The following is a 136,175-nucleotide window of genomic DNA, read 5'->3' on the forward strand; positions in this document are numbered from 1 at the left end:
GACTATTCCTGACGGGTGAGGACCCATTGGCATTGTGTGCTTTTAATGTTTTTATTTTCAGGTTGCCCTAGTTTGTCCTCACCCTGATGATCATGAGCTGTAAGGACTCCCCCATCAGCATTTAACCCCTCACGTCCAAGTTCATTATTTTACCCCCTTTCTCAGGTTACTTGATAGCCTTGTGGAACTACGGTTCTAAATATGCTGCTTTTAGACTTTTATACCTCCTTGGATTGCAATTAACTTTTATCCCTGTGAATTACAATTTACTTTTTACCTGTTTCCAGAGGATTCTACTACTTCAAGCACTTCAACAAAAGGACTCAAGGTATTTTTGAGCCTACTCTTGTATTAATTAAAATTTGCACTATTTTCTATAAAAGGTTTACCGCAACATAAAAGCTTGCACCCTAAGAAAAGACTCAAACGATACCTGAGCTCTTTGTGATTCCTATTTAATATTTTTGCACTAGTTGTACCAGTTTACATGTTATGCAACGTTTAAGATAACATGCCCATTGTGTGTATTCTCTTTCAGGTGCCGCAATGTGAATTTATGCACTATTTGTGACATTTGCAGTTAACATTGCACTTAACCAAAAATGTAGCAACTTACTCTTGTATGCCTTATTTGACAGCTCTTGATCTCTCCATCCTTTATACGGATTGCCTTTCTGCGGACGATTGAAACTAATGGCCTACTCTTAGTGCACAGGTAGGACCAAGTGGTAAGTCCAGGCAGGTCTAGTAACTACACGGATAACCCCGCTGCTTCGGGAATCATTAGAAGTCATAGATTGCTTCTTCCCTTTCATTTTATGTTCAGGATTGCTCCCATCCTGAGGTGTCTTATTTCCAGGAGTTTTATGGGATTATACTACCCTCCTCCTGTGACATTGCCAGAAGAGCATGGAGACGATAAATACCTCCCCTTCTGAGCCTTTGCCTAAGGTATGGTACCTCAAGCCTTAGAGCCATATTTTAGCTATCCCTTAGTCACCATAGTGATCGTGCTATAAGCAAAATTTCTCAGGCTTTGGTGCAGGAAAGGGAATACAGGATAAAGCCACCCTTTCATTTGCGGGCATTTCATTACACAATGGCGGGACTACAGAGTAAAGAAGCATGCTTTCTTTGGTGTTTTAGGGCCAGAACACTACAAAGTCAGTCAGTAATGTTTGCTTTGTGCAGTATTAGGTTCACAGGTTATACCAAGAGAAGGAAACTGTTGGACACCTTACTCTAGCGGGCAGGAACCTGGGGATAGCTCGTTTCATGTTTGTCTATGTATGTCGTTATATGTAATACATGCAGCACTTTGTATTTATATTGGGTACCCCAGAGCTGATTCCTCTCCCTCCTAAGCATAAGCCAAGGATGGCTTAACTCAAAGTAAGGGGGAATGTAACATCCCAAAGTTATGTTACTAAACTCTTTTTCCCGCTACTATTTGTTGGTAACATGTGCCTTGTCATCTAATGTGATTTTACATAACACTCCTCACAAATGTGCATTTTCTAAGCCTATATATTTTGCTATAATTTCCATGTACACCAGCAGGTGGCAGCAATGTATAGCAAGGCCTTAGTGTCAGTTTAGTGTTTCTAAACTGGAATAGTACATTCCAGTTTAGCTCCCCCTCTATGAGCAGAAGTGGGCTGGCCTATGTCCTGTCTCATGGGGAGGAGAAGGAAGTTATAGTTAGTGTGTGCCAGCCACCCCGGCTAGGGGAAGGCTGTGCTGGTAGGAGCTCCCAGTTATAGGGATCCCAGACCAAGATCTCGTCTCAGTTGAGACCAAAGATCTTCATCCCAGCCTGAGCCTTCAGCCTCGGCTGGTGACGCGCAAGCAGCACCTCCAGGACTCCAGGAAGAACCATTCCCTGTGAGCCAACTGTAAGTACTATCCAGAGACCAGGAGAAGACAAATTCCTCCTCAGCTAGTCATTCCCATACACAGCAGAAGATAGATTCCTGCCATATTCTCCAGGCACATGATGGGAGCAGAAGAGATAGTAATCCCTGCCATATATTGCCAATACCTGCTAGGACCCAAGACTATTGCTGTATCTCATGTGGATTAATGCTGCCTCCAGTAAAGACAAGTTGAATTATATTCCAAGTCTGGATCTCATTTACTGCTACCAAAACCCTAAATTACTCCTACTAGCAACACACTAATTTATTGCAAGTGAGCCAGGATCCCGGAGTCCAGCCATACCCCAGTAGGAGACACCGTTGACACTATTACTACTGCTACATAGAGACATTACACCACTCTGGCATTCCTAACCTGGTACGGGAGTTGCAACACCTTAAAGGGCCCTGAGACTGTACCCTGCACACGCTGCAATTGGCGTCACGAACAAAAACTATAGACTTATAAACCCATATCCGGACCCACGGCATAATTTGGTGTCCGTGTAACCGTACCACGGTCGTGCTCATTGCACATAGCCATAGTGTTAGCGTAAAGGTAGTGGTCGCAATAGTGGCACTTGTGGCAAATACAGAGCATGGAATCAGGATAGGTCATCAATATCAGAACAGCAGGGGTCCGACACTCAAGACCCCTGCTAATCAGCTGTTAGAAGAGGCCGGTGTTCCATGAGTGCCATGGCCTTTCCTTAGGCCATGTGACATCACCGTACATCAGTCAATGGCCAAGTTGAAGCTCAGCCCCATTCAAGTCAATAGAGCTGAGCTGGAATACCAAGCACAGCCGCTATTGCTTTGATAATTCTTGTCTTTACTACTGTCACTCATTACTAATTGGTCTTCCTCTCACAAACCCCCCCCCCCCCCCTTTCAGTCTGACCTAAATGCTGCAGCCAGGCTCATCTGTCTGTCCAGAATACAGTTCAAACCTCTCACCCACAAAGCTCTCCACAGTGCTGCATCTCCATACATCTCCTCCCTTATTTCCGTCTACCATCCTACTCGCTCTCTCCGTTCTGTTAGTGACCTACGATTAACATCCTCCATAATTCGTACCTCTCACTCCTGTCTTCAAGGCTTTTCTAGAGCTGCACCTACTCTCTGGAATGCTCTGCCACCGAATATCAGGTCAATTCACAACTCCTCCACCTTCAAGCGTGCCTTAAAATCATATTTTTTTAGGCAGGCTTATCAAGCTTCCTAAACTGACTCTTCCCCTAGTAAACCCCCCTCCCAATCCCCTAACTCTTCAGACCTGAACTATATCTTCTGACAGTAATCCCCACACCCAAAGCTCTAGCACACACAGATCAGCCTACACCGCTCCTTTCATTACAAAGATGGCTGGACCTCTTCATATAACATTCAACTACCTGATGTGTCACCCCCAATTCTTCATAGATTGTCAGCTCTTGCGAACAGGGCCTTCACTCCTAGTGTTTTAGTTGTATATTAGCCAGTAACTTTGTGATGTCTTTTGTTTTGTACATGAATTGTAAAGTGCTGCAGAATATGGTGGCGCTGTATGAATAATGATTATTATTATTTATTATTATCTTCTTATAGGGAATCTATCACCAGGTTTATTCTCACTTATCTGAGGGCAGTAATAGAGACCCTGGTTCAAACAAAGGGTCACTTACTTTTTTGTGCTGTCATTTTCTTAAAATCCCTGTTGAGATTATACAGCAGGACCTAAGTACTTGTGTCCTCATATTTTTGAGATGGTTGTCCTTGTCCACCTGTAGGTGATTGATAGCTTTCTTCCTATACTGCGTATAATACTACTCCTAATCAGCGGGAAATGGAGGGGGCTCATGAACATGCAAACTCCCAAGCAGTTGTATCATATTGACCAAACTCCAGCACTTGGGTCTGATGGATTTGCTCAGGATAGTGGCATATTCCTTTCAAGTCAGACACTGGAACATGGAATGAGATTATGATTATGAGATGAGAAATAAGGACTTACAAAAGCAATACGTGTTACATTTGTTTTATCTATTAAGATTCCGATGAAAGGAGGGGTTGTTTTTGAGCAGGAGATCTGTTCTCTCAGTATCTTACTTCAGTTTTTGGCATTATTGAGTACATATATTTCTAAGGCCTCATGCACTCGAACGTATTTTGTTTTCGTGTTCATTCAGTTTTTTTTTGCGGATAGGATGCAGACCTATTCATTTCAATGGGTCCACAAAAAATGCGGACAGCACAATGCCAGATCCAGCACTAATACACTTCAATGTAAATTAATGCCGGATCCGGCATTCCAGCAAATGTTCAGTATTTGTGGCCGGAGAGAAAACTGCAGCATGCTGCAGTATTTTCTCCGTCCAAAAAACGTAAGAGGGACTGAACTGATGCATCCTGATGCATCCTGTACGGAAAACTCTCCATTCAGAATGCATTAGGATAAAACTGATTGTTTGTTTCCGGTATTGAGCTCCTAGGACGGAACTTAATACTCGAAAACAAAACGCTAATGTGAATAGTACCCTAAAGGTACTATTGACATGAAATTCTCACCAGATGTCGGTAACAACCCATCCAATCCACACAGGCAAAGAAACCAAACCATAGATGTCCATAAATTATGTGTAATAATGAGAAATGTCACACAGAAAAAGTAGTGAACACGTGAAGAAAGAGAGGTGCAAAAAGCCGTGGAAAGTCATGAGACAAGATCAAATATTTCAGTAATTAGAAAGCAATCCCACCACTTAGTGAAAAATAATATCAGCGGGTTCAACTGATGGCCTTTAAAAAGGTGTATCATTACTAAGGTGCAACACAAGAAGCATCTCATGATGGGTAAACCAGTGAGCTCTCTCAAGACAGTCACAACCTTATTGTTGGAAAACATACTGATGTCATTGGTTACAGAAGAATTTCTAAACTACTGAAGGTTACAGTGAGCACTACTGGGCCATAAGAACATCATTTCACCATAAACCATCCGTGACCAGGTGCTCTCCACAAGATTTCAGACATTGGAGTGAAAATAATTATCAGAAGAGTTGTCCAAGAAACAAGGACCACCTGTGGAGAGCTACAGAAAGACCTGGAATCAACAGGTACCAAAATTGAACTTTTTGGATGCCATACACACCATGTTGGGAGGCCAAAAGGCCTATCACCCCCAAAAACACCTGTCACGGACGGTGTACAGGAAACAAGACAATGCAACATGCATATATGACTCACTGGATCCAAAGCTAAGGAACCAAAAGGGAGACCCCTGCACAAGACCTGTTACTTTCCCTGGCTTCTCAGCCTATGCAAAAATCCCAAAGGTGGATGGTTGCATATCCACGTACCTCGACTATATAACCCCTGAACACCCTACAATAGTGAGGGGACACGACCACCGGCTCCCTACACCAGACACGGAGGGAGTCAGCGTCACCTGGGATCCAGCAAACAGAAAATAACAGATAAATGTACAGCACTTAACTTTGTAGCAGACTGGGAAACAGGATCAGCATGCACACACACTCCAGGAAGTAGTATAAGCCGCCCAGTAATGCATTATGGGGCGGAATTTAAAGGGATGCAATCAGTCCAACTACATGACAGCTGAGAGAGGCTAACGAGATGAGGAACTGAACACCACAACAAAGAAAACTCAAGGAGGAGGTTCTGAAAGGCTTCTGTCAGAGCTTCTCAGCTGTCTGGTTGTGACAACACCATACCAACAGTGAAGTTTGGAGGTGGGTACATCATGGTGTGGGGCTGCTTTTTAGTATACAGCACTGGCAAACTTCATATAATTGAAGGAAGGAAGAATAGACAACTGTACCGAGGCATAAAAAATCTGCCATCAGGATGATGAACATGAAATTAGGGTTAGCACGATACCAAAATTTAGATTCGGTTTCGATACCATAAAAAAGTATTGCGATACTCAATACCATTCAATACCACACAAAAAAACAACACAAAAAAAGCAGCGTGCATTCTGCATTTTATGGAACGTACGGCCCTTAATAGAACAGTCTTATCCTAATTTTTGAGGGGGACAAGGTGACAAAAAAATGGCGAATCGCACGGTTTTTATTTATAATTTTTTTCTGTTATGGCGTTCACAGCATAGGAGATTTTTAAAATATTTTTATAGTTTGGACTTTTTGGACATGGCGATATGTAATATGTTTATTTATTCATTGTTTATATATTTTATATGTAAAATTGGGAAAGGGTGTGATTTATACTTAATATTTTTTATTTAATAACTATTTTCCCCCTTATAGGCTAGAACCTGGGATCTTTTGATCCCTTATCCTATTCACCCTAGTAGAGCTCTATTAGGGTGAATAAGACTTCACACTCTCCATGCTGCCCTGCACTTTGTGCACACGGCAGCAGGGAGCTTACTATGGAAGGCTTCAGTAGCGTCCTGGCTGCCCTGGTAACCGATCGGAGCCCCAGGATTACACTGCTGGGGCTCCGATCGGAACTGTCACTGTACCACCAATAAAGAGGAGGGGACCAGAGGTCGCACTGCATTTTTTCCAGAAGAGTAAAAACACTCCTCTCAACAATTTTGAGGAGTATTTTTAGCCGAGGAGGAGTACAAATCTTGCGGTAATAGACATATATAATGCATAGGCCCACATAACGGTATGAGGCTGATATTTCTGCAGGGAAACCATTGCTAGTCTCCAATGCAGAAATCGATGTAGACAATTTTACATTTATCCAACATTATACACTAAACATAAGACCACTGCTGCCATACACGGCGCCCACCTGACAAGATATTCCAAACCGCCAGCATTACCTTAAAGTAGCCAGCAGTATGTTCCTAAAGATCCTTTTCTTCCTCCGGCCAGATGCACCAAAATCTTGAAAAACAAATTTTAAAGGATAACTGTCGTATTATTTTTTGGGGAGTATTGGATTGTGGTGATTAATATCTCCTTGGTGGCCCTATTTCAACTTTTCACTGTGTACTCAATTACCCCTTAATTCCACAGTTTTGTTTCCTGTACTGCCTACTTTTACCTGTGCTTAAAATAAGGTTGCTAGGCAGGGTCCGTCCTCTGTGTTGGAGGACGGAGGACACAGAAGCAGGCAGCCTGCAAGGTCAGATTACAGACAGCCAGGGACTGTAAGTAAATGATTAAAGCCAGGTCCTCCCCAGCAGCTGATAACAGTGCCTGGGCTGTGTGCACTTCTCCCTGTCCCTGCGCTTGGCAGACGCTCCCTCACTCAGCAGACTGAGAGAATGCAGAGTGGAATCAGCGCAGACCAGGGAAGGGAGATCTGCCATCTGCTCAGTGTATAAATGAAAGCAACATGTGGTAAGAGGACCCCTCTGTGCTGCAGGAGATTAACCCTTTAGGGGGAGGGCTCTGGTTACTGACACTTTTGGGGGGCTATTGTTACTGGCTAGTGAGGGCAGGCGGGATTAGCCTCAGGGTGAGGGCAGTGGCGGCCATCTTAACTGAATAGTGAAATTGCAGTTTTATGCAGATTGGTTGCTAAGGGCTGAATCTTATTAAATATGGGGTAAGTCAGTCTAATAGTAACTGATTCTGGAATATCATGTTATTAGTAACTACATATATGAAAATTGAAATTAGGGTCTAAATGTGACAGTTATTCTTTAATCCCCTGCACGCGCTATGTTACAGCAGAGTTTGAAGTCAAGGGGGCAGCGGCCTCCTCGCTTCAAGTCAGGATAACCATGCCCCCTTTCCCTGCCCCTTCACCTCTGATTGACAGCCGCCCACGTGAACGCCTGACGCGCACTCACACTCGGCTGTCAATGAAAAGTAAAGGGGAAGGGGGGCGTTACTGACATCTGGTGAGAATTTTTATGTCAATAGCACCTTTAGAAATATATGTACTTAGAAGACCCCGTATCTCAACACTGCAAGCTGTTTTATTTCTGTTTGTACAAAGTGGTTACAGTATTGCTGTATATGTATTATCCCATTACAGAAAAAGAGCAGTCCATCTACAACAGTCCAGACCTTGTGATAAATGTATTTACCGGTAGGTGCTGTGTACAGTACATGTGGCATGTGACACGTTGTTGTATTGGTATTGCTGGGGTTATACAAAGTTTGAAAAACATGTCTCCTCTCTTCTAAAAACACTGCCAGGCTATTAGTGGTATTGCACATGGTATTGTCTTTCCTTATATCTCACTGATTTGTAAATTGCTAATGATAGGTTCTTCTCATTAGAGTGCATGTTCTCTAGATTCTAGATCCTCCGTTTCGTCCTTCCAAATGGTAGCGACAGCTCCTAAACTAAGAAGGTTAGACAATATGGCATATTTGTGAAGATTTTTCAGTTTGCTCTTTGCATTTCCACCATTTCTTTCCCAGTTTTGCCTCTGAATGAACAGTCTTTCTACTGGTGTCCTTCACTTTCTTAGATTTAACCGTGCATGTAGCCTTGATGTTCTGCAATGGGTTGTACTGCTGGCTTACAGTTTGTGGGCACTGAAACTTCTCCTGAATGACATACCCCAGTCTTGTGGTTCCCAAAAATCCATCAGGGGTGGAGACAAGACGAGTGATGGTTGCGTATACATATTGCACTGCAAGCAAAGAACCTGTTTGACAACAAATTGCATAGTTAGGCATACCTTCACAAATCAAAGAAATATATATTTCTACACTACCGAAAAATGAAAAAAATAACACCTAGAAGGAGTTAAGATAAAAACCTATTTTACAATATGGCAAGGCTGGAGGTTGTGATATGTTTTGATCCAGTGTGGACTAGGGCTCACCAGTACAATTTATTTGGGGGTCCCACCACACAGATACATCCAAATATGACCTGCTCACAAAGCAGCAGTCCACAGCAAGATCCTGCAAGATGATTGATTATGGGGGTCTGAGCAGCAACTTTGAGAAGGCAGGTCCATGGGAAATAAGGTAACTGCCTGTCCCGTCTCTGTACCTATAAGTCATCTCAGCCACCTTAATGTGTCCATGATAATAAACTGAGTAGTTTCTTAAATATTCTACCCAGTTTTTTATATGAACTTAGGATACATGCACACGACCACCATTTTAAGACCAATGGTAGTCTATGGGGTTATTTACACGTTCAGTGAAAAACAGACATAAAAAAATAGAACATCTTCTATCTTGTCCGTTTTTCACTGACAGACTGCCCCCATACAAAAAAAAAAAAAAAACGTGCATTAAAAATGTCGTGTGCATGTAGCCTTAGGCTGGTTGAGGTGCTGTAGACTGCCTATCTATATGTAGTGCAGTAAATCTACTGTGGTATGTGCCACTTGTGCAGTGGGGGGAAGACAAGGGGACCACCTTGCTCAGGGGCCCACTACGAGATTCACCTGTACCCCTGTGGGGCAGTGCGAGCCTGTATTGATCTAAGTTCCAAGATCCTTATTTTACATACCGATGTTTCACAGACTTATTTTGGTCTGGCATCACAGTTATTTTTTTTGTCTGACAGCACTGTTTTATGTGTTGTTTGTTACAGTACTATTACTTGAATGTTGTTGAAGTGTTGACTATGCCTGCTAGATAAAGGCATATACCATGTGTGCTATTAATGGTATATGAATCAACAAATGTGGATCCACTGTGTCAACTAACCGGGCTAACCCTAAGGGCTTATGCACACGAACACGTGCGCCCCATTCCCAAGCTGTGGATTGCCAATTGCGGTCCACAATGCATGGGCACCATCCTTGTGCACACCGTTTGCGGATGCGAACCCGCTCACTTGAACCGCAAAAAAATAGAACATGTTCTTGTCATGGACGTACCGAGACAAACGGACGTCCCCGCGACAGTGGAGGCAGGAGATCTTTGAGACTGGCAACACGTTTAAATTTGACATGTTTACCTTGTGGATCAAAAGGCGTCTGGGTTGTTTCTGGTACTGGCCACAGTACCTCCAGGTGTTGCTATTGTGGTCATTTTAACGTTCCCTATTTATAGTTGTCTCTCCCACAATGCTGTGCGGTTTATAGCTTTAGTTGGACCTGTGGATAGCTGGTGCTTGGATCTCGGCTGAGTTCCTGGTGCTGCCATAGCTTCTTGGCAGTTAAGTGTTACCTTTCCCTTTGTATTGTGGCTTTTCTGTGTGTTGCATTTCTTTGTTGTTTTGAATTAGGCCTTAGGGAGACTCCGTTCATCCTTCCATTTGGAGGAAAAGGATGTCTCATCCCTGTTATTAGTACCAGGGTCCTTTAAGTTTAGATAAGACTTTGGGTATTCTTGTATATGAACTCACCTACCTCTGGGGTCTGCTCATACTGGTAGTTTTTATTTGCAGATTTACAATGCTGGAGATGTGGCACTCCAGCGAGTCGTGCACTCCTGATTAGCCTGTCTGCCCCATAGGCTGATTTTAATTACTTTCAGTATGAAAGCTGTAGCCTGCTCTCACTACATTCATTGGAAGCTGTCTAGCACCAGGAAGGGTATAGAGTGGGCTCAGCATGCATGTTGGCACCTGCATCCCTTGCAATGGAGGCCATTTTGGCACAAAAAAATGGAAAAAGGCAGAGTGGATCCAACATGCATGTGGGTCCAACACTCCCTGAATTTTATGGCGGTCATTATGGCGCATAACAGGTAGTATTTAGTGTTAGGACCCGTCTAACAGAGATCGCCTTGACGTTCGGCAGACAGGCTTAGATGGTTTTGTACAAAATGCATTGTCCAAGCATCTCGCTTTTATAAATAAGCGTAGTATTAGCACAATAATTTTTGTAAGCATTGTTGTACTTTGTCTGATTTGCAGAGTGCTGCTGCATTGTCTCTTTCTTTCCTCTAGGTCTTTGCCATGGCAGCGTGCACCTGCGCACTGGGAGGTGCTGACTGACCCCCTTTTTTTTGCATACTGGTAGTCAGTCAGGCCTTTGATTAGGGTTTTCACTAGGAGATGTCCATCTTCCTTTCCTAGTTTTCTGGCCCTATTTCCTTTCCCCTTTCCCTCCTATGTTCAGTGTGGGGTTTCCCTCCCATACTGGAGCGTGACAGTTCTATATTTTTGTGTTGCGGAGGTATGGACCAAAATCCCACTGAAGTGCCTCATAGTGCTTCTGTGGGCATCCGATCTGTGCCTCTGCTCGGCACTGCTCCATATCTAGCGGATTGCGGACCCATTCAAGTCAGTGGGTCCGCATCCGTGATACAGAGTGCACAAGGCCGGTGCCTGGGAGAGATCCTGGCAGAGACTTCCAGGTTTTTTTCTTCAGGTATTTTTTATTACTTCCACATTTAAAAATGGGGGCCTTTTACGAACAGATATATGCCACTTTTGTGGCATTTATTTGGTAAAGATTCTGTCGCATGCCATGTTGCAGCAGAGTCTGCACCTTCTTCGGGCCGGCAGGATTAGGTATAGAAAATGGTCTGAATGAAAGACAGCAAGGAAGCTGGTGCCTTTACATAACTTCGGTGATTCACCTCCAGCATCTAAAACGCTGGTCTTAATAAATGTGCCCCTTATGCTTAAAAAGCTAATAAATATTGCTGGTTTCTTTATAATCATATATTGTGCCTGTGAATAAACCAGTAATAGTTTTCAGGTTTCTAAGCAAAAAACAACAACACTATTCTCAATATAGTAAGGACTTTTTTTTATTATTATTATTATTATTATTATAATATGATTATATATTATTTATTATAGTATAGGCTTTTACTATGGGTTAAGTGAGAGAGAAACAATAACAGAAAAAAAGTTTATGCAAGTATCTACCAAGATTCAAACCTGGGATCTCTACATGCAAAAACAAGCACGTATCACCAAGCTATAGCATTACCACATAGAGATGCATGTTTTTTTATGTGCTTATAACAAATATTACTGGTGTCTTTATAATAATATATTGTGCCTGCGAATAAAGCAGTAATATGTAGAATAGCTTTGTGAGCAGATCTCAGTGTAGTGAAGCTATACATAGCTGTACATAGAGCAGGGGTGGCCAACCCACGGCTCGCGAGCTGCATGCGGCTCCTTGCGCCTTCATTTGTGGCTCGCAGGGGAGCGGTGCGGCCAGCGATTACTCTCCTCTCTGCAGCGCGTAAGTGAAGAGGTGGAAGGCTGGAACGAGGCGGAAAAGTGGAGAGTGGGCACGTGACTCAGTCACTCACTGAAGCCCCACCTCCTCCGGCAGAGAAGGCGAAGCTGCAGTGCTTATCCCCACCACCAGCCGCCGATGTGCCCGCCCAGGGCCCCACCTTCCCATCTGTGAGTGTGTGTGACCTAATACCCACCCCCAGTCTTCTCAGTGCCAGCCCAGCAGCCAGATTCATCAGACCGCAGGTTGGGTTTATGGGGGCGGCAAGAAGTGGCGCAGCAAGCAAGGAGGACCTGCTTCCAGCTCCATAGTCAATTTTAATGAATGTTAATGGTGGACAGCAGGGCAGGGCAGTGGGCACTCAATCAGAGCAGCAGTGGCAGAGAGACTCACTGAGGCCAGCAGCAGCCATTTTAGTCCGATTACAGCCACTCTGCAGCTTTGGCTCTAATCTGACTGAAATGGCTGCTGCTGGCCTCAGTCTCTCTGCCACTGCTGCTCTGCCTTTTTTTCACAGGTGCCACTGCCCAGCACACCAAGTGTGTTTGTGTGTTTGAGCATATGGCCGGTCTAAGCATGGGCGGTCGTCTGAGCATGGGTTATCATCTGAGCATATGGGTTGTCATCTGAGCATATGGGTTGTCATCTGAGCATAAGGCGGTCATCTGAGCATAAGGCGGTCATCTGAGCATAAGGCGGTCATCTGAGCATGGGGCGGTCATCTGAGCATGGGGCGGTCATCTGAGCATGGGGCGGTCATCTGAGCATGGGGCGGTCATCTGAGTATAGGGCGGTCATCTGAGTATAGGGCAGTCATCTGAGTATAGGGCAGTCATCTGAGCATGGGGTAGTCCAGGAATGGCCAACCTGCGGCTCTCCAGCTGTTGTGAAACTACAACTCCCACCATGCCCTGCTGTAGGCTGAGAGCTGTAGGCAGTGCAGGCGTGCTGGGAGTTGTAGTTTTGCCACAGCTGGAGAGCCTCAGGTTGGCCATCCCTGGGGTAGTCATTTGAGCATGGGGTAGTCATCTGAGCATGGGGTAGTCATCTGAGCATGGGGTAGTCATTTGAGCATGGGGTAGTCATCTGAGCATGGGGCAGTCATCTAAGCATGGGGCAGTCATCTAAGCATGGGGCAGCCATCTGAGCATGGGGCAGTCATCTGAGCATAGGGCAGTCATCTGAGCATGGTGCGGTCATCTGAAAATGGGCAGTCATCTGAGCATGGGGTGTCATCTGAGAAATCCTGAAACACATTGTGAAAAACAAACATTGCCAGAAGTCTCACTAAAGCTGTCTACACTACAGGTAGGAAAGGTGGTTTAAATGCACTTTTGAATGTTTGATAACGCAATTACAGTGATACTGTTGTGTACACGCATATTTGTGTAAACAGATAGCTTGTGGCTCCTGGCAGTCATACGAAAAAAATATTCTGTCTCTTTGTGTCTGTAAGGTTGGCCACCCCTGACATAGAGTATATGATATATAGATGCTAGTACACAGCTCTGCCCTCAGCATGTCTAGCCCCGTCAATCAAGGGGAAGGGAGGCGTGTGCAGAGCACAGGGGGTGTTACAAAGCAGTGCTCAAGGGATCCAACCCCTCCTCCTGGTGCTCGAACTTCTCGTTTGAATTTGAATAAAAACACTGATTTCGCTGCAGCTGTTTAGCATACAGACAAAAGAAAGGTAATGTTTTAATCAGTATGATGAGCCCTACCAGACAGTATTTCTGGTTTAATAGGGTTGATCCTGGTGACAGAGTTGCTTTAAATACCCAGGGGTCCCTAGCCATTGGCTGGGGAAGGATTTGGAAACACGAACACTGGCCCTTTAGAAGGCCGGAAGTGGGTGCCCGGAGACAGAGGCAGAAGCATAGAGGCAGCAGCATGGTGAGTAGTGCAGTGTCTATTCCCACAGGAGAGAGAAGGGCAGTGGTGGCCATGGGCAGATGTCATAACATAATATACTGTATATAACATAATAGATGTTGAAAAGGGCTGAATAGTGGGCCTTTTAGAAGCTAGATGGTTTGTTCATCAGATCGTGGAAAGAACTGGACAAGAGGGTTTTGTAGTGCAGCGGTGGTGTTGACAGTTGGCAGAGGAAGACACTCACATACTGTATGTAGAAAGGATTCTAGACAGCCAAGACAGATAGATGCATGCCACAATCACCATATATGAAGAACTGCTGTCTCTGAAATGACAGCCATGATGTCACAAATTGGTTCTGCTTTAACCCCTGCAGTGACCACCTGGACCATAAGAAACCATTTACTTGAAGCAGGACTGCATTCATACACTTCACCAAATCATTTGCCACTGACCTTTGATAATCGCCAAGAGAGCCTGTACTGGTGCCTGGGAGTGAGGCTATTGAAGGCATGCATGGCAAACAGCAGAGAAACACACAGAACCAACACCAGGTGTCATGGTGTGGGACACCATTAGCTACCATGTCCATTTTCATCTGATACTTGTGGAGGGAACATTGACCAGCCTTCAGGATGTCTAGGACATTGTGGAACCAGTCCTACTGCCTGTTTGACTCAAGAGAAGTGGTCTTCTAACAAGATAATGTCTAACCACAAACTGCTTGCACTTCACAACATGCTCTTCAGGGTATCCAGCAACATCCCTGGTCAGCTCAGCAGCCAGATCTCTACCCCATCAAGAATTTCTGGGACTGCATATGGCAACGGATCTCCCATGTACAACAGCTGACAGCGGGTCCAGTGGTTGGAGTGGTCAGCCTGCATCACAGCAAGGGGAGATCCCACAAAGTATGAATATGATCCTGCCCTATTACATACCATTCTGTAGAACCGAAAATAAAGGGTGCATCACTTTGGTTGTGTGATCATTGTCAATCTTAACTCAATTGCAAGTTTTCATGGTGGTCTTTATATAATTACTAGTGTTGATCGCGAATATTCTAATCACAAATTTTTATTGCGAATATCGGCTCATCGAGAATTCGCAAAGTTGTAAAATATAGTGCTATATATTCGTAATCACGAATATTCTAGATTTTTTTTTTCATTAGTAACCTTCCTTCTTGCTTGTGGGCCAATGAGAAGGCTGTGATATCTTTGTCAGAGCTTGGCAACATCCTTAGAAACCAATAGGAAAGTTGCCTACCCCTTACTATATAAGAACCTCCCCAGCAGCCATTTTCTGTAGTTTTTTTGCAGTTCTGAGAGTGAGAGCAGTGACATTGCTGTGCTCTGTGCTTTCATCTGGATCCTATTCCTTATCCAATTACATTAGATAGTTAGCTCATATATATAATACAGATAGTTAGTGGTAGATAGTCAGTGTAGGTTAGATGATAGTTAGTGATATAGTTAGTGATATAGTATAGCTGATTCCAGGGCAGGGTGTTATGTAGTGTGATAGGAATTACTGTTTCTCTGCTGTCCATACATACATGCTACGGACATAGTGTTGTGATGTCACAACAATCAGTAATATCTACTCAGACCTGATCAAATGTGAAGTTACATGTATTGCACAAAAAATATGCGCATCATTAGTTCCGACTGGAGATCACGAATTCTAGAATTTGCTAATTTATTGCGAATATTATGTGAAAAATTTTCACCGAGGTTCCTGGCCTTGGTAGCTGATCCGGGACGGCTCTTACTGGGAGTAGTCAAAGTGCTGGGTGGGTGACTACTCCCCACGTTCCAGGCCGGGTCTTGACTGGCCTATAAAAAACACAGCCAGCAGTGTCAGCTGTGAGTGATTACATCTCTCTGACAGAAGAGCTCTGGGAATCGCTGGTGTGGGAACTGAGCCCTGTGCTGGGCTGAAAAGCTGAGACCTGTGTGTTGGAAGAGCAGGCCACCTAAAGCCTGCATTTGAACTGCTGGAGGCAGAACCGCCAACAAGATGACATTTTTTATGCACAAACTTTCTACTCAGTGTGAACAAACACCAACCTTGCAAAAAGTGTTTTTGTTTGACCTTATGTGTAAATAAACACGAACATTTGAATTACAAACTTGTACTTTGCCTCTGTACTGCACCCGCTTATACCAACTACCAGAGCAAATCCCCACTATATATATATATATATATATATATATATGTATGATGTGTAAATATACTGTACATATTTAGAAGTAATCTTGCACGAAAAAAGAAATTGTTGACAATGGTAGTGTCTTCTGCCATTATAATGCCCCATGTAAAGTAGAAAGGAAAGAGGTTCTTGGACACATGATAGACTAGCAGGAGTTCTAGGTTATTGCTGGCAACAACTGTAATTATACTGTATTAGCTCAAGAAGGGTTTAAAATTGCCACAAAGATCACCATCTCACCATTTGTTACATCCCATACTTTGACTGCTCTGTCCTGAGATCCAGTATAAATATAACAGTCATCTGGTGAGAAACAGGCGCATTCAACACCTTGGAAGAAGAAGCCCTATGGGAAATGCAATAATAGAATTAAACTTTTTTCTTGCACTAAACATACACACGTATACAGACACATGTGATCATTGTATGTAGAAATTCTAACCCTATATGTAATTTTTTTTGCCATTTTCGACAGTATAAACCTCTAAAAAACACATGAAAACAGCACATTTAAGACAAGGCTCTGTCTGCGCAATGGTTTAGGTATTTTAGACAACTAGAAGAGTACAGTTTGCAGTGCTATTCTTGATGGAACCCATAATAAATCACTGGAGTCCATAAGGATTTGAAAATGGAAATCGTGACTCTATTAAGGCGGGTTTAGACGCTCTGACGTAGAGCCGATTGTGAAGAAGGAAGCATTCCTTTCGGACAGTTGGCTGCTCGTTCAGTAAAGAAGACTGCTGCATTTACTTGCAACGATCTCCTTCACAGTATGAGGACGAGGGATCGCTATTGCTATCTCTTATCCCTATACAGAACCATTGTTTCTGGGCATCAGATCGCTGTTTAGACCACACAATCTGCTACCCAAAAAAGATAATTGGTGTGCCTCCACAAACAACAGGATCGCTCAGTCACTGGGTGATCAGTGGGCCATTTAGACAGGCAGATTGTCAGGAACGAGCGTTCACAGGAACGTTCGTTTCCAATCATCTTCTCCATTATCGGGCAGTGTAAATCCATAGGCTGTCATTGAGTTTCCTCATGTCAGGTGGTAATTCTTCAATTTCCTGCTATATCTGTTTCTTCTCTGACATAATGGCTAATCCGTCTGCAGTCATGGAGTAATACAGAGCAGTGGTTAGTTCATTGCAAAACACTTGGCAATTGTCAGGCCAGGATCAGACAGATCTCCAGCAATCAAACCAAAAACGATATACCCAGTTTACTACTGGGGTGACAAAAGCTATATATATTTTTTAACCTAAAATAAAGTTTATACACTAAATATGCTTTATAAAAGTTCTTAAATACCTTATAACACATCTCATGTTCCCAGTCACCCTTCTCCATATTCCACAAACGCTGAACGGAGTCTTCACAGCCGCTAAGTGCATATGTCTCTTTTGTACTGATTTCTAAGCAAGTGATTTTGCTTATGTGAGACTCTAGTTTGTGGTGGTCATCTTGTCCAGGGTTGAATAGACAAAGTTCTCCTCCCACCATTCCATAAATAATCCTTTGGTCTTCAAAGATAGCTACTCTGCTCACACACCCTGGAATATTTGGATGTACTGAATACATGGGGCCATCAAGCATCGGATGAGGATCTCCTTTTGTTACTTCGTATAGTAGAATCATTTCTTGGTAGGCCACAGCTATGTGGTTTTCTTGTTTGCTCAGAGATAGACAAAGTACAGGTGAATTATTATCAGGAGGAGGAATACAAGCAACATCTTGTCTTTGGTCTAATGGAAATGCCAGTACAGTGCCAGATGTCAAGCCGCAGAACAAAATTCTTTTACTGTTTGCAATCTCTAGACAGGTTACCCCTGAAGAGGCTTCCAGAATATCCATCATACGACCTGCAAGACATTAAATATTACCTTAATTCTGTTTACCTTCAGATATTATGTGAACTCAGGTTTTCTCTGTATACTTAGCACTGCACCAGAATCACAACGAATGTACAAGCTGGTACAATAATTTTATATAGCTATCGGCTATGGATATTACAATAAAATCCTTATATCCAGTGTTAAGGGGTCCTAATCTGTACCAGATTATAAAATGAACTGGATTATCAGTCATTCAATGAAAAGTAGAAAAATGGTGGTCAGTACAGTCAGTGTTTAGCACTAGAAATTCTGCCATATCTTACCTTGAACTGTGTCCCAGACAACAATTTTGTGCTTGTCCCCAGTTTTAGGGAAATAAACTCTGTCCCCTGCACTTGACAGAGCAACACAACCGCTACAGTCCTGAAAAGGAGGCACTGTCTTGTGCTTTTCATCATAATCCAGATTCCACAGTTTGAGGTAGTAGGCACGGTTGGAAGAAGACACCAATGTACTTCCTTTCAAGGCCAAGCCAGTGACTGGTATTCCCATTCCATAAAAGCTGTCTAGCAGCATCCCTCTCTTAGACAGGCTCCAGATCTGAAAGTAATGAACAGAAAAGTCTATTCTACAAACAGTGACCTTTCAGCCCATCTACTTTACAGTGTTTGATGTATATTATAGTGTGTAGGTGTTTATTATGATAGTAAAGTATGTTAAAGGGGTAGTCCAGCTCCTTGATCAATATCAATGACATATCTTCAGGATAGGTCATCAGTATTAGATTTATGGGGGTCCAACACCCATATCAATCAACTGTTTCTGGCAGCCACCGCTGCAGGAAACATAACAGTGGAGCAGGTTGCAGACGGCTCCATCTTTAGAGGCATCTAGGGGTCCATCTTTAGAGGTCATGCCAGAATATTGCCATTAAACTCCAATTGACTTGAATAGGAACCGAGCTGCCATTCACCAGCAAGCCTACTACACAGTGGATGGACCTTCTGCTCATGTGGGCGGTCCTATCAAGCATCGGTGGGGATGATGGGCATCAGAGCTGGAATGTCCCTTTACATAAAGCTATATGTTACTAACCCGTATAGTTTCATCTTGTGATCCAGTTATTATAATATTCTTCTCACTGTAAATTACAGCAGTTTTCACCAGGTCTTCATGTTCTAGACATAGATCGAACGATGTCCTTAAAGTGTTAGAATCAGCTCTGAATACCTGAACTTGTTTTCCAAATCCTGAGTTATGAAAAAATGTGAAGAGTATGTTATGTCACATTGTAAAATACCATAGTAAAGTATTTTCCAAGGATACCGACATCTTCAAAAAATGTTTAGGGCTTCATGTATGTGCAAACAAAAAATGTGGATGTTGCTGGTACAGTAAGGCTACTTTCACACTAGCGTTTTAGTTTTCCGGAATTGAGATCAGTCATAGGGGCTCAATACCGGAAAAAAAAATTTCAGTTTTGTCCCCATTCATTGTCAATCGGGATAAAACTAAACTGAACAGAACGGAATGCTCCAAAATGCATGTTGTAGTTTAGTTGCCTTCCCAGACAGGAGAGCAAACCGCAACATGTTGTAGTTTGCTTTCTGTCCTGGGATGCGGAGAAAGACGGATCCGGCATGACCCCAAATGCAAGTCAATGGGGACAGATCAGTTTTCTCTGCTACAATCTGCCACAATAGAAAACTGATCCATCCCCCATTGACTTTCAATGGAGTTCATGATGGATCCATCTATGTTAAAGATAATACAACTGGATCCATTCATAATGGATGCAGATGGTTGTATTATCAGTAACGAAAGCGTTTTTGATTAACCCTGCCGGATCCAGTAAAAACGCAAGTGTGAAAGTAACACACTTATACAAAATTAGAGGTTTCCTAAGGCAACTTCTCCATGTTTTAGTCTATGCTAAATGTAATAAATAAGGCCTATAATGTTGCAGTAACTCTGAGGACACTGCTAAAGATAGGATTTTTGCAAATGCCACTGCTAATAATAGTTTTGCACTTGTCATATATTCTAATGTATGGTTGCGTGTAACAGTACGTTGTTTTACTTTTATGTAACACCTGGCTGAAAGGAGAGAGTTCATTTCTAGGCTCCAGTTACCATCACTAGGCAGCGGTGGGCCAGTGAGAGTTGGTTAACATGTGAGAGAAGTAGAAGGTTGTGAGCTGCTCCTGTGAACACCTACAAACAAGAATTGGGACCCAAGAGAGATACCTCCAGAAAGGTTTGGGAAAGGGTGCAGCAGAGAACAAATATACAGAAGGTTAAGCAGAAAAGAGCGTGCAAGGAAGAAAGGCTGTGGAGGTAGCGCACATATTTTGGATAATATACTCTTTAGTTACTTGGCTAGGTTTAAAGGCCCCAGGTCTGTAGTCATACGAGAGAGAGATAGATAACAAGTCTGTTTAAAGTCTACACCCCATAGTGGGCATGGTAGAAACATATTTTGGTAGAATATTGCACCACTAAGCTAGACTGTAGTGAAGCATAGCCATATATAGAAAAGGGCATCTGGATGTGGTACATTGAGTTAATACTCTCTACTCAGCCAGGAATTCAATGAGACTGGTAAAGAACTGTGTCTACATTTATTAGTAAATGTATGCAGAGACTGCTGAGCTCTTAGTAAAGAACTGGTAATTTGTCTTTCTCCGTATACAATGGTTCCCTGCCCTGCACCTCATAACATCAACATCAAGGGAACCCTACCTTCCATTGGGCAGGAAAACTTCACCAGGGTGTGCCTGGGGGATAGAGGTGTGTCCCCTTTCCTGTGCATGGCCCCCAGGGTAGCGATGAAGCAGGACCGCCGCCCCCATGAGTAGCCCCATTATCCGCAACTACTGCTACTCCCATCCTGAACCACTACAGAACACTCTCTACCACTCCAGGTTTGTGCAATTTCAGTCTGAAAATACAATTTTACCCCAACTTACCAACAGCAAACAGTGACTCTTCATCAGACACCACCGCAAAGATCAGACCACTGGGCATCTTTTCAGTTGAAACACCTCCTCCTGACGAAATCTAGGGAATAGAACATGTGTGATTACCATCTTGACACTTGTTTTCTCAAAGATTAATATTTCTTTATTTACATCAATGTTTGCTTTAAAGAGAACTTATCACATTCACCATGGTGTCTGAAATGTAGGCAGCATTTTAAAGAACAGAAGATACTGGACTGATTGATATCTAGTTTTATGGGGAAAAAATCTGTACAACTTGTAACTTATTTATTTTAATCTCTATGCTTAGGAGGTCAATGGTTGACAGCTTTCTTTATATGCACAGTTAGATTACATTCACACAACAGTTTTTACACTGATGGCCGTTAAAAACAGCCCCCTTCAATTGCATGGGGGCTGTATGTCCGTGAAAGGAACAAATATCACGCTATTTTTTGATAGCTGTTATTCAAGGGCCATCCAAAAAATGGACATGTGAATAACCCTACAGTATAGACTACCATTGTTCTTAAATGGTCATGTGATGGCTGTTAAAAAAAATGTCTGTCACACGTTTTCTCTGTGAATGTACCCTTAAACGGGGAAGACTGCCTATCTCTTAGTAGGACTACCCACTGAACTGCTAAGTATAAAGGGAGCTGGAATTTAATTGAATAAATTACAACGTACACTAAATTATTTTGCAGAAAACTATATATCAATCGGGTTCCATTTAAATACTTTCATATTTTCTGCTATTGCTTTTTACAACTGTCACACGGCAGCCTGAGGCCGCCACTGCTCTGCACACCTCTTTCAGCAGCTTGGACCTCCCTCTGACCCCCAACGCAGGTTGTGGCCTGCTTGCCAGCAAGGTCTATCCCCCTGTGTGTATACAGGGAGTGCAGAATTATTAGGCAAGTTGTATTTTTGAGGATTAATTTTATTATTGAACAACAACCATGTTCTCAATGAACCCAAAAAACTCATTAATATCAAAGCTGAATATTTTTTAGGGGGATATCTGTGTGTGCAGGTGACTATTACTGTGCATAATTATTAGGCAACTTAAAGGGGTTGTCCAGGTTCAGAGCTGAACCTGGACAGCCCTCCATTTTCACCCAGGCAGCCCCCCTCACATGAGCATCGGAGCAGTTCATGCTCCGATGCTCTCCTTTGCCCTGCGCTAAATTGCACAGGGCAAAGGCATTTTTCTGAGTTCCGGTGACGTACCGGGCTCTCTATGGGGCTGACAGGAACCCCGGTGACGTCACCGGCACTGATGGGCGGGATTTGGCTCTGCCCTAGCCAGTAAAACGGCTAGGGCAGAGCTAAAGCCCGCCCCTCAGAGCCGGTGACGTCACCGAACACACTGCTGGGCGGAAGTTACCGCCCGGCAGTGTGTTATTGAAAACTCAAGAGCCCGTGCCCTGCGCGATCTAGTGCAGGGCACTGGAGCGCATCGGAGCATGAGATGCTCCGATGCTAGGCTCAGGGGGGCTGCCGGGGTGAAAATAAGGGTATGTCCGGGTTCAGCTCTGAACCTGGACAACCCCTTTAACAAAAAACAAATATATACCCATTTCAATTATTTATTTTTGCCAGTGAAACCAATATAACATCTCAACATTCACAAATATACATTTCTGACATTCAAAAACAAAACAAAAACAAATCAGTGACCAATATCGCCACCTTTCTTTGCAAGGACACTCAAAAGCCTGCCATCCATGGATTCTGTCAGTGTTTTGATCTGTTCACCATCAACATTGCGTGCAGCAGCAACCACAGCCTCCAAGACACTGTTCAGAGAGGTGTACTGTTTTCCCTCCTTGTAAATCTCACATTTGATGATGGACCACAGGTTCTCAATGGGGTTCAGATCAGGTGAACAAGGAGGCCATGTCATTAGTTTTTCTTCTTTTATACCCTTTCTTGCCAGCCACGCTGTGGAGTACTTGGACGCGTGTGATGGAGCATTGTCCTGCATGAAAATCATGTTTTTCTTGAAGGATGCAGACTTCTTCCTGTGCCATTGCTTGAAGAAGGTGTCTTCCAGAAACTGGCAGTAGGACTGGGAGTTGAGCTTGACTCCATCCTCAACCCGAAAAGGCCCCACAAGCTCATCTTTGATAATACCAGCCCAAACCAGTACTCCACCTCCACCTTGCTGGCGTCTGAGTCGGACTGGAGCTCTCTGCCCTTTACCAATCCAGCCATGGGCCCATCCATCTGGCCCATCAAGACTCACTCTCATTTCATCAGTCCATAAAACCTTAGAAAAATCTGTCTTGAGATATTTCTTGGCCCAGTCTTGACGTTTCAGCTTGTGTGTCTTGTTCAGTGGTGGTCGTCTTACAGCCTTTCTTACCTTGGCCATGTCTCTGAGTATTGCACACCTTGTGCTTTTGGGCACTCCAGTGATGTTGCAGCTCTGAAATATGGCCAAACTGGTGGCAAGTGGCATCTTGGCAGCTGCACGCTTGACTTTTCTCAGTTCATGGGCAGTTATTTTGCACCTTGGTTTTTCCACACGCTTCTTGCGACCCTGTTGACTATTTTGAATGAAACACTTGATTGTTCGATGATCACGCTTCAGAAACTTTGCAATTTTAAGAGTGCTGCATCCCTCTGCAAGATATCTCACTATTTTTGACTTTTCTGAGCCTGTCAAGTCCTTCTTTTGACCCATTTTGCCAAAGGAAATAAAGTTGCCTAATAATTATGCACACCTGATATAGGGTGTTGATGTCATTAGACCACACCCCTTCTCATTACAGAGATGCACATCACCTAATATGCTTAATTGGTAGTAGGCTTTCGAGCCTATACAGCTTGGAGTAAGACAACATGCATAAAGAGGATGATGTGGTCAAAATACTCATTTGCCTAATAATTCTGCACTCCCTGTAGAGTGCGGATGCACGCCCTCTGGCTCTTAAGGGACCAACACATGTGCACCCCAATTTTCACCAGCCAAAGGTTGGCAACCTAGGCCTTTCCCTGAGGAAGGTGTCTGAGCAATAGGTTTCCTGGAGCACAAGTATCATGCTATGGTGTCTTTTCTGTTGCAATGGGTTTACCGACTTTCAGCCCATTTCCTATACTGTGACCCTCCACTGCCTGACCTCCATATTGACCCATCAATGCCCGGCCTGACCTCGGCCCATTTACCATACTGCTTGTACTCTGCCTACCCTGACCTTGCCCTGTCCCTGACCCTTTAGGTGCTTTGCACTGTTGTCTCTGACCTCTGTGGGGTTTCCTTCAATTATACAAAGACTACTCAAGGTTGCAGCTGCCTGATGGATCTTGTCCAACAAAGTCCATATCCCTGTACAGGGGTTAAAAGGTACAAACTAGGGGATTGCCAGGATGGTTTCACACCCACTGCCATAACAACAACCTCCTCCATGCAGACTAGTGGTGTGCCTCCCACTGCACTAATATAATAGTATTTTAAAATGATATGTACAAGGACCCTTGTTTCTGCTTCCAGTTGCTGAGAGTGAAATGGCATCCCTAATTACTTTAATCTGGAAGGGATGGGTACATGTGGTGCAAGCAGGTAGTTGTGACAACAGTTGTGAGGAGTTAGATATGTGGTGGGATGTATGTGCAACAGGAGCTGATCTCCTTTTGCAATATAAGGTCTGATCTCTTGAAGGCTAAGAACTGATCTCTCTACAGAAGGGCTTCCAAAATTGTGAGGCAGGCCTCACTGAGACATCCCCCAGTTATTGGTAAGGTCCTGCTGGGTATGCAGTTTTGACAGAAGTTACCAATCATTGATTTGGTAATATAACTGATATTTTGGGGTCTATTTAATGTTATACTTGGTTCAAGAGGTGAATGAAAGAAATGCTGTCCTAAATTTTACATTTTGGTCCAGAATTCAAACAATGGTGAAGCCCAGGCATCACATTTTTCTGTAGAGGCCTCAGTAAAAAAAAGGATGGAGATTGGAGAAGGCCTGCTTTACAGAACAAGTAATCTCTTTACAGAGCAAGGCTTTTGGGTATAACTCCCCTTCCCCCCAGCCTCACCACTGAGAATAGTACTCACCTTGGCTTATGAAAAGTTCAATTACAGAAAATCATTACTATTTAAAACATTCGAATATTCCTAAATTATCCTTATACATAGTTGCAGTGATGCAGCAGTGATGTCATAGGTTTTACCCTTTGGAGCAAAAAGAGTTACACCCTAGGTCATAAAATATTGACCCATAGGTCAGAGGATGGCCAAATAATACAAGAATCCAGAAAGATGCATGGAACTATACAGTATGTGTTTACAAGGTTAACTGTATGTCTTTCGTACCAGTGCCAAGAAGCCATTTCTGAATCCAACCACCATCTTTCCATATTTGGAAATGATGCAGCTACAAACTGGCTGTGCTGTTTCCTCATCTATTCCAGGTAGCTGTCGTGACCCTCTCAATTCTCCTGTTGTACTGTCCCAGAAATGTAAAGTTCCTCCTTCTGTTACTGTCATCAGGATTTTTTGTGGGGTGAATACAGCAGCTTGCAGTGGAAACCCAGGAACACCAGGTGTGAGAGATAGCAAGAGCGCTCCAGATTCTATATTCCACCCAAAGACCTACAAAAATATGAACCGAGACATTCTACTGTTAGTCTGCCAGCTAAATGTATATACAGAAGGCCTATAAAACAGCAAACTATCATCAAGCTCAACCTTTCTCAGACCTACTGATTTGATCTTGAGGATTTTTTGAATGTTTCTAAGCTACATAACCCTTAGTCAAAGGAATTTTAGCCAAGTGTGTTTGATATCTAGGGAGGTGGGGACTGGGTTCCATTTTAGTTTACATGGCTTAGCCACATCCTAAGAGGATAGGGAGTATAGACAGGTGTAGTGCAAATACATTTCTTCACAATTTGGAAATGAAAACTATGGGCATAAATATGTGGTGAATTGTAAAGGTACTGACATTATTTATGGGTTCCATAAAAGGGGGGTACATGTTTGAAACAGACATAATGGGACAAAGTCCTCTTTGTTTTTGCAGTGGTGACAGCAACAGCCTGCAGCAGTGATGGCAGTTTACTGCAATGTCTGAGGTATTAATGCAATTGACTTACAACAGTGCACTGGTAATAAAAAGCATTTAGGAGATTCAACTCCTATTCTCTGGAACTGTACCCCTAGTGTACACAAAACACATGTTGAGAAACTAGAATGCTGTAATTTTGTCGGAAACCCCTGCCCATGTCCTGAGTACAAGTCCTCAATTTTGACAATATGTGCAAATGACTTTTCTGATTACAATATTACTTTCTTCCTATACATTATGTGGACAAGATAAAAAATAAATAATAAAAAAAAATTATTTCTAATTTTGTACAATTCTTTTAAAGGGGTTAGCCCATGGAAGGTGTTACCATGCAATGAATAGGGCATTTCAAAAGAAATATTATTGCAATATAAATGCATTAAAAATATTATACTTTTTTTTTTTTCATGTACATTACATTTTCCTCTTTGGGAGTAACCCTGTTGTTTATTTTTCTGGTCCACCTCCCCACTGCATTCAATGATGGACTAATATGCTCAATATAGCGTCCCTGCTGCCTTATTTCAGTGCTGGCATAATGATCACATAGTGAGTGGCCCGGACACCTTTTATTCATCCCTACTTCTATATTTATAGAAGTATATACAGTCAGGTCCATAAATATTGGGACATCGACACAATCCTAACATTTTTGGCTCTATACACCACTACAATGGATTTGAAATGAAACACACAAGATGTGCTTTAACTGCAGACCGTAGGCTTTAATTTGAGGCCATTTACATCCAAATCAGATGAACGGTGTAGGAATTACAACAGTTTGCATATGTGCCTCCCACTTGGTAATACTATTAACAAACAATAGGATCCCACAGGAGGGTGCCACGCTATTAATTGAAGAGAAAATAAAAATTAGGTGGTCTCTAGGACCTAAGCGTGTTTCTGCAACCTCACTGACAATAATCTAAAGCTGAGTCTTTATTAGGAATGCTAAAATGACATATAAACCTCTTGGGATCCAAGGGTTAAAACTCTCAGGAATAGGTGATTTGCGGGATATGATCTCTGGTACTGTGTGTGATTCACATGTTAATTCATGTCATCCCCCAGGGTTTGAGCTGTACTCTATATGATTATTTGCATTTATTGAAGATCCCCAGCTAACCTTCCTGCCTAAAATCTGAAACCTGCCTCCCTACATGTTTGCCGAGCGATTCGGCGTCTTCAGGGGAAACTACACAGAATGCACATATGCAAACTGCTTGTAATTCCTACACCGTTTACCTTTTTGGATGTAAATACCCTCAAATTAAAGCTGACAGTCTGCAGATAAAGAACATCTTGTTCGTTTCATTTCAAATCCATTGTGGTGGTGTATAGAGCCAAAAATGTTAGAATTGTGTCGATCTCCGAATATTTATGGACCTGACTGTAGCTATATCTTTCTGTTTAGACTGCAGAAAAGAAAATTGTGGGGACAATACATACTATATGTATCTCTTGGACTATATGTGAGGGACCATTTTCCAGGCAAGAGGGAAGGGGTTAACAGGAGCTAACTGCAATGCATCCTGAGAGATACAGGTATTTGATGAGCTGCTGCCCACCCACGGAAAGGGAATTAAGTCTTCCAGATAATGTGAGTTAAAAACAGCTTTAAATTTATGCAATAACCCCTTTAAGACACACATTTATAATCTTTCAGAGGTGCAGATGTGTCTTGTTACCTTTCCTCCTGGCTTCAAGATATCCAAAGATGAGAAGTTGAAGCTGAACCTTTTTGAAAAAGGCTTTGAAAAACTTTGTTGGGCATTGTGAGTGGCACATAATTTTTATTTATTTTTTCTCAAAGCTGATCATCTTGTACCACCCATCTTGGAATAAAAGGTAAGGCTAGATATACCTGTATGTTAGCCTTCAGTACTAAATCTGCTTAAAGTATGCTATGATATGCTACCATAGATAAGACAGGAGAAGTAACATTTTGTTGACTGAAATTCTAATCAAAGGGGTATTATCAAATGGACATTTATGGCACATTCACAGCATATGCCATAAATGCCCGATAGGTGTGGGTCCCTTCTCTGGCATCTGCATCTAAGTGGAGATTGGGGCTCACAAGCACAGGAAATGGAGAAGTAGTGCGCATGCATGGCTCTCTCAATTCACTTCTATGGCACTTCAGAAAATAGCAGACTCTGGATCCTGTATCTATGCTGTGGATATGCAATAAAAGAATCCTATTAACTTAACCAGGTTAATAAATAAATGTGTTGATTAGGTAAAACAAATTCACTTTATACTTTTTTTTGCAGTGTATTATCTACGTTGTCTGATTTAGAGACAAGAATATTACTTGACCTTGGATCCAGTTGCTGAGTAAATAATCCCAATCTTCTCATCCACATGCAGATAAGCATTTTCATAGTTTGTATGATCTTCTTGAATACACAAATACTTTTTACCAGTTATTAGATTCCATAGAAGCAATGTATGGTCTAGAGAACCGGAAACAGCTCTAGTCCCCAATCCAAAAAACTTTACACAACGTATTCCAGCTGCAAGAAAAAACGGATATGGACAGTCATGATCTATATTATCCATTATAGCAGACACAATCAACTATCATTCCCTGTATACGGCAGCTCACAGATCAGCTTTATGATGGGGACAGGATCAGCAGATTTAAAGAGGTTTTCCAGGAGTAAAATATTGATAACCTATCCTTTAGGATTGTATTGCGAAAGGCCTTATACACACAGATATGATTCTGCAAGCAGTTCCCCTGTCACTCATTGGTCTCTGGGAGGACGCTGTTCTCATAATTTCCTGGATTATTGGTTTTCTGACCATTAACTACTTGGTGAACACCAATATGCCTGAAGCTAGGCTGCTGTCTTTTAATGCAACTTAGTCTAAGCGCTGCATGGGGGAAAAGCAGGGTCCAGCTGTCTCATGATAGCTGTACTTCTGCTCTAATCACCTGAATCAACATAATCAAGGATCACAGCCATTTAATCTTTTAGATGCCACAGTCAGTAGCGACCATGTCATCTAAGCAGGGGCGTAACTAAAGGCTCATGGGCCCTGGTGCAAGAGTTCAGCTTTGACCCCCCTTCCCTTAGTGCTTTGTGGCCAGGGGCAGGGAAGCACATAGGCATCATAATGCCTGAGACAAAAATTGAAATGGCAACCCCCCCCCCCCCCCTTCCCATGCCAAATTCTTGACCTAACCCCTTCTCTCAAGCCGGAGGTGTAACTTGACCAGCATGCACTTTCTATAATACCGGTGTTTTCTTATAAAGCACAAGGGTCTTTGGACCCCCTCAGGCTCCTGGGCCCGGTAGCGACCGCTACCTCTGCACCCCCTATAGCTACCCCCCTGCAACTTAAGTGGTTTCAGAATCCATCAGAATTAGAGGGAGTCCTTATGGTCAATGACCAGGATCAGAGTTATCTCTGATCCCAGAATTCTGGCCAGATGTCAGCTGTACTACACAGCCAGCACCCACAGTGTATGGAGTGGGATTAGCTCATGAGCCTGCCCCATATACACCTCATGTACCATACCACTGATGTACAGTTAGGTCAGGGGTGAGGTTAACATAGTACACTAGTATAGTATATATCTGGTGTAGCCTCCAGAAGACTAATAAAAACCTAGAAATTGTAGTCCAAATTTTATCATACCTAAAAAGATTAAATCCTACTAATATAGCAACTATATATCTCACTGGACAAATACAGTAAATTATTAAAACACATGATGCAATACCTATTATAGCAGTTTTTAAATACAAAAATCCCTATTCCTTAAAACAATTAAGATATATGAAGAAGAGATGTTCACATTATTACATCTCGACATCAGTCTGGTTTGCAATGCATGTATATTGTTGGAACTTTGTGGCCACTACTTGGGCATAAACAGTATAATGGTTTATTATCTAACTGTGTAATTAATAGTACTAATCACTCTTACTTTGTACATAATATCATATATTTATTAAGGATTGATTTGTACTTACAGAATTGTTTAAACAGGCATGTCCAAACAGCGGCCCTCCAGCTGTTGCAAAACTACAACTCCCAGCATGCCTGGATAGCTTACAGCTATTAGGGCATGCTGGGAGTTGTAGTTTTGCAACAGCTAGAGGGCCGCAGTTTGGACATGCCTGGTTTAAAACTTATATTTCTGACATATAATGATGCCAGCATCTATCCTTCCTGTGCTTAATTGTTTTCAGGATGGGGATTTTTGTCTCGACTAACTTAATAAAAGCTATTATGCTGGTATTACATCACGTGTTTCAAGCCTCCAGAAGAGCCTTTATAAAAGAAAACGCACTAATGGGAAAAAACATATAATGATGCACTAAAGCCGCTTTCACGCGTCTGTTTTGGTCAGTGATTTCCACCAGTGACTGTGAGCCAAAAGCATATGCAGCTCTAAACACAGAACAGGTGCAGATCTTTCCCTTATACCTTATTTCTGTATAGGCCCACATGTGTTTTTGAGGCTAAAAAGAAAGAGGTTTAGGCTACATGCACACGAACGCTGTTTGTTTCCGTGTCCGTTCCGTTTTTTTTGCAGATAGGATGCGGACCCATTAATTTCAATGGGTCCGCAAAAAATGCGGACAGCAAACAGTGTGCTGTCCGCATCAGTATGTCCGTTCCATACCCCCGCAAAAAAAATAGAACTTCTCCTATTCTTGTCAGTTTTAGGCATTGTTACAATGGATCCGCCAAAAAAAAAAACTAATGGCATATAGATGTCATCCGTTTTTTTTGCGGATCCTCAATTTGAGGACCGCAAAACACATACGGTCATGTGCATGTAGCCGTATGGGAGAAAAATGCCAGGAATAAGGGAAAAAAAAAACACTCTAAAAGGGAAAGAATGCTACTACAGATGTCACACAAATACTACAATATTTGATCTTAGTATTTCCCAAAGAATGTCATGCAACATCTTTAGCTGGAACAACACTACAAAAACACCAGCCCAAAAAAAGACACAAACCCCTCAAAAAGACCAACCTAAAGGTGCAGTTTACTGTGAAAGTATTCAAACTTATATTTTATATTAAAGTCTACCCAACATATAAAGGACTTTGGCTATGAAGTTGGGTATCAACTGCAAGCAGTTACTAAAACAGACGTGTCAGGAGAGGATACAGGTCCTCTTTAAATGTGTTCCTTCAGCTACCTGAATGACCAGTCAGTGTATGGATGACCTCAATGTCCTTGATATTCCAAACTATCATGGTTCCATCATCAGATCCAACTAGAAGAAGATCCTTGTCAGGATATACCTCCATCACGGTGATACCTAAAAAAGTTAAATATATGTCACACTCCTGAGCATAGTTACAAAAAGAAATAGTTGTCTAACGTAATGGAACTTTCAAAAATATAAAATTATGGCTATTCTATAACTATAATTAATATCTTACAGGCATGTGTAGCGAAAACATTCATGAACACTTGTTTATAATGGGAAAAAAACTTTAAGATGTTTCACTTGTTGGGTAGGAAGCTGCATTTTTGCCATGATTTTGCACAAAATCACTGCAAAAACTGTGATTCCAACACAACACGTGAGTACATGGGTTTGATTGTGTTTTCTGCTAATAACCTATTAATACAATATAATATATGTCAGTGTTTCCCAACCAGCGCGCCTCCAGCTGTTGCAAAACTACAACTCCCAGCATGCCCTAATAGCTGTAAGCTATCCAGGCATGCTGGGAGGTGTAGTTTTGCAACAGCTGGAGGCAAGCTGGTTGGGAAACACTGATATATGTAACGTTCTGTTATACAACAGTGCACACATATCCGCTAATGTGATATAAGGTTATCAGTCATATTTCATTTTTGGGCATTTGCAAAGTTTCCTAATAAAAAGAAGCTAGGAGATAGACCAATACCACACCACAAGTGTACATAATTGAGTGTGTCTGAGCCCACATAGCCCAGCATATGAGCCCTAGCTGCATGAGTTGGCCAAATATATACCATATATCCATAGCCTTGATGAGCAGAGGACTGAAAAGAATATATCAAGGAGATAAGGCCAAGTCCATGGCACCTTTGAAGTGAATGGTTTTAATTTTTCAGCCATTTTGAACAACAGACAGTATAGAAATACCAAAGTAAGAGGCCTTTTTATTCTGACCATTAATGAGCAGAATGATACCTTAAATGAAATCCTTATTGTGTGATTTTTATTATCCCACAAATTGTCAGTTCATTCACCTATAAAAGAGCTCTTTGCTTTGGATCAAGGGGCATCCTAGGCCAGGAAACTTCCTCTATTGCTCTGGATCGAGGGGCATCCTAGGCCAGGAAACTTCCTCTATTGCTCTGGATCGAGGGGCATCCTAGGCCAGGAAACTTCCTCTATTGCTCTGGATCGAGGGGCATCCTAGGCCAGGAAACTTCCTCTATTGCTCTGGATCAAGGGGCATCCTAGGCCAGGAAACTTCCTCTATTGCTCTGGATCGAGGGGTATCCTAGGCCAGAAACCTTCCTCTATGAAGTCCACATGCCTTAATTGGGAATATGGGCAGCGGTTGCTGTTATGAGGCAACCCATTTAGTACAGCTGTTTTAACAGAGCAAAAATTAAAGGGGTTGTCACATGACAAATATTCTAACTTTTTGAAAGCAGCACCTGGATCTGAATACTTTTGTAACTGCATGTAATTAAAAATTTTGTATAGCTACTGAGTCATTCAATAAAATGTATCTGTATAGCGCCACCTGCTGTTTATTCTTTCCTTATTTCTCTGTCCAACTCACTGAGGTGGACGTACATCTTCAGTTCCATCCTTCAACTGGCACGAGCCAGATCTACTGTTAGAAGATGTGACTGTTATAGTGAGCGAGCTGCAGCAAAAGGAACACACCTCCTGAGAAAGGACACACCGTCTAAGCTGCCAGCGTGGGGGCAGCATTGGAGCAATTCATGGGGAGATCTCTGGACCCATGTGAGGTACTGGGCAGGTTCTAGCTTTGTTAGAAAGAGATTGTCATAAACTTTGTGATGTGGAATTTTCATTTTTTACATTAAATCTCAAGATAACCCATTTAGTCTTTAGAGATATTTTAGAGATTTGTAAGAAGGTTTATTGACACAGTTCACGTACCTTGTTTGAATCCTGTAAGGGTGGTTTGCAGAGGACCACCAGGTGGCTGGAAGAATCCGCTCATAGGAATGAAGGTGGGGTTTTGATACTGATCAAACCAGGTAAAGCATTGCTGGCAGAGATCACCAATCAAGGATGGATAAGATGATTTAAAGAAATGCAATCTTGCCAATATCTCTACATAAATGATGCAAGGATCTGTTTTCACATGACAAAAAAGGTTTCCTGTTAGATCGTGCAATGTGTTGTATCTGGTCAACAGCTCAATATACCCAATGCTCTTATACCTGTAGTCAATGTTCTCATGAAGGATCTGTAGACTACTGCACAGCTTTTAGAATCCCCCAATATGTGTTGCGCGATTATAACAATCCACCAGGGGTGCAAAAGTTGCAATTGCACATGGGTTGGGGCTGCCTACAGATCACATGGCGGATTGGTCATAGACCTTACAGGGAAATTTCCCGGTGGTCCGATGCCCAGGGGGCCGCCTGAGCCCTCCTCATGACCGGCCAGTGGAAGTTTCTAGGGATGTATTTTGTGATGGACTGTGGTATTTGGCTCTGTTGGGGTGGTATAATGTGCCACAATATGGTATTGCTGGCCCCGCCTACTTGTGTTGGCCCTGCCTTCCATCAATTTAGACCCAAATCTAAAACGGGGCCACTTTTAGTATTTTTATCCAGGACCACTTTAAGTTCCCAGTCCGTCCCTGCACATACTACACAACAGGGCAACAAATGGCATTTGGCACCTGATACAGATTTTGCACCCTCCCCCATGCTTTGAATTATGACTTTGTAAGGGAAAGTTCACATCACCATTATTTTTCTGTTCTTCTGATCCGTCAGAAGAACAGTAAAATAAAGGGGAAAAAAACGGATCCTGTGCATCAGTTGTGCACATTTGGCATCGATTTGAGCCATTTTTTATACGGGAAAAAAGTATTGCATGCAGTACTTTTTACAGGATCCTTTATTTTCTTTCTTTTTCTTTTCTTCTGACGGATCAGAAGAACATAAAAATAAAAGTGATATAAACTCGCGCTAATGTACTCTTGCTAGAATCTGTTTGTTAAGTCAGCAGTTTAGGCATGCTCCAAAGATTAAGCCACATTGGATATAGCATAACTAAAATGGTTAAACATATGTTTTGGAGTGTGAGAGAAAACTGGATCTCCTGAGGATCTGTCTGTTCTCCTGACATGTATATTTTAGTAAATACTCATTTTCCCATTATATATAACAACTTTGGAGCATCTTTTCTTAGAACCCTATGCCTTTTCGTTCCTCTATTATTCATCCTAGATATTTATGCATCAATTAGCAACTGGGAGTTACAGATTGATGGTGTGTCCTTGCTTATACATTATCCATACTGTATATTATCAGTGCAAAGAATTCCAGACTGTGTAGGGACACACCGATTTCAAAAGTGGACACCCAATCGTCAAGTTATTTATAAAGTTCTAGGAGGAATAACAGAGTAATGATGCAGATTTCTAAGAAAAGATGATCCAGATTTGATATGCCATGAGGAATGCAATTTTTTTTTACAAATGCAGACATATCAGGAGTGATGACAGGTCCTCTTAAAGGCTTATTTACATGACACACTGATCACTATGGGAACACAAAGTTTGAAAGATCTCCAAAAGTAGACAGCACCTCCAACTGTAGACTCTACAATTAGGAAAGATAACATTTAAAGGGGTGAACAATGCATATGTAAGATGATTACATGGCACTTACTAATGCAGACTTATATTCTGGGCCATTTTGTATATTTCATAAGGTATTCCCCCTTGTTGGGCACGCCTTTTGTGCTATTCACAACGTGGTTCTCTCCATAAAATGGCTGCTGATGGAGGGTCATGTGACCTGGAAAATAACTTAGTCTCCTCCATTCAAATACACTACACCTGCTATCTGCACTTGCAGTGCTGGGAGTTTAGTGCAGGGTGTTTGAATACAGAGTCTGAGTCTGTTCACATGATCCTCCATCAGCGGCCATCTTATGGACAGAACCGCTATTCAGGGATGGGCAACTACAATTCCTAGCATGCTCCATTTATTTCTATGAGAGTTCTGAGAAGAGTAGAGCTAGTATGCATGCTGGGAGTTGAAGCTTTACAGCAGCTGGAGTGCTGCAGGTTGCCCACCCCTGCTTCAGCCTGTGTGGACAGTACAGAAGATGTGGCCAACAAGGGGCCATGGCTTATGAATCCAGCAAATGGCACAGAATGTTAAGGAAGGCAGGGGTGCACTGGCCATAGACCCTACAGGGAAATTTACCAGTGGGCTGATGCCCAGGGGGCCACCTGAGACGTCCTCACTGCCACTGGCCGGTTACATAACGATCTGATGCTCTCAGCATTAATAAAAGCTGGGAGCATAAGTTACTTCTGCATTTGGTCAATGGCCGCAGGTGCCCTACTAAACTTAACTATATCACTGTCCTCAGGACGTTGATACAGTTGAATACTGTTGCGTAGGTGGCAGTATTTTGTACTGCACTGTGGTATTTGGTTCTGCTGAGGCGATATATTGTGCTGCACTACAGCATTGCAGGCCCCCCTACTTCTGTTGTCTCTGCCTACTTGTGTTGTCCTGCCTTCTGTCAATTTGGACTTGCCTACAACATGGGGCCACTTTTAGTCTTTTTTCCAGAGCCACTTTATGTTCCCAGTCCGCCCCTGAAGAAAGGCTATATTAGAAAGTGTCATATAGTCATCTTACATACACATTGGTCAACAGTAACTGAAGTATGATTCCTAAATCATCGCCCACAGTAGAGTCATCCATAAATGTATACATCCAACCCCTAAAATCCCCCCCCCCCTTCCCATACGCCAGGGCCTCTCACAGAGGTTGTACTTACCTGGCTCCCCAGCATCCACGTCGCTTTTGACACTCGAACGGCTGCCACTGCATCTTCCCATCGCATGGATGAAAACATCTGGTGTCAGGGGGCAGCCAAAAGCAGGCCGTGACGGGAACAAGCCTCCCTAGCATCGGGGGTGTGGGGCCCAGCCGTATGGAAAGGAATTTTAGGGGTTGGATAACCCCTTTAACTTCCAAGGATGCTTATACCCACAAGTGATGGAGGCACTCACCTATACGCCCCTCAATGAAATTCATGGTAGGTTGGAAGAGTCGAAGTGCATCACGGACAAGTTTGGCCTCTTCATTTTTAATGTGTTCCACGCACATATCAAAGTCTTTGATTAGACTGTTGATTCCACATGAAACTATCTTGCTAGATATCCAGTCCATATTGCCTGTAAGTAGACTTTTAATATCTTTACACTAATCATAAAATGGGAAAAATAAAGTACACATTGCAGATTTGACCCAGATCCCTTTGCTTTTTCTAGGGTGCTCTGCAATGAAAAGACTTGGCAAGTTGCAAATTTCTAAATCTACTTAGTTGGTACTGTAATGTGCTGTGGATCTACCACATACAATTCCACACACAGCAAAGCCGCACGTACTATGTAATGGGTGCACGTGGCTTCAAAAGCTATTGGTCACTGTGTCAAAACCTGAAAAATGTCCATATAACACAAGATAATGGTTGTAAAATTTAATTTTAAATACATTTTGAATTTGACATCATTTTACTCCTAACATATATTATGCATACCTAAAATTTCCCGCTGTAGTTCATCAAAGCGGCCTCCATTAAGCAGATGGTAAGGCAACTCACTAATTTTTCTGAGATTCGGCAAGTCTTCTGAAAACCACAATGGCTGTGGGGCCACCTGAGAAGAGTTTCAGAAAAACATTGGACATTGCCACCCCATGGGTTTAACACTGGAAGTAGGAAATGTAATGGTCAAAAGAAATACCTTTCTGTCAGCACTCAGGGTCTTCTTAATGAATGGTAGGTGGATGGGACATTTGGTGCCCAGACTCCAAGTGCCCATGAAATAGTCAGCTAGAACGTGATGTCTTTTAGTCTTCTCTGACCCGCTCAGGTAAATGTTGTGTGCCACTTCAATGAACTGCCTAGAGGCAGAAAGTGCAGACCAGTAACATTGTGAATGCAGTATAGGGATAGATAAACAAGCGCTTATAAGATGGTACTCTGCAGGTTAGCACCAAAGGCTGAAGAAGAACCAGACTCAAAGTGGCATACACTGCACAGCTGCCTTGGAGCAGCTAAATGATATCATAGGGTCATGGAAACACCCCTTTTTAAGCCATAATATATATATTTTTTAAAAAGGTAACTTCCTTACAGATCCCCATGATAGTTACACCTGCATTTTACTCTTGGGACATTGGGACAGATTTACTAATAAAAATGTGCCAAAAAAAACGGGTGTGTCACTGTTTTGCACACGTTTCTAAGGGAAAAGGGGGCATAGCTTTGCAGGAAAAGGGTGTGATTTTGTGAGAAGGGGCATGGTCTAATCGCACTAATGTGCCTTCAAAAATGAAACAAAATTTTGGTGTATTTTTGGAGTAAATCTACTATAACCTATAGGTGGAATAAACTTAGATTTTAATGTACTAATATTTTGCCACAGTGGCTCAACCTCCCTAGGCTTCTGGAATAAAGTGCACTATCCTCGGCGCACCCACTGCCGATATAATACCTAGAATAATGTAAATTAGTTGTATGGAAGGGACTCTGTCCTCTGGCGTGGCATGGAAATATAAAAATAACTTTGTAAGAAAAGGGGGTTAGTCAGCACCTCCCAGTGCGCAGGTGCACGCCTCCATGGCAAAGACCTAGAGGAAAAAATAAGACAATGCAGCAGCACCCTGCAAATCAGATAAAGTACAATAGTGCCAAAAATGATGGTGCTAATGCTACGCTTATTTATAAAGTGAGATGCTTGGTCAATGGATTTTGTACAAAACCATCTGAGCCTGTCTGCCGTACGTCAAGGCGATCTCTGTTAGACGGGTCCTAACACTAAATACTACCTGTTATGCGCCATAATGGCCGCCATAAAGTTCAGGGAGTGTTGGATCCACATGCATGCTGGATCCACTCTGCTTTTTACCATTTTTGGTGCCATAATAGCCTCCATTACAAGGGATGCAGGTACCAACATGCATGCCGAGCCCACTCTATACCTTTCCTCGTGCCAGACAGCTTCCAATGAATGTAGTGAGAGCAGGCTACAGCTTTATACTGAAACTAATGAAAGTGGGCTAGAGTGGGCTCGGCATGCATGTTGGTACCTCTTGAAGCTCATCAAGAGAATGCCAAGAGTGTGCAAAGCAGTAATCAAAGCAAAAGGTGGCTACTTTGAAGAACCTAGAATATGACATATTTTCAGTTGTTTCACACTTTTTTGTTATGTATATAATTCCACATGTGTTAATTCATAGTTTTGATGCCTTCAGTGTGAATCTACAATTTTCATAGTCATGAAAATAAAGAAAACTCTTTGAATGAGAAGGTGTGTCCAAACTTTTGGTCTGTACTGTATATCATGTAATTATATTTCCATGCCACACCAGAGGATAGAGTGCCCTCCATACAACTAATTCACATAGACTTAGATTTGACAGTTTTTTGGCACATGGACAGAATCTGAAGCAGGAGTTACAACCCTGTGAATTTATAAAGGTCCATGTGAGAGCTAGCTGCATTTTCTTGCAGCAATATCTTCCACCGTATGGTAACCAGTGATAGCTACTGCTTCTGGGCAGCAGATCATTGTTCACACAGCATGACCTGTTGTCTAGAAATGATGACTTTATGTGCTGCTAAACGATGATTGGTGGCACCTTTACATAGGTCCATTATTGGGAACGAGTGTTCATACGAACGGTCGTTCCCGTTGGCGCAATAATAGTCCTTGGTAAAATGTTTTACATTGTTTAACCTAATTAGGTTAAGTATGTAATTCATACTTTCTAATGTGCTCGTATTCATATTTTTGGAATTTGTTTCAAGAGTAAGAGATTCACCCAAAACCCCAAAGATGACAGATAATGATTTGCCACAAAACACTAACAATTTGCTAGCTCATAATGTGGTGATGAAGGGGTTATCTGGGTTGTGACGTTATCCCAAGTGGCAGCCACTTCTATGGTCATGTGTCGTACATTAGGCCAAATCCTAATGTCATTAAGATATTATACCAAACATTACTTATTAATACAATAAACTATATTTACGAGACACTAACGTTCAGTGACATACCTGTGGTATAGGCCTAATACCGTGTTCTCATCTGCTTGCCTCTCAACCAAATACTCCTCTAGATCATGGCGCATATGGGTCCATGAAAGAGCAGGAATTCGTATCACATCTTTGCTTGGAGGGGCCCAGTACTGATAAATGTCTGAGAGGACATCATTATCGATGGAGAGGATATCCTTTAGCTCAGCTTCTGACAAGCCGTTCCTATGATTTAAGTTTATCAATTAATCAGGTGAAGTTTTAGTTCCTAATTTGGGAGGGGGATAAAAGATTTACCAGTTTTGTACAGCAATTCACAAGCCATAGCCAGAAATGTTGCATACTTTTAAAATTGTTGGACAAGGTAAAAGTACCAAGTTTTCAACCAGTAAAAAGATGAACTTAGTACTTATCTTATTACTGCTGCAAAATTACATATTCCCCCGATGTAGCACTTGACAGAATCATTCATCAACAATCATTAAATGGTTCCAAAAAGTCATTAAAATACAACAGTTAGAAGAACTGGCTAGTTGAGAATACAGATCTCATGATAAATTCATGAACACCAGCTCCCTGGGTTCAACAGAGGAACTCCATATTTACAATAGGCCCCACACTACCAATACAGCCTTCCTTATCGCAACCTTAATCTGGCCCACCCCTTCTTATGAAAACTATTTCTCAAGCTATGAACACTGAGCACTCACCAAGTACCACATTTTTTCCACTCATTAATAATCAGTTTTAATATAGATATTCATAGGGCAATTATCCTTACTACTGATAATAATCATTCAGATCTGAAAGATAATAAAATATAAATAGTAGCAACATATTTACCTAGATGCCACAATATACCCTAGGACATGGGATATCAACACTTTGCCATGAACATTTTCCAAACGTTCATATAATTGATGTACAGCTTCTTTTGTGTTGGTAGCAATACAGAGCTCTGAGGTTGGTGTGTAAGAGGACCACCTCTTGGCCTCATCAAATGCCAATCTAAGAAGTAATGGTTGTCCACATTTCTTGAAACTATCCAACACAATGTCTTGTTGTGCATGAGTCAACATACGTCCTACTGAAGACATGAGCATTTCAATTATCTGGCCTCCTTGCTCAGGTAAGAGAGTCTGAACTTCCAAGTAACATGTTTCATCTATGATGTTTCCTCTAAGGGTATTCAAGATGCCTCCTTCTTCGGGTAATGTTGACAACACAATGTGTACATTGTTTGGGCATTCCTTCGGCAGCCAGTGGAGATGATGGGCACCCTCTGATTGAGAGATTTGATCAAGTGAATCCAGAAACAACACCAAGGTCTCTGTTTTTCTATTAGATACTGTTGTGAGCATTTGGTGAAAAAACCTTACTGTTTCATTGTAAATGTTAGTGACCTGAGGAGTGGGTGGCGGCAAGTCCAATGCTAAGCATACCTTCATAGAAAGACAACACAGTATAATAAGAGAACAGCCTTCATTATAAAAATATAATGTTACAGGAAATATCATATAAAACATACCTACCTGATAACAAATACTCTTCAGAACATCATGGATCTCTGAACTTTGTGGTGATGTGCCAAGAAGTCTCAGCACCAATATATAATTCTCATTATTTGCCACCAAATGTTTTACCATATCAAAGGCCTTACACATCAGTGCAGTTTTTCCTGACCCAGAAGCTCCATAGATAATAAGAGGGAGTCGTATGTCCTTCTCTCTGACATAACTTACAATCCTTTGCAACATGTCCTGTTGTCCACAAAATACTTCAGATTTTTTTTTCGAGAGAAGCAGGTGGTGTGTGACCTCTTGCATCAGCCAACCTAGCCAGGGGTGATGTTTCTGAAAACAATTATAATTTTAATGCCTTTTTTCTATTTTAGTTTACCATCAATACACATGTCTAAAGATATTTATGGCTGACATTGACCACATTTACCTTTGATTCTGGTAGGTCAGCATTCTTTCTGGATAAAGAGTTAAGTATCTGATGATTGACCACAGCAATGACCTGGTCGCAGAGTTTCCGCAGATATGTTTCTTTGCATATCTGTTTATTAAATTCGACTGTATGTATCTTTACTTTATCAGGATGCTTTTGAACTATCCTGGTCTTTAGGTCAGTTAGAAGCTGTCGAGCTTCTGTGTCTGGATTTCCATTTTCGGCGACATCAATGAGATATGAGACTTTACTAAGATCCATATTGTTCACTTCTCTAAAGAAGATAGAAGAGCCTGGGGGATTGGCTTCAGAGGCCAAGAGTCCGCCTTCAATTTCACATTCTGTCACTGCAACATATTGTGAAGCAATAGTAAATCCTTCGTTCTGCACTCTAGATGTTATCAAATGGAGAAAATAAAAGCACCGCTATATCTGAATCCTAAACAAACTTGTACCTGCGTTGCAATAATAAAGTTTACATATATGACCAGTGGCTATGTCAATTATACATATCTAATTGTATATAAAATAGGTGCCACTATTATTACAGCCTGCCCCCTTTTTTAAGTGGGTGACTGAGTTAATAAATATTTCATAGATCAACTTATGAGTTATCTGGTAGTCCTAGGTAGCTGTTATGATGTTTAGTCATAAAACACAGAGGAAATGTGTAATACCCCAGAACGGGGTAACTGCAAAGGGGTTTGTTGTCATGTTAATTGGTTTAATGTAATGTTCTGATTTACTGTATTCTATCCTCAATAGTTTTGTATGGATAAGTCAAGGTTAACTCTCCTGACTCAGACCCTTTTAGATGGACTTAGGTCCAACCCTAGTTCAGTGTGCAGGGAGAGTCTTGTGTGCTAGCTATGAGAAAGAGAGGAGCTGTGCTTACTCCTCAGAATAAATAAGCATAAGTCACAGAGAACCATCATCTTTGAGAAGTTTACAGCAAGAACGACATCTCTACTTTACATTACTCCAGAAAGAGAAAGAAAGAAATATCGGGGAAGATTTGTACTGTGATTTGTTTGGAACTGTGCTTTAATATCATTGGATGTAGTACAACTCCCATTCCGCAGTAGTAAAGAGAGAAATGTATTTTCTACTACTGGCCTGGTTACTGACTCCAGCACCATTCGCCAGTCATGGCACCTACACACCCTGCCTTGCATCCTTACAAAACACCAAGGGTACCCCAATTACCATCAGGTAGGAGTCTCAACATCAAGGTGTGCCCTGAAGCAAGAGAGGGTAGACCCTCCTCTCACTGCCTGGCCCTAGGAAGCATCTGTGTGAGGATTGCCACTGTGATTTGGGTGAACAACTCTTGTTGTCAGAGCCACTACTACTCATCCTCCACTCTGTTCCTCCTAGGCTTGCAGCAGATGTATCAGTACTGGTGCAAAGGAATAGTGGAATAGTTGCCCTTGGTAACAAATCAAAGTCTGCCTGCCTTGTATTTTGCGGAGGATCTTTGGAAAAATATAAGCAGAGATCAGATCAGTTGCTGCCCACATTGGGGGAGAATTATTATTGCAGGGTTATTGAGACTTTATCCAACCTATCCTACAAGGAAACATGGCTTAAGGCTGTATTACACAGCCTGATGTGGCAGATGATTGTTGGGTGGGAAGCGTTCCCTCCTGGCAATCGCCTGCTCGCTAGCAGAGTAGACTGCTGCTATTCCATGCCATGATCTCCTCTCCTGCCATCACTCGTCCCCATGCTCTGCTATCACTCGTCCCCATGCTGTATAGTATTTGCCAGCGTCAGATCGCTATTAGACACCACGGTCTGCTGCCTGCAAATGATCATTTTTTTTAACATGTGAGAAGAATTGGATTGCCTGATTTGGATTTGCTCGTTCATCGGGCAATCGGCAGCAGTATTAAACTACAAGATGTTCGCTAACAAGCGTTCATTTTAATGCTCATTAACGATTATCTGCCCAAAAATCAGGTAGTGTAATACAGGCTGTAGGTGGAAAATATTAGACAGTATGCCAACTTATCATCCAGCATCAGCCACGGTGATAAATCTGACACTGTCCAGTCTAGGTCCCTCTACACGGGACGATATTACAGCAGATTGTCGGAGGAGACCGATGCATTTACATGCAGCACTTTCCTCCAGAGGATGGGGAGGAGCAATCACTAATGCAATCGCTCTTCCCCACAAGGACTCGATGTTTGCTAGCAGGAGATCGTGTTTACGCGGAAAGATCTTCTGCCGGTAAACGTTCATTTTTGCCTGCGCACAAGCGATCTGATTATCCCATGAATGAGCATTTCGTTTACACTTTTTCATTGCTAGCGAGTGCTACTATGAATGCTCGTTAGAGATAATCTGTGCGATTCTCGGCCTCTGTAAAGGGCTCTTTAGTTTACACTGTCTGTATCTTACACAATATTAGCAAACCTGGGCCAGCGTTTCCCATACTTACAGGGCCTAAAAGTCATGTGCTGATTTCCCGGCAATCGGCCCAAAGCAGTTTCTGCAGTTATGTAATTGAAAAATCTGGGCATATCAATGAATCGTGTGCTGTATAACTTTTATAAGGTGTTCACAAAGCTACCTAGGATAGTTTCACACTAGCGCTAAACTGTTCCAGTAGGTAGAGAAACAGCCTGCTGGAGGTTATCGTATAGCCGGAAACTGCCAGAGCACTGCCAGGCCTGTTTCCGGCATAAATGCTGGGATTCAGACAGACAAAAAACGCTGCTTGTGGCTAGTGTAAAACTAACCTTAGAGAATACCAGTGAAATTTAGTGAATTAAACAGTATTTTGCTGAAAGACAAAGTACTACCCAATGTATTCCACATGCACTGCTTTTAAGAATACAAACCTGATTTATAATACTTATGTTTTTGCTCTTGAGTAATCAATCCTTCAATGTGTGCAACTTCTGCAGCTGAGCGTAATATACTCGATAGCCGCTTCTCAACCTCTCTCCACTCCCTGGCTTCCTTTGCTTGGATTTCTGCATGGGACGGATCCGTATTTGAGAAATTAGGAAAATGAGTTGTAATAGGCTGGAATACATATTTTGGAGGGACAGCATTTATATCTCTCCAAAACCACAGAGTCAAAAGCTGAGCTTCGGCTTCATCCTTGAGAACTTTCTTGTATAGTATGTCAAATTCGTCTTCATCTATGACTCGAGGTAATGGTCTAAATCCATAGCGACTGCCTATTAATGCCTTTTGAAAAAAAAGATTAATACATTGAGATGTAGATAGCCTCAATCATTCTACTGTGTTCCATTTTGCATATGTGTACTATTGTTAAACACTATTACAGTGTACGTTTGTTTTCATGATTATTAAGAAGTCCCTCTGGAGGTTTCTTGTGGCTTGTGTTGTACAGTTAAAGACACCCAGGAGAGGTTTGTTATCTATAATTTGTATAGACAAAGGACAGGTAACTGCACAGTTAATGTATATTCAATGTCTGGACTAGTTACATGGACATAAGTCCATCAAGTTCAACCAGGGGATGGGAGGGGATGTTAATTGAGGAAACAGGAGTAAGAAACCAGAATTCTACCCAAGTCCATAAGCATTACCATTATTAAGTTCTAAGAATTCATCAAAGCTTTATTGCTATGACCTTGAGATAGACTATTCTACAGATTCACATTTTTTGTGGTGAAGAAGAAGCATTGACACCTCTAGAGACTGAACATTTTCTTTCCAGATGAGAAATTTTAAACAGCTTTATTTTTTTTGTACAGACCATATGCTGTATATAGGTTAATCATGCCCCCCCCCCCTTAAACGCTTTTCAACACTAAGTAAATGTTTAGTTTAAAATTCTTTACATTTTTTTCATAATTAAGACCCTCCATGCCCCCTATCAATTTAGTTGCTCTTCATTGAACTTTTTCCAGTTCCAAGACATACTCTCTATGGACTGGTGCCCCGAACTGTGTTCTTTATTTAGTATTAGTCATTGTAAAGCACAGATTATTATTTCATATTCAAGGAGCAAACTTATCCAACACCCTCATCAGTCATCTAAAAACATATTTTTTGCTACCGACTAAAGGGGTGAACAAAGTATTTTCAAAAATTGGCCAAGAACAGGAAACTATGTAAAATCTAAGAAAAAAACTAAAACATTACTCACCCTGTAAGTAACCCACTGCTTCAGTCCCTCTTGGTCCTACAACTATCACTTCAGATCGTACATTGTAATTGGCAGGAGTGGTCATTTGAACAATGTACATGTTACATGACTGTCAAGGACTGGTACAGCAGGACAATTAAAGGGTGAGTATTTTTTCCCTTTATTAAAGTGGTATTCCTGTTTCACAATATTGATGACATGTCCTATGGATATCAATATCAGATCAGCGGGGATCAGCACACCCACTGTGGTGCTCACTCGAGTATTGCATCTTCTTCATTGTCTACTTTTACGCTGTCTACATTGTAATGGCAGTGCAGGGTAATTACAACTTCCTATTCAAGTGAACGGTACAAAAAGTTGCAATTACCCTGCCCTGACGCTACAATGTCGACAGCATGCAAGTAAACATCGAAGAGGAAGCAGCACTTGCACAGACGCCATGGCCCCTTTTAACAGCTGATCTGTGAGAGTGCCAGGAATTGGCAAGTTAAGTTGTTGTGGTAAAAGACTCAGTACAAGTTGTGTACGATAACTAAAAGCGTACCTTTTATTTTAGGTTCATTTCTATATCTGGCCATTTTATGCTTTGTATTGTGCATTTATCACTAGTATCTCTTGTAAGGTTCCCCTTAATAATACCTGTATCCCTATCTCGCTGTAGCACATTCTCCGAAGCAGCAATAGCAGCAGCATGGAGGACATTATAAAGCAGTACTCAGCAGTGTAGCTGTGAATTCAGCACTGGAATGAGAAGGATCACTTACTAGATGCTGCAGCTGCCTTTCTATATGTGTCTGTTCATTTGTCTCCCTCCAGCAGCTACTCCTACTTTACATAATCTTCTATGTGGAGCATGTAACCCAATCCTTCAGTGAGCTGATAATCCATCTGGTCTCACAAGATGGGTTTTAGCAGTGAATTTACAGTGATTGATCATTACAGAGGGGTGGATGAGTAGAAGTGACTGATAAGTGTAGGAGGAAGCATTTTTCGGAAAAGATATATCACAATGTTTCCTGTATTTGCTCATACTGTTGATATATGCAAACTTTGCTGAAATAGCAGTGCCTATTCTAGGCCAAGTGTGTATTGTAACTTCACTGATGAGAAGTAAATGCACTGCTGCCAGAACCCTTCTGCTGCAACAAAGAAATGTTCAACTGATTGTAATTGTTCATTACTGTACATCTGTTCAGTATGTTTACTGAGTAAATAATTTAAAGGAGCAATGACTTTTTCATATGGGTATGGGCTTGGAAACCATTTGGTGTGTCAAATAGAGGGGGCATCTGAGCATACCACCATATACAATGACAATGTGAAGGTAGCATGGAACATCATCAGGTCCTCCTTTAGACATATGGATGAAACAGATACCATTTTGTAAAGCAGTCAATGAATGTACTGATGTAGGAAAAAGAAAACTGTAAATGAGAAAAACAGAAATGTCCACTCCATATGACTTACAATGAAGTATGGTCCTATAGAAGTCTTCTGACAGGTTTTAATCTCCTTCAGACAAAGATCTGTGGTCATGTGATCCACTGAGGCATAATCTCGGACTCCCCAACGCATGTCTACCACCTATAGGGAGATATATTGTATAATATATAGTATGTTCATTATAAATGCAAGAGAAAGAAACATAATCACTTTTTGCACTGGTGCCTTGCAGTGCTGGGGTCCTGGGTTCAAACCTCACCAAGGGCAACATCTGCATGGAGTTTGTAAATGCTACCCGTGTTTGCGCACATTTCCCTGGGGTGCTCCGGTGTCCTCCCACACTCCAAAAATATACTAATAGGTAAATAAGCTTCCTAGCAAATGTTGCAAGTTGGGGTTGAGCACCTATATAGCAGCCACTGAGTCCCCAGGGAGTCACCCCAGCCACACAACTATCCTAGCCCTTTGTGAGAAAAGCGCATTACAAATGTTTGTCATTGCCATTACTGTATATTATTTCAAGTAATAGATTTTTGGTTTTAACCAAATAACCTCTTTAGATTTGTTAGTAGCGTTTGTTCAATTATTTCTCTATAAGTATTTCCCCGTCAATACTCACATGCCCAAATGTAAGCCTAGGCAATTTTGATGATTAAAGGGGTTGGCCCATCTTGGACATTGGGGGCATATCGCTAAGATATGCCCCCAATGTATGATAGGTGCAGGTCCCACCCCAGACATTGGGGTCATATCATAACGATATGCCCCCAATGTCCAAGATGTGCCAACTCCTTTAAATAAAAAGGTAAAAGAGTGCAAAAGTGTCCAGAAAAGGTAAGTAGTAGCCAAGTAATGGTGCTGTATGACAGTATTATTTCAACGGCATGGCACTGTCAAGTGGGCACCATATGGGATAATTTCAGAATTACCGCATTTTTGGTCTGCATTGGATGTTGACCGATTTATTTCAATGTGGACACAAAAAATGAGGACAGAACACTGTGTGCTATCTGCATCCATATGTCCATTCTACAGTCCCTCAATAAAGACAGAACATGTCCTAGTCTTGTCCATTTTATGAACAAGAGTAGGTATTGTTACAATGGATCCAAAAACATGAATGTCATCCATATTTTTTGTGGATCCGCGTTTTGAGGACAAGCGATTGCAATGGCGATCCCTCATTCTCATACTATGGCGTTGATTGCTGCATGTAAATGCAGTGCTTCACCTCAACTTAACGAAAAGCCGGTTGTCAGGAAGGAATGCTTCCTTCAAGAAAATTGGTTTCACCTCTGCACGTGTAAATCCATCTTTAAAGGGGTTGTCCGAGATCACAATATTGATGGCCTGTCCTTAGGATAGGCCATCAATATCAGTTCGGTAGTAGAGGTTCACCAACCCTTCAAACATCTGATCAGCAGGGATGCTGATGGGATATCGATGACCTATGAAAATTACTTTGCCATCTGTCATGTCACTTGAATTAATGGTGGTCCAGACACCCAATGTGCAGGTAACTGCAGCATAGTCCCATTCAAGTAAATGGGGCCGTGTTGCAGTTCCATACAAAGCCAGGTGGCCTGGAGCACTGCAGTGCAGAAAAAGCAGAAGAGGAAATTGTACTAAATCAACCACTTCATTCTCAGGATTGGTGGAGTTACTTTGAAGTGCAGATATAGCAAGATGTGATATCACACTCAAGATTAGTAGTGCTCCATCTGTGCATACTGGAAAGAGGTACTGATGGAAAGCTGTGATATATACCACTGTATAGGCATACATCACCCAAAAGTTGTCATTATAAAACAGTACACCATGTGGTATACTTTCATTTGACTGTAAACTGTTGTATGAAATAACATAATATGGTTTCCTGTACTCCAAGAAACGATGTGCAGATGTATACCAGCCTGAGAGAGGAATATCCTTTTGCCATTGGGTGAATAGAGCCCTGCGGATATGCTAAGTGTATTTACTGGGAGCTTTTTTGAGCATGTGAACAAGCCAAGCTAGGATAGCAATATATCAGTTTATAAGATGAAAATAACCCTTTAAGAATACTGCAACGTAAAATAAATGTGTTTCCTAAATCAGCCAATCAGGTAATAGTTTTTAGTTTGGTTTGATGGTGCTTCTCCACTTTTCCTTTACACTAGTTTTAATAAGTATTTTGGATATATGAGGCCCTATATAGTAGTAATAAGTAGTTGGGCACCTGAAGCTTCTTAACCACCTAACAGTTTTTCCCCAGCTGTGTTAAGGCTTTGAAAAAAGGACCTAACAGTTCAGCCCCAGCAGAGATGGCAGCAGGGTGAGCCTAGTCTTATTTAAAAGATGACAATCTAGGCTTTAAAACAAGACCAGGATCATGGCATTAGCTCTTCTACATAGGGAGATATAGCCTTTAGAATTTGGGTCAGGAGTGATAGCAGCGGAAAGCAAGTTACAGCTCTTTTCACTCCCTACCCAATTTCTAAAGGCTATATTTCATATCTACCTACCTATAGCAAATAATGCTTTAATTGTCAGCTTAGATTGTCACATTTCAAACAAGAACTAATATCTTTATGCAACGAGAGATAAAAAGGGTTAAAACACCCCTTCCCCTTCAGATGAATGTGATCCCAGTCAGCCTGGAGGACGAAAGGAGAGGCAGAAGGGGATCTGAAAGTCTGCACAGATGAGATAAAAAGATTCTGTCTTCCTGTGTAACTGTACATGTCACCAGTGGGAGGGTAACAAGGTTAAACTTGATGGACTTATGTCTTTTTTCAATCATATTAACTATGTAAAAAAAAGACTTCTGTCATGGTACCTCCTGTGGAAGAGGTTAGAAAATCTGAGAGACTGGCTGCATGTGAGGTTAACTGACAGTCTCTTGATTCTCAGTGTTGTTGCTTGGTAATGACCACACCTCTTGTCAGGTGCAGCTGGCGATCATTACTGCATTCCCTATTTAGTTTGGTCTCACACTTCATATCATGCGGTTGATATTCTTTAATTGGATTTGGAAGAGTTGGTGTGTGGACCTTTCCTGTGTTCCTGCTCATCCATTTTCTTTAAGTTAAGTTGTACTGCTCTTGTATTTGGTTGTTCGCCTGTGCTTGTTGTTACTAGGCCTCTGGGAGACGCTGGTTCATTCACCTGGTAAGTAACCAGTAGTCTCATTCCCTTTCACTACCTCGAGGGAATCTCAGAGCTCCTAGGGTCTAGGTTACGGCGTATGTATTTTCCCACCTTCGGGGTCTATACATACTGACAGGAGTCAGGGCCAGGTTTAGGGGTTTCCCTAGCCTTGAGGCCTAGTTCTGTGTCCCTCCCCTCCCCTTTATTCCCCTCCCCTTTATTTGTGACAACTTCTGTGCAGATTACCTATCCCCCCCTCTCCTCCATCAATCAGAGAGCATGATTAAACACAGTGAACACCATAAAAACAAATCCCACACAATGTTAAAATTGCATTTAATTTCATCTTCATCCCTAAAAAAAAAAAAAAGTTATTTAATATACAATATGTACCACAAAATGTTTGCTTAAAAACTAAAACTTGTCCTGGAAAATTCAAAGTCTCATTTAGCTAAATTGAAGAACAAATGTAAAAAAGTTATACCACTGGAACACAGAGTTATGTCACTATGGTACTGCACCAACTATATTTACTTCAGACATACTAAAAATCTACCATATTTTTGGGAGGGCTTTTTCCATTTTAATGTGATTATTGGGAGGCGAGTGTACTGCAGACAAGTCTCATGTTAACAAAGATGTAATACATAACTTTTTTTTACTGTGTAGCTTTACCTCAAATGTTAATCCATGTTTCTGGCAAAAAGCTTGTATCTCAGGATAGGCCATCTCCAATAGTGCATCACGTTCTTCTGCCATATCTGGAAAGGATATGTGACAAAGAGAAATCTAAATACATTTAAAAAAAATATATTCAATTATTTTACTTAAAGGGAACCTGTCAGAATAAAGTAGAGACAGGTGAGTTGATTTCAGCGGTCTGTCATTTGAAAGTTAAAAGTAAGTGGTTGCCGAGAACCAACATCACAATCCTTGCAGAATGGGCCTGGAAAAGAGTCACAGCCACCTGAGAGGAGTCATGGTTATTCATAAATTCCTGCTCTCCTCGCCCACCTGCCGATGACTGACAGTCTTCTACCTAGTTTTCTCCCTTTCTCTCTAGGAGAGAACTGCTAATCATCAGCAGATGGGTGAGAGAGAAGGAGATTATGGATAACCAGGACTCTTCTCAGGTAGATTTGACTCTTTTCAAGGCCTGGGCTGCAGTGATTATGATGCTGGTTCTCAGCAACCACTTACTTTTAGCTTATAAGTGACACACCGCTGACATCAGCATTTCTGTCACCTCAGTGAGGTCAGCATAAAGTTGTTGACAGGTTCCCTTTAAATAATAAGACCATACAATGCATTAAAAAAGAATATCACAACAAGTATTGTCCTATCCTTTATTAATCTTCTATTACAGATTGTCATGGTTGTTTCAACAAACTTTTCTCAAATGAATAGTAGGTAAATATAAAAAAAATCATTTTTAACATTTTTATCAGAGAAAAATACTTCTTTCTTCACCTATCATGCTCTTTTCCTCTTTCTCCTTTCAGTCCTAAACTACTCACTCACTCTGAATTCACTGCTAAATTCATCTTTGGAGAAGAAACAGACTCACTAAGGGATCAAGTCACATGCTGCCCACATAATTCTGTGGAGATGGGGAGGAGGGAGAAGAAACAGAGTGATAGATAAGCAGAAAGACATATACAGACATAATGCTGCATTTAATTGTAAGTGTTCTATTGTGTCATAGCTACTGGATTCACATCTACAGTGCTGTTCTTGGTATAGTATAAAGAGCTCTGTGACCCCTTCAAACAGCTCATTGGTGGGGATGTCAGGAGTCCTAGAGATAGGTCATTAATATTTGATTCCTGAAAAACTATAAATATCGAAACAAATGATAGTGATCAATAACTGAAAATCTCACTGAGGCCTGCTAATTTGCTATGGAGTCTTATGAAATATGTGTACTCCTCTGCTCTGTACTCGTCTATAATGTTCGCTATGCTGCTGTTTCTCTTTATATGACAGATAGTGATAGAGGACAAGATCTCTTCTAGTTTCTGTGTGTTGTGTATGGGAGACATGATAGCAACTATTCTTCACTCACTAGCCCAGAGACAACTGAGAATTAGAGATGGAGCCTGCAAAGGGAACAAAAAAAAAAAGAAGCAAGAAACAAGTCAGAAGACGGCGGCCAGATATAGTTATTTAGCATGTTCACACAACAGCTTATTCTGAAAAGACAGGTATGCTTTAAATAAAGTTAGATGAACATACAAAAAAGTCCATGGATAAGAATGGACTGTTTGTAAAAAAAATAAAAAATAATTAACACCTGTGGCAACTGTCCTTGAGATCAGCTTTTACTTTGTCAGTTGCTGCAGAAGATACAAAGTTCAAGTTCAATAACTTGATCTATACTGCCCTAAATAAAATTATTTAACCTACATTTCTCACATATTTATTAATTTATTAATACATTTATTCTGTAACTCTTTTCAGGTGGTACAAAGGAAAGTTTTACTCAGGTTAAATTATTACCATTGTCGCAGGTCTGTGTGTCAATGAGGCCGGCGTCGGATTTCACTGGATTCATCACTTTAAAGGGACTATCCATGATCTATAATGCACCCCCATATGCCCGAGCCCCTCACAGAGGTTGTACTTACCACGCTCACCGGTACCCTCGTCACTTCTGATGCCAGCATGGCCATCGCTGCATCATGGGGGGGAGGGAAATTATAGATCTTGGATAACCCAAGTAAGGGTCCAATACTGTTTATTTTATAACTTATACAGTCACTTCAGTGAAACTATGGCACATAAAAAGAACTTAAACAGCTATTTAAAAAAAGCCCTTGTCTATCTGGGCACTAACTAAACTGTGGGCTTTTCTCACCTATGCTCTCAAAATAACATAGCCAACAGGTCATGCAGCTTCTAGGCATCTGACATTGAATTAGCATTTCGTCCTTGTATTTACTCACACAGTAATGAGCCCAGCATCTACACCTGAGAATACATCAGGCGAGGGGAAAATGTTGGAGTTGGGAGGGAATGGCAGGTCCCTCTACCAACCTACCCATCATTCCATAAAAATCAAGGCCCATAAAACACTTTAAAGAAATGTGCCTCAGCAAACTACAACCTAAAACAACCTAGCTTTTCTGGATTCTTTTTACCTCACCCATCTGAGCATTCTGAGTGAGATATACAGCCCCTCCAGTTCTTTTCCAGACACCGTGTTACACTATGTAGACCACAATGTTGACTTTTACCATAATTTGTTCAAATTTATAACGATCAATGGATGATTGTATTCATGTCTGTAATATTTTTAGTCAAATTTAGAATTGTATGTGTCTTAATGTTGTTTTTTGTCACTACCATCGTGGCTTCAAACAATGACTGGAATCTGGACACATCCAATTAACCTATAATGGGTTTCCTTTGGGATTCTATCTTTTTTGACAGTAAGAATGTTTTTCACTATAACCAATAGCACACAGCACTGATGTGCACCAAGTAACAACAATGTACATGTAGCTTATTTATAATGCAGTATCATTATGTAGAAACATTTTTTAATACACAATGCTTTTTCTTTACTTAAAGGGATTGTCCAACCTTATGGCTGTTTTAAGTAGCCACAGCAGTCTGTTGTACCTAGTGAAAAAATATATATATTTACCCGCTCACTGCCGCTCTCTGTTCTGTTATCTTCTGATCCATGGCCTGTAAATTTCCAGATAGGTCAACTGCACTGTTACAGCCAATGACACAGTGGTGATGTGTTCCCAAGTAGCATATGACCCAGCAGTGACGCCCTGCTTAAGGACACGTTATCACTGAGGCCAGGGATTGGCTGCAGTGGCGTATCTGACCCCCTCTGAATGTTTACAGACCATGGACTGGAAGATTGTGGAACAAGCCAGAGTACTGGAAAGGAATAGCAGTGAGTATGATTTTTTCACTAGTTATAACATGCTACTGGGGCTACTTAAGAACAGCCATAATGCAGGACAGCCCCTTTAAACAATAAGCAATCCTACCTGAAAAAGTGGAGCTTATGAAAAGTCGAACACTCTTGGATGACTCTACAGGCAGAATTTGTGCTTGTCCTCGAAAGATGTTCTTTAGGTTTCCTGAATCCATTTTTCTGCAGGGAGCATAAATAAATGCTATGATATAGGTAGCCAAGTCACTGGAACACAGTTCTATTAAAGCAGTTGTCCAGGATTTATATATTGATGTCCAATCCAGATCAGCAGGATTCGGCAAACTGCAACCCCCACCGATCAGCTTTTCCAAAATAGCTCCAGAGCCAGAAGTAGACATCGGCACTACCCAGCTCCATCCATTGTGTAGTGGACGAAGCTGGTTGCTGCAGCGCTACTCCCTCTAAAGTGAAAGGGAGCAATGTTGCAGTAACCAACTCCGTCCACTTCACAATGGATGGAGCTATATAATTCCGGCCAGAGGCAGACTGGGAAATGAAAATGCCCCTGGAAAAAAAAAACTTAAAGTGGCCCCATGTGGTAGGCGTGTCCAAATTAACGGAAGGCAGAGAAACACAAATAGGCGGAGGCCAGCAATACTGTCCCAGCAGAACCATATACTACAGAGCAGCACCTGAGGATAGTTATATAGTATATATGAAAATCCTTGACAACTCCGATAAGGGTACGTTCACACTAACGTTATTCTTTTCCGGTATTGAAATCCGGTAAAGGGTCTCAATACCAGAAACAAATGGTTTTGTTTTGTCCAAATGCATTCTGAATGGAAAGCAATCTGTTCAGTATGCTTCAGGATGTCTTCCATTCCATCCCTTGTACGGTATTTGACCGGCCAAAATTCCAGAACACTACCACACTTGCCGGATCTGGCATTAATTTCTATTGAAATGTATTAATGCCGGATCCGGTACCAAGTGTTCTGGAAATTGGCGCATTGCCGGATACAGTTTTCTGGTCTGCGCATGCGCAGTTCTTTCTAGCTTTGAAAAAATTTAATACCGGATCCAGTATTCTGAATGATACCAGAAAGTCGGATCTGGTATTTCAATAAATAGGTCTACCGAGTCCGGATCCATATCCGGAAAAAAATATATATCCGTTTGCATACGGATTTCCGGATCCGACAGGCAGTTCCGGCAGCACTAGTGTGAAAGTACCCTAAGCCACATGTTACATTGTGTACATCAGTGTAACCAGATATTTATGGTATTTAAGTTTGATATGCCATAAATATTTCAGCTGGTAATACTAATATTCATTTACATTTTTGGCCCTTGGGATTGGTTCAGTCTGACAACATTGCCTCTGATCAGAAAAGGTTGTGCACCCTGCTATAGATATATCCAGTGTAAAATGCTAGTACACCTTCTTCCTCTAAATTCATAAAGATACAAAAACTAAACAAACAATTACAAATGTAAATAAAAATAAACTGTATGTGACATGAAAATTCATGAGGAGGTAAGGCTACTTTCACACTTGCGCAAGAGTGATCCGGCAAACTGCCTGCCGGACCCGGCAAAACATATGCCAACTGATGGCATTTGTAAGACTGATCTGGATCCTAAATCAGTCTTAAAAATCCCTGATCAGTCAGAAAAATGCATTGAAATGCCGGATCCGTCTTTCAGGTGTCATCCGGCAAAACTGATCCGGTATTTATTTTTTTCACCTTTTTTTGGGTCTGCGCATGCGCAGACCGGAAGGACCGATCCAGCATTCCGGTATTTTGAATGCCAGATCCGGCACTAATACATTCCTATGGAAGAAAATGCCGGCATTCAGGCAAGTCTTCAGTTTTTTTGGCCGGAGATAAAACCGTAGCATGCTGCGGTTTTCTCTTTTGCCTGATCAGTCAAAATGATTACTCTCCATTCAGAATGCACCAGTTCTTTTCCGGTATTGAGCCCTTTTGACGGAACTCAGTGCCGGAAAAGAAAAACGCTAGTGTGAAAGTAGCCTAACTTGAGCTAGCTATTTAGTTACTTCTAGGATCTGTTCTCTCTTAAAACAGATACATTCAGATGAGGGGAAAAAAATCACCGTTCACCCCCAGGTGAGTGATCCAAGCTGAATATACAGTATGCTTTCTATAACTGTGATGGATAGAAAATAAAAGCTGAAAACATCTAATAAAATATCGTTAGAAGAAGAAACTTACGGTTGTCCTGCTGACGGTACTGCTGAAGACTTTGTATACAGGTGAGTGAGACACGCGGCGTGTCAGACAATACCCCATCTCTATAACAACAAGTGTTTTCTCTCTGGGACAGCTGAGTCTTCAGGGAGCTGGGAAACCTTCTTCTGTTTTCTGCTCACATGGCTTTTGCACACACACATACTGTAGATTGTTACTTACAGGCTTTGTATAGGACAGGTCAAACCAGTTAAGATCTGGTCCTCTGGTCACGGAATACAGTTGCCATTCAACTCATAATATGAGATGTTAGGTTTAAAGTGGCTCTGTAGGTTTAACCAGTTCAAGACCAAGCCGTTCGCCCCTCTTTCCTGACCAGGCACATTTTCCATTTTTTTAGCATGTGTCTTTGAAAGCAATAACTTTTTTTCTGTTCAGATACGTGAATAGTTTTTGCGCCTCTGTTTCAGTGATACATGGGGCTTTTATTTGTCATTTTTATTTTTGTATGTCTTTGATTTTATTTCTTGCACTTTTAAAAAACTGCTTTACATTTTTTTCTATTTCTACCCTTTTTTTTTTTTTTTTTAAAGATATGCCCTTTTTCCATAAGTGTCATTTTGATATGGAGGATGTATGGGTTATAGTCGCAAGGGATAGAGCTAAAAACTGCAGTGTGGCATGCAGTGGCTTTTTTGCTGTATCTATATACTTTTTGTTTTGTCTTTATATTTTCTTTTCTTAATTTTTACACTTTGTGCCCACCCCTTCCTTCCTTCCCATAAGATCATACAAGATCTTTGGGAACATTTAACATTAATTTTTTTTATTGCTGATCCCCCCTTCCCCCTGAGTTACAGGGGAAATACAGCCCCCAGAGGCTTTACAAGGCTGCTGAGCTTCAATGCAGAGCTGATATGGGTCTGCTAGGACCCAACAGCTCATGCAGAAACTTGTCCCCCAGCGATCACAGTGCTTCCTGATGTGTATATAAAGTGCTCATTGTCTTCTTGCCTTGCCATGTAATCCCATAAAATGCTGTTAATTCTATGATCAACATATGCACAGTAATCATCTCAACAGGGAGCACCCTGGAGTAGATGTACTGTGCATCTAAAGCACATGCACAGGATTACAGAGTTAGACAAGACAATGATTATTCCTGGCCTTGTCAGTTAAAGGGAGGGAGCATGGCAAATGCAGAAAAATGGTAGAGGTAAGGTGCACCAAGAAGCTAGGGCCCTCCCTTCCATGCGCTGAAGCTCTAATTTACATATGGAATTAAACTCTGGAACGATGCAACACATATTTGTCATCCAGGTATCGTTTAGTCAGCAGGATCAACACTACCATGAAGTATGCCTGGTTTAATAGGTTTCATTTTACAAGCATGTCCTTTTTAAAGGGATTGTCTCACTTCTGCAAATGGCATATGTGATGGAAAAATGAATCAAGTCAGCAAAGGAAACAATATGGATAATCACAATAAATGAGTAAGTGTCTTGTATTAATTCTAATGCCACTTGAAGTGAGGGAACCCCTTTAACTAAGTTTTTCTCTGTGTAGTGATTTTTGTACATTTATTTATTTGTATATATGTGATTTTCATAGATTTGCTTTAATTATTTTAGATTTTGTGATTTTTTAAATCTGTACATGCATTTATAGAAACTGGAAGAGGGCTAATATTCAGCTGGTTTGTTGATTAATTTTATGGTGTACCTTTTTCAGATGCTATGAGTAAGAGTGCATAAAATGCATTTGAAACGCGTCAGTGCAAGACATTGTGCCTGTTATGTGTCTGTCCACAAGGCGATATCTCCCAGGGAAATATAATTGCCAATAAGTCTCCATACCATGGAGCACTACAGAAAGTCTCCATACACAGCTGGTCTCTTTAAGGAGAACCATCACCCTGCCTAATCTGAAGAAACCAACCGATGGCTTGGATTATCTCCTTTCTAGACATAAAGTATAATGTGAAGATTTGCACTTGTTCTTAATGAGTGATTTGCTGATAAAAAAAATCACTCAATTAACACTGACCAAAAACTGACTGTGAAAACATCTGCATTGTGAACTCTGGCACTCTGATCTGGCCACTGTATCTGGCGTATATATGCCAGCTTTCAGCCTGACAAAAAATACTACATGGAGCATTGTTTGTCCAGCCGAAAGCCAGCATATATGCCGGAGAGAGCCGAGAGCCTGGATCCCCACCAGATCCCATTACAGTCAATGGGGATCCTATTGCAGTCATGGGGAAATGACGGTGCACAATGGTATCCAGCTGCGCTGGATACAGTAGACCCCAACAGTCTGTTCCTCCGCTGGAAAAGACTGCCGTAGTTCACAGCGCAAATGTGAATGCGGCCTAATAAAGTTATTAATGTGACTGTGCACACACATTACAAAAAGTTTAAATGACAGTTACACTTTGATCATCACCAAATGATAGCTTTATAGTTTATCTCTGATCTAGGCGGTAATCATTATGATCAAAATGAATTTTAATGATAATTATTTTATCTAACTGAGTCTTAACATCAGTATACGGTATTGTTTATGTGCTTCTATAATTCTATAACTGGATAGTTTTCAGAACACTATAATGGTTGCCACTCGCTTTGAGGATTGTAGTTCATGTGGATTTGGCCCATGCTGGGGGTCGGTTACCGTAGTTTAACACCTGATCTGAAATGATGCATATGATATTTGGAATTATGAAATATCAGTGAATAAATTGGCATAAAATAAAACACCATAGACTGAAATATAAAAAATATGAACATTTAATGATCCATAGTGACTTGAATGTTAACTCAAAACATTAAAAATACCACAAGTAACCATAAGTATAAAAAACTCTGAACATTAAAAAACTACAATTAAAATGTTATAGTGAAATAACTCCATTGTACAGTATTTTAAACCTTGTACCAAATAGCAGACAAAATATAAACAATCAACAAAATCTAAATGTTTAAGTTAGCTAAACTAGTTTACATAAATAAAATAAGTTAAAGGGGTTGTCCAGGTTCAGAGATGAACCTGGACATAACCTCTTCTTCACTCATTTAGCATGTCTGAGTGGAGCATCAGAGCATTTCTTGCTCCGATGCTCCCCTTGCTCGGAGCTGCATAGCTCCGGGCAAGGTCTGTTTTCTTTACTGCTGGTGACATACTCGGCTCCACATGAGTATGTTAGGAGGAGACTTCCACCTAGCAGTGACCCCGGTGATGTCACCGGCACAAATGAGCGGTCTATAGTGCTGCTCTAGGCTGTTTTAGAGCGTAGGGCAGCGCTATAGATCACCCATTTGTGCCGGTGTAATCACTGGGATAACTGTTAGGCGGAAGTCCCCGACTAGAATAGTGAGGATGTAAACAAAAAAGACCTTACCCAAGGGGGAGCATTGGAGCAAGACATGCTAAATGAGTGAAGAAGAGCTTATATCCGGGTTCCGCCCTGAGGCCGGACAACTCCTTTAACTTGTAACTGTCATTTCAGTTTAAAGAGTCTTCTTAGCAAAGCTGTAATTGAGTGTTGCTAAGGAGAGCCTGTCTTTGGTCAGATAGGCAGGGTGATGGGCAGTGATAGATTTTTGCTAAGAAGACTCTTTACACCCGATTTTCTAGAAAAAATAAACATCTTTCCTAATAAAGTATATTACAAAAATGTGTAACATCCCTGTCCCTACATCCCTGTCCTGGAACAGCGGAGAGCCAATCAGAAAGAGCATCTCCCATTCTAGAGCACCTGACAGGTCCATGTATTAGATGGCCAGTTGGCCACCTATTCACTTAAAAGGCCAGCATGTAATACCACATTTCCCTGGTGCCCGCTGTTATCCGTGGATGATAACAGTTGATTAGTGGGTGATCCAGAAACCGGAATCACATCACCCCTCTTTAAGGGTTATTCCCAGTTGAGTATTTCCAGCATAGCCTGTGTATGTGTCATACACATATGGTAGGTGCAATGTCTGCCTATGATACCTGCACTAATCTTAGGAATGTGTTCAGTTCTGTTAGTAGGTGTATAAAATTGCACAGGATTTGTTTGTCTTGTGCCACCACAAATGGAGAGGTGCCTGCACATGCGCAGCTCCCTCCATTCACTTCTGTGGAAGTTCAGAAAATAGCCGTGCGCGCTTACTCAGCTATTTTTGGAACTCCCATAGAACTAAATGGAAAGAGCTGCACATAAGCAGACTCTTCTTGATTCAGAGTGGCGCCAGACGGGGAAGTCCTGTGCAGTTTTATACACCATATATGCTAACACTTCTGGGACTATCAACTGAGGTGATTCCCTTTGATTTTATTAAAAGTGACCTCAAGGTAGATTTTTTTCATGCTTATAGAAGGTTAATAATTTTTTTTTTTTTCACAGTAATGGAAAGAAGTATGTATTTTTGAAAGCAACAATTGTGTCTTAAAGACATATATAATATATATATATATATATATATATATATATCCAACAAAGAAAAACAGCAGCACTATGTTGTGAATCCAGGTGCAATTTCCTCAGACCACAGACAAAGCAGTCATCAGTAGTTATAGTTCTCCAAAAAAGAGGCAGCACTCCAGTATATTGAAGGTGAAAGACCCGCATGAAGCCTGTTGGAGCAGAAACGTCGCGTCACCAATGGGTGAATAAAAACATCACTTTTTTACTGCAACTTTGGAGTGCTGCTCTATTTTTCTATTATTATTTTTCTGTTATGCATACGCGGATCGCATCCACCAATCTCTACGCTTGAACGACCGGAGGGCGGTCTGGAAGGGCCTTAGGTCTGCGACTAACTACAAACACCCTTCTGGCGCTCACTACCCTCTGTCAGGCACTGGTAGAGGAGCTGGGCAGGTTCTACTGCAGATTCGAGACCTCGACTGAGGTGGGTTTAACTCGGCCAATGTCCCCCAGAGTGGGCACCCCAGTCCCTGCTGCCACATTATCTTGCCCGTTCGCTGACTCCCCTACAGTGAATGTGACCACGGTTCGCACCCTGCTGTCCAAGCTAAATGCGAGGAAAGCCCCCGGTCCCGATGGTGTCTCTCCTGCATGCCTGAAATACTGCTCAGGCCAACTGGCCCCGGCCCTCACCCCAATCTTTGACAGATCCCTTAAGGAGGGACACGTCCCCGCCTGCTTTAAGAACTCAACTATCATCCCTGTGCCGAAGAAACAGGGCGTTTCTGATCTAAACAACTTCCGGCCCGTGGCTCTGACTTCGGTGGTCATGAAGACCCTAGAGAAGGTGGTCCTCTCCATCCTGAAGCCCGCCACTCTGGACCGGCTGGACCCTCTGCAATTCTCCTACAGGGCAAACAGATCCACTGATGATGCGATTAACATGTGTCTAGAGTACGTCACTGAACACCTTGACAAACCCAAATCCTCCTTCTAGACTTCAGCTCGGCTTTTAATACCATCTCCCCCAGCATCCTGCAGAGGAACCTCACGGCGCTTGATGTCCACCCAACACTACGACATTGGATCATGGACTTCTTCACTAACAGGTCCCAGGTCGTCAGATTAGGCAATCTGTCCTCCAAACCGAGGGTCACCAACACTGGCGCCCCTCAGGGATGTGTACTATCACCGCTCCTGTTCTCTCTGTACAACGAGTGCAGATCGGCTGAGGCCTCGGTTAAAGTCATCAAGTTCGCAGATAACACCACACTGGTGGGCCTGATTAGCGACAACGATGAGCAAGCCTACCGTAAGGAAATCAACAGGGTCAGCAACTGGTGCGGTGCGCACAATCTGGTCCTAAACACCACAAAGACGGTCGAGCTGGTCATCGACTTCAGGAAGAAAAGGGCAAATCCGCCCCGACCTACATTGACGGGTCTGAAGTCGCAAGGGTACCCAGTGCCCGCCTCCTAGGCACGACAATCTCTGAGGACCTATCCTGGCTTCCCAAAATCTCATATATCATAAAAAAGGCTCACCAGCGGCTCTTCTTCCTTCGACAACTGAGGAAGTTCGGCATGGCACAAGACCTACTGAAGTCCTTCTACTCCTGCACCATCGAGTCGGTCATGTGCTCGTCTCTCCTGGTTTGGTATGTCGGCTCATCAGCCAGTGACAAGCGCAAACTACAAAGGGTCATCAGCTTGGCGGAGAGAACTACCCGACTGCCACTACCACCCCTTGACTCTATCTTCTTCGACAGACTGCGCTTCAGGGCTCTGAAAATATCCAATGACCACTCCCATCCGGGCCATCATCTCTTCAGACGTCTAAAGTCCGGCCGCAGGTATCAGGCCATCCCTGCAAGGATATCGAGGAGGCTGAACACTTTCTTCCCAACGGCCATCAGACTGCTGAACTCACCACGCCCCATCACCCGCTCATAATCCCTCGCCCCTGCTGTGCCCATCGCAGAACCACTAGTACTATGCCTGTACCTGTGCCTAACCGAATTCCGGGCACGATTGATTGTGTCGTGTGTGGCGAATAAAGCTGATTCTGATTATACATTTTGGGTAAGCTTTTCCCTTTGAGCTAGCACCCACTTTCCTTTTTTGGTTGGTGCTGCCATATTTTCATTTTATATATATATATATATATATATATATATACTAAATATATATATATATATTATATATAAGAAATAAAGTCTTATAGAGGTGAATGGCGCGGAGGATGCTCCATTTCGGCGGTCCTTCTTGACCCCCTGTGATCAAACACATCCCTGTTCTGTAGATAGGGGATAAGTCTTATTAGTGTGCTTGCGCTTCCCTATTAGTCAAGTTGCACAAATTAAAAAGCTATGAACACCTTTGACATGACATTTGACATATGTTAGTGGCTACCATGATTATTAATTAAAGTTGCACACTTAGGGCTGTGTCACACGAGCGAGTCCATTGCGGGAATCACGCTCCGTGTGCGAGTGTGATCCTCTGCTCTGGACTTGCAGGAGCGCACGGCATTATCGTGATTTATAATGCTATGTGCCTCTGCTTGACCTTATTTCTACAGAATCATACTGACAGCTTTATGTCACTATGATTCTGTGGAAAAAAGGCCATGCAGAGACACATAGCATTATAAATCATGATAATGCCGTGCGCTCCTGCAAGTCCAGAGCAGAGGATCACACTCGCACACGGAGCGCGATTCCCGCAATGGACTCGCTCGTGTGAAACAGCCCTTACAATCTTTATTTCTTCATTCATTGCCAGCCCTCTGGCATTCATTTTACAACCTGCCCCTAACCTGAGACTTTTCTTGTGTGGACTTGTTCTTCTCAATCACACATGCTGGATATCAGGTGTGTATGACCATAATGGTTGTACCCTGGCTACAGGTGTACCATATAATTTGTCAGTGTGATCGCTGTGGTAGTGCACCTATGCTATTTGTGTAGCATGCTGCTTATTGACTTGGAATGAGAACAGACACTCTACGCAAATAGTACAGAGCGCTATGGTTTACTATGCTACTAACATACAAAACCAGTGGTCACATTGGCAAATGATACATCTGTAGCACTCATGCATGTGACTGCTGCAGCCAATCACTCGCCTTAGTATCCTGCTTAGGTGAGTGATGGGCTGCAGCAGTCATGTGTGGTACATGGGACATCTTGCTGCCAAAAACATTTGTGAATTTAACTTTATTATATGATACATTGCTATGACTTTTTCAATCATTTTTTAAACTCAGACAACCCCTTTAACTTTGTATTTAGAAAGCAAAATAAGGAGTCGTTTACATTTCCGTTTTTCAATGACGTATGCTATGCGCATTTTTTGTGGACATGTACCAATTGATTTTAATATCTGTTCACACATCAGTAGTTTTTCACTGACCATAGATCAGTGAAAAAATCATGGAGACATGCACCTTTGTGGTCCGTGAGGCGGACCAAATACACCCATTGATGTCTATGGGTCCATGAAAAACCACTGAGACAACATGGATGTATTTTGTCCATTTTTCACTAAACACTGATAGGAGATGCTCTCGAAATTAATTTTCAGCTGAGCAGTGTCCATGGCATACAGCTGACACAAGAAGGGCAAAAAACATGCACACAGACCAAATATGGATCCTTCACGGACATTTTCACAGATGAAACATGTATGGATTTTTCTATGGATGTCGAAAGGACACGGAAATGGGAATGTGGCCTTATTTCAGTGCAAGGTGTCCATAGCCTTTAAAGGGGTTCTCTGGGAATTAATAAAATTATTAAAAATATACAATTATTTATTTATTATAAACACATCCCCAAATAGCTTTAATTATTTATAATGGCTCATTTTCTCGATGAGGTCATCATCAGGGGAAATAAAATGGCCGCTGCCCTATTAGTACGCACAAAACCTGTCCTAACTCACAGCTAGACGGATTAGTTCAAAGCAGGAGCCTCAAGAGCTGCCTCAGCCCTCCTCACTGCTCTGGCTGTCATGAAATACAATCCACATACAGATGATAAGATCTTCAGCTGTGTGTAGTAACAGAGCAAAGTGAAAGTACAGAAAGGGTGGACAAGACTGTTGTGCAGCTATGGTAATATAATAGAGTGGATACAAGCGCTGCTGCTCATTAGCCACATCCCCCACCCAGCCTCCTCTCTGCACTTTCACTTTCCTCACTTCCTACACACACAGCTGAGGATCTTATCATCTGTATGTAGGATCATAATTCATGACAGGCAGAGCAGTGAGGAGGGCTGAGGCAGCTCAATAGCTCACTGCTTTGAAGTAACCCATTCTGTTGTGTCATTAGAACAGGTTTTGTGCATGCTAATAGGGTAGCTGCCATTTTATTTCCCCAGATGATTACCTCCTAAAATTTTTTAAAATTAACCATTATAAATAATAAAAGCTATTTGAGAATATGTTAATAATGAAGTAGTTTTTAGGTAATTTCAGTGATTTTATTTTATTAATTCCCGGAGATTAGTGTATACTAGGGAACACAAAGGAGGGTAATAGAAAGCACCCGCAGTAAGGCTGCTTTCACACAGTCAGTGCTTGGTGAGTTTTTGATCAGTGATTTCCATCAGGGATTTTGTGACAAAACCAGGAATGGAGACTACACAGAGATGGAAGGTGTAATGGAAAGATCTGCACCTGTTGTGTGATTTTAACCCGCACTTGGTTTTGTCTCATAATGATGAAACTCACTGATCAAACACTGAGTGTGAAAGTGGCCTTACTCTACAAAATCATTGGTTAAAGAGGACCTTTCACCGATTATTACACTGTGAACTAAGTATACAGACATGGAGAGCGGCGCCCGGGGATCTCACTGCACTTACTATTATCCCTGGGCGCCGCTCCGTTCTCCCGCTGTGCCCTCCGGTATCTCCGCTCACTAAGTTATAGTAGGCGGAGATTTCAGTCACTAAGTTATGGTAGGCGGAGTCTGCCCTTGTTCTGTTGTAGCGCTGGCCAATTGCATTGCAGAGCTCACAGCCTGGGAGAAAATAACCTCCCAGGCTGTGAGCTCTGAGCTGCGATTGGCCAGCGCTAGAGCAGAACAAGGGCAGACTCCGCCTACCATAACTTAGTGACTGAAATCTCCGCCTACTATAACTTAGTGAGCGGAGATACCGGAGGGCACAGCGGGAGAACGGAGCGGCGCCCAGGGATAATAGTAAGTGCAGTGAGATCCCCAGGCGCCGCTCTATATGTCTGTATACTTAGTTCACATTGTCATAATCGGTGAAAGGTCCTCTTTAAGCCATTGTAACAAAAGGGATACATTCTCACATCTCCAGTATATAAAGTGCACATTGTGAGGTTCACGTCTGAATATATTGAAAATCTTCAATATGCATTTGCTGCTCATGTAGAACAATGTCTTCTGCAGTGTCTGGCCTGGTTCTGACCACGACAGTGCTTTTCCTCCTCTCCATTATAAAATTAATTTGATAGATCAGGACTACAGCCAAACAGATCACAACAATCTGAGAAAGAATAAATACACACATAGTATATTAACTAACACACATAATACAGTAAAATACATATTTGTATTAATACTTATGTTCATGGTTCTATTATGGCTTCCTATAACCTGTGAGCTATGCGAGGCTATAACACGGTGCCCATGCACTTCTGCTGAGAACGACTGTTTCTGTAAAGCCCTAATAGGGAATCTGTCATGCTCCATCAGATGCTGTGCCAGGAAGCTGTTCTCCCTAGTAGAATTGCTTCCGAGGGCTATAGAGTGGCACACAGATTACCTACAACTGTATAGTGTAGAACCACAGGGGGCTCCATGCCTCTCCAGCCTCTGCTGTGTACTTGAGGCTTTAGTCTGTACTGACTATATTTTTACATGAATTAATTAAAGATAGTGTTGGTCGAGCACCAAAGTGCTCGGGTGCTCGAATAGAACACCTCGGGATGGAAGTCAATGGGAGAACCCGAGCATTAAACCAGGCGCCCTCTGCTCTGAAGAGGGCAGGGTGCCTGGTTCATAGGAAAAGGTCAGAAATTGATGGAAACACCACTGAAATGGTTCGGGAACAGCATGGGGAGGATGTCTGGATGCGTCTTGGACCCCCAGGTCGCTGCTGGGAACGATGTTCTCCGAGTAGTACGCCACTTTTGCAGACTGACAATAATATGCACAAAACTGAAGACAAAATCGATTTTAGAAGGAAAATTGTTAGGAAACATTCTTTCCTGTATATTTACTTGTATATATGTAACATCCCAGAGTATGTTACTAAACTCTGTTTCCCTGCTACAACATGTCAGGTGTATATTTATTGTCATCTTGTATAATCTAACACTGCATTTTCCATTATATGTATTTTCTATGCCTGTTTCATATAATTGCTGTAATTTTCCATGTACACCAGCAGGCGGCAGCAATGTGTTTAGTATCAGTTTCGCATATCTAGACTGGAATAGTACATTCCAATCTAGTTCCCCCCTCTTTGAGGAGGTGTGGAATGTTCCCACATCCTGCCTCATGGGGAGGAAAGAAAGTTCTGGTCAGTGTACCAGCCACCCCGGCTAGGGGAAGGCTGTGTTAGTAGGAGCTCCCAGAAACAGGGATCCCAAGACAGGATCGAGCCTCGGCTGAGGTCAAGATCACCCTTCCCAGTCTGCACCATCAGCCTCAGCTGGTTGACAAGAAAAGCAGCCATCTACAGCCTCCAGGAAGAAGCATCCCCTGTGAGTCAAGCTGTGAGTACATATCCAGAGTCCAGGAGAAGCCAAATTCCTCCTCAGCTAGTCAGGCCCATATCGAGCAGAAGATAGATACCTGCCAGATTCTCCAGGCATATAGTATAGAAGCAGAAGAGGCATTAACCCCTGCCATACATTGCCAATACCTGCTGGGACCTAAAGACTATTGCTGTAACTTGTATGGATTTAAAGCTGCTATTCAGTAAAGACAAGTTGGATCATATTACCTGTTTGGATCCTCAATTACTCCTATTAACAACACTCAATTTATTGCAAGTGAGCCAGGATTCAGGAGTCCAGCCGTACCAAGGTAGGCGACACCGTTGACACTACCAAATCTGCTATACAGAAACATTATCCCCCTCTGGTACGTGAGTTATAACATCTTAAAGGGCCCTGCTACAGTACCTGCGCAAGCTGCAATTGGCATCACGAACTAAAAACTATTAATATTGCGCCAGTGCACTTAGCCCCAATCCGGCTTACTGCATATTAAGTGCAAGTGCTGCCAAAAATGACAAGGAAGAGGCACTCCGATACAACACACATACACTCACTGACAGACAGACACACACTCACTCACTGACAGACATACACCTACCCACTGAAACACACACACACAGAAAGTCACTGACAGACACTCACTCACTGGCAGACAAACACACACATATACTTACTGACAAACATACACATACTCACTGACAAACACACAGACACTTACTGACCGACAGACATCCACACTCACTGACATACACTCACTCACTGACATACACACACAGACACTCAATGACAGACACACATACATTTACTGACAGAAATACAGACATACATACACTCACTCACTCACTGACATAAATACACAGGCAGACACTCACTCAGTCAAACACTTAAACACTCACCTTCCTGGGGTCCAGTGTGGTGCAGCTACTCAGTCCTCCAGCGCGCCGTTTAGTATGCCAGGGCCGGAATGAAGTCATATTCCGGCATCACAGAGGGCGCACAAGGGAGGAGTAGGGAGCTGCTAGAACAGCCTCCCTTGCCGCCCGCCTCCTCTCCTCCGGTAATTTACTGGCAGAGCAGGCACCTGCTATCAGGGTAAGCAGATGCCTGCTCTGCCATATTTAAGAAGGACCTCCACCTTCTGGCCCCCCTGTAACGGCGCTGGGGGCAGATCAAGAGCCGCTCGCCCTGTTGTCCACGGCTGCAGCCCCAGTCAGGGGGAGCCAGCAGGCCGGCGCCCTAGGCGAACGCCTAGTTCGCTTATATGGTTGCCCCGGCCCTGTTCCCACGCAACAAGGTGACTCTAATGCAGCACCGGCAATTGATTATAAGACTCTAGCTAACGAGGTCGCCAGACACTTGGCACCCGACATTAGAGAGACACTTTCTAAAACTCTGACGCAATCGCTGCACGAGCTACATGAAGCAGTAGCACAGCATGACTCCCGCTTGGACGAACTCGAGCGCAGGGTGTCCTCGATGGAGGACTTAGCAGCCAAGTCAGAGAGTGATGCCCAGGAGTTGTTTAAACAAAATGGCATACTGAGGGATCGTCTGGAAGATCTGGAGAAAAGATCCAGACGGAACAATCTGAGACTGCTGGGAATGCCAGAAACGATCAAACCGCAGGCCCTCATGGATATATGCGAGCAGGAGTTACCAACAGCTCTGGTACTAGAAGGCAGGTGCAAGGTGGAGAGAGATCACAGAATTGGCCCAAACCCAGAAATCCATGGCCCATGTGAGCAACGACTCAAAGAGGCACCCCCAAAACCTCGCCAGGTTATCATGAAATACCTGGATTACTGCGACAAGGAGGCAATCTTGTGGGCCTTTAGGTCCAGAAAAGAACCACTGAAGATTAGGGGACACTCACACCCTTGAAAAATTATGATTGATGCCCTTTGGAGCAAGGGACTGCTGAGCTGACCCTCTAAAACATTGGTGGCAAGTGCCTGCTGCTGATCTGACCTTCTAAAACATTAGGGGAGAGGACCTGCTGCTAATGTGACCATCTAAAACATTAGGGGTGAGGGTCTGCTGCTGAGCTGACCTTCTAAAATATTAGGCGCGAGGGCCTTCTGCTGAGCTGACCATCTAAAACATTAGGGGCGAGTGCCTGCTGCTGATCTGACCTTTTAAAATATTAGGGGTGTGGGCCTGCTGCTGATGTGACCATCTAAAACATTAGGGGTGAGGGTCTGCTGCTGAGCTGACCATCTAAAACATTATGGGCGAGGGCCTGCCGGTGACCCTCAAAAACATTATCGGCGAGGGCCTGCTGGTGACCCTCAAAAACATTATGGGTGAGGGCCTGCTGCTGAACTGACCCTCTAAAACATTAGGAGCGAGGGCAGCCTAATAAGCATGTTGATATGATGGAGGAGGAGGAAGACGAGAAAAGGGAGGTTGAACCATATGCCTTTTTAGTGGTGGAAGGGGGTGCATGGGAATACAGTGTATTCAATACACCATAAAAGCCACATTTAGAGTACCTTTATGTTCAGCCGCTTTCCTCTGGTGGAGTAGAGAAGTCAGGGGCAATCCAGGCCTTGTTCATTTTTATAAGAGTCAACCGGTCAGTATTTTCAGTTGACAGGCGGATGCGCTTATCAGTTATTATGCCCCCAGCAGCACTAAATACACGCTCCGACAAAATGCTGGGGCAGGCCAGCACCTCCAAGGCATAGAGCGCTAGTTCATGCCACGTGTCCAGCTTAGACACCCAATAGCTGTAAGGCACAGAGCGATCACTGAGGATGCTGACATGGTCTGCTACGTACCTCATCGTCTTCCTCCTCTTTTACCCACCCACGCTAGAACAGATGGAATTAAACTTCCATGGGTACTACCCTCTGTAGCGGAGGCAACCGTCTCCTGCTCCTCCTCCTCTTCATTATCCAATTCGCACTGAGAAGACGAACTGAGGGTGGTCTGGCTATCACCCTTTGTAATGTTTTCCCCCATTTCCACCTCTTCCACATGCAAAGCGTTGTCCTTAATTGTAAGCAGCGAGCGTTTGAGGAGATACAGATGTGGGATGGTTACGCTGATAATAGCGTTATCGCCGCTCACCATCTGTGTTGATTCTTCAAAGTTTCTTAAAACCTCACAGAGGTCAGACATCCATGCCCACTCGTTGCTTGTGAATAGCGGAAGCGGCGACCATGTTCCAGCTGGTATTCCACTACTGCCCTCTGCTGCTCACAGAGCCTGGCCAACATGTGGAACGTCAAGTTACAGCGCAAGCTAACATCGCACAACAGCCGGTCAGCTGGCAATTTCAAGCGCTGCTGCAACTTTGACAGACCGGCTAAAGCTGTCGATGACTTGCGGAAATGTGCACACACGCGGTGCACCTTCACCAGTAACTCAGGCAAATTGGGGTAGGTTTTGAGAAACCGCTGAACCACTAAGTTTAAGACGTGGGCTAGGCATGGGATGTGTGTGAGCTTGTCAAACTCCAAAGCCGCCACCAAGTTACGGCCATTATCAGAAACAACCATGCCTGGTTCTAGGTTGAGTGGCGAGAGCCACAGCTCAGTCTGGTCCCTTATCCCCTGCCACAGCTCTGCGGCGGTGTGCTGTTTGTCCCCTAGGCATATCAGCTTCAGCACGGCCTGTTGCCGCATCCCCACTGCAGTGCTACACTGCTTCCAGCTACTGACTGATGGCTGACTGGTGCTGCACGCGGATTATTCAGAGGTGGAAGTGGAGGAAGAGGCGGAGAAGTGGGGGTTGGAGCCACTAACGTAGGTGTTGGTGGAAACCCTGATCGACGTAGGGCACGCAATCCTTGGTGTTGGTAGCACCTGTGCCAGGGTATCACTCACTCTTGGCCTCCACAACATTCACCCAGTGTGCCGTCAGGGAAATGTAGCGTCCCTGGCTGAATGCACTTGTCCATGTGTTCGTGGTCAAGTGGACCTTCCCAGTAACTACGTTGGTCAGGGCACGTGTGATGTTACAGACACATATTGGTGTAAGGAGGGCACAGCACACCTTGAAAAATAGTGGCGGCTGGGGAGTGCGTAACATGGGATGGCCGACGACATCAGGCTATGGAAGGCCTCAGTGTCCACAAGCCTAAATGGAAAAAAATACCATAAACTTCCCCATCCCTTACTGCTCGCCTTCTTCATTTTAAATGTGATATATGCTTAAAAGTATGTCACACATACAGTAGCATATGATTTGGAAGTGTATGCGCAAATTTTAAAAAAAAAGGTATTTGGGATGTGGAAACGTCACACAAGAGATATACCGCAGATAATGTCAATACTGACACCAGCGGCTAATAAAATATTACAGGGAATGTCACAGGTATTTGGGATGAGGAAGCGTTATACAGGAGAGGTACCACCGGTAATGTCACTGTCCAAAGTGTCTACGTAAAAAGTACACTGTATGTCGCAGATAAGAATTTTCGGCGCACGCGTTACACTGGAGATGTGGCACTGGTAATGTCAGAAGTGGACACCGTCTATTGAAAAACTACACTGGTTGGCACAGATAGTTTTTGGATGCACACACTTTACACTGGAGATGTGGCGCGGATAATTTAATTGCCTGCAGCCGACACCGTCTACAGAAAAAGTACACTGGATGTCACTTATATTTTAGGAATGCGCACACATTACACAGGAGATGAGGCGCGGATAATTTAACTAGGCAGCGGCCTATTAGACGCTATTTAGCACAGAATGCGCTAAAAGTATATATTGCTGCTGTCACACACAATAGTCCTTAAAAGGACTTTTGGGTCTCTGCAGCCAGGAAACATGTGGGGAGGAGAATTGAGCATTGCGCTCGAGCACATGCGGTACTCGGCCGAGTACCGTCATATGCCGAGCATCGCGATGTTTGAGCCGAACTAGTGTTCAGCCGAGCATGCTCGATCAATACTAAGTCCCTATACTTATAACAATTTTTGCAAACCTTATAGTTTTAGACATCACTATACCTCTAGAAAGATTAGTCCCAATGCAATGTATCCTAGGAATAAAAGGCTTCCTCGACCCCAGCTGACAATCTTGTCCAAGCAACCCTCGATATAGATATAGTCTTCTGCCTGCCAGCTCATGAGGTTTTGTTTCTCATATCCACACATTGTATTGATAACAGTCTGCAGAAAAATGGTAAAAGAGCAAATGTCAATGGTGGGCACGTACAGCTAACAAATGCACATGTTTGTACTTCAACACATAAAAATTAGAGATTTTAAAACCAATGTTCTATATCCATTGTCTGTATTATGCTAACTGCTTGGTAAGAAGCAGAGCTGTCACTGCAAATTGCAGTGCTGCATGGAGCATATATTCATTTTCACTGCAGAGTCACCACAGGAGAAATGAAGCATTATACACTGTCTAAATCAAATCAATGGCACGTGTCAATGTAATGCAGGGCGGGAGGGTCCTCCAGAGAGAGAGAAAAGGATACTCCCTTGTAACTGCTCTCTGGCCAAGAGTCAAGGAGCCTAAAAAAGGTCCCTCTATTAGCCCAGAAGAAGCCGTGGCACTTTGGTGAGTACTGTGACCGGCTCACATTTTACCAAGCATAACGCAGTACATTGTATAGTATAGAGGAGTCCAAAGACAAGTGTGTCTTGCCTACAGTCAAGCATGGTGGTGGGAATGTCATGGTTTAGGGCTGCATGAGTGCTGCCAGCTGTGGGAAGCTACAGTTCATTGAGGGAACCATGAATGCCCTGTGAAACAGTCCCTTCCTTTGAGGGATATCTGGCTTTCACTGTGTTGAAGACCCATAACTGGGGTTCCACGGTTATTTTGCATATTACTGCTCCCTTAAAAGACTGTTGCTAGGGCTCATCTGTCTCCCAACTTAATGTAAACAGAAGACAGCAGGGCGCTCTTTCACACTGCATGCCTGCAATAGGCTTCAGAGTGAGGAGGAGTGTCTCTCAGTAATCCAATCTGATTAGCTGGCAGGAAGCTGCTGGCTACAGCAAGTGTGTATGGGAAGTAAGGGAAGGCAGTTCAAGAGGAGCCATCTTGAGAAGATCTTCATATTGTAGGATTGAAGACAGCCGTAACTAAGGGGAAAACTCTAGGAAAACAGTGGTATGTGAAGAAACTAAATATTGCTTTATGCATAATGCTGCTGCAGCAGTAAGGCTACTTTCACACTAGCGTTCGGGCGGATCCGTTCTGAACGGATCCGCTCATAATAATGCAGACGGAGGCTCTGTTCAGAACGGATCCGTCTGCATTAAAATTGCAAAAAAAAGCTAAGTGTGAAAATAGCCTCGGACGGATCCGTCCAGACTTTCAATGTAAAGTCAATGGGGGACGGATCCGCTTGAAGATTGAGCCACATTGTGGCATCTTCAAACGGATCCGTCCCCATTGACTTACATTGTAAGTCTGGACGGATCCGCACGCCTCCGCACGGCCAGGCGGACACCCGGGAATGTAAGCGTCCCTGGCTGAATGCACTTGTCCATGTGTTCGTGGTCAAGTGGACCTTCCCAGTAACTACGTTGGTCAGGGCACGGACAGGCGGACAGCACGGCCAGGCGTTCAGCTGTCCGTCTGTCCGTGCGGAGGCGAGCGGAGCGGAGGCTGAACGCCGCCAGACTGATGCAGTCTGAGCGGATCCGCTCCATTCAGACTGCATCAGGGCTGGACGGCTGCGTTCGGGTCCGCTCGTGAGCTCCTTCAAACGGAGCTCACGAGCGGACCAGCGAACGCTAGTGTGAAAGGAGCCTAACATATGCTAAACGAGATTCTTTGATGAAAACATGACAGTTATCCTTTAAATGAAATAAGAGGTTAAAGAGGATACTTTGTAGCTATACATTAGCTTTTTATCATACACTCCATTAAGTGAATTTCCCCTATGGTTCCCAACTACTAAAGACTTCAGAATTACCTGCCCCTTTTCCTTGATGCAGCAGGAGTACGGAACTCCACATCTCTCCAAACTTGGGTTGTTGTCTGTGCAGTAGAAGTAAATGTTTGTGGACCAGTCTTTGTAGCTTTTAACTCCACAGCATTCAAACTTGGGTAAGTTCAAGAAATAATACAGATCAGCCAGACATATGCAACAAAGGTGAATTCTTTATTAACTTTCTGAGCATAGTGTTCATCATGCTCTACCTGCCATTCTCTTTTATTCCTAGCATCTGTACCTATAATCACTCACTGATATACTGTATTTTTATATCCATTGGTCATCAGTATCTTATCGGTGGGCATCCGACACCCAGGACTCGCGCCGATCAGCTGTTTAAGAAGGCACCGGCACTCCTGTGAGCACTGCTGCCTTCTTGCAGCCAAGCACAGCACAGAACATTGTATAGCAGCTGTGCTTAGCATTTGCAGCTCAGCCCCATTCATTTCTATGGGGCTGAGCTGCTCCTAGGACACGTGACACATAAACGTGTCATCGCTGGCCTAGAAAAAGCAGAGAGAAGGCCACATCGCTCACAGGAGCTCTACTGCCTTCTCAAACAGCTGATCAGCAGGAGTCCTGGTTGTCAGACCCCCGCCGATCAGATACTGATATCCTCTGGATATGTCATCAGTAAAAAAATCTTGGAAAACCCCTTTAATGAATAACCTAGATGTTAAGCTGGGTGCGCACATACAGATTTATGACCAATCAGACATTCTTAGGGTCCTCTTACAAGGGTCGATGATCAACAAGATACAAGTTGAACAGCTCTTGTTTAATGTGCCTTTCACACAGCCTGATGCAACGGCAAGTGGGATGAATGATCGTTACTACGATCATTCATTCTCATTCACTTTGCATATTGTCAGTGTATAAACAGAGGATGAGCTGCCATTTCTTATGCCACATGAAAAAGGTCCCCCAACAAACAAGTATTTTGTTCATTTGTTTGGTGGTCAGCAGTGTCTTTACACAGGTCAATTTTGGGGAACTAGCTTTTATATTAATGTTTGTTCTCGATAATTGGTCAGTGTTAAAGGGAACCTGTCACCGGGATTTTGGATATAGAGCTGAGGACATGGGTTGCTAGATGGCAGCTAGCACATCTGCAATACCCAGTCCCTATAGATCTGTGTGCTTTTATTGTTAAAAAAAAACCTACGATTTGATACATATGCAAATTAACCTGAGATGAGTCCTGTCCCTGAGACAGGTTCCCTTTAAAGGCCGCTACAGATATTGAAATTGGTCTGAGTTTGGGTTTATATGCACAGATATTTTGTTAGGTTAGATGCTCATTTGTCAAGATAGTCCTAAAATAAAAACCTTCCTATTCCTTATAATGGAGTTGTCTTTCAGATGCTGTTTACACACTACAATATTGTGATTGGCAATGTTTTAGTTTTACGCAGATCACATCGGTTGTCAATTGAAGGGAGATGTACGGCACTCCAGAATGCAAGCAGGATTTCACTCCATAAAGTACAGTGAATAAAAACCACAATCCAATATAATATATGTATAATGTTTTCAGTCCAGAAACATGGACCTCCTTCAGATGCATTTCTTCTTTGGAGTGCCCAGCTATCATATCAATTGGCCATTTACACATACAATTTAAGGTCCTTTTACCTGGACCAATAATCGGACCAATTATTGAGGATAAACATTTGTCCACTGTAAAGCTGCCAGTTCATCAGGCGATTGTGTCTTTCATCTGGCACCAAAAGTTGTTTCTGCAGAGCACATTTCCCTGTGTAAACTGGGATCTTCTGCCCAGAAGCAATGATTGTCCATGGGAGCAAGCAATCACTGGTCCCGATACAGGGGAGGCTATTGCTGCATGTAAATGCAGATCTCACCTCCTCTGACAATCAGGCAATTATGAGGAATGAACAGTTTGTTCCTGATATTTGCCTGTAGCATTGGTGCAGGCAACAGGACCATTAGACTGATATTGGTCTTAGGGAACAGAAATTGGTCAGATATCTGTACATGTAAAGGCACTACAACTGTCATCTGTCTTTGGGGTAAGTTAAAGGGGTTGGCTATTTTCTGGTTACTGTTGACCAATGTGTTTGTGAGATGATTATATAACAGTTACTAATATAGTCTTTTGTTGAAATTCTGCACCATTTTCTATATTTTATAAGGTAGGCCCCTAGTTTACAAAGTTTTTTTTGTGCTGTCCACACAGAGGTCCTGTCCATAACATGGCTGATGATGGAGAGTCATGTGACCTGGCAAATCACCTCCATGTGACGCCTCCTCCTCCATTCAGATACACTGCATCTGCCATTTGTACTTGCACAGTTGACAGTTTAGTGCAGGTGTAGTGTCTTTGAATGGAGGAGGAGGGGTCACATGGAGGTTATTTGCCTGGTCACATGACCCTCCATCAGCAGCCATTTTATGGACAGGACCTTTATGTGAACAGCACAAAAAGATTTAGAAACAAGGGAACATATATTATGAAATATAGAAAAAGGCACAGAATTTCAACAAATACTATATAATAATCATCTCACAAACACATTGGTCAATGAAAATCAGAAAGTGGCCAACCACGTTACACTGATTAGTAGGGTGGTATGCATGGCATTGAAAGCAGTGGCACACTAGCACCAGAAGTGCTGTTATTTAAGGAGGAAACCATTCCCCTTAATTACACGAGCCCACCCGTTCTAGTAAGTTTCTAATACATCAGTATGGCAAGTAATAAGGCCATAGGCTGAGATTGAAACAAGGGTGTGCTTATATAGTCCTCTCTAGCTGCATAGAGACTATAGTCTCATGCCCTTGGTACTAACAGTAATATAACCATGCATTCAAACCTTCTGGAGTTTATCCCTCCCATTGGTATGCATTGAAGGTAAACAATCGGTGCAAAATCCACATGTCTATTGAGCATGGCACTGCCGCACTGTGCATGACTGACTAGTAACGAGACCTAGTTATATAGAAGTTAAACATGTAAGTAGAGATACCGGCTCATTTTTTTCTGTGAATGGTATTTATATCCGCGTGCCCGGTGTCTTCGTTTTTTCCAAAACTCCTTTGCAGGTATACAAGAACAATAAACAAATTTTCAGACTCCAGCACTCACTTTTTCTTGAAGTATCAAGTTCTCCGGCTTTATTTATCAAAAGTGCACAGGTATTACAAGGTTCAATTCTCTTAGGTGTAGGCTGTTGACGCGTTTCGAAAGTTCTTATTCGTAACAGTAGTGTGCATGTGGTGTGCTCAGGTATATATATAGGAGGGTCAGATGCGCACAAACCAAAAATTAGTAGAACCTCCCACCAGTGTTAGAAAAAGTGTGGGGGGAGAGGGATTGGCATTTGATAATGTTGGTTCCGCCTCTATGCGCAACACCTGACGCCCATAGATATCACCTGAGACACCAAGTTCAAATCACTTTGTTATTCTGCCTGCACAAATTTATACAAACGTGTTTTAAAACAAGCATGTTCCAATATAAAATCATTGGCTTTTTCTAACATAATAATACTATTCTTATCATGTAGCATGCAGATAAAAAACGTGAAAATAAAATAAAATACATAGCAGTATGAAAGAAAAACCCTGCTTGTAAGTTGCTTTTTGGATAGGTATTCATTCACATTGCTATTGCGTTATTCATATCTTTCACAAGAAAACCACTGGCATTGTATAGAGACATGTATTGTACTATTGCAGAACACATATATGAATAGAAATATGTTATACAAGGTATATGGACCTCTTGGATAAAGGAAAACCCAAGGATACAGTTATACATAGCAGTATGAAAGGAAAACCCTGCTTGTAAGCCGCTTTTTATTTTTTAGATAGGTATCCATTCACACTGCTATTGCGTTACTCATATCTTTCATAAGAAAAACCACTGGCATTATATAGAGACATGTATTGTACTATTGCAGAGCACAGATATAAGTAGAAATATGTTATATATTGTATATAAGGTATATGAGCCTCTTGGATAGAAGAAGACCCACAGATACAATTTTAAGGGGGTTAGCAAGTTAGTCAATAGAAGTGCATGATTTCTTTTCGCATATTTAAGCCCTTGGGATATCTTGTTTCTAATTTGAAAATCCAATATGCTTCTCTTAGATTAACTTGATGTTTTATGTCTCCTCCCCTTATGTGGGTTTTGACTTGCTCTATAGCATAGGTTTTCAAATATTTGGGGCTGCGGTTATGTTTTTCTATAAAATGTCTGGCCACATTGGAAATATTAAGAGACTTATACGACTACAGGCATGATCAGATATACGAATGGGGTAGGAGAGAGGACCCCTTCTCCACACCAAAATCTATACTAAAGAAACAAACCAACAAAAAAGGCAAAAGACAAGGGAATTCATCAAAAGTGAATTTTTCAGCAGAACTGGATACTCTGGAACTCAGCGACCTATCACAGGATTCCACACAAGAGCCTCCACAAGAAAGTTACAGTGAAAGAACATCCAAAACTTCATATTACAGAAAGAACAAACCGAATAAAAATTCTTATACAACACCGGCAAAAAACGAGTCCGGAGAGCGGGGCGCAAACACAGAAAAAGGACACTGTATGGCAACGCGACAAAGGAGGAGGTAATCAATGTACCTTTAACTCAAGCAACAAGTAACAATGATGTGATCAATCTATCTCAAGAGCCTTTGACACAAGAACAGATACAAGTGTTAAAGCTAGGCTTGAACTTTGTACCAAGTGTGAACTTTGACTTATTTATGACACTTTTGGATATAAATAGATTCATAAGACAACTCACAGTAGCCAGGCACTTTTTTGATGCCCATCCCCCTGAATACCCCCCAAACGTGTCGGACAATTTCTCCATGCATAATCAATATGCAAGCATGGGCTTTCAAGAACAACTTGCTCTGACATGTCTGGAGGATCTTCAGGGGGAATATGAACAGGAGTCTAATTCTGATATTGTCCAAATGTTTAAAACGTCTAACCCCTATTTTTACCCAATCACGTCACGTACTCAGAACATGGATCTGTTTCAAGATCTAGTTGAAAAAGATCTGAAACGGATCCATGATCCATGACGGATCCATGACTCTCTCAATGACGACGACGTATCCCACAATGTCTCCAAATCCCCAAAAAAATCAGATAACAAAAAAATAATAATTAAAATGGCAGACAAGGGGGGATCGGTTGTCGTCCTTGATAAAGTTGTATACTACAATCAAGTATTGGAAATTTTGGGAGATGTTAACACATATATCAAACTTCCTCATAATCCTATTACTAAATATCAAGTAGAGTATATGCAAATTTTGGAAATTGGTTTAAATTATGCATTTCTCACACAAAAGGAATATGATTATATGAATGTGAAATATCCCATTACTCCAATTATGCATGCAGTCCCCAAAGTCCACAAAAAACTTAACCCACCACCATTGCGCCCAATAGTCAGCGGTATAGGGTCGTTAACAGAAAGACTTGGAAACTGGTTAGATTGCATTATACAGCCTATGGTCAGGAGAGCTCCGGGCTACATCAAGGACACATCAGAAGTTCTTAAATCATTTTTCAACAAACAGTGGGAACCACACTATAGCTGGCTCACAGTAGACGTGGTAGCATTATACCCGTCTATACCTCATCCCATAGCTCTAGAGGCTTTGGAGTATCATCTCCACAAACTTACCGGCTACGGAGATAACTTCATTACATATGTCCTGGATGTGACCCGTTTTCTCATGTGCCATAACTATTTTCTATTTGACAATGTATTTTACCTTCAGTCACAAGGAGTTTCTATGGGAGCTAAATACTCCCCAGCTCTTGCTAATCTGACGATGATGTATTGGGAACAAAAATACATATATAGTACAAATAATCCATATGCACACTGTCTGAACTGGTACGGCAGGTACATCGATGACCTACTCATAATATGGAGTGGAGATGTGCCTGCCGTACCAGAGTTCATTCATTATTTACAAAATAATACCTATAATCTAAAGTTTACTCATAGTGAACATACCAATACAATAAACTTTTTGGATTTAAAACTTACAGGTATATCAAATAAAAATATTCAGACAGAAACTTACAGAAAAGAGATTGCGGGAAATACAATACTACGGGCAGACAGCCACCACTGTTACCATACTATCAAATCTATTCCAGTAGGAGAATTCATACGGGCTAGAAGGAACTGCAGCACATTGGAAGCCTTTAACCCCTTAAGGACACATGACGTACCGGTACGGCATGTTTCCCGAGTCCTTAAGGACACATGACGTACCGGTACGTCATGGCTTTAAATAGCGATGCCGGCGCCGCGGGGGTTAATCGGAACGGGATGCCGGCTGAAATCATTCAGCCGGCATCCTGTAACAATGCAGGGGGGGTCATTTGACCCCCCCGCATCGACGATCGCAGAAAACCGCAGGTCAATTCAGACCTGCGGTTTTCTGCGTTTCCGGTCCATTCGGGTGTCCTGTGACCCGATGAACCGGAAAAAGACTGCGATCGGTGGCGTAATTTTACACCACCAATCGCAGTCCGAGGATTTGCAGAGGCGGAGCTGGCCCTGGTGCTGAACGCCGCTGTCCAGGGTGCTGATTGGTGCAGGGGAGAGAGGCGCGAGATTCAAACTTCCTGCGCTCCTCTCTCCCCTCCTCTTCCTGTTCTGCACGAGCACCCGGCAGCATCGTCCAGCACCAGCTCCTGTGTCCCCCTAATCGCCATCCATCACCCTCCTGCACCCATCGCCACCCAGGTAGGTTAGGGTCAGTGAGGGAGAGGCACCTTTAGGCAGGGATAGAAGGGAAAAGTTAGAAAAAAAAAAAAAAAATCACATTTATTCCAAACTTTTTTTTTTCAGCTACCAGACCCCAGACCCCCCTGCCACTTGCCCCCCCGCATCCCCCCCACCACCAGCCCCCCCCCTCACCACCAGCCCCCCCCCCCACCAGCCCCCCCCCCCCCCCCACCAGACCCCCCCACCACCACTTTTTTTTTTCTGCGTGCGCTGACTGGCCGGCACTTTTTAGCGTCCGTCCACTGTTAGCGCATCGCCCGCCCCACCGCCCCACCACCCCACCGACCGCTGATCAGCGTTGAACCGCTGATCAGCAAGTTTGAACTTTTTTTTTTTTTTTTTCTAACACTTGCCCATTTTTTTTGCCTGGACTTTTAGTACGTGAACACCCGTGCCCCCACACACACGCACATAGAATAAAGGTTTACACGCACGCACATACACACGCACACACACACACCCATGGCCCGCCGGGTGTTCTCGGCCGAGGAGGCATATGCCCAGATTGCCTCCGACTCTGAGAGCCCCAGTGAGGATGAGGATGACCCCACGTTCCTTTTGTCATCCGCATCCTCCTCATCATCATCGGATGACGATGAGCCACCAAGGCAGCGGAGACGCCGCCAGGCGGAGCCAGGGGCCACACATGCTAGGGATCCTGTGGCCCACCCTAGTACGAGCCGCCCTGGGGTTCGTACTGGTTTCCCGGCCCACCAAATAAGTTCACCGGAGCCCCCTGCCGATGAACTTAGCTGGTGTCCCCCAGTGGACTTTGAGCCTGAGATTCCGGATTTCGCTGGCAATCCTGGAATCCAGATTCCCACAGTGGGGTTTACTGAAATAGACTTTTTTAGTTTTTTTTTCAGTAACCCACTGGTGAATCTGATGGTGGAGCAGACGAATCTGTACGCCCAACAGTTCGTCGCTCAAAACCCGGGCTCATTTTTGGCTAGACCCGGTGGCTGGACGCCGGTCAGTGCAGCCGAGATGAGGACATTTTGGGGCCTCGTGCTGCATATGGGTCTAGTGCAAAAACCCAGTGTCAGGCTGTACTGGAGTGGGGACGTCCTATACCAGACCCCACTGTACAGTACGGCCATGACACGCTCCCGGTTTGAGGCCATCCGGAAATGTCTGCATTATTCCGATAATGCAGCATGTCCCCCCCGAAGTGATCCTGCCTATGACCGGCTGTACAAGATACGGCCGGTCATCGATCACTTTGGGGCCACATTTCAGCAGGCCTACGTACCTGGAAGGGAGGTCGCGGTTGATGAGTCTCTCGTTGCGTTCAAGGGGAGACTCAGTTTCCGCCAATACATTCCCACAAAGCGGGCGAGGTATGGCGTGAAGCTATACAAAATTTGTGAGAGTACCTCAGGGTACACTTACAAATTTCGTGTGTACGAGGGGCGAGATTCCCGGATTCAACCACCAGAATGTCCCCCCACTCTGGGTGTTACCGGGAAACTCGTGTGGGACCTTATGTACCCACTGCTGGATAAGGGTTACCACTTGTACGTGGACAACTTTTATACCAGCATTCCCTTGTTCAGGTCCCTTGCCGCCAGATCCACGTTCGCTTGTGGGACCGTGCGGAAAAATCAACGCGGCCTCCCTGCCCACCCCCTCCAGGTACCTATCCCCAGGGGTGAGACCCGTGCACTTACCAGTGGAAACCTGTTGCTGGTCAGGTATAAGGACAAGAGGGATGTCCTTATGCTGTCCACAATCCACGGTAACAGCACCACCCCAGTCTCTGTGCGAGGTACCACGGCAACGGTCCTCAAGCCCGATTGTATCGTCGCCTACAATCGGTATATGGGAGGAGTTGATCTCTCTGATCAAGTCCTCAAGCCATATAATGCCATGCGCAAAACCCGGGCATGGTACAAAAAAGTTGCGGTCTACATGGTGCAGGTTGCCATGTACAACTCTTTTGTACTATCCCGAAGCGCTGGCAGCACAGGGACATTCCTCCAATTCTATGAGGCAGTCCTCAAAGACCTGATCTTTTCGGACCGGGAAAGAGCAGGCCGGAGTACCTCGGGAACTGGAGGCGCCCGGATCGTCCCTGGCCAACACTTTCCAGGTGTGGTCCCCCATACTGGAAAGAAGGGACGAACCCAAAAAAGATGCAGAGTGTGTCACAAGAGGGGGATACGGAAGGACACCACTACTCAGTGTGACACTTGCCCCGATCATCCGGGCCTCTGCATTATCGATTGCTTCAGGGAGTATCACACTTCCATGGAGTACTAAATTTTTATAATCTCCAACAGTCCCCTAGAGAACATAAAACACTATGGCTCTCAGACTTTGGAGACACAGAAACAATTTTTTTTCCCCAAAAAAATATTAGTTTTAGTGCAGGCATCCTCAAACTGCGGCCCTCCAGATGTTGTAAAACTATAACTCCCAGCATGCCCAGACAACCTACAGCCATCAGCAGGGCATGGTGGGAATTGTAGTTTTACAACATCTGGAGGGCCGCAGTTTTAGGATGCCTGCTTAGTGTCTCCAAAGTCTGAGAGCCATACATATTGGGCATCGTCGCGTGCGTAAAAGTCGTCGCTATAAAAATAACATTTGACCAAACCCCTCGGATGAACGGTGTTAAAAATATAAAATAAAAACGGTGCCAAAATTTCCATTTGAATCCTTTTTTTCCAGTAATAAAGCAAGGGTTAACAGCCAAAAAAAACTCAATATTTATGGCCCTGATTCTGTAGTTTGCAGAAACACCCCATATGTGGTCGTAAATGGCTATATAGCCGCACGGCAGGGCATAGAACGAAGGGAACTCCATATGGTTTCTGGAAGGCAGATTTTGATGGACAGTTTTTTTTTTTGACACCATGTCCCATTAGAAGCCCCCCCTGATGTAGCCTAGACTAGAAACTCCAAAAAAGTGACCCCATCTAAGAAACTACACCCCTCAAGGTATTCAAAAGTTACTTTATAAACTTTGTTAACCCTTTAGGTGTTCCACAAAACTAAATAGCAAATGTAGAAAAATTTTAGAATTTAATTTTTTTGTTACCTTGCCTCAAAAAAGTGTAATATAGAGCAACCAAAAATCATATTTACCCCTAAAATAGTACCAAATCAACAACCACCTTATCCCGTAGTTTCCTAGATGGGGTCACTTTTATGGAGTTTCTACTCTAGGGGTGCATCAGGGGGCTTGAAAGGGTACATGGTGTAAATAAACCAGTCCAGCAAAATCTGCCTTCCAAAAACCGTATGGCGTTCCCCTTCTTCTATGTCCTGCCGTTTAGCCAAATAGTAGTTTACGACCACATTTGGGGTGTTTCTGCAAACTACAGAATCAGGGCAACCCATTTTGAGTTTTGTTTGGCTGTTAACCCATTTTTTTCAGTAATAAAGTAAGGGTTAAAATGGAAAATTTTCCAAAAAATAGAAATTTCTAAATTGTTTCTCCATCTGCCATTAACTCTTGTGGAACACCTAAAGGGTTAACAAAGTTTGTAAACCCAGTTTTGAATACCTTGAGGGGTGTACTTTCTTAGATGGAGTCACTTTTTTGAAATTTCTATTCTAGGGGTGCAACAGGGGGCTTCAAATGGGACATGGTATAAACAAAACCAGTCCTGCAAAATCTGCCTTCCAAAACCCATATGGCGTTCCCCTCTTTCTACCAAATCAACAACCACCTTATCCCGTAGTTTCCTAGATGGGGTCACTTTTATGGAGTTTCTACTCTAGGGGTGCATCAGGGGGCTTGAAAGGGTACATGGTGTAAATAAACCAGTCCAGCAAAATCTGCCTTCCAAAAACCGTATGGCGTTCCCCTTCTTCTATGTCCTGCCGTTTAGCCAAATAGTAGTTTACGACCACATTTGGGGTGTTTCTGCAAACTACAGAATCAGGGCAACCCATTTTGAGTTTTGTTTGGCTGTTAACCCATTTTTTTCAGTAATAAAGTAAGGGTTAAAATGGAAAATTTTCCAAAAAAATAGAAATTTCTAAATTGTTTCTCCATCTGCCATTAACTCTTGTGGAACACCTAAAGGGTTAACAAAGTTTGTAAACCCAGTTTTGAATACCTTGAGGGGTGTACTTTCTTAGATGGAGTCACTTTTTTGAAATTTCTATTCTAGGGGTGCAACAGGGGGCTTCAAATGGGACATGGTATAAACAAAACCAGTCCTGCAAAATCTGCCTTCCAAAACCCATATGGCGTTCCCCTCTTTCTACGTGCTCCCGTTTGGCCAAACAGTAGTTTACGACCACATATGGGGTGTTTTTGCAAACTACAGAATCAGGGCAACCCATATTGAGTTTTGTTTGGCTGTTAACCCTTACTTTATTGCTGGAAAAAATGGGTTAAAATGGAAAATTTTCCAAAAAATAGAAATTTCTAAATTGTTTCTCCATCTGCCATTAACTCTTGTGGAACACCTAAAGGGTTAACAAAGTTTGTAAACCCAGTTTTGAATACCTTGAGGGGTGTACTTTCTTAGATGGAGTCACTTTTTTGAAATTTTTATTCTAGGGGTACAACAGGGGGCTTCAAATTGGACATGGTATAAACAAAACCAGTCCTGCAAAATCTGCCTTCCAAAACCCATATGGTGTTCCCCTCCTTCTATGTCCTCCCGTTCGGCCAAACAGTAGTTTACGACCACATATGGGGTGTTTTTGCAAACTACAGAATCAGGGCAACCCATTTTGAGTTTTGTTTGGCAGTTAACCCTTGTTTTACTCCTGGAAAAAATTGATTATATTGGAAAATTTTCCAAAAAATAGAAATTTCTAAATTGTTTCTCCATCTGCCAATAACTCTTGTGGAACACCTAAAGGGTTAACAAAGTTTGTAAACCCAGTTTTGAATACCTTGAGGGGTGTACTTTCTTAGATGGAGTCACTTTTTTGAAATTTCTATTCTAGGGGTGCAACAGGGGGCTTCAAATGGGACATGGTATAAACAAAACCAGTCCTGCCAAATCTGCCTTCCAAAACCCATATGGTGTTCCCCTCCTTCTATGTCCTCCCGTTCGGCCAAACAGTAGTTTACGACCACATATGGGGTGTTTCTGCAAACTACAGAATCAGGGCAACCCATTTTGAGTTTTGTTTGGCAGTTAACCCTTGTTTTTTTCCAGGAAAAAATTGATTATATTGGAAAATTTTCCAAAAAATCTAAATTCTAAAAATGTATGTCCATTTGCCATGAAGTGTTGTGGAAGACCTAAAGGGTTAACAAAGTTTGTAAAAACAGTTTTGAATACCTTGAGGGGTGTAGTTTCTAGAATGGGGTCATTTTTGGGTGGTTTCTATTATGTAAGCCTCACAAAGTGACTTCAAACCTGAACTGGTCCATAAAAAGTGGGATTTTGAAGATTTCCGAAAATTTCAAAATTTGCTTCTAAACTTCTAAGCCTTGTAACATCCCCAAAAAATAAAATATCATTCCCAAAATGCTACAAACATGAAGTAGACATATGGGGAATGTAAAGTCATCACAATTTTTGGGGGTATTACTATGTATTACAGAAGTAGAGAAACTGAAACTTTGACCCAATTTTAGCAGTGTCATGAAGTACAATATGCGACGAAAAAACAATCTCAGAACGGCCTGGGTAAGTCAAAGCGTTTTAAAGTTATCAGCACTTAAAGTGACAGTGGTCAGATTTGCAAAAAATGGCCTGGTCCTTAAGGTGAAATAGGGCTGTGTCCTTAAGGGGTTAAAAAAGAATGTTTTATCATACAACAACGACTTCTAGAAAGAAAATACCCTGACTGGATGATTTTTAGAGGCTTCCAAATTGCAAGGGAAAAATCCAGGGAATTTTTAGTATTTAAAAATAAAACTAAAAAATACAATAAAAATACTAATACTCCCAAAAATCAAGAAATACGTAATGAACTACAACAACCATTTGAACAAGAAAGCACTAATAAAAATAAAAAAATAAGTGCAAAGGAAGATCAAAAGAAAAATTCAAAACCTACGTTGGTACTGACGTATAGCCGACAATATAATATAATCCAAAATATCAAAAAAATAAATATCTCCCTGTACTTTATGAGGATAATATACTTAATATAGTGTTAAAAGAAGGATGCAGGATAGTATCAAAAAAACCTCAAAGTATAGGAAATGTTTTGTCGCCCTCTATGTTTACAAAGGAGACCTGTCCACTTACAGGCACTTGGCTTACATATAAGGGGTTCACACGCTGCGGCAGTCAGCGGTGCCGCACCTGCAATTATGCACAAAATACAAAAACTTTTTATAATTCAAGTCATACACAGACTTATAATATAAAATCTTATATTAACTGCAATTCAAAGGGAGTAATCTATGTAATTAGGTGCGAACAATGTGATAAAATGTACATAGGATGTACAATAAGAAAATTCAAAACTCGAATATTAGAACACTTAAACTATATAGATAATCCCTCATATGTTAATATTTCCAATGTGGCCAGACATTTTATAGAAAAACATAACCGCAGCCCCAAATATTTGAAAACCTATGCTATAGAGCAAGTCAAAACCCACATAAGGGGAGGAGACATAAAACATCAAGTTAATCTAAGAGAAGCATATTGGATTTTCAAATTAGAAACAAGATATCCCAAGGGCTTAAATATGCGAAAAGAAATCATGCACTTCTATTGACTAACTTGCTAACCCCCTTAAAATTGTATCTGTGGGTCTTCTTCTATCCAAGAGGCTCATATACCTTATATACAATATATAACATATTTCTACTTATATCTGTGCTCTGCAATAGTACAATACATGTCTCTATATAATGCCAGTGGTTTTTCTTATGAAAGATATGAGTAACGCAATAGCAGTGTGAATGGATACCTATCTAAAAAATAAAAAGCGGCTTACAAGCAGGGTTTTCCTTTCATACTGCTATGTATAACTGTATCCTTGGGTTTTCCTTTATCCAAGAGGTCCATATACCTTATATAACATATTTCTATTCATATATGTGTTCTGCAATAGTACAATACATGTCTCTATACAATGCCAGTGGTTTTCTTGTGAAAGATATGAATAACGCAATAGCAATGTGAATGAATACCTATCCAAAAAGCAACTTACAAGCAGGGTTTTTCTTTCATACTGCTATGTATTTTATTTTAGTTTCAAGTTTTTTTATCTGCATGCTACATGATAAGAATAGTATTATTATGTTAGAAAAAGCCAATGATTTTATATTGGAACATGCTTGTTTTAAAACACGTTTGTATAAATTTGTGCAGGCAGAATAACAAAGTGATTTGAACTTGGTGTCTCAGGTGATATCTATGGGCGTCAGGTGTTGCGCATAGAGGCGGAACCAACATTATCAAATGCCAATCCCTCTCCCCCCACACTTTTTCTAACACTGGTGGGAGGTTCTACTAATTTTTGGTTTGTGCGCATCTGACCCTCCTATATATATACCTGAGCACACCACATGCACACTACTGTTACGAATAAGAACTTTCGAAACGCGTCAACAGCCTACACCTAGGAGAATTGAACCTTGTAATACCTGTGCACTTTTTTATAAATAAAGCCGGAGAACTTGATACTTCAAGAAAAAGTGAGTGCTGGAGTCTGAAAATTTGTTTATTGTTCTAGTTATATAGAACACATTGCCTAACCCATCAGCCCACATGTATTACCATGTAAACTGCATAATAATGTGTGCCAATGGCTTCAATTTACTGGGGGATTTTATTTTAGGGGAAATACACTTAAATGTGAAGATCAATGTTACCTTTTTCTGAATGTAATCAATGACGTTTTGCAAATCTATATCTTCTCGGTAATAAATAATTGCCCTTGCCATTACAGAATTGGCTTTATCCAAAACCTGGAAGATAAAAGTGTTAAAAAGCCTCCCACTGTCACCCAGCCATAAATGAATAGAAAACTAGAGTCCGTACTCACCATTCCTGAGAACATAAAGCCTAGAACAGCTGCCACAAGCTGAAGAACCAAGACTACAATGAGCATGCCCGCAAACTGAAAAAAGGAAATACACGAATCAGCGTCATTTCAGGGACAATTATTTCAGACAAATGTAAAACAATGTGCCTACAAACATGCCGATGAGAATGACGCATAACAGGACATTCACAGTTCAAGTACTTCTTAGGGCTCATGCACACGACCATATGTATTTTCAAAACACGGATCCACAAAAAATACTGATGTTTTTAAAAACAATGTGTAAATCTGGCCACAGGATTTGTGTGGAAATGCTTTTTCACCATTGAACTTGTAGGCCTGAGTTTAAGGCCTCATGCACACGACCGTTCCGTTTTTTGCGGTTCACAAACCGCGGATCCGCAAAAAATGGAAGCCGCCCGTGTGCATTCCGTATTTTGTGGAACGCAACAGCTGGCCCCTAATAGAACCATGCTATCCTGGACAATAATAGGACATGTTCTATTCTTTTGCGGAACAGACATATACGGAAATGGAATGCACACAGAGTGACTTCCGTTTTTTTGCAGACCCGTTTAAATTAATGGCTCAGCATACGGTCCGCAAAGAAAATACAAAATGGACACGGAAATTAAATACATTCGTGTGCATGAGCCCTTACATGAGACTTATGTCCTTTAAACTAAAGCATCTACAAGTTCAATGGTAAAAAAGCGTTTCCACACAAATCCTGTGGTCGGATTTACACATTGTTTTTAAAAACATAAAAAACGCATGCGTTTTTACCACAATTGTGTTTTTCTTTTACAGGTGAAGCATGTTTAATCAAAGTGTTTCACCTGTAGAAATTGCATAGGCAATTACCCCATTGATTTAACACCTTGAATGGAACACTTGAATAGGAGCTGAACTGCAGTAACCCAGCATGGCTGTGCATAGTTGAAAGACTATTTCCCGTGTCAGAGACCACAGGACACAGCTGATTGGGTGTCAGACCCCCACTGATCGGATACTGAGGATCTATCTTGAGGATAGGTCATCAATATCAGGACCCTGAAAAAACTATTTAAAAGTTTAAAATATATCCAATTATTTCATTTATTTAATTGGGGTAAACACCAAGTAAATTTTTTAATTGAAAATCCCCAACTTATGCAGCTATATGGCATCCAGTTGAAAACATTGTCCATAGGCTCCTGTTTTAAAGAGATATTAACATTCTGGGGCCCCCGCAGCGATTTGTTTGCAAACCTCACCGCTGTGGCTAGTCAAGATCACTCTCTCAGGCAAGGCCCAGCAACTCCTCCGTCCGTTTCATACAGTCTCTGAATATGGTTTCATTTTATAATACCGCTGATGGGGCTCTGACAATAAGATCTTTTAGTCCTCCTCCTGAGTGGACCCCAAGGCAGCCGCTTCCCATATAGCTACGATCCTGGCAGTAGCCACATAAATGAACCACATAACCAAACATACATTGGTTTTGGTCTATGTCTACAGCTTCTACTTACGATTTTAAGCAGTAGGTGCACATCTCTCAGGGCTCCCATGCATCCAAAGAAAGTTATGATGAACATAAGCATTCCCACCACGATTAATAAGACAGCAGGGTCTGTTGTAAGGGAATCCACAGCACCTGACAAGTGGTAATAGTTAGTGATTTGTGCTGATCTTTCAGTCAGGATCAGTTTTATGAGCATTGCCATCACAACAACTTACACTCCTAATCTAACGCAGTGAAATAGTACGATTAAAAAAGACAGAAAAACTCCTTGACTTTAAATTGCGGCTGACAAAACACTCACATGTGATAGGCAGGGCTTTCAGAAAACTGGTTGGGCACACAACTTTACTAAAAATACTGCAGTTTGTGCCATTAAACCATTTGCCGTTTATTGTTAATGGCTTTGCCGGAAAAATCGTGTAGCCAGCTAACAAGGTATTTGAACACCCCACACACTGCATTTTGCAGTGGTTTTGGACATGCACAAGGAACGTGGAAACATACCCTAAATCCCTAAATGAATCACTCATTGAACAATCTAGTACACTGCAATCCCTGTAGCTCTGTGCCCCCAGTAGTCACAACAGTGCCTTTCCAAAGTAGTCATACCAGTACTTCCTTCTTCCAGTTTTTACAGTTGTGCCTTCATCCAGTAGTCAGTCACATTAGTGACTCCTCATTTTTCTAGTAGTCACAGCTGTCCTTGATTTTTCTAAAAAATAGCCACCGCAGTGCCTACTTTCCTTCCAATAGTCATACCAGTACCACCACTACAGTCAAAAAATGCCACCCACCCCCCTTAGTAGTCACACCAGACCTCACTCTCTCCTATAAGGCAGGATCTTCACCCCACCTTCACCAGTAGTTACAGTAGTGTTTTTCTCCTGCCCAGTAGCCATAGCAGAGCCCTCCCTCCACCAGTAATAACAGAAATGCCTTTATTAACCATTCTTGCCAGAATTACCATCAAGGCTTAATTTCCTGCTCCCCTTTGCTTTCTTTAGCAGCACCTTCTCCATAGTAGACCTTGTAATTCCTCTTTCTACTTTTACTCAATTTTACATGCACCCTCTTCTGTCATAAAGCTACTGATAGATACAGTTTAGTAAAAAATTTGTTCACACTTTTCATTCCCCAGTTTTTCTTGCTTTTTTTTTATTTTCTACAGTGTATATTTATGTTGAAGACATGAAATCCATGAAGGCACACATATGGAATTAGTAAGCAAAAAAGTGTTAGACAAACCAGGACATCTTTATATTTTTGATTATTCAAAGTTAGCTCGGTTTGCTTTGATGACAGCTTTGCAAATTCTTGGCATTCTCTAAATCAAAGTCATGACGTAGTCACCTGGACTGGTTTTCTAACAGTCTTCAAGGAGTCCCTAGGTGCAGGTCTGCTGCTTTTCCTTCATGTTGGGCTCTAATTCATTCCAAACTATTAAGGTTGGGTGATTGTGGAGATCATGTCATCTGATGCATCACTATTCTTCTTGGTCAAATAGCCCTTTTTTCAATTAACAGGTATCCCTTGTCAACAGTTAGAGGGCATTCCCATAATTGTAAGTGTTTTACGGTCTGCAAACTGTTTATCCGCAGTGCAGACTCAATGACTTCAATGGGTCTGTGATTCACATTTCCCAGTGAAGTATAGGACATCCGTGGCCACACAGATGATCACCGCAAACCACATTCATAATGTGGTTGAGACTTTCAGTTGTGTTGTTCAGAGATAGGACTGATACACAGTTCCATAAAGTGTTTAGCCTTATTCTACTACTGATCACCATTATGGCAAGAACCACTCAACTATGTTGATGGTTCATTATTATAAGACACAAAGTCAGTCAATCCAGAAACTGTCTCTCTTGAGGACAGGAAAACCTCTGCTGCAGAGGATAAGTTCATTAGAGTTACCAGCCTCCAAAACTACAAGTTAACAGCACCTCAGATTACAGCCTACATAAATGCTTTACAGAGATCAAGTACCAGCACTGCCATAGCTATAGATTTCACAGCGGTCGCAGTTGCCACCGGGCCCCTAAGCCAGGGGGCTCACAGGGCCCCCTTGCCAGTGGCGCTGTATTTATGGGAGCGCTCAGTAATATGCAGGAGGTGGGGAAATAAAGCGCTCTGAGTGCTGTACTCAACTCTCCCTGCTTGCTCTTCTTGGGGCCCTTGCTGCTGTGTCCTGGCTGCCTACAGCGTCAGGACGTACAGAGTGCACTATGACCTGACACTGCGAGCAGTCAGTGGACTGTGCAGCACAGGCCCCGAGAAGAGAGCCTTGGCGAAACTGGAGAGTGGTGGCGGAGCGAGAGAGGTTAGTTAATTTATTTTATCTGGAGGTCTAATGGGGGTCTTATCTGAGGTATGATATTGGGGGGGTCCTGACATGGAGTTCCAATGGGGGTCTGAGTGGTCTAAATGGGGTCTGGTCTGAGGTCTGATATGGGGGGTCTGAAGGTCTAATGGGTGTCTGATCTAAGGTCTGATATTGGGGGGGGTCTGACATGGAGGTCTCATGGGGTCTGGTCTGAGGTCTGATACATGGGGGGTCTGAGAGGTCTAATGGGGTCTGGTCTCAGATTGTGGTGCCAGTATTTTCAGGGGGACTGTTTCTGCAATATACTATTGTGGGGGTAGCACAGCAGACACAGTATAGAAGGTGGCAGGGTGGGGTGTTCAGATGGTCGGAGACTGATGAAAAAAGTAGGAAACTAAGATGTCTGTTTGTTAAACTCTGCAGAAAGAAGAGATGGCTGAAATAAACCATCATGGTGGTCTGATCTGAAAGGAGAAGATGAGGAAAGAGAATATCTACATCAGAGGAGACACCACTGGATGTAAGAGGTATGTGGGGCTGTATTACCCTATACTCTGTAGCACTGTATGCAATCTTTTCCAGATATGTCTTTAAAGAGGTTGCCACCCTTGCCTTGCTTTTTTTTCCGTACGAGCACTGCCTTCTCTGCTCTGTTTACCTGCTCCACTGCAATTGCTGCGCGGAGCAGGTAAACAGAGAAAAAAAAGCAGCTCTCATATGAGCGCTGCCTTCTCTTCAAACAGCTGATCGGCATGAGTGGACCCTCACAAATCTGATATTGATGGCCTATCCTGAGGACAGATCATTAGTAGTAAAAAAAAAAAGGACAACCCTTTTAACTGTAGGCCTGGAGGGAATGGGTTGGGTTGAGAATTTGGCATGGGGGGACATTTCAACTTATACATATACATTTGTGGTTGCCACTGTGAAGCATGTCGGAGGATATATGATGGTGTGGGGGTGATTTTGTAAAAAAATTCAAGGCACAATAGACCGGCATGGCTACCACAGCGCTCTGCAGCGTCATCCCATCTGGTTTGCATTCAGTGGGACCAACATTTGCTTTTCAACAAAACAATGACTCCAAACATAGGTTATGTAATGGCTATTTGACCAAGAAGGAGAGTGATGGAGTGACTGTGCTGCACCAGATGACATGGCCTTCACAATAACTCAACATTAACCCAAATGAGATGGAGCAAACAAGTTCTCAGCACCTCTGGGAACTCTTTCGAGATGGTTGCAAAACTACTCCAGAAGACTACATCCTGAAGCTGACTGAAAGAATGCCCAGAGTGTGCAAAGCTGTCAAACAAAAAGAAGGCTACTTTAAAGAATCAAAAATATAAAACATATCCTAGTTAAACACATTTTTTTTTCTTACTACTTAATTCCATATGTGTTCCTCCATCATTTTGATGTCTTCAATGTGAATTTTCAATGTAGAAAACAAACCTGGAATGAAAAGGTGTGTCCAAACTTCTGACTGGTACTGTATGTCGTTTTGGGGTTTTGTTTTGTTTTTTGCTTCTAGCTAACAGAGGTGGATGTAAGAGTATAACACAGTTATCATTTTCTCATGGCACCGTGTGCTCTCTCTGCTGAGCAGAAACAGTCAGATACTACTTATTGACATACGGTCTATGAGACGCTGGATGACAACTCCCATGAGCACTCTAATCCCTTAATACAAGGGCAGAAATGCCACCTGGGCAAACTATGCAGCTGTACAAGAGTCCTGAGGGGAGAAGAGGCCTGCTCTGCTCACTGTCACATTGGGGCTTGAAGGGGGGGGGGGGGGATTTACATTTAAGTTAAAACTAGATAGGGACACATACCCTAATCTGTTTTTATTTTCTCATTATAGGTTTATTTATTATATCACAATAGTCTGGAGGGGACCTCATCGACTTCTATGGGAGAGTTTTCTAGACATGCTCTGTGACTTATGCAGAGGTCATTGTACAAGGAAAGGATAGATAAGCTTTCAGTCACCTATTGTGAATAGTGGTTCCTATGTTATCTATACACATCATTGCAGGCAGGATTAGAATGACAGACTAGCAGGTAACTGCAGTAACGTGATCTGTACAGACAGAGAAGTTGTGCCTATTGTTAAGCCTAGTGGCCAGGGTGAAAAGTGCAGGATTTTATGTTTTTTGTTTAAATATAGATATTGACATGGATAATTAAATATAACACAATCATAATTCTGTAAAAGAGGCCATTTTCTGATGACACATTCCTTTTAAGAAGCAGTTGCACTGTTACTGTAGTGCTGGGCAAACAAAAGTCAGCTTAACTTGTTACAGACAGGTGTACGCCCTGATGTCCTGGTACCTGTACGCCCTGTGTATTTCCTGTCCCCCCCCCCCCCCCATGTAGGCGATCACAGCAAACCGCAGGTCAATTCAGACCTGCGGTTTGCTGCGTTTCCGGGTTATCCGGGTCTCTGAGGCCCCGATAACCCGGAACAGGGTGGTGATCGGTGGTGTGATAATACACCACCAATAACCATCCTGCAATCCTGAGAGGTGACGGTGACATCACCTCTCAGGATTGCCTCCGATTGGTTCACTGCAGGGGCGGGAGGTTCAAATTAGAGCAGCGCTCCTCTCCTCCTCCTTTTCAGTCCGGGAGCCCGAGGAGAGATTTTTTTTGTCACCTTACATCACTAAAATTGGAATAGCAAGCGATCAAAAAGTCATATGACCCCCAAAAAAGTGCCAATAAAACCGTCCTCTCATCCCGCAAAAAATTAACCCCTACCTAAGATAATCGGCTAAAAACTAAATAAAAAATTACTCTTAGACTATGGAGATACTAAAATGTTTTTTTTTTGTTTATAAAAAGATAATATAGTGTAAAACCTAAATACATTTTAAAAAGTAGACATATTAGGTATTGCCACGTCCGTAAGAATCTGCTATATAAAAATACCCCTCCTAACACCTCAGATCAACACGGTAAATAGAAAAACTGTTTCAATTTTAATCAGTTTTTCCCCCAATAACATAGTAAGGGTTAACAGCCAAACAAAACTTAATATTTATTACCCTCATACTGCAGTTTACAGAAACACCCTATATGTGGTCGTAAACTGCTGTATGACCAAACGGCAGGGCGAAGAAGGAAAGAAACTCTGTAAGGCAGATTTTGATGGCTCTTTTTTTTGGGCACCATGTCCCATTTGAAGCCCCCCTGATGCACCCTTAGAGTAAAAACTGCATAAAAGCGACCACATCTAAGAAACTACACACCTCAAGATATCCAAACTGATTTTACAAACGTCGTTAACCCTTTAGGTGTTCCACAAGAGTTATTGGCAAATAGAGATGAAATTTCAGAATTTCTATTTCTGGTAACCTTGCATCACAAAAATGTAATATAGATAAACCAGAAATCATATGTACCCTAAAAATAGTCCCAACAAAACTGCCACCTTATCCCGTAGTTTCCAAAATGGGGTCACTTTTATGGAGTTTCTACTCCAGGGGTGCATCAGCGGCGCTTCAAATGGGACATGGTGGAAATAAACCAGTCCAGCAAAATCTGCCTTCCAAAAACCACATGGTGCACCTTTCCCTCTACGCCCTACTGTGTGCCCGTACAGTAGTTTACGGCCACATATGGTGTGTTCCTGAAAACTACAGAATCGGGGCAATAAATATTGCATTTTGTTTGGCTGTTAACCCTTGCTTTGTTACTGGAAAAAATTTTATTAAAATGAAATTTGAGAATTTAAACTTTTTGACAAATTTTCCATCTCCATTTGCCAATACAGAATCGGGGCAATAAATATAACATTTTGTTTGACTGTTAAGCCTTGATTTGTTACTGGAAAAAATTTATTAAAATGGAAAATTTGCCACAAAATTTAAATTCTCAAATTTCATTTCCATTTGCCAATAACTCTTGTGCAACACCTAAAGGGTTAACAAAGTTTGTAAAATCAGTTTTAAATATCTTGAGGGGTGTAGTTTCTTAGATGGGGTCACTTTTATGGAGTTTCTACTCTAGGGGTGCATCAGGGGGACTTCAAATAGGACATGGTGTAAATAAACCAGTCCAGCAAAATCTGCCTTCCAAAAACCATACGGCGCACCTTTCCCTCTACACCCTACTGTGTGCCCGTACACAGGTTTACAGCCACATATGGGGGTTTTCTGCAAACTACAGAATCGGGGCAATAAATATAGCATTTTGTTTGGCTGTTAACGCTTCATTTGTTACTGGAAAAAAATGGATTAAAATAGAAAATTTGCCCAAAAATTTAAATTCTTAAATATCAACTCCATTTGCCAATAACTCTTGTGCAACATCTAAAGGGTTAACAAAGTTTGCAAAATCAGTTTTGAATACCTTGAGGTGTGTAGTTTCTTAGATGGGGTCACTTTTATGGAGTTTCTACTCCAGGGGTGCATCAGGGGGGCTTCAAATGGGACATGGTGTAAATAAACCAGTCCAGTAAAATCTGCCTTCCAAAAACCATACGGCGCACCTTTCCCTCTACGCCCTACTGTGTGCCCGTACAGTAGTTTACGGCCACATATGGGGTGTTTCTGCAAACTACAGAATTGGGGCAATAAATATAGCATTTTGTTTGGCTGTTAACCCTTGCTTTGTTACTGGAAAAAAATTGATTAAAATGGAAAATTTGCCAAAAAATTTCAATTCTCAAATTTAATTCCCATTTGCCAATAACTCTTGTGCAACACCTAAAGGGTTAACGATGTTTGTAAAATCAGTTTAGAATACCTTGAGGGGTGTAGTTTCTAGAATGGGGTCATTTTTGAGTGGTTTCTATTATGTAAGCCTCACAAAGTGACTTCAGACCTGAACTGGTCCCTAAAAATTGGGTTTTTGAAAATTTCTGAAAAATTACAAGATTTGCTTCTAAACTTCTAAGCCTTGTAACATCCCCAGAAACTAAAATGTATTTTCTAAAATGATCCAAACATGAAGTAGACATATGGGAAATGTAAAGTAATAACTATTTTTCGACGTATTACTATGCATTATAGAAATAGAGAAATTGAAACTTGAAAATCTGCAATTTTTTCCAAATTTTGGGTAAATTTTGTATTTTTTTATAAAAAATTTTTTACTTCATTTTACCATTGTCATGAAGTACAATATGTGACGAAAAAAACAATCTCAGAATGGCCTGGATAAGGCTACTTTCACACTTGCGTTCAGGGGTTCGCTTGTGAGTTCCGTTTGAAGGCTCTCACAAGCGGCCCCGAACGGATCCGTCCAGCCCTAATGTATTCTGAGTGGATGCGGATCCGCTCAGAATGCATCAGTCTGGCACCATTTGTCCTCCGCTCCGCTCAGCAGGCGGACACCCGAACGCTGCTTGCAGCGTTCGGGTGTCCGCCTGGCCGTGCGGAGGCAAACGGATCCGTCCAGAGTTACAATGTAAGTCAATGGGGACGGATCCGTTTGAAGTTGACACAATATGGCTCAATTTTCAAACGGATCCGCCCCCCATTGACTTTCAATGCAAGTCAAAACGGATCCGTTTGCATTATGATGTTCATGGTAATGCAAACGGATCCGTTCTGAACGGATCTAAGCGTTTGCATTATAGGTGTGTATCCGTCTGTGCAGATACCAGACGGATCCGCACCTAAACGCAGGTGTGAAAGTAGCCTAAGTAAAAGGCTGGTCCTTAAGGTGAAATAAGGCTGTGTCCTTAATGAGTTAAAGTGAGCGATTGGTGTCAAATGTATCTGTACAGTGTGGACCCTCTGTGTCAACCAAATGGATTTCACTTGGGCTACTCCTAAAGGCGTTATCCTGGCAGTATCCAGACAAATGAAGCTATAGCACCTTTGCAGGGAACTAGTAAGCTAGACAACCTATTGCTCAGGCACCCTCCCAAAGGAGAAGGTGCCTGAAGTACCCCAAGGTTGTCAGCTTGTAAGAGCTGGAGGGAGTGCATGCATGCTCCCTACTGATAGAGGAGGAGAGGCCTTGTGTGCCCAGTGGCAGGACACACCAGGAAGGAGGGAACAGCGGCATACTTCCCAACCATCTCAGATCTGGCGGCACAGTCCTGGATTTTGATGGCTGTCCCGCTTCCCGGTAGGTGCGGGAGAGGTATGTCCCGCTCTCTGGCAGCTGTCCCTGCTTCCATAGGAGCTCCGTGTGTCTTGCTGTTTGAGTTGCTGCTTCTGGGGAACAAGGTAAGTATGTGGTTTGTTTTTTTACTGCCTGTGAGGGGGGCCCTTTACTGGGCTTATTACAATGAGGGGCACAACTGGGCATATTACAGTGAGGGGGACACAGCTGGGCATATTACTGTGAGAGGGCACAGCTGGGCATATTACAGTAAGGGGGCACAGCTAGGCATATTATTGTGAGGGTGCATAACTGGGCATATTACAGTGAGGGGACACAGCTGGGCATATTACTGTGAGCCGGCACAACTGGCCATATAACTGCAAGGGGTCACAACTGATCATATTACTGTGAGGGGGCACAGCTGGCCATATTACTTTGAGGAGGCAGATAAATGGGCATAACTACTGTGAGGGCACATAACTGGGCATAACTACTGTGAGGGGACACAGCTGGGCATATTACTGTGAGGGGGCACAACTGGGCATATTAATGTGAGAAGGCACCTATCTGGGCATCGCTACTGTGAGAGGGCACCTATCTGAACATCACTTCTGTGAGGGGGCACATATCTGGTGTAAGGGATTAGGTAGCGGGGCTGTCGTCTCCTGGGTAGACAGGCACAGTTTAGCAGGCACACCGACGAAGTTACAGTCCACACGGCAGGAACTTTGTTTAACTGACCTCAGCCAGTTTTATTGTCAGGTTGAGGTACAGAACATAAAACATAGCAAACAAAAATCCTAAGCCTGTCCGGCTCTAACTATACAGCATGAAACCTCCCTGACCAAGTGCCGGCCTAATACCAAGCACCCAAACAAAATAGCAAAGTCCGTACCTCTTGAAGTGCTCTCACAGGCTCCATGCAGGTAACCTGTTCCCAGACTGAGCGAGCTGTGTCTGCATTCTCAGCCTTATATCAGGCTAGCACACCTGAGGAGTAATTACCTGACAGCCCAAAAGCCGGACTGTCCGGATGGAGTGGGGCCCACCCTTCTCTCCCCACTCCAGCAACACAGGCCCTAAGAACAGGTTTTATGCAAACCCGAATTGCACAGACCTCTCCTGAACATTTCCCTGATTGCTTTTAAATGACAGAAGTGAGAAATCTTGGGCACACATAGACCCCATCCACTACTTCTCCAGACACTCTGTCACATATCCTCCCCCCCTGTTTCAGACCCGGGGCTGGAACACATCTGGACATCAGACAATGTACACGGGACAAGGCATCTGCATTTCCCATTTGGGTCCCTGGCCTGTGCTTTACGGTAAACTGGTACTCTTGCAGGGCTAAGAACCATCTTGTTACCCTCCTATTTTTTTCCTTATTCTCACACATCCATTTTAAGGGAGCATGATCCGTGACCAATTCAAAGTGACGGCCAAGCAAATAGTAGCGGAGTGCTTCCAGGGCCCATTTAATAGCGAGGCACTCATTTTCCACAATTGCATATTTTTGCTCATGGTCATTAAGTTTCCTGCTCAGATACAGTACAGGGTGTTCCTCTCCATCCCTTACCTGGGACAGTACTGCCCCCAGTCCCACCTTTGTAGGACAAACCCTTTCTTAAAATCTGGGGTTATCAGCACTGGCTGAGCGCACAGGAGGGTTTTTAAAGTCTGAAATGATTTTTCAGCCTCTTGTGACCACTTGACCATGACAGAGTCTTTCCCTTTTGTCAGGTCCGTTAATGGGGCTGCAAGGGAAGCAAAATTAGGTATAAATCGCCGGTAATAGCCTGTAGTCCCCAAGAAGGCACGGACTTGCTTCTTGTTTACCGGTTGAGGCCACCTTTGTATGGCTTCGATTTTGTTTAACTGGGGCTTTACTAGGCCTCGGCCTATGATGTAACCTAGATACTTAGCATCTTCAAGACCAATGGCACATTTTTTGGGATTAGCTGTGAAGCCTGCCTCACACAGGGAATTGATAACCGCCTGCACCCTAGATAGATGGGATTCCCAGTCTGGACTTTGGATGATGATGTCATCCAGATATGCGGCTGCGTACTGTCTGTGGGGTCTTAAAATCTTATCCATCGCCCTCTGGAAGGTTGCAGGGGCTCCATGCAAACCAAACGGCAAGACCACATAATGAAACAACCCATCAGGAGTGGCAAAGGCAGTTTTTTCTTTGGCCTCATTTGTCAGGGGAATTTGCCAGTATCCCTTGGTTAGGTCTAGAGTGGTTATATACCTGGCATTTCCGAGCCTGTCAATGAGCTCATCAACACGGGGCATTGGGTACGCATCAAACTTAGATATGGTGTTCAACTTTCGGAAGTCATTGCAAAACCTCCAGCTGCCATCTGGTTTGGGGATCAGAACTATAGGGCTGGACCACTGGCTATGGGACTCTTCAATTACCCCAAGTTCCAACATTTTCCTCACCTCTTCAGCGATAAGCCCTCTCCTGGCCTCTGGTATTCTGTAGGGCCGCAGCTTAACCCTTTTCCCCGGTTCTGTAATGATGTCATGTTTTATGACAGAGGTGCGACCTGGGATCTCTGAGAAAAAATCCCTATTCTTAAAGAGGAATCCCTGCACTTCTACCTTTTGTGTCTTGGCCAGGGAGTCGGGAATTGTTACCTCTGGCAACAGGGGCTTCCCAGAGCACCGCTGCTCTGGTGGGAAGGAGGTGTCAGCTGCAAGTGACAGTCGATCTTTCCACGGTTTTATAAGATTAACGTGGTATATTTGCTCAGGCTTCCTCTTACCTGGTTGACGGATTTTATAGTTTACCTCATTTACTTTCTCTATCACCTCAAAGGGGCCTTGCCACTTAGCCAGGAACTTACTCTCTACTGTAGGGATCAGTACCAGAACCCGGTCACCTGGTGCAAAGGTACGTACTCTGGCACTGCGGTTATACACCCTTTGCTGTGCCCCCTGAGCCTGGGCCATATGTTCTCGTACAATAGGCATCACCGCAGATATACGGTCTTGCATTTGTACCACATGTTCTAGGACACTTCTATAGGGGGTAGCTTCTTCTTCCCAAGTTTCTTTTGCTATATCTAGCAGACCCCTAGGGTGGCGACCATATAGCAACTCAAATGGGGAGTAGCCTGTAGAGGACTGAGGCACCTCACGGATGGCAAACGTGAGATAAGGGAGAAGGAAATCCCAGTTTTTCCCATCTTTGTCTACCACTTTTTTAAGCATGGCTTTTAGAGTTTTATTAAATCTCTCTACCAGTCCATCAGTCTGTGGATGGTAGACAGAGGTACGCAGCTGTTTAACTTTGAACAGTTTACATAACTCCTTCATGATGCGTGACATAAAGGGGGTACCCTGATCTGTTAGGATCTCTTTTGGTAGTCCCACGCGACTGAACACCTGCACCAACTCTTTAGCTATGGCCTTCGATGACGTATTACGTAAGGGTATAGCTTCCGGGTAACGAGTAGCGTAGTCCATGATTACGAGAATATGTTGGTGGCCTCGAGCAGATCTTACAAGGGGCCCCACCAGATCCATGGCTATTCTCTCAAATGGTATTTCAATGATTGGCAGAGGTACCAGGGGACTACGATAGTGTGGCCTAGGAGCCGAAATTTGGCACTCGGGGCAGGTGTCACAATAGTCTTTAACATCTTTATGGACCCCAGGCCAAAAGAACCTTTGAAGGACTCTGTCTGTAGTCTTTTCAGCTCCCAAATGCCCCCCCATAAGGTGACCATGAGCAATGTCTAGTACCGTGCGTCGGTACACTTTAGGAACCACCAGTTGTTCCACCAGATCCTCTCCCCTTTTTACCACCTGGTACAACAAGTCATGTTTCACAGCCATATGCGGGAAACAAAGTCTGCCATCCGGTTCCACCAGTTTACCATCAATAGACTTCACATTTTCCCTGGCTCTAGTAAGGGTGGGATCTTTTAATTGCTCAGCACCAAATTGCTCTTTCCGTACTGCCAGGTCTGGCAAATTGTCATTAAGTGAGTCTTCCCTCTCTGGACTGCTCTGACCCTCTTCTAACCCATCACTATGGTCAGAGACCTCAGGCTCCCCTACCATGACAGACAAGGGAAACGATTCACCATCAACAGAAGTCTCTCTTAAATACCCACACCTTTCGGTACCCGGTGGTAGGTCATCTCCTTCCTGACAGGCATTTGAAAGTTTATGTTCCCATAGCTGCCAGAAATGTGGGAAATCCCGCCCCATGATGACATCATGCATTAACTTAGGCACTAAACCAACCATAAATTTTTCTGCCCCGTATCGGGTATTTAGATCTACCACAGCAGTGTGATAATTACGGGTGTCTCCATGTATGCAGGTTACCGCCAAGGTTTTAGTTTGCCATTTCCTGGGGTTTACCAAATCCGTTTTTACAAGGGTGACCAGACTGCCTGAGTCCAACAAGGCACTCACATCTTTACCTTCCACCGTAATAACACACATTTGTTTCTCCCCCGCAGTATTTAGTAATGCTACACACGCAGGCTGGGCATACAGTGATAAACGGCGGTTTATATATGAGGCATCACATTGCATTGGTTCACCATACATTGGGCAATTGGCAACAACATGACCTGGCATTTGACATCTGAAACATTTTATTAAGTCCCTATTAAGTCTCTTATAGGCCACAGATCTCCCTGGCATGGCTTGCCAGCTTCTAGAGCCTGGGCCTCCAGTCTCTCCACTTGCACCCACAGATACATCGCTTCTGCCAGCCCCCTTTTCCCTTAGAACAGTCTTACCAGGTAGTCCCGGAGATCTCCGCTGCAGGGCTGGGGGGCGCTGCGGCAGACTCAGTAGCTCTTCTGCAGATGTGTACCTCTCCACCATCTCCACCATCTGGTCAGCATTCTTGGGGTCACCGTGGCTCACCCACTTGCGCAAGGTAACGGGGAGGGCCCTTATGTACCGGTCCATCACAACCCGTTCCACCATCTGAGGGCCTGTCAGGAACTCCGGCTGCAACCACTTCTTGGTCAGGTGTATGAGGTCGTGCATTTGGGAACGTGGAGGTTTATCCATACTGTAGTCCCAGTTGTGCACACGCTGAGCACGGACCGAAAGAGTAACCCCAAGGCGTGTAAGGATCTCCCTTTTTAGCATAACATAGTCCATAGCATCCTGATTCTCCAGGTCAAAATATGCCTTTTGGGGTTCTCCTGAAAGGAAGGGGGCCAACAGTCCGGCCCACTGTGCCTTTGGCCAACCTTCTCGCTCGGCAGTCCTTTCGAAGGTGGTAAGGTAGGCCTCCACGTCATCTGCGGTTGTCATCTTTTGCAGAAAGTGACTAGCCCTTATGGCGGCATGAGGGGCCTCTGCCATCCCTGGGACCCGTCCAGCGACACTGGTCAGTTGCTGCACCACAACTGCTAAGGTCTCCCGATCTTTTCTTTGCGCCTCTTGTGCAGCCTCCAGTTGGGCCGTTAGCCTGCGGCTGGTTTCCTCAAGCGCCTTTTGCTGTACTAGGGTAGCCTCCCGCTGCACTCGGGTAGCCTCCTGTTGAGATGCAACAGCTTGCAACATAGCTTTAACCACATCCTCCATTTTCCAAGAGGCAGAAAACAGTCTTTGGTGCACCGCACAAAAATGGACTCTGTCCCTTTAAATGTTCAGTTTTTTAGTTTTTTTTTCTCTTATGCCAGAATTTGGTGTGCCCGCATTCTCCACCACATGTAAGGGATTAGGTAGCGGGGCTGTCGTCTCCTGGGTAGACAGGCACAGTTTAGCAGGCACACCGACGAAGTTACAGTCCACACGGCAGGAACTTTGTTTAACTGACCTCAGCCAGTTTTATTGTCAGGTTGAGGTACAGAACATAAAACATAGCAAACAAAAATCCTAAGCCTGTCCGGCTCTAACTATACAGCATGAAACCTCCCTGACCAAGTGCCGGCCTAATACCAAGCACCCAAACAAAATAGCAAAGTCCGTACCTCTTGTAGTGCTCTCACAGGCTCCATGCAGGTAACCTGTTCCCAGACTGAGCGAGCTGTGTCTGCATTCTCAGCCTTATATCAGGCTAGCACACCTGAGGAGTAATTACCTGACAGCCCAAAAGCCGGACTGTCCGGATGGAGTGGGGCCCACCCTTCTCTCCCCACTCCAGCAACACAGGCCCTAAGAACAGGTTTTATGCAAACCCGAATTGCACAGACCTCTCCTGAACATTTCCCTGATTGCTTTTAAATGACAGAAGTGAGAAATCTTGGGCACACATAGACCCCATCCACTACTTCTCCAGACACTCTGTCACACTGGGCATAATCTGTGAAGGGGGAACAATGGCATAACTACTGTGTGGTGGCATAAAGGGGGAATAGTATTACTATGTGGGGGCATTTAGGGGACTACGGTAGGTGTTTAGTTATGTTTTGGGTGGAGTTAGAGGTGTGGCCTCCCTCTTCCTTCTTTTCTAATGTTGGGAGGTATGCAGCGGTCTGCTCCACCGGGTAGTGGGGGACCAGTGGGGGACCAGGTAAGGTGAGCAGAACAATGGGCCATCATTAAACTGTGTGAATGGCATATGTGCAACATGTGTCCAGTTTATCTGTGGTGTGTGGCGTTTGTCCTATGCAGGATTGTACATGTGTGGCATGTGTTCTATGTGTGAGCAATGCATGTGCCTGTGTGTGACATTTGTCAGTGTGTGATTGGGGAATGTGCAACACATAACGTATGTGTGAGAAGCAAATGTGTGCTATGCGTGCTATTTTTGACTGGATATATGTGACATGTGGCCTATTTTTAAAATATATGAAGAATATATGTATTAAAAACATGGATGTTTCTGACAGCAAAATCTGCTGAAATCTACAGCAGAAATCAGTGATGACCTTCAGGTTTCTGCCACAGTTTAAGGGCTCATCCACACAAACTTATTTTTCTTCCATTTCCGTTCCATTTTTTTATAGGTCCGAATGTGGAACCATTCACTTCAATGGGGCTTGAAAAAAACGGAAATGACTCCGTTCCTATATGTCTGCATGTCCGTTCCACAAAAAAAAAATAGAACATGTTTGTTATTCTTGTCTGTTTTGTGGACAAGGACAGGCATTGTTATGGATCAGCAAAAAAACTGACACAACACGGATGTCACACTGATGTCATACATTTTTTTCTGGGCGGATCTGTCTTTTGCAAACCGCAAAATACATACGGTCCTGTGCATGAGCCCTAACAGTTGTACATACTGCAGATTCATGGCAGGAATAGACATGTCAATTCTTTTTTTCTGCAATGCAATGAGCAAGGATGTGGATTCTCATTGAAATCATTGAAACACGGAACACATGCAGATTTCAGTACAGTGTCCATATCAGAATCCACATATAAATTCCGCTATATGTTGCCAATTGAACACTGCACAGCTTTCATTTCTCATTCGGCTCTCAAAAAGTGAAAGCTGTGCTGTGATTGGTTACAATGGACTTGTGAGGAATACGGATTATTATTTCATGTCAGCCATGTTCCCACACCAGCCCTCAGCTGTCAGGTAGCAGAGGTAGTGAACTCCACAGGGGGGCCCTGCTTCAAAGCCACAGCCATATGGCAGAGAACTTCTTGCAGGCCACCTTTGTTTACAATTTCACACCCCATTCAGACAGCATGGACAGCATGGATGCAGGGAATCTAAGCCACTCCCCAGTTCAATCAAATCTAGCAGACAGAATGAAACTTGCGATTTATAAGGAATTATGAATCGCCTGGCCATCACAGGCACAAACCGGATTTGGGTCCCGGTGGCCATGATGAACAGGCCGGTGGTCATGGTTTGGTGGTGGGATGCCAGGGAAGGGAGATATACATATCTCCCCACAGAAACCATATAACGGTACCATGTTTGGACTCTACTTGTAGCTGGAACCCAGGCAGATCTGTTGGTCCCAGAACCATGCCCCTGTGACATTCTGGTCTGGAGCTATGAACCCTAAAGGGTTTTGTTGGTCATTTAATGCCAGTCCAGAAGAGGGGGAGTGGACCCATCCTAGAGGAGGGGCCGGCTACAGTTTAAAAGCCTTGTGCCAGCAAGCGGGCATGTATTTTCGGGCCATGTGTTTAGAGGGGCCTGCAACCAGCTGACATCACTGCCCTCCATGTGAATACAGCAAAGGAACATTTATCTACCGGTAACTGACTTGTACTCTGTGTAATCCTGTTTGTACCATATTACCCGTATTTGTAACCTCAGACCACCGTATATATTCTTAGTGTATATTGTGCTATCTAGTGTGCCCTTAAGGCGATTAAATATATAATTGAATCTTGTGCTATCTTGTATCTCGATCACGAATCCCCACGTTTGTGTTTTGGCCTAGTTATAAGCTACCGCGAGTTGGTTTCTCACCCTATATAATCCCGTTAACGGACCGGTCTTATATCAAACGAGAAGCTGGTGGCAGATACCCGGGCTGAGAAAGCGCTGTTTCACTGTGGCAGTGACCAGGCTCTCTCAGCTTGTTGCCTCTCTGTGCCCGCGTGGTCAGGAGGTGTCTGTGTAAACTGTACCAAGCTGACCTTACATGCTCCTCCAGGAGGGCATAACATCAAGTCTTGGTAACCAGGGACCATACCGCGTCTCGTGAGCTCGACGTAGTTGGCGTCAAGCGGGCATCAGTGGTGGTATCCCTCACAGGACTGTTTATATTTTAGATTATTTAATAAATTTGCCTCTCAATGTCCACAGAAGAATACAACAAAATATTTATTTCTCCAAGTTTTTGTTGATGGGGTTGCTCCTCAAATTCCACAAGGTATTTTGCATTGAGGAAAAGAAAAATGTTGTGCATTATGTGGTTAAAAATAACTGTTTATATGTACGAGTAAATAAAGTTAAGTCATTTTTTTATTAACCCTGTCACAGAAGCCAACTACCTAAAACATAGCTTTTATTCTCAATACAATAAAATCAATGGGTCCCTCACTTGGGGACTGATGAACGTACAACACAGACAAACAAAAACCGTAAGTAGCCAACAAGGATCAGGTGTGGATGTCGCAATACTGGCAATGGGTACTGGGCAAACACATATGGGTCCCTGGTATATCCCTAGGATATCCCTGGTCTATTCTCTGCCCAGAGATGCCCCCAGATGGTAGAGGCACTCTGTCCCCGTGCCTAAAGCTATCTGTCCTTGAAGTGCCCTTACCACAAAGATTGGCCCATATGGATGCCTGGGTCGTTCAATGCGCTAGATACAATACTGTTGGTTGTATAATTCTGGTCTCGACGCGTTTCCCCTTTAATAACAGGTTCATCAGGAGACAAAGAAGATAACCCAGTAAGCCACAATCAATGCTTAGTGGCCACACACCAGCGGTTTAACAAACATAAACCAAAATCAAAACAAAGAAAATAACTGGAGCACTCCCACGGCAGTATATGGCTGCCACGGATTTCACAACAATGGTGCACTATAGTGGATTACAACAGGTCCAGATTGAAAGGATAACTTAGATTAAATCAATACTCATCTGTTGCTGTATTGGTCCTGAGCAGCGATCTGCGGCTTGGGGTGCTCAAGGGAGCCGTGTTTTCAGTGCCCCCTGGAGCACCCCAAGCCGCAGATCGCTGCTCAGGACCAATACAGCAACAGATGAGTATTGATTTAATCTAAATTATCCTTTCAATCTGGACCTGTTGTAATCCACTATAGTGCACCATTGTTGTGAAATCCGTGGCAGCCATATACTGCCGTGGGGGTGCTCCAGTTATTTTCTTTGTTTTGATTTTGGTTTATGTTTGTGGTGTGTGGCCACTAAGCATTGATTGTGGCTTACTGGGTTATCTTCTTTGTCTCCTGATGAACCTGTTATTAAAGGGGAAACGTGTCGAGACCAGAATTATACAACCAACAGTATTGTATCTAGCGCATTGAACGACCCAGGCATCCATATGGGCCAATCTACGTGGTAAGGGCACTTCAAGGACAGATAGCTTTAGGCACGGGGACAGAGTGCCTCTACCATCTGGGGGCATCTCTGGGCAGAGAATAGACCAGGGATATCCTAGGGATATACCAGGGACCCATATGTGTTTGCCCAGTACCCATTGCCAGTATTGCGACATCCACACCTGATCCTTGTTGGCTACTTACGGTTTTTGTTTGTCTGTGTTGTACGTTCATTAGTCCCCAAGAGAGGGACCCATTGATTTTATTGTATTGAGAATAAAAGCTATGTTTTAGGTAGTTGGCTTCTGTGACAGTGTTTTTGTATACAACTACCAAAAAGTATTTTTGACTGTCATTTTTTTATTAAACCTCATCCATGTCGCTCATGTACAGTGCTGTAAATAAGTATTTGTCCCTTCCCAATTTCTTCTATTTTTGTATATTTGTCACAATGAAATATGGACAAAACCTGTAAAACTGTGGCAGAAATGCGTATTTTTTTTATTCCACGCTATTTAGATTTTCACTGCTTCCCACTACATTGCATGCCATATTAAAGGGTTTCTGTCACCAGAATTAACCCTATTAAACTGGCTGACATTAGCGATGTGCTAATGTCAGCAGACCCTAACTCTACTATTCTTATGCTTATTAATGGCCCCCTTACTGCACAATTTTGACTTTGATAATGTGCAAATTAGCCTCTGGGAGCAGGGGGGGGGGGCATTGCTCCTGCTGCTAGAGGCTCCGTTCTTCCACCTCATGTCACGCCCTGTCGTCCTTGATTGACAGGGCCAGGCAGCGTTCGTCTCCTCCTGCCAGCCCTGTGTGCGGCGTAAACGGCACTGCTCAGAGGCAAGATTTATCCAGCCCACAGGGCCGGAAGGAGAAGGCGAACGCTGGCTCTGTCAATCCAGGATGGCAGGGCGTGACATGAGCTGGGAGAACGGAGCCTCTAGGAGCCCCCCTGCTCCTAGAGGCTAATTTGCATATCAGCAAAGTTAAAATTGTGCAGTAAGGGGCGCATCAATAAGCATAAGAATAGTAGAGTTAGGGTCTGCTGACATTAGCACATCGCTAATGTCAGCCAGTTTAATAGGGTTAATTCTGGTGACAGAAACCCTTTAAATGGTGGCATTAAAAAGTACAATTTGTCCCACAAAAAAAGTGAATGTAAAAATAAAAACGTTATGAGACCATCAAGACAGGAAAAGAAAATGAAAATGAAAAAACTTCTGGTATTCAAGGGGTTAATATACTGCCACTTTACAATCTTGCATTGTGGCCACACAGTCGAAAAAGCTGTCTTTTAGATACATTTTCTAAATTATGCATGGGTAGGAGCTGGCATGAGATGCTTTTTTTTTTCCTGACATTTAGAAGAGTCGCAAAACATAAATGAGCCATAATCCTGGTCTAGTCTGAAGAAGCTGTAGTAGATGATGAGATATGGAGCCTGAAAGTCAAAAATTCAAAACATTGTTACCCTTTTGCGCGTCAGTAGACCTCTCGACTCCCACATACACGTTTGGTTTGGCCAAACGCGTAGTCTGTTGGAAAAGGGAGAAAAGCACTGCCAGACACCTCTGGAAGCAACTTATCTCCTGGAACAACAAAGCGATCATGTGAAAATATTTATTTCACCGGATCCTTCTCTCCCAGACAAAATCTGTCAAGGGGCAGTCAGGAGCTCCCCAAACACATTCAACTGTCGGCAAACCCTTCATTCTTAGCCGGGTTGGCCACCAACACGCTAATGTTTAAGGAGGCCTTTAATCTAAATGTCAGAAATCGCGGCGCTGAGCTGCAGTTTCCGCCGTGGGTTTTCATTTGGACCTGCTCTAGGTTTAGCTTCATTGAATGGAGCTTAACTGCAAGCTCCTGCTGTGGTTTTGCTAGGGGTATGTGCAGTAATCCCACCAAGAATGAACCTGTGCTTTCTTGGCACAGTGTTGAAAACTGCTTGGCAGAATCCTCAGATGCATGAACTGTGGAGTGGCTTCCCATTGGAGACAGTGCTGAATCCGTGCTGAAACCTGTGCCCAAAATCCTCATTCTGAGCCTAACCTAAGGCTGTCCATATATGATAAAGTTTTTAGCGTTTGATTAGTGAATTCCTTCAATGATTCCAAGCCAAAACCAGTAGTGGCTACACAGAGATATGGTATAATGGAAAGATTTGCTTCTTCTGCTTTTTTGATCCTCACTTGGTTTTTCTCACAATCACTGATGGAAATCACTTATCAAAAGAGGCCTTAGAGCATTATCCAAGTTCCACCCTCAGTTTCCCCCACCCCCCTTCTTCCCCCTTTAACCCTTGAACTGGTATGTTGCAGGTGAACCGCTAGGTCGAGGTCAAGGCAGGCACAGTTCGTTCAGTCTGACACTTAGGCAATTAGGTAGCAGTCAGGTCAGACAGCACAGGGTCAAATCCGATAAACAGACTGAGGTCGGGCACAGGAAATCATAGAATAATAGCGCACCTTCTCAGGACTAGACAAGCTAAGACTATTGCACATACACCCTTCCTCATGGGGTTTGCCTAAAATAGCCCAGGATCTGGTTGCAGATGCGGTGGCTCTTTAAGAGTCACTGAGAGTGCATGCACCCTTAGGAAGCAGGAACTAGCAGACAGAAAACAGCATAGTGTGGGACCATAGTGGAAATACACTGGTGCAGAGCACCATCTAGAGAGTGCTGCAAGAGAGGTGCCACCAAAAGCAGTGAGAAGCTGACGGCTCCAGACCACTTGCATTACACCCGCTAGTGTAGCTGCTCCAAAAATGCACCAAATTGTTTAAAATGCTGGCACAATTTACAAGGTCTAGGTGCACTCACATTAGTAAATTGGGCCAATTTGTTTTGAAAGTTGTGTGACTTTTCCTTAGCCCGAGTTCACACTTCAGTGATTTTCATCAGTGATTTTCATCAGTGAGTGTGAGCCAAACCAGGAGTGAAACCTACACAGAGAAAGGGTATAAGGAATAGATTCGCACCTATTCTGCATTTTTGACCCGCACCTGGTTTTGGCTCACTGATGGAAATCACTGACCAAATCGCTGAAATGTGAACTAGGCCTACAGTGATTATACTTTATCTGCAAAATAATATGTTATATATAAAATAAAAGGCACTCACCTGTCTCTTTACAGAGTTTAGCATACAGTCCAACTGCAATCATCAGTCCACTAGCCACCTGGAAAAGTGGTATATCAATAGTCAGAGTGTTGTGTGGCTATATAGTCTCATGTTCTACATCTTCATTACATTCCAATTCTTAGTAGTGGGCCCTTTTCTGTTAAGACACTATAGCCAGTATTGCTGAATTATATAACTATCGTATTAGTCGCTAGAGGAGACGTTAAATGTTACAATATGAATTTGATGCGAAAAGAGGTTGAAAGAAATCCAGCTCCACTTGAATAAAGGAATGTACATTTATTTTGCTTGCGGTAAAAACTCATCCATGAATTACAAAAATAGCAGTCTTGTCTACGCGTTTTGTGCTACCAGAGAAAATTCCAGCCCTTCCTCATGACACAGAAAGACATTAAAAGTGAGACCTTTTAAAGGGGAGGGTGCACCTGTATTCACTAATTGTCTCCACAGGCCTGTAACCGCCCCCAAAAAAGGTGCCACACCTTCAGTTAACTCTTCTCATGAAAAATAATGAAAGAAAAAACAAAAAGCATTGAACCATACATATACATAGTGAAAAATAACAACTATGCAAAGAAATAAATAAGAAGGATACGCATAAGGTGTATGCTGAATGCATACTGATTACTAGGTAGAATATGGTGGAATGTGATGGAAGTCAGATCAGCAGAAGAAATGTTGCTCCTATAATCCCAGGAAAAGGAGGAGCGGGGTGATTTGTTGCACTGAATTACTAGTAACTAAATTATTGCTGCAGGATCAGATCTAAGCGTTTATTGAGCCCCTCAGGTTGACGCGTGTTCAATGAAAATATCCAAAAAGACTCTCTGTTTAATAATTTTCTTCTATAGTCTCCTCCACGTTTAGGCAAAAATACTTTTTCTATGCCTTGTACCACCATATCTGATGTGTCCCCACCATGGCAAACAGCAAAGTGCAGACTAGCTGCAGATACATTGCGGTTGCCATGGTGGGGCACATCAGAGATGTGTTTTCGTATCCTGGATTTTATTGCATTGATAGTACAGCCCACGTATTGCAATTTACATTTTGTGCAAGTAATTAAATAAACTGCATGGGTTGTATTGCAATTGAGATACGCTTTCATTGGGAAGACTCTGTTGTTTGCAGTTGAAGAAAAAGTTTTGGATATTAACATATGTGTGCTGCAAATGCACCTGTGATGTCCACACCTATAGCTCCCCTTGGTCCTAAGCCACACTGGTTGCAATTTTTTATTTTCTTGATACAGGCTGGGGCTGACATAGTTAGCAATTGTGGGCGCCCTTCTAGCTGCGCATTTAACCCCATCTGCAACTATGTCAGTCCATTCTTTATCATATGACAGGACGGGAAAATGCTTTTTTGCAATATGACATATTTGTTGGTATTCTGTACTGTATTGTGTCACAAACAGATAGTTTCTTCTGCCCTTGTCCTTGATATTATGATTTTTGTTTTTATTTTTACTACTTGTACCTGTATCAGAAAGTGGAGCCTCCTTTTGCAATAAATGTTCCTGTCTAGGATAAAGGAGGGATCCCCTTTCAATGGTTGAGACCTGTTGTAGGGCCTCCTCTACAAGTTTTGCGCCATAGCCTCTTTTACCCAATCTATGGGAGATGTGTCTAGCTTCCTCCATAAAGCTCTTTTCTTCCGTGCAATTCCTTCTTGCACGGATTATTTCACCCCTGGGTATGTTGGCAATTACATGTTTTGGATGACAGGATGTCGCATATAATGTGGTGTTACCTGCCATGGGCTTCCTATATGTGCAGGTGGAGACCCGATTGGTGGTGGAGTCCCCCCTCAGGCGCAAATCCAAAAAGGCCACCTCCAGTGTATCATGGTGGACACTAAAAGAAATAGTGTCCACACAGGAGTTCATGTAACCACAGAAGGATGGTATGGCCGCCACATCGCCCATCCAGATCAGGATCAGGTCATCGATGTAACGGCCATACCACCTGATGTGGTGCCAAAAAGGGTGGGTGTCGATGAAGAGAAAACACCTCTCCCACCATGCCATAAAGATGTTAGCAATGGAGGGAGAGAATTTGGCCCCCATCGACACCCCCGATATCTGGAGGTAAAATTTATTGTTGAACATGAAGAAATTGCGCCTGAGAAGGAATTCCACCACCATGAGGACATATTCCTGCAAACCTGCAGTAATGTTCCCATATATCTGTAGGAACCAAGTAAGGGATTTGATGGCCAGTTCGTGGGGAATATTTGTATACAAGGACACTACGTCCGCTGTGATCCATACATAATTTGACGACCATTCAATATTGTAAATCGTTTGCAGAACGGACGTAGTGTCCCTGAGATAACCTGGTATTAGTGGTATGAGTGGCTGAAGTATGGAATCAACCCATTGGGACATTCTTTCGGAAAAGGAGCCAATGCCCGCTACAATTGGCCTGAGGGGAGGTGGAAAAACATTTTTATGTGTTTTTGGAAGTGCGTGAAACACTGGGATAACCGGGGATACAATATAGATATATTCTGATTCCTTGTTGGTTAGGAAACCTGATTGGATCCCTAAGTCCAAAATGTCCCTGAGTTCCTTCTGAAAAGAGGGGAGGGGGTTGTCACTGAGAGTGACATATACTGTAGTGTCACTAAGCATGGATTCAATCAGGGTCTTGTATAGACCACTGTCCAGCACGACAACCCCACCCCCCTTGTCAGATTGTTTGATTACAACATCCGCCCTCGTTTTCAAATCCTGGAGTGCCTTTTTTTCTTTTTTAGTAACATTATTGCTACCCCTAGGATTCTGATTGATCTGATCATGCAGCAAAACGAAATCACGTTCCACCAAATCCTGGTATCGATCCAGTGCTGGAGATCTGGACTGAATCGGATAAAAATCTTGATTCTTTGTATGGAAATACATAGACCTGTTATACAAATCCAGATCCTCCAGAACTGTATTCGACTCCTGAAGTTCACATACATGCATCATTTCATGGAAGCTCATGTGTCTATTATTTAAAGTACTTATATCGACACAGACAGAAGGATCACTTGTGGACGCAACAGGGTAATCAGCGTCCCCAGCCTCCGCAGCACAGACATCATCACCACCCACCTGAAAATGCCGGCGGAGAGTGAGGGCGCGGACAAGACTGCTATTTTTGTAATTCATGGATGAGTTTTTACCGCAAGCAAAATAAATCTACATTCCTTTATTCAAGTGGAGCTGGATTTCTTTCAACCTCTTTTCGCATTTGCTGCCCGTTACCTGACACGGGCCTTCCGTGCTCACAGCTGAAGGAGGGGCAGGTGAGAGCTGCTGAATTTCCTTTTTCTTCAATATGAATTTGATATACTAAAAGTTTGCAAAAGTAAAACTGTCAGATGTCCAGCAGTCCTTGAAAACAAACTACATTGGATGTATAAACAAATACATAATTCTCGCATGTAAACTTTCTGGCCAGTTTTGCGCTAAAATGTTAAACTTTTTTGTAACTTTTTACTCTTTCCCGCCATCCTCACATAAAATGGGCAGAAGGAGGCAAACCCCACACATGAAACCTGCGAAATTTACCAATATGTGCGGCAGAAAACTGGCATACATTATACCTAAAATCTATGCTAGCTCTCCTGCTGGCATAGATTTCATTTTCTGGCACGCTGGACTCACAATGATGCACCAGAATTATTACCTCTTTATAATTTTGGCACATCGTACACCAACAGGATTTGATATTAACACTGGAGTAAAAATATGCCATTCTTAATACTGTGGATTCCCACCAATATGTTCAAAAGAGGTATAAGTTACTAACCTACCCGAGTATGCAATGCATATGTAGACAGATATTTCATTAACACCAAAGATGCTAGAGACCAATGGCATTGGTCACCAAATGCAATACCATGGACAAATATGTATGCATTACAAAGAGAATGCAATGAACCACTGATAACACATCCCACATGTACAACTATCAGTGACTGAAAGCAATCTATGTATACACAGACAGAGAATGCTATCAATCACTGATAACATCTCCCCAGGGTACAACTATCAGTGACTGACAGCTATCTATGCATATACACATACACAGAGAATTCTATTAATCACTGATAACACCTCCCCTGTGTACAGCCATCAGTGACTGACAGCTATCTATGTATACACACATACACAGAGAATGATATCAATCACTGATAACACCTCTCCATGTACAACTATCAGTGTCTGACAGCTATCTATGTATACACACTTACACAGAGAATGCTATCAATCACTGATAACACCTCCCCTGTGTACAACTATCAGTGACTGACAGCTATCTATGTACACACACTTATACAGAGAATGCTATCAATCACTGATAACACCTCCCCTGTGTACAACTATCAGTGTCTGACAGCTATCTATGTATACACACTTACACAGAGAATGCTATCAAATACTGATAACACCTCCCCTGTGTACAGCTATCAGTGACTAACAGCTATGTATGTGTACACACTTACACAGAGAATGCCATCAATCACTGATAACACCTCCCCCATGTACAACTATCAGTGACTGACATCTATGTATGTATACACACTTACACAGAGAATGCTATCAATCACTGATAACACCGTCCCATATACAACTATCAGTGGCTGACAGCTATCTATGTATACACACTTACACAGAGAATACAATCAATCACTGATAATACATCCCCCATGTACAACTATCAGTGACTGAAAGCAATCTATGTATACAAACTTACACAGAGAATGCTATCAATCACTGATAACACCTCTCCCATATACAAATATCAGTGACTGACAGCTGTCTATGTATACACACTTACACAGAGAATGCTATCAATCACTGATAACACCTCCCCAGTGTACAATTATCAGTGACTGACAGCTATATATATTCACACTTACACAGAGAATGCTATCAATCATTGATAACACCTCCCCAGTGCATAACGATCAGTGACTGACAGCTATTTCTATAGAAATGCTTACACAGTAAATGCTATTAATCAACATCTCCCCGTGTACAACTATCAGTGGCTATCAGCTATCTATGTATACACACTTACACATAGAATGCTATCAATCACTGATAACACTACCCTGTGTACAACTATCAGTGACTGACGGCTATCTATGTATACACACTTACACAGACAATGCTATCAATCACTGATAACACCTCTCCCATATACAAATATCAGTGACTGACAGCTATCTATGTGAACACACTTACACAGAGAATGCAATCAATCACTGATAACACCTCTCCCATATACAAATATCAGTGACTGACAGCTATCTATGTATATACCATTAGACAGGGAATGCCATCAATCACTGATAACACCTCTCCTGTGTACAACTATCAGTGACTGACAGCTATCTATGTATACACACTACACAGAGAATGCTATCAATCACTGATAACACCTCCCCATGTACAACTATCAGTGACTGACAGCTATCTATGTATACACACTTACACAGAGAATGCTATCAATCACTAAAAATACCTCCACAGTGTACAACTATCAGTGATTGACAGCTTTTTATGTCACATTTTTCCATACATCTGACTCACTGATTAACTTTTATTAACTCTTTTTTGGCGGAATGGTAAGAAAAAACATATTTACACCATTGACTTTATGCATTTAAAATTTTGCAATGTTGACTTTGTGGCATAACATTACATGATAACGTTTTTGTCTCACTCGGTACAATTACTGTAATACCATATACATAGATTTTTTTTAAGTTCTACTACTTTTGCACAATAAAAACCCCTTTTATAAAGCAAGAAAATGTTTTTCTTTTAGTATATCTGAGCTGTGTGGGAGCTTGATTTCTGCAAGACAACTTGTAGTTTCCATTGCTACAATTTTGGGGTGCATAGCATATTTTGATCGCTTTTTATTCCTTTTTTTGGGGTGGCAGATAAACAAAAATAGCAATTATTTGTATTTTTATTTTTTTTGTATTGTTTACTGCGTTTATTCTGTGAGATAATTAGCGTGATAAATTTATTCTCAGTACAATTACCGGCAATGCAAATGATATATAGCCTGCATGGTGGGATGCACTTTATTGTATACTAAAGGCTCATGCACACACCTTGTACAGCTCCTTCAATATGGAGCCCCACCGGCTAATCATTGGGCTCCGTGTGTGGAGAAATATTGTATTTATAGGGAAGGCAGTAGTTATGTCCCCTAGTGCTTCCAGACAAAATACCCCTATAATGCCCCCTATCGTGGCCCAAGTAATGATCCCTATAGTGCCCCCCAGTAGCATCTTCACCGACTTGCTAAGGAAAGAAAAAATATAAAATACCTGAGTCCCATTCCATGCTACAATGTATGGTGGCGTCCACAGGCCTCTTTCAGCCTGCGGCCTGAGACGCCTGTGTCTCTGCACCGCTTCTACACTGCCTCGTATAGTGAGTGGTCCGTGGAGCCATGTGCTTGAGTGCCCTCTTGCAGTATTCAACTGTATCACCATCCTGAGGATGGCAATACAGTTGATTCAGGAGGGCACCTACAGCTATTGGCCAGGTACTTAAGTATCTGATGCTCTCGTGTTAATTAATGTGGAGCGCATCAGATCATTATTTACCTGGCCAGTGGCCATGAGAAGGTGTTTGTAAGGTCTATGACCAAACCTCCCTTGATCTTGCCTCTGGGCAAGTTAAGTTCAGAAAAGAGGATAAATACCTACAGCGATATAAACTGGTATGCTATCATAACAGAGCTATTATTTGCCACAGCTAATTGTAATATTACCATGTTTTCTGTGGCATTACACTGTATGTAAACCTACTGTATTATCGAACGTTACAGCTATTAGAATGCACTCTAGTACTTACATGATAAACTCAGCTCTGCTACATGTACATAATACGCCTGTTATGCTAGTGTGTGGGAGGCCTTCTCTAAGTTGAATGTATCGTAGCTAATGTTTGATGTTTAAAAAAATCATGAATTCTGTTTACTCACCCAAAAAATATAGCAGGAAACAAATAAAGAATACTTCACCACCTGGCTGGTCCTCATTCTTTGAGTGGTCCGTGGTCTCTGAAGATGGTACCTGTAGCCTTTCTGTAAAATGTAATGAGGTGGTACGGAGAGACATTGTATTAACCTCTGAGAAAGGGAGGAGTGAGGAAATCTCCAGACTTGTATGATCTTGTCATGTATGCAGCATTCATCCTCGCTCTTCTACATGCTCTGATTTGTAACAGCAGTTCCTGTACTGCCATTGACTGGTTTACACTGAAAATATTAATATCATTAATAAAAAATCTATGGAAACCTATACTTTATTATAATAAGTTACATGTACATAATGTACCACTTAACGTACACAAATATGTATAAGTGTTATAGACACCCCAACAACAAGACGACTAACCTACTACTTCCTGTGTGCATACTAAGAGGTAGCATGCGACTGTAGAAATTATTGTGTAATACTGTATAGCGTTTCCTAAACCACGGAACCCTATGCTAGCTACACAACTTGCTTCTTTTACCCTACCATCTACATACAAGACACGTAAACCACACTACAGATACATACATTTAAAGACAGCTCAATTGCTTATGTCCCTATTGTTCTGGCAGTTGGAGCAGAATGGACCAGTGTAGCAAAAAAGAATTGCAGGACACAGTTAATAAAACACAATGTTACGTTTCAGATTATGCTGATGGTGACTTCCCGCAGACACACTCTTTAGACTAGTGGACTTCTGGGGTTTCTTAAAGGTGTTGTCCCATCTTAGACATAGGTGGGGGTCCCCAGAAGTGAGTGGAGAGCAGCCGCACATGTGGTCTTAGAGGTGGCACCCACTCCTATCTGACTTTGATGGCATATCCTAGTCATATGCCAACAAAGTCTGAGATGACACAATCTTATAATACTCACAAATGCAGACTGGATCGGCTGCTTTGGCTGCATACTAAGACCCTCTGCATTGCATTTTCTATTCAGTGTGCTAGCACCATCTTCTACACTTCTTTTCTGGTTGAAACTTCTCCTGACCCCTTCACTGGGCCTACTTGCGACTCCCACAGCCAGTTCCCACTCCAGGACTGTTTTTGTCTAGTAGACTGGTAGCCATCTAATAATCTCCACAGTGGGTAAAACAAATGTAGACTTTATAGTGGCCATGAGCACTCAGATTTTTAGGAGGTTATTTGTTGCTTAAATGCAAAATCAAGACATTTTTTGTGCAGTTTTCCTTAAAACATTCCTACCATTATGTTGGTGTTGCGTTTGTGAAACTCTTTTCCCTAGCTGGCTGTCCTGCTGATTTTGACATCCCACAGCATACTGCTCCTGGCTGTGTCACCTCTCTCTGCTCTCAGGGAACAGGGAAGATTAGAGAGTGGAAAAGGAAGAAAGCATCCAAGTTTTCATGGGTAGAACACACATTCTGTTCTGTATCACAGAATAGACAGGTAGAAGGGCACACATGGCAGTCTGAGTATAGACAGACAATGCAGGGAGGGGAAGTTACATACTACTCAACATCAGTGTCTATCAGCATAAAGCAAAGTAGATCCCTCTTAGGCTGTAGGAGGGAAAAGCAGTATAGGAATAAAGTTGAGCTGAAACATGAGAGCTAGCAAAGGCAGCAGCATCCTGGATGCACAGAACTCATATCTTTGGCTAGGATCATATCTGCATTGGTGGTTCAATTGCAGATGCTTTCATTTTTGTCCCAAAAAAGTATAACATGCACACAATTTTTTTCTGATGAAATAATAGACACCATGATGGAACGTTACAGATGCCATAATAAGTCATTGGGTCTGTATGGCGCCATTGGTGTCCATCATGTGAAGGATCCAGCACCTACAATTTTCTGTTTTCTGCTCCTTTGATGGAATAAAAAAACAAAAATGTAAACCTAGCCTTGCTGGGAGGAAAATGCCCACATGAGAAAAGATTGCAACTAGAGTCAAGCTGTAAACTGCATACTACAGGGAGTGCAGAATTATTAGGCAAGTTGTATTTTTGAGGATTAATTTTATTATTGAACAACAACCATGTTCTCAATGAACCCAAAAAACTCATTAATATCAAAGCTGAATATTTTTGGAAGTAGTTTTTAGTTTGTTTTTAGTTTTAGCTATTTAGGGGGATATCTGTGTGTGCAGGTGACTATTACTGTGCATAATTTTTAGGCAACTTAACAAAAAACAAATATATACCCATTTCAATTATTTATTTTTACCAGTGAAACCAATATAACATCTCAACATTCACAAATATACATTTCTGACATTCAAAAACAAAACAAAAACAAATCAGTGACCAATATAGCCACCTTTTTTTGCAAGGACACTCAAAAGCCTGCCATCCATGGATTCTGTCAGTGTTTTGATCTGTTCACCATCAACATTGCGTGCAGCAGCAACCACAGCCTCCCAGACACTGTTCAGAGAGGTGTACTGTTTTCCCTCCTTGTAAATCTCACATTTGATGATGGACCACAGGTTCTCAATGGGGTTCAGATAAGGTGAACAAGGAGGCCATGTCATTAGATTTTCTTCTTTTATACCCTTTCTTGCCAGCCACGCTGTGGAGTACTTGGACGCGTGTGATGGAGCATTGTCCTGCATGAAAATCATGTTTTTCTTGAAGGATGCAGACTTATTCCTGTACCACTGCTTGAAGAAGGTGTCTTCCAGAAACTGGCAGTAGGACTGGGAGTTGAGCTTGACTCCATCCTCAACCCGAAAAGGCCCCACAAGCTCATCTTTGATGATACCAGCCCAAACCAGTACTTTACCTCCACCTTGCTGGCGTCTGAGTCGGACTGGAGCTGTCTGCCCTTTACCAATCCAGCCACGGGCCCATCCATCTGGCCCATCAAGACTCACTCTCATTTCATCAGTCCATAAAACCTTAGAAAAATCAGTCTTGAGATATTTCTTGGCCCAGTCTTGACGTTTCAGCTTGTGTGTCTTGTTCAGTGGTGGTCGTCTTTCAGCCTTTCTTACCTTGGCCATGTCTCTGAGTATTGCACACCTTGTGCTTTTGGGCACTCCAGTGATGTTGCAGCTCTGAAATATGGCCAAACTGGTGGCAAGTGGCATCTTGGCAGCTGCACGCTTGACTTTTCTCAGTTCATGGGCAGTTATTTTGCGCCTTGGTTTTTCCACATGCTTCTTGCGACCCTGTTGACTATTTTGAATGAAACGCTTGATTGTTCGATGATCACGCTTCAGAAGCTTTGCAATTTTAAGAGTGCTGCATCCCTCTGCAAGATATCTCACTATTTTTGACTTTTCTGAGCCTGTCAAGTCCTTATTTTGACCCATTTTGCCAAAGGAAAGGAAGTTGCCTAATAATTATGCACACCTGATATAGGGTGTTGATGTCATTAGACCACACCCCTTCTCATTACAGAGATGCACATCACCTAATATGCTTAATTGGTGGTAGGCTTTCGAGCCTATACAGCTTGGAGTAAGACAACATGCATAAAGAGGATGATGTGGTCAAAATACTCATTTGCCTAATAATTCTGCACTCCCTGTATAGGGTCTGAAAATCAATGAAGAAATACATATTACAGCCTAAAATATAGTGCAACTTTTCAACACAAGGTAAACAAATAGAAAAGTATATTGTTCCATGTCAAATATGTCCTTGACTTAAAGGTGTTGTCCCCATCTTCACCCCTCCGGCCCCACTAACATGTGCATCAGGGCATTTCATGCTCTGATGCTCTCCCTTGCCCTGCACTGTATCGCGTGGGGCTAGGGCTTTTTTGTCTGCTTTGGTACACTGCTAGGTGGAGGCTTCCACTCAGCAGTGTTCCCGGTGATGTCACCGGCTCTGATGGGTGGGCTTTATCACTGCCCTAGCCATCCTACAGGCTAGGGCAGCGCTAAAGCCCGCCCATTAGTGCCGGTGATGTCACCGAGCTCACTGCTGGGCAGAAGCCTACATCTAGTCTCTATGGAGAGCCTGGTACGTCACCGGATGTCCTAAAAATGCCTTTGACCTGCGCAATTCAGTGCAGGGCAAAGGAGAGCATAGGAGCCTGAAATTTCTGTGACTTAAAACAGGGAATTGTCGTCCTAAACAGCCATAGTCTAATCATCAAGCTGATTAAGAAAGACTTTATTTCCATTGCCAAGAGCTATTGCTGTCATACCTGTATCATTGTAGTAATTGCGCAATGCTTTTTTTCTATTATCAGGAAAGGGAGACATGTCTAAACAAGACAGCCCTAAATTTAAATGCCAGCACAGTGTCTTTATGATATTTTCTAATCTGTAAAATAACATAATCTGGATCTGTCTGGAATATCAAAGTAGTTTTCTGCAAAGCCACCTAGATCCTGCAAAGCCACCTAAAGTGTAACTCTTGTTTCAGTTTATGTCTAATATAGTATAGGGACAATGGTGTTAAACACTTTTGTAATAAACTTTATTAGGGAAAGATGTTTCTTTGTACTAGAAAACGAGGTGTAATGAGTCTTTTTAGGAAACCTCTGAGTACTGCTAAGGAGAGTCTGACTTCAGTGTTCTACTGAGTGCTGAAGACCTCTTTTAGCAAGTCAGATAGGCAGGGATGGGCAGTGATAGGACAGATATACAGACGTGGACAAAATTGTTGGTACCCTTTGGTCAATGAAAGAAAAAGTCACAATGGTCACAGAAATAACTTTAATCTGACAAAAGTAATAATAAATTAAAATTCTATAAATGTTAACCAATGAAAGTCAGACATTGTTTTTCAACCATGCTTCAACAGAATTATGTAAAAAAATAAACTCATGAAACAGGCATGGACAAAAATGATGGTACCCCTAGAAAACACAGAACATAATGTGACCAAAGGGACATGTTAATTCAAGGTGTGTCCACTAATTAGCATCACAGGTGTCTACAACCTTGTAATCAGCCATTGGGCCTATATATATGGCTCCAGGTAATCACTGTGTTGTTTGGTGATATGGTGTGTACCACACTCGACATGGACCAGAGGAAGCAAAGGAAAGAGCTGTCTCAAGAGATCAGAAAGAAAATTATAGACAAGCATGTTAAAGGTAAAGGCTATAAGACCATCTCCAAGCAACTAGATGTTCCTGTGAGTACAGTTGCACATATTATTCATAAGTTTAAGATCCATGGGACTGTAGCCAACCTCCCTGGACGTGGCCGCAGGAGGAAAATTGATGACAAATCTAAGAGACGGATAATCCGAATGGTAACAAAAGAGCCTAGAAAGACTTCTAAAGAGATTCAAGGTGAACTTCATGCTCAAGGAACATCAGTGTCAGATCGCACCATCCGTCGTTGTTTGAGCCAAAGTGGACTACATGGGAGACGACCAAGGAGGACACCATTGTTGAAAACGAATCATAAAAAAGCAAGACTGGAATATGCCAAACTACATGTTGACAAGCCACAAAGCTTCTGGGAGAATGTCCTGTGGACAGATGAGACAAAAATCGAAGTTTTTGCCAAGGCACATCAGCTGTATGTTCACAGACGAAAAAATGAAGCATATCAAGAAAAGAACACTGTCCCTACTGTGAAACATGGAGGAGGCTCTGTTATGTTCTGGGGCTGCTTTGCTGCGTCTGGCACAGGGTGTCTTGAATCTGTGCAGGGTACAATGAAATCTCAAGACTATCAAGGAATTCTAGAGAGAAATGTACTAGCCAGTGTCAGAAAGCTTGGTCTCAGTCGCAGGTCATGGGTCTTGCAACAGGACAATGACCCAAAACACACCGCTAAAAACACCCAAGAATGGCTAAGAGGAAAAAATTGGACTATTCTAAAGTGGCCTTCTATGAGCCCTGACCTCAATCCTATTGAGCATCTTTGGAAGGAGCTGAAACATGCAGTCTGGAAAAGGCACCCTTCAAACCGGACACAACTGGAGCAGTTTGCTCATGAGGAGTGGGCCAAAATACCTGCTGAGAGGTGCAGATGTCTCATTGACAGTTACAGGAAGCAATTGATTGCAGTGATTGCCTCAAAAGGTTGCGCAACAAAATATTAAGTTAGGGGTACCATCATTTTTGTCCATGCCTGTTTCATGAGTTTATTTTTTTACATAATTCTGTTGAAGCATGGTTGAAAAACAATGTCTGACTTTCATTGGTTAACATTTATAGAATTTTAATTTATTATTACTTTTGTCAGATTAAAGTTATTTCTGTGACCATTGTGACTTTTTCTTTCATTGACCAAAGGGTACCAACAATTTTGTCCACGTCTGTATATAGTTAGGGACTGGGGTAGTGACAAGAGGCAAGCTGGACGCCTCTCTATTTTACACACAGGCATCTTCAGTGCTCAGTAGAAGTGAAGACAGAAGTTGGTCGCTCCTTAGCAGCTCTCAGTATACGCAGTTTTCTAGTTAAAACCAGCATCTTTAAAACAGTGGTTAAAATTGATTTTCCAACTAAGCTTTCCAACTATGTTTTTAATCATGTTTTCAACCAGATACAGCAGGGGTTGCCTCCTCTGACGGGAGATCGGATGCCAGGCTGTTTTACCAGCGCTCCGATCTCTCCTTGGGGGAAGGCTCCCACTGAGCTAAAATACACATTAAAGAAATATTATCTGACACAATACCAGCCCTGAACTATCTACTAGTTCCTCTCCCACGATCCGTATACACTTCGCCTCTTTTATTGCTCTTTTATCATCTCTTCATTATATATATTTTTTTCATTCATATTTTTAATATTTTTTATATTCCTATTTGTATTCGTATTTACATTGGGTCATTGATTACAGTTCAGTATATTCCTGTGTACGCTTTTATATCATGCTTTTATATTAGTCTTTTTACATCATGTTTTTTTATAACATGTCCTTTTATATAATGCTTTTGTACATTATGTATATGCTTACTATATAATACATGTGATATATACAAAACAATAATCCCATTGCTAGACTTAGGATATCCAATGAAAAAATGGTACAATTACCTCCTACAAAAAAGACCTTAAATAGGAGCCCACTGTACAGAATTACACACAAATGATGTAAATGACACTTCTAGACACAGAAGTATTATGAAAAAAACACATCAAAACCGCACCAAAAGCGCAATCGCGTTTTTTTGGGTGAAGCTGCAAATACACAAGATGTATATAACCTATAAACTAAATCTGTAAGATAACTAAGATAACTAAAGGAAAGAGAGATATCAACTGAGGAACAGCTGATCCAGTACAGATTTTGGCAAAAAACTGGATTCCAGATTTTTGGGACAACCACTTGTCCTAGATGACTATGAAAAGAGAGGCCACAAAACAGCAGGCAACCACTGAGGAAGGAGTAAGGTATACTCCGAAACACGTTTGGTGTTTTTAGACCTGCTAATGTGGACTATTTCCACCACTTTACAACTATGGATATATAGGAGAAACGATCCCAGAAAAATTCAATAACCCAATCTTTATATACAGACACCGCAGTGAAACGTTCCTCCCGATGCCTTATTGACGGCAGGAGCGTGAGCGCAAGATCGCGGACGTAGTCCTGGCACACGTGACATCTCTTGAACTTCGAACCACGGGATCATGTGAGGCGCCCAACGCGAACAGCCCAGAGCAGCTCCAGTGACCCTCGTTTCTCCAGGAGAGGTAGGAGACTTCCGTGTACCCAGCTACACACAAATTACTTTCGATTCTCTAAGAAAGAGGTAAAAAACTTCTGTATACCCAGCTGCACACGTGGGACGCCACGGAGTAGCGGTGGGCACTAAACCTACTAACCCTGAATAGCAGTAGGGGTAAGTGAGCGATACTTGGAAGTAATAGCAAGTAATAGCAACTATATATACCATTCATTGTATCTAACAAAATTGCACTTTAGTAGGAAATAACTCCATGAGGACACCTACCATCCCTTTGACCTTTTAACCATTGCCAACTTTTTTTACCATTTAACCTCTATTTATATGGATTCATGTATTTATGAACATTAATGAACTATTTTGTACTCCTCGGACAACCGCCTGGGACAATACCCTTTAATTGTAACTTAGAGGGACATATACCGGTACATTGATATAACCACATGACTATATCTATATCTATCTTTTCATATATATTAATATCCATCTCTGTTCCATATTTTTTCTTCCTACTTTTTTATCCACTATGTCATCCTCCTTGCATTTTCTGGATCGGTATCTTATTGATTTTATATTGATTTTACTTTTATATATATACTTGATAAAATATTTTTCACCCGTCATCTGTGGGTGGTTACAGATAATGAGTGCCTGCCATCTTCTATTTTAAATTTTAACCACTTTCTATTGATTGGGTGTAATCAAGTAGGGCAAGTGCACCATACCCATATTAACGGACGGGTGAGCCTCTATATTACTATCTAATCTTTAAACAGTTCACTCAACCACAGTCAAAAGTGGTAATCACCGATAATACTAGACTTGTTCTGTATAACAAAAGATCAAACATTAGATCTGCAGCTCTGAAAAAAGAACAACTAGAATCTAAAACTTTGGAGCACGTTTATTAAGATGCCAGTCTTATTAAAGCCCTAAACTGGTGGTGGATCCGCCAAAGTTATGAAGAGGCGCAGGCCTCTCCATAACATCGGCACATGCAGCATTAGTTCTAAATGTAAGTCAGCTTCTGAGCGGTCTTACATTTAGATCTAAAACAGCGCAGAAAAGGAATTCTACATCCTTCATGTTCTGCCAACGTTGCAGTTTTTGTAGATAATCTGAAATCGGTTAGTGATAAGCCTGAAATTTTTAGCGAAAGCTTTTTTTTTGGGAAAATCTTTATTTATGTCATTTTCCAACAACAAGACACGTAAAGCACATCCTTGTACATCAATTAGAGTAGTATAAACGTACAAAATATAGACCAATATCTGATAATCCAGCCAGATGCTTGTGTGGCCCAACATATGACTGCTGGGAGCCCTGAGATACATATAGAAGGTAACAATATACAGTAGATACAGTGAGCTAGAGTCGACTGACTCTTCCAATCATGCTGATGTTAACTGGTACCTTATGTAAAATTTAACTAATGGACATATTTCTTACGTTTGGTCCTGTTCCGTATTGATCAAAATAGAATGTGATTGACGAACAAGGAGAACAACAATTACAAATAAATTAGGATTCAAAAATAAATAAAGGTCAGTCAGGATCTCAATCACGCGAGTAGATGTCTATTACCTACACAAAGTGAACCTCTATTCCAAGTGAGTTATAACGGATGACATTGCCCAAATCTTTAATAATATTGAGGAAAGGACATATTTGGTGGAACTACACTGCAGCCAAGGCATATTTCTCATCCATATGCAAAAGCCAAGGTTGCCATATTTTCAAATAATTACTCCTATTGTTATTCTCCCATCCCGCCAATTCCTCCATTTGACACAAAAGGTTCATTTTTTTATACCACATGGTCAAAGTAGGGGGGTCTGTTTCTCTCCATTTAATTGGAATGAGAAGCTTTGCAGCAGTGATCATATGTGTGGCTAGGGAAGATTTATTTGGTCTGAATTCTTTCTCGGGATGCCACAATAAAATCAGGGGACCTGTAAGTTTAATTTGAGAGGCACACCTTGTTAATGGCTGTTTCAACCTCATACCAGAAATGTCTCAGAACCGGGCAGGTCCACCAAATGTGAGAAATGTTACCCACTCCATTAGAACACCTCCAACATTTATTAGAGGGGATCAAGTTGATCCTATGAAGAAAATCCGGTGTGCGATACCACCTGGTAAGTATCTTTACCGCGTTTTCTTGGACTCTTACACACCTAGAAAACCCATGAGAATGGGATAGTATAAACGCCTTATCAGAGTCATTTAGGCCTCATGCACACAACCGTTTTTTTTTTAGGTCCGCAAAAACGGGGTCCGTAGGTCCGTGATCCATGACCGTTTTTTCGTCCGTGGGTCTTCCTTGTTTTTTGGAGGATCCACGGACATGAAAAATGAAAAAAAAATCTAAGTCAAGTTTGCCATTGAAATGATAGGAAAAAACGGACACGGATCACGGACACGGATCACGGACGTGGATGACAATCTTGTGTGCATCCGTGATTTTTCACGGACCCATTGACTTGAATGGGTCCGTGAACCGTTGGCCGTGAAAAAAATAGGACAGGTCCTATTTTTTTCACGGCCAGGAAACACGGATCACGGATGCGGTTGCAAAACGGTGCATTTTCAGAGTTTTTCAACGGACCCATTGAAAGTCAATGGGTCAGCGAAAAAAAAACGGAAAACGGCACAATGGCCACGGATGCACACAACGGTCGCGTGCATGAGGCCTTATTGTGATGTTCAGTTCTCTCTCCCATTCTCTCAAGTATGCTGGTGTTTGTTGGTCTCTCCCAGTTAGTAGTTGTCTATAAATTAATGACAAGCATTTTGTGGGAATGGAAGGTAGGAGGACATAGTTCTCTAACCAGGTTGGATCTGGAAGAGGAAGGTAATTAGTCTTCGAAAACTTGGCACATGTACTCTCAAAATCCCATTTCTGAATCATGTTTATTTCGGGAGCAGAATTCCCTGTGAGGGCGGTGATAAACTCAGAATTTGGGGACAATCTATATAGATCTCCTAGTCTGTAATTTTGAACAAACTTCCAAACCGTAGATCTTTTGATGGGATTAATTGAAAGTACATGTGGGCGCAAAGGAAGAGGCATTATGGGAGAAAGACGCTTGCCACTCATGTTAAGTGCTGGAGACGTATTGCAATGCATAAAAGTACACCTCGTGATTTCACTTTTTACCTCACATCTAACGGGTGCTTTGCCGTTATAACTCCATAGAAGGTGTTCCCTATTTTTTCCCATCAACGCTCTTTCCATAGCTATATGAAGGGGGAAAGGTTGTGGCCTGGACAAAGCAATCCACCTCTCCAAATGTATAGCTTGAATATAGGCAGACAGATCCGGAAGGGAAATACCCCCTTGTTTTCTTTTTCTTGTAAGAAGGGAGAAGGAAAGTCTGGCTCTCTTCCCTGCCCATAGAAACTTTCCCATGAGCACCTTCATTTTATTAAGGAATGACTTCGGGACTGAAATGGGGAGAGATCTAAAAGTATACATAACTTGAGGTAGAACATACGTTGTTAAAATGTTTTTTCTCCCTAGCCAAGACAGATTAGGTACTGAGGCTCTAGAGAGAAATGATTTTATTTTATTTATCAAGGGGTTATAATTAAGTCGAAAGAGAAGGTTCAGGTTAGCTGGTACTAATTTTCCTAAATATTTTATAGCTTCATTAGGCCATTTGAATGGGGTCGAGGCCTTTATGTGTCTCTTTGTAGCCGGATCAAGTGATACTCCCAAGGCTTCAGATTTTCCCATATTTATTTTAAAATTGGAGATAGCTCCAAATCTCCAATACATGAGGCATCGCTTCCTCGGGGTTCGTTATCATCAGTAAAAGGTCATCGGAAAACGCCGCCATCTTATGCTGGATACCTTCTAACTGTATCCCCTTGATATCGGTAGATTGTCTGAACTTCAGTAGTAAGATCTCCAATGTTAGAACGTTTCTAATCTGAAAGGCGTCCGACAAAGCTCCATTAACTAGTACTCTTGCAGATGGGGCTGAATATAAAGAAAAAATAGCATCAATAGTTTGCAAAGGGAAGCCAAAAGCTTCTAAACAGGATTTCATAAACAGCCAGTTAACTCTGTCGAACGCCTTTTCAGCATCAGTCCCTAAAAGTAAAAGTGGCGACTTCTTCTCCTTGGCTAGGAATATTGCATGCAATACTCTACTGACGTTGTGTCTTCCCTCCCTGCCAGGCACAAACCCCACCTGTTCCTCTCCTATCAGCTCTGGGAGCAGTTTTTAAATGCGTTGGCTCAATCGTTTTGCCCACCACTTCAGATCTGTGTTGAGGAGTGAAATGGGCCTATAACTACCACATTCCTCTGGATCCTTCCCTTCCTTATGTAAAATGGTAATGTGAGCTAGTTGAGCCTGAGGAGTGAGGGAAGAGCCCAACATCAGAGAGTTGCACATTTTGGTGAAGTGTGGTGTCAGGACCTCTTGGTATTTTTTATAGTAAGCAATAGGGAACCCGTCAGGGCCAGGGCTTTTTCCAGATGGGATAGTATTAAGTGTTTTTTCTACTTCCAACTCCGTGAATGGTAATAGAAGGCTATTTTTCCCTGCCTCAGAAATAGTTGGGATTTTGATGGAATGGAGAAAGGAGTCAATGTGATTTTGTAGGTGAGGGGGGTTATTCCCTGGGTCATCTGAGTTGACCTCAATGTTATACATTGATTTGTAGAATTTACAAAACTCTTCAGCAATGGCAGGGGTCGTAATTAGTCTATTACTATCCTTATCTTTAACGGCGCTAACAAAGGTTTTATTCCTCTGTGCTTTCAGAAGGGAGGACATTAATTTGGAACCCTTATCTCCATGTGAATAATGCTTAAACCTTAATGACTGTAAAGTTCTAGCTTACTTTACATTTAGCGTGTCCTTCAATTGGGAACGTAGGAAATTTTGAGTATTTTGTGTAACCTCTGTCATGTTGGACTTGTGTTGTTTTTCTAATGCGGAAATTTGTGATAGAAGGTGTTCTATTTTTTTGGTTCTTTGTCTTTTTACCCTGGTACCCAGGCTGATAAGTTCCCCTCTGATAACAAAAATGCATGTTGGGGGTAATAACATAGTGGTGGGAGCCAAAATCAAATTCGGAGCACCACAACCACGGCTTAGGTAAAATGTAACCTGCAGGAAGCTGTATAGTAAGGGCCATAGGATATCTCCACAGGGATGACCAGTCTAGCATCCTAAAGGGTAATCAGTGTTATAGCCTAGTTACCCCCAAGGATCCATCCCAAAACCCACCGTTATCCATGTAATTTATAGAAACAGTGACATTACCAGCTACATAACAGGCGGGAAAAATACCGTTAATCAAAAACTGTGCATACTTCTAAATCCTATAATAGGAGCTCGATGTACGCCCAGGACGGCAGAATAAACACAACTGTTGACTGACAATAATGCTAATAAGTCCCCTCACTCGGACCTAGAAAGCAAAAAGTTAACTCAATTATCACAAGAGTCTCACGTGAGGGACTTCAATCAGCCGGATCAACTCTCTTCTTTGGAGACTTGAACTTCGCCACTCGATTCCATGGAGAAGGAATGGTTAACTGTGGGAGCTCCTCAAAATCGGTTACCGGGAGCCAAAGTGGAATGTCCATTGGCGCGATATCGAGTGCTTCCCATATCTTGTGTAGATCATCGGGATGTTTCACTATGATCTGTCTGCCATTAATGGTGGTGCTTAGGCCGAATGGGAATAGCCATCTAAGTGGGTGCTTCCTGGATCTCAGCTCCGATGTCAGCGGACGAAGGGCTCTGCGCTTGGCTAAGGTGCTTGCAGCTAGGTCCTGGAACAATAAGATCTTGTTGTTATCAAGCAGGATTTCTTCTTTATCCCTAGCTGCTTTTAGGACTTCTGAAGTGTCCAGATAATTAAGCAAAGCACATATGGTGTCCCTCGGGGGATCACCTGCTGGAGGTTTCGGCCTCAGTGCTCTATGCGCTCTTTCGATTGTTATAGTGGCCGCGCGATCCTCTCCCAGCAACATGGCGAATATGCGGCGGACCGCTTCAGTCAGCTCTTCTGCAGGAACTGATTCAGGAATACCTCTCAGCCTCACATTTTTTCTCCTTCCCCTGTTTTCTTGATCTTCAAGATACAGGTAGGCATTATTAATCTGCGAGCGAAGCGTTTGCACTTGTGATTGCATCCCTTTGCTGTGCTGGACTATCGCAGCCTGAGAATCTTCCAGAGCCTCCACTCTGTGTCCCATATGCTTCACCTCAGATTTTATATCCGCCAACTCCTTCATCACTGGCGTTAAGGCTTGTGCTAGGGTGTGCTTCAGGAAGGATCTAGTGATGGGCATCGGGTCTTCCCCGCCTTGTGCTTCGGAATGAGTGCACGAACTCGCACCATCCGAGTCTTCCTCCTCTTGTGCCGCGTCGCTGTAGTCTGCAGACGCCATTTTGCGGCGTTCGGCCGTTAGAGACAGCTTCTTCTGGAAGTATTTATTCATGTCCCCCTATGATTTCTTGACCCGTGGGGTAGCCTCTTGGTCTCTGCTTCTTTCCTTGCTGTGTTTGCCCATGCTTTGGCAGGTGAAAGTGCTGTTTTAGCTGATAAGCCAGGTGGTGTGGTGAGGAGCTCTGAGTTCAAGCGTCCTGCACCATGCTCCGTTGGCTCCGCCCCCTAGCGAAAGCTTTTGAAAGAGGTACTGTAGAATTAGGCACAATGGCTGGACCCCTCTTGTGGTTACCATTACTTAATTTGAAAATGTCTCCATTATGTATAGTACCTAAAAAAGAGTTGGGTAAATCCTTTCTCATAACCATTTCTATTCAATGACAGAGGATAGAGTAAAACAAAAATGCTAAATAATTGGTAATGAAAAATAAAAAAGGAGCTGGCAATCGGAAATAGTTATCTATCTGAGATTGCCACACAACTATCAGGGCCTGTGGTGGGTGTATACGGGTCTCTATCAAATCCCATAACTGTCAGAGCCCATGTTAAAAGGGATCCCTTGGCTTTGAAATCCCCTGAGGAGTCCACTATTACCCAGATAGAAACATGGCATGTTGGGCTGCACTAAGGTTTATTAGGGTATAGGTCCAAGAGTAGGGCGAGGTTCCAGACGGGGTTGCACTTGTCAGGATGGGTGCTCTGTATGTAAGCATTTTTAGGGACTGATAGCCCCTTCCATATTTTTTCTAGGGTCACAATAGGGGCTTGTAGCAGCCTATCTATACAGCAGACCCGCCCTGAATAGTGTTCATTTTCAATATTAACCACCACCAATCTACACCCACAACTGTGCACCAGACGGCCAGCAATACTACAAATGGTGGGAGGATCATAGTGGGACATGCTTCAGGTTGCTGAGGAAGTGAATCCTTTCCAGTGGAACCAGGATGACAGCATTGATCAAGAAGGTTAGGTACCCCCTGTTATCCTTTGTAATCATACATATCCATGCTGTAAATCTAGACCTCAAGATTGACCTGTCCTTTATGAATAGCTTGTGGTTTAGGGGGAGTGGTTATTGTTTTTTTGCATTCTAAAAAAAATTACCCTCCTATTAGGGCAATTTTTTATTTCTCTCTTTTAGATATCTAAACTAACAGTTAAGTTTTAGGAGTCCTTGTGTCATCTTCCCATGCTCGGCCAGCTGGTCTCCTGAAGGAATATGTTGTTGTCCTGTCTGACAGCATAAAGTTGCATGTTTTGTTCTAAAGCTGATGTATATGGTCACAGTCCATGGTTGACCATATCTGGTATTTCCTCTACTTGTTGACCTGTTTCATTGATATGTGATTTCTCCTAATACCATACTTTGGGTTTAACCCCTTCTACCCCGGGCCAGTTTTCGTCCTCCTGCCTAGGCCGTTTTTTTGCACCTTTGACTTGTGTCACTTTATGTGGTAATAACTTTGGAACACTTTTACTTATCAGCCATTCTTATTAGCCATTCTGAAATTGTTTTCTCGTGACACTTTGTACTTCATGACTTATGATTTATGATACGTCATAAATTTGAGTCACAATATATCACTTTTATTTATGAAAAAATCCTAAATTTACCCAAAGTTTGGAAAAATTTGCAATTTTCTAAATTTCAATTTCTGTGCTTTTAAAACAAATTGATCCATCATAAAAAATTTATTAGTTAACATTCCCCATATATCTACTTTATGTTGGCATCATTTTGTAAATGTAATTTTATTTTTTAGGACGTTAGAAGGCTTAGAATTTTAGAAGCCATTTCAAAACCGCCTTTTTAAGGACTAGTTCAGTTCTGAAGTCACTTTGTAGAGCTTGCATAGTAGAAGCCCCCCGTAAATGACCCCATTTTAGAAACTACACCCTCAAGTTACTCAAAACTGATTTTACAAACTTTGTTAACCCTTTAGGTGTTCCACAAGAATTAAGGAAAATTAAGATGAAATTTCTAAATTTCACTTTTTTGGCAGATTTTTCATTTTATTCAATTTCTTTTCTGTAACACATTAAGGGTTAACAGCCAAACAAAACTCATTATCTATTACCCTGATTCTGCAGTTTACAGAAACACCCCACACGTGGTGGTAAACTGCTGTAAGGGCTCATGGCAGGGCGCAGGAAGAATGGAGCGCCGCCTGGTTTTTGGAAGGCTGATTTTGCTGGACTGGTTTTTAGACACCATGTCCCATTTGAAGCCCCCTGATGCACCCCTACAGTAAAAAAAAAAGGTGACCCCATTTTGGAAACTACAGGATAAGGTGACAGTTTTATTGGTATTATTTTAGGGTAAATATGATTTTTGATCGCTGTATATTACATTTTTTGTGAGGTAACCATAAATGGCTGTTTCATTTTGACAGGTTAGATCATGTGCTATTTTTATAGAGCAGGTTATTACAGACGCGATTATATCAAATATGACTACTTTCTTTGTTTCCGTTTTGTATAATAAAGCATTATTGAAAAATATATATATATATTCTCTGAACGCCATATTTTTATTTTTCTGCGGATCATCTTGTGCAGGAGCTCGTTTTTTGTAGGAAGAGTTGACATTTTTATTGGTACATATGATTTTTTGATCATTCATTATTACGCGCAAGGTGCCCAAAAAAATTGGTTATTTTGGCACAGTTTTTATTTATTTTTACAGCATTCACCTGTGGGGGTAGGTCATGTGATATTTTTATAGAGCAGGTTGTTACGCATTAACACCTAAAATGTGTACTTTGTTTTAATCTATTTCATTTTAACACAATAATAGTATTTTTGAAACAAAAAAATAATATTTTAGTGTCTCCATAGTCTGAGAGCCATATTTTTTTTAATTTTTTGTCCGATTGTCTTAGGTAGGGTCTAATTTTTGCGGGATGAGGTGATGGTTTGATTGGTACTTTTGGGGGGGGGGCATACGCCTTTTTGATTGCTTAGTGTTGCACTTTTAGTGATGTAAGGTGACAAGAATGGCTTTTTTGGCACAGTTTTTATTTTTAATTTTTTACAGCGTTTATCTGACGGGGTATATTATGGGATATATTTATAGAGCGGTCGTTACAGAAGCAGAGATACTTAATATGTGTGTTTTTTCTATTTTTTATTATAAAATCAGGGGAAAGGGGGCGTTTTTACTTATTTTTTCCTTGAAACTTTATTTTTCATTATTAAAACACTTTTCTAAACTTTTTTTTACCTTTATTTCTGTCCCACTCTGGGACTTCAACTATTGGTGGTCTGATCCCCTCTGCAATGCATTACAATACATCTGTATTGTAATGCATTGCCTGTTAGTGTATCACACTAG

At 42.5% G+C, this 136,175-nt stretch overlaps 2 protein-coding genes across 3 annotated transcripts; both read right to left on the reverse strand.

The window, feature by feature from the left end:
• Nucleotides 1–7,824: 7,824 nt before the first annotated feature.
• On the reverse strand, nt 7,825–54,211 carry NWD1 (NACHT and WD repeat domain containing 1). The gene is made up of 21 exons (XM_044285382.1): nt 53,888–54,211; nt 50,553–50,638; nt 46,773–46,889; nt 44,020–44,374; nt 41,168–41,517; nt 40,750–41,070; nt 40,061–40,659; nt 39,239–39,442; nt 36,921–37,080; nt 36,716–36,833; nt 36,186–36,350; nt 33,071–33,268; nt 31,130–31,252; nt 28,279–28,475; nt 25,203–25,481; nt 20,868–20,958; nt 18,994–19,148; nt 18,222–18,498; nt 17,375–17,925; nt 16,298–16,403; nt 7,825–8,505 (listed from the first exon to the last, which is right to left on the reverse strand). The coding sequence occupies exons 1-21, from the start codon at nt 54,171–54,173 to the stop codon at nt 8,207–8,209; spliced, it is 5,037 nt and encodes a 1,678-aa protein (XP_044141317.1). The 5' UTR covers nt 54,174–54,211; the 3' UTR covers nt 7,825–8,206.
• Nucleotides 54,212–65,690: 11,479 nt separating this feature from the next.
• On the reverse strand, nt 65,691–118,940 carry LOC122931325 (tetraspanin-33-like). 2 transcript variants are annotated; one of them, XM_044285393.1, is made up of 8 exons: nt 118,795–118,940; nt 111,770–111,827; nt 90,325–90,449; nt 88,814–88,888; nt 88,641–88,736; nt 74,061–74,189; nt 72,130–72,291; nt 65,691–65,929 (listed from the first exon to the last, which is right to left on the reverse strand). In XM_044285393.1, exons 1-8 carry the CDS (start codon nt 118,849–118,851, stop codon nt 65,765–65,767), a joined length of 867 nt encoding a protein of 288 aa, XP_044141328.1. In that variant the 5' UTR covers nt 118,852–118,940; the 3' UTR covers nt 65,691–65,764. The 2 variants fall into 2 exon arrangements, with proteins under 2 accessions (XP_044141328.1, XP_044141333.1); XM_044285398.1 differs by lacking the exon at nt 90,325–90,449 and having other exon boundaries at nt 118,795–118,931.
• Nucleotides 118,941–136,175: the final 17,235 nt, after the last annotated feature.

The sequence above is a fragment of the Bufo gargarizans genome, chromosome 1, assembly GCF_014858855.1.
Source record: "Bufo gargarizans isolate SCDJY-AF-19 chromosome 1, ASM1485885v1, whole genome shotgun sequence".
Taxonomy (NCBI): domain Eukaryota; kingdom Metazoa; phylum Chordata; class Amphibia; order Anura; family Bufonidae; genus Bufo; species Bufo gargarizans.

What these genes read in the sequence shown, in the direction of transcription:
- NWD1 (XM_044285382.1), bottom strand. Translation starts at nt 54,173, where the DNA reads ATGTCTACTTCTGGCTCTGGAGCTATTTTGGAAAAGCTGATCGGTGGG. An exon ending in CTGACCTACCAGAATCAAAG is followed by an intron (nt 41,071 to 41,167) that starts GTAAATGTGGTC and finishes AATTGTTTTCAG; the next exon opens with AAACATCACCCCTGGCTAGG. An exon ending in AACATGAGATGTGTTATAAG is followed by an intron (nt 16,404 to 17,374) that starts GTATTTAAGAAC and finishes CATTTCCCATAG; the next exon opens with GGCTTCTTCTTCCAAGGTGT.
- LOC122931325 (XM_044285393.1), bottom strand. Translation starts at nt 118,851, where the DNA reads ATGAGGACCAGCCAGGTGGTGAAGTATTCTTTATTTGTTTCCTGCTAT. An exon ending in TAAACTCTGTAAAGAGACAG is followed by an intron (nt 90,450 to 111,769) that starts GTGAGTGCCTTT and finishes ACCACTTGTCAG; the next exon opens with GTGCTGTGGATTCCCTTACA. An exon ending in TGGGACTAATCTTTCTAGAG is followed by an intron (nt 65,930 to 72,129) that starts GTATAGTGATGT and finishes ATTCTTTCTCAG; the next exon opens with ATTGTTGTGATCTGTTTGGC.